At 40.4% G+C, this 143,183-nt stretch overlaps 8 protein-coding genes and 1 long non-coding RNA gene across 15 annotated transcripts in view; 4 read left to right on the top strand and 5 right to left on the bottom strand.

The window, feature by feature from the left end:
- The first annotated feature begins 6,246 nt into the window (after positions 1-6,246).
- Positions 6,247-14,495, top strand: efcab14 (EF-hand calcium binding domain 14). Its single transcript, XM_031737777.2, has 9 exons — positions 6,247-6,936; positions 7,445-7,593; positions 7,748-7,893; positions 8,628-8,726; positions 8,831-8,938; positions 11,156-11,308; positions 11,433-11,541; positions 11,640-11,771; positions 12,948-14,495. The coding sequence occupies exons 1-9, from the start codon at positions 6,761-6,763 to the stop codon at positions 13,124-13,126; spliced, it is 1,251 nt and encodes a 416-aa protein (XP_031593637.1). The 5' UTR covers positions 6,247-6,760; the 3' UTR covers positions 13,127-14,495.
- A 50-nt stretch (positions 14,496-14,545) lies between these two features.
- Positions 14,546-15,812, bottom strand: znf830 (zinc finger protein 830). The gene has a single exon (XM_031737778.2). The coding sequence runs from the start codon at positions 15,788-15,790 to the stop codon at positions 14,738-14,740; it is 1,053 nt and encodes a 350-aa protein (XP_031593638.1). The 5' UTR covers positions 15,791-15,812; the 3' UTR covers positions 14,546-14,737.
- Positions 15,813-16,361: 549 nt separating this feature from the next.
- On the top strand, positions 16,362-28,523 carry LOC116318683 (ankyrin repeat domain-containing protein 13C-like). The gene is made up of 13 exons (XM_031737776.2): positions 16,362-16,753; positions 16,846-16,887; positions 18,434-18,538; positions 21,172-21,257; positions 21,468-21,513; positions 21,727-21,793; positions 21,948-22,092; positions 22,195-22,326; positions 23,270-23,431; positions 23,517-23,596; positions 23,743-23,841; positions 26,940-27,040; positions 27,147-28,523. Exons 1-13 carry the CDS (start codon positions 16,393-16,395, stop codon positions 27,275-27,277), a joined length of 1,557 nt encoding a protein of 518 aa, XP_031593636.1. The 5' UTR covers positions 16,362-16,392; the 3' UTR covers positions 27,278-28,523.
- Positions 28,524-29,528: 1,005 nt separating this feature from the next.
- Positions 29,529-37,805, bottom strand: LOC116318718 (serine/arginine-rich splicing factor 11-like). Of its 3 annotated transcripts, none has more exons than XM_031737838.2 (12): positions 37,507-37,805; positions 36,008-36,141; positions 33,052-33,167; positions 32,226-32,303; positions 32,103-32,140; positions 31,816-31,949; positions 31,474-31,558; positions 31,246-31,365; positions 31,052-31,141; positions 30,633-30,716; positions 30,332-30,494; positions 29,529-30,211 (listed from the first exon to the last, which is right to left on the bottom strand). In XM_031737838.2, the coding sequence occupies exons 1-12, from the start codon at positions 37,626-37,628 to the stop codon at positions 30,020-30,022; spliced, it is 1,356 nt and encodes a 451-aa protein (XP_031593698.1). In that variant the 5' UTR covers positions 37,629-37,805; the 3' UTR covers positions 29,529-30,019. The 3 variants fall into 3 exon arrangements, with proteins under 3 accessions (XP_031593698.1, XP_031593701.1, XP_031593699.1); XM_031737841.2 differs by lacking the exon at positions 37,507-37,805 and adding an exon at positions 33,419-33,544; XM_031737839.2 differs by lacking the exon at positions 37,507-37,805 and having other exon boundaries at positions 33,419-36,135.
- Positions 37,806-42,900: 5,095 nt separating this feature from the next.
- Positions 42,901-47,431, top strand: rpe65a (retinoid isomerohydrolase RPE65 a). Its single transcript, XM_031737755.2, has 14 exons — positions 42,901-42,982; positions 43,376-43,458; positions 43,614-43,764; positions 44,083-44,190; positions 44,335-44,476; positions 44,561-44,708; positions 45,103-45,184; positions 45,502-45,634; positions 45,742-45,881; positions 45,957-46,086; positions 46,180-46,294; positions 46,617-46,711; positions 46,797-46,908; positions 47,017-47,431. Exons 1-14 carry the CDS (start codon positions 42,972-42,974, stop codon positions 47,160-47,162), a joined length of 1,596 nt encoding a protein of 531 aa, XP_031593615.1. The 5' UTR covers positions 42,901-42,971; the 3' UTR covers positions 47,163-47,431.
- Positions 47,432-49,590: 2,159 nt separating this feature from the next.
- On the bottom strand, positions 49,591-55,852 carry LOC116318676 (RING finger protein 11-like). The gene is made up of 3 exons (XM_031737763.2): positions 55,258-55,852; positions 54,707-54,876; positions 49,591-50,997 (listed from the first exon to the last, which is right to left on the bottom strand). The coding sequence occupies exons 1-3, from the start codon at positions 55,378-55,380 to the stop codon at positions 50,826-50,828; spliced, it is 465 nt and encodes a 154-aa protein (XP_031593623.1). The 5' UTR covers positions 55,381-55,852; the 3' UTR covers positions 49,591-50,825.
- Positions 55,853-59,010: 3,158 nt separating this feature from the next.
- Positions 59,011-120,554, bottom strand: LOC116318668 (voltage-dependent R-type calcium channel subunit alpha-1E-like). Of its 2 annotated transcripts, XM_039602330.1 has the most exons (46): positions 119,992-120,554; positions 119,594-119,860; positions 114,952-115,057; positions 113,239-113,378; positions 97,056-97,159; positions 96,055-96,213; positions 92,405-92,595; positions 92,124-92,227; positions 91,927-92,042; positions 90,881-90,934; positions 89,607-89,687; positions 89,203-89,412; positions 88,942-89,054; positions 88,444-88,556; positions 88,154-88,285; positions 87,819-87,888; positions 87,322-87,439; positions 86,477-86,544; positions 86,320-86,387; positions 81,298-82,065; positions 80,425-80,705; positions 80,043-80,175; positions 79,115-79,244; positions 76,336-76,395; positions 76,098-76,204; positions 74,879-74,975; positions 74,623-74,783; positions 73,334-73,471; positions 73,004-73,205; positions 72,754-72,918; positions 70,543-70,653; positions 70,374-70,454; positions 70,011-70,130; positions 69,822-69,887; positions 68,196-68,287; positions 67,887-68,061; positions 67,663-67,790; positions 67,304-67,400; positions 66,774-66,879; positions 66,525-66,632; positions 66,339-66,439; positions 64,582-64,685; positions 64,397-64,493; positions 62,117-62,252; positions 61,799-61,953; positions 59,011-60,829 (listed from the first exon to the last, which is right to left on the bottom strand). In XM_039602330.1, the coding sequence occupies exons 2-46, from the start codon at positions 119,857-119,859 to the stop codon at positions 60,305-60,307; spliced, it is 6,657 nt and encodes a 2,218-aa protein (XP_039458264.1). In that variant the 5' UTR covers position 119,860; positions 119,992-120,554; the 3' UTR covers positions 59,011-60,304. The 2 variants fall into 2 exon arrangements, with proteins under 2 accessions (XP_039458264.1, XP_039458265.1); XM_039602331.1 differs by lacking the exons at positions 113,239-113,378; positions 114,952-115,057; positions 119,594-119,860; positions 119,992-120,554 and adding an exon at positions 110,568-110,641.
- Positions 110,057-113,335, top strand: LOC120434365. Its single transcript, XR_005609068.1, has 3 exons — positions 110,057-110,185; positions 110,883-111,003; positions 113,208-113,335. It is a non-coding gene; the product is annotated as an uncharacterized LOC120434365 (long non-coding RNA).
- A 13,442-nt stretch (positions 120,555-133,996) lies between the features above and the next one.
- Positions 133,997-143,183, bottom strand: part of klhl14 (kelch-like family member 14) — a 21,976-nt gene continuing 12,789 nt past the window's right edge. For all 4 annotated transcript variants that reach the window (XM_039602798.1, XM_039602797.1, XM_031737846.2 and 1 more), the window contains 6 exons: positions 142,069-142,158; positions 141,239-141,317; positions 140,344-140,534; positions 139,319-139,477; positions 136,289-136,446; positions 133,997-135,983 (listed from right to left, as the gene is read on the bottom strand). In XM_039602798.1, the coding sequence (XP_039458732.1) occupies positions 135,843-135,983; positions 136,289-136,446; positions 139,319-139,477; positions 140,344-140,534; positions 141,239-141,317; positions 142,069-142,158 (818 nt within the window). In that variant the 3' untranslated portion in view covers positions 133,997-135,842. The remainder of the gene's footprint in view (positions 135,984-136,288; positions 136,447-139,318; positions 139,478-140,343; positions 140,535-141,238; positions 141,318-142,068; positions 142,159-143,183) is intronic.

Below are 143,183 nucleotides of genomic sequence, written 5' to 3' on the forward strand. Positions count from 1 at the left end.
CCAGCTGGTTCACTGACAACAGCTTGTATAACTGCATCAGCACAATCTGCTGCCTGTTGTCATATTTCTTGTGCTATTTTTGTGTCTGGGGCTAGCTGCTGTGAGTATGCGTGCATTCTGCAAAGCTCTAATTGGCTGACAGGTACTTTGGCCAAACATTTGCATTGACTGATATCGGCTTTGCTGACAGATATCAGACAAATAAGTGGCCGATATTTTAGCTGTTGTGTCACATTAATTTTGTGCTGACTGAAAGGTTCAATATCATGATAAAGTTTGTTTGTTTTACTGGCACAAAAGAGGCAATCAGAAAAAAATGGTATCAGTATCAGTCAGATTATGATTTTAAACATTAGTAGTGGTGTATTAAGACTTTCACAATCAGTGCATTCCTAGTTAAGTTTCTCCTGCCAGGAAAGATGGTGGCCAATGACTGCAATACCATAAAATGTTCAATTACTAAACATATCAGAGGTGAGAGCAGTGATTCATGCAAGAGGCAGAGTTGGTAAACAGAAACCAATCCAAACTCTTATGATTTTGGCATAAAAATGTGTTTATGTAGTAAAAAAAGGTGAATTAAAAATGGCTCAAATGCCTTTCAGCAACATAAAAATAGTTTGGAAATGAGCAGTGCAAACTAGGCAAATAAAGGAAAAGCTCGTGCATGTACTTTACTGTAAATTATATGCCTGGACCCTGATAAGGCATCATACTGGAGCTGTCAGAAATCAGGTTCATAAGTTCGAACATTTGTCACAGTTATAAATACCATGTAGATCCCATTTCATGTGTCAGCCAGAAAAGCATGAATTAAAATTTCATGTATACGAGTTGAGTCATCCAACATAATGGCTAAAAGATTCTAAATAAACGTTAAAATCGCCTGGTGGGAAAAAATTGGTATTCTAACAGCAGCCGTGCTTCCAAATGATGATAATCTGTATTCACACAGTCTGCCAAGTCAGATGAAAGCCTTCAATTAGCAGACAATTCTATTCAGTATTTTCTATCATGCCACCACTATTTACATTCCTTGTCAGCACCCAAGGCAGCTCCATGCCCGAACGTTGCAGGAATCACGCCTGGTGAGAATATGAGTAACCCTGCTGTGAACAAAGTGCGAAAACAAGTGTTTTGTAATAATCAGAGACGCGGGCTTCTAATGCATGATGCTCCCTACCTCATGGCTGTAGATGTGAGGAGCCATAAGTTGAAGTGTCATCCCTTCAGTCGTAACCTCCGATAAAAAACTGGAGATTGCAGTGGAGAGATGAAACACCTCTGATGCTTTGATTTGCAGCCTCACACTGGCAGTGTTCTGCACAGGCCCGCAGCATGATGCTTGTCCTCTCACCAGGTGTTCTTAGTGGAGACGAGCCACTGATTGAATTTTGCTTTGCTACCTATACAACACTGCTGGGCTCACAGCAAATGCATTCAAAACAATACAGTAACTGCCTTCCATTTTAATGCACTTAAATAACAGGGCAGCCACATAGTCTGGCTAAGCTATGATAATATAAGCTTTGTATTTCCGTGGGTGGCATCGTGCTATTATTGTGCACTGACAAGCATTGCCTTGAGAAATTCTTTTCTCGGGAATAATAAAGCATCAGCAGTAGGCCTCATCTTTTGCACTCAATAATCAACTCATACTGGGGTGCTAAGGAGCATCTCAGTCCCTTTGTGTGTGAGAAAATTCATCCAGTGTAGGGGTTTTCTTTCAGTATCATTATTATTAGTATTGTACTGTGTTAGTATGGGGGCCAGACACATAAAAGAACATATTTCAAAGCCAAAAGCAGACCAGTGGGAGTCTGTTTTCAGTGCAAAAAAAAGAAAAGAAAAAGCTAAAGGCCAGTCTGCAGAGGCCCAGCGTCTACTCACGTGTCTTGCTGGGTCAGCCCAATAGCGCTCCAGGTCAGCTGGATTTCTGGAAGACCCCATGCTGGAAGTGACAAATTGAAACAAAAACTTAAACTGTGTTTTATAGTTTGAGTTGAATTCATGAAAATATTATGCAAACAACAAAAACTCTGGCAAGGAGCAAACCTGCTGCAGATTATAGAATAATTGTAAACATTAATGTGGATCAGTGGTGAAGTGATTTATCGAGGCTGTATCAGACTTCTCAGATGTGAGGATTTGCAGCTTTTCTTCGTTCTACGCCACAGTACGGCAAACTTATTTATTTAATTTATGAATCACAGACTGTTGCAACTCGCACAGGCCCTGATCTTAATATACATGTTTTCTGATTTTGATCCACAACACGATAAGGCAAATAAAGGCAAATATCAATAATATCGATACCAATGCTGGTATCGGTATTGGATTAATACTAGCATGATAGGACCAATACTTTGTTTCTATCCTCTAGGTTCAGTCTGTAACCCACTGAATTGTGTTGAATAAATTATTGTTTTTAGAAATGAAAAAATAAACCTCAAACATCCAGTATGAAAAATGCCTGAACCTTTTTTGTGTTGACTGCCATGTCTATTTTATTTATAGCCTATTGCACATTTAAACAGCAGAATTTGGGCCGAAGTTCTTTAGAGACAGACACATTTAGATTCCAGGTCTCCAAAAAACACAGCTTCGAAATATATGAAGAGCTTAATGTGTGTTTTGTTGTGTTTAGTCATTATTGTGGAAAGAATCACAGAGATTTAGTGGTCATTAAAATGTGTTCAGAATTTGTTAATTGTAATAGTGAAATAATACATAAAATAATCATTTGACATCTCATTAGATCTGACACATCACCTTCCGTAAGCTGCCTTAATAAGTTGAAAGTATCAGTATTGGTATTTACTTGGTAGAGGATCGATACCAAAATTTGCAGTGTCGCACAACACTAGTGCAGAAACAGCTGGGAGCTGTCGGGACATGGTCATGTGACCTACAGCGGGTGTCTTGTGGTCTTTGACACAGTGGCAGTCCCTTTGTTTGCAGGCTGTGACTGGGAGTTTAGAGCCTGTGTCAAGGCTGATTTGGCTCAATTCTCATAAGAGAGAAGTCAGATTCACCACTCTTCGTGCAGTTCTCAAAACAGTTAATGCATTTTTCATAACAGAGCTAACCTGTGCAAAAGACACTCCAACAATCAAACATTTTGGCATTTGTCAAAGCATGAAGAGCATCAATCGCTTCAACTCTGTGATGAATGAATAAAAACCTTTCACTACCATTTAAAGACTGAGTATTTGAAATGTTTAGGTTTTTTCTCAAAACCTTACAGACTTTGGAAAGAGTTCTGGAAATGAAATGTGAAGGATTAAAAAAAAAAAACTTTATAAAACTGATGAAATGGAGAAAAGCAAAATAGTAATCAGAAACAGAAAACAGCCAAAGAGTATACAATCTGAGAACATAGTATCAACTACTGTACAGTCCAGTAAAGTCACCAACATACATTAAGCAACCACTTTATTAGGTACGCCTGTTCCACTGCTCATTACAGTAATCCAGCATAACTCAAAGCATTTAGAGATGTAGACATGGTGAAGACAGCCTGCTGAGGTTTAAACCGAGCATCAGAATAAGGAATGTCGGACGGGTTGGTGTGAGTATTTCAGACATTGTTGATATACTGGGATTTTCCTGCACAACCATCTCCAGGGTTTCTGAAATACAAAAATATCCAGTGAGGAGCAGTTCTCTGTGTGAAAATACAATGTTGATGTCAGAGAAGAATGGCCAGACTGCTTCGAGCTGATAGGAAGGCAACAGTAACTCAACTCGTTGCCTGCAAACTATGCAGAGGAGCATTTCTATTTGTTGCAAGAAAACCTCTGACGGTGTGTTACTGCATTTATTCTTTCACACATATCTGAAAAAAGTTTAAAGTAATTTGACTGAAAACATTAATGCAGTGCTTGACAGTATTCGGGAAAGCGAGCAATCTAGACTTGTGACAAAAGTACAAACTGTTTTGATGAGCTGTCAGATTCAAGGTAGAAGTGTATGAACGCGGTAACGAATACTTTTAGAAGTGAAGTCTGTCTAGAAACAATAGCAGTGTGTGTAAAAACAATGAGAATGTCAAATGTGGGTGGGGAAATGCGTCACTGATTTGAGCACTGCAGTAAGAGTAGCGAGAATGACTTTTGTGCTGTGAGAATTGAACCAAAGCCACCGAAGAAAACTGTAATTAACGTATTTCTTCTTTAGTCTTCTCATTTGTTTGACACAGCAGGTAACCTGTGAGGAAAAAAGGTAGCATGGAATTTTCTTTTATTAACAAATCACGACTTGGCAACGTTTTCCATCAAAATATGATGACATTGATAAAATATCACCAACACAGAGCAGACTTGAGGGGTTTTTTCTTCTTCTTTGCCTTAACTTTGATTGTTGCTTATTTGTTCATAAATATTTAATTCTTTGGAGAATTGTAAGATTTGAAGCCAGGTTTTCAGGGAATTTAATCCTGCAGTGAGAATAATGTTGCCCAGATGCTCTGACTCAATTAAAGAGTTTTCTTATAAATATTTATTTAGAATATTAGTGAATTATTATTGTTACCCTTCAGCCATTCCTTAGTATTTTCTGTGGTTTGGCTGACAGGGTATGTTGTCCTGCTTGGGGAGTCCATTCCCCTCAGGGGGTGTGATTGATCTTCACTAGTGTATAAGTGGGTGTCAATATACCATCCACATGAAAGCCAGAACTTAATGTTTCCCAGCAAAGCAGTGCACAGTGAGTGAAATATAATCAGTGTTATTCATTTTACCTGGTAGTAGTTTTAATTTTTAATTTTTGCCCAGAATCATTAATGTTACCATTTTTTTAAAAAAAAGAATAAATACATGAATAAATAAATACTGCTGAGGGAATAAAAGTAAAAAGAATTTTTAAAAAACTCCTTTACTTGTGGATGAAAATGATCACTACTTTAAGTCCCTATTTTTAAAGTGTATAAATAGGATCTTATAAAAGAATATCATAACTGAACCAGTACAATCTATAATGTAGATGTAAGTGGATGCAAATGTTTACTAAGTTATTTTTTAACCACAACAACTCCTCCTGCTGTTAAACAGCATATCTTTAATTTGCAATTAGAATGTTTTCCATGTTAATTATAAAATGTCATCATGATTTGTATTTTAGTAACATTATTAAAGCCTATATTTTAAAACAGTGCCTCATCTAAAAACATGGAAAAATGAAAGAACCAAGAAGTTAACATATAAACCCCTATTGTTATGCTATTATAAACTTTGTCACAATTCTATCACAAATACACAAAATAATGTCCAAGGAGAGAAAAAAATGGACGCTGGCGTAATAATAGATATTGTGAATTAACAGCAGAAACTCACACATAACTTACATAAATGATACTATTTAGGCAATGTGCGCAAAATATAATATATACAACATACTGTATTTATATAATGTGTAACATTCTACTGTTAAACTCGACATGTTTACAGGTATACATACATTTCAGTCTGTAAATAAATGATGTCCAGAATCTAGTGTTCTACATATGTGTGTGTTTGTGTTTTGTATTATATTTATCTGATATTTAAATTATGTGTGCCATGTGCACAACACTGTTCTTAATTATTGTACTGTAATTTACATACTGAACTGAAGTGAACTTTATTTATTTCAGACATTATAGTCGATTTGAAACCAAAAAACAAAAAAGTAATAAAAGACAACACAAAAATGCAATCATCAGTGATTACACTGTGAAATTTTCCAGTGTTTTCAGAAGTAGGAAAAACATCACTTATCACTTAAAGAAGGCACAGTTAAAACCATTATGACCAGATTTTCTGAATCAGTTAGCTGACACATTTGCATGTAAACTTCCTCAGCAAAGCATGAAAGGTAGGAACATTACCAGACAACAGGTGCTTTTAAAGTATATAATAGACTGTAATCAAATGATTAAATATTCATATACTGTCGTCTGTTTTCTTTAAAGCGCCATCACATTTTTTGTTTCATATATACATATATATATATGACTCAGCGTTATTGCACCTACTCTGTGTTCCATTGTTATCGGTCTTCGATGTTTTGCAAAACCCTGGGTCACAGTGACAGATTATAAGTCATTTACAACAGTTTAAATATTATCTGTCACTTCTTGACATGACCGTGCGACTGCTGTCTGTCTGTCGGGGACGGCTGGTGTTTTGCTCCCATTGCTCGCTCCCTGTCAAAACGGAGCGCAGGAAGTGGAACCGTTTTGGACCAATGAGCTGTGAGATTACTGGGACGCCTTACCCAAACAACACAGGCAGCAGGACAAATTGTTGTTGGAAATATGTTTACGATATGACCGACAGGTTGTATTGATTTATTCAAACACTTGAATGCTGTGTTTCGGAAATGACGAAGGTCGGAGCAGCAAATTTTAAAACTCAATGAGATGTTGTAAAAGCACAGCGGCGACCAGCATTAGCAATCGTTAGCAAGCTGTCAAATGCTAGCCGAGGAAGCTAACCGGTAGCGCGTTGAACAAGTTATTTTAGAGAAGCTCTTTTATTTGTCGGAGGGTAACTTCACACCGAACACTTTGTTCGTGTATTATTTGTATGGTAAAGAATCCAAAAAACCGATGTGTTTTTATCTGTTTGCGCCATTGCCTGGTTGAAATTTAAGCTAGCAAAAGGACGTTAAGTTAGCTTAGCACCGCTCCGTAAACTTAACATCTACCAAACTGGACAAAACATTGGATTTAGTGGGGTTTAAATCGGGCTCGGCGGGTTCGCTGACCCCTCAAAAGAAGATGAAGAAGAGGAAGGAGCTCAATGCTTTGATTGGTCTCGGGGACAGCAAGAGAAAGAAGACCAAAAAGGGCTCCGGTCACCGGCTTCTCCGAACCGAGCCTCCGGACTCGGAGTCGGACTCGAGTTCCGACGATGACGACTTCAACGGCATGAACGGCGGAGTCAACTTTGGGAAGTAAGTGAGCAGTTTAACGAGTTTTTGTTACATGTGTATAATTAGCATGTTTTTTTCCTACGTATTTGAACTCATTAATGAGATGCCTTAAATTCGCTTTCAGTTTCTAAAGAAAATCTGAAAGTCCTATCTGTGCTACCCTACCTCTGGGACTGGCTTGTCACTATTTTATAAACTTCAGGGATACATGGGAAAATGTAAACATAATAAATGTGTTTTTCAGCATCATTTCAACAGTCAGCTCCCATCGAGCACACTGCCTTTATAGTGCAGAGATTAAAAGAAAACCTCTTTATTGTCAGATCAATTCACTCTCCTGCTTCTGTGCTCGGAGCATCAGGAAAATCATTGACTGTATAGAATCTACCCATACAGATTTCTGAAGCATGGTTGCTTAGAAGTAATCCTCATAGCACACAGCCTTCTGAAAATATCTCCTTCATTAAAAATGGAAGAATGTGTGCGGCTGTAAAGCGGTCTCACGTTACTGTGTTTCTTCTCTTTACAGAAGAAGCTACACACAGTGCTGCAATGTGTGCTATCCCTTGTTTCTGTTCATCATATTAGCTGCCTGTGTCATGGCCTGTGCTGGGCTCATATGGATGCAGATTGCTCTGAAAGAAGATTTGGACTCCCTGAAAGAAAAGCTGCACAGCAGTAAGACTCTTAAACAAACCTTATTATCTTTTTGTTATCACTGAAAAGAAAAGAAAAAAAAAAGGTCTTGTACTTTGTACACGAGTCTTTTATATACTAGTTAAACAGTCACATATTCCTTTATTTTTAACACTTATGTTGTTTTTTGTTACAGTGGAATCCAGCCAGAAAGTTTCGTCAAGTGAAATACCAAAATTAAGCGAGGACCTTAAAAACAAGGAGAGACAGCTTGATGATATTGAGAATGGGGGCAGAGGCCTGAACAAACTCTGGTCCAATCTGACAGAAATGAACCGAAAGGTCAGTCGTAATGTCTGTCTGGAGGTTTTGAAACCACCTCGACATTTACTCAGTCATACATACAAAACTGAGCTGTTAATGATAAGCTACTGAGTGGTAGTTAAACTTAGAGTGAGATTTAACTCAGGATGATGCACTTTTCATACCATGTAGCTGAAAATTGCTTTAGAAAAGTTTTCAAAATCGCGGATATAATACATGAAATAGAAGTGGTGCCGACAGTAGTAGTTAAAGTATATTTTTTTAATTGTGGTGTTAACTTGTAAAAAATGCATAATTTATGTCCCTACAAATTGGATTGGATTTTTTTTAAATTTTCTGAAATGAACAGAGAAGAAGATTTTTACATTTCTTTAGTCTTAATTTTAGGTTTGCTGAGATGAAATGATTGAATACATAAAGATGCCAGTTTGTTAAAATCACCAGACTAGTAATTCTGTAACGAACATGTTACATTTTTACTGAAACTCAAATTCAAAGCTGTGACGCTGTTATTCAGACTACCACCAATGCTGTAAGTAAGATGGACAAAATAACATACCTAGTATAATAATGTAATAGTAATACAGTCCAAAAGCACCACATACATTTGTTTTAAATATGTAAAACAAACAGAATATTATAACATTAGTGATGGTAAATTTGAGGGATGTTCTATTAGATTGCATTTTTTTTTGTTAGGTGTGTCCCTAATAAAGTGAAGCATGGATGGTTTGTGTCTTTTATTTGTACAGATCACTTTGCTGGACTCTGCTGTGAACCATTTAAAGGCCAACTTGAAATCCGCTGCTGATTTAATTAGCCTTCCAACAACAGTAGAAGAGCTTCAAAAGGTGAGAAGAAAAGGGTAATAAAAACAGAAAAAAGATGCCTTGTACTTTTTTCCCCTTTTTTAAATTTTGTTAGAAGTGACTTTGCAAATATTTTTCTTTTCCAGAGTGTTGCTACAATTGGGAGCACGCTTACAAGTGTACAACACGATGTGAAGACTATGCAGGCTGCTCTTGAAACTCAGAAGAAAGATGACGACTTGAAGGAGACAGTGGTAAATTTATCAGTGACATTTGTAATAGTTTTGGGTGAACAACTGACAGTTGGTACGACTACATGTTGTGACTAAAAGCATATCAGATCTTGCAAGCACTTCCTCCACATATTCACACTTTCAGATTGCTTTTGTACTTCTTGCTTGTGTATGTTTGAAGTTGACTAATTGTACTTTTCCCTTATTTGGCCATTGTTTGCATGCAGTTACATTAATGTATGTTGATAATAAACCTGGGAAAGATTTCAGGTAATAATTACATTAAATGCGCGAATAATTTCTGAAAGCAAAAATCTGAGACTGCTTTAAACACTCAGTTTTTCTTCTTTTCTCTTAGTGTCATGTCAGGGAGCACAGATATCTATAATATTTCTGAGGAAAAAAATGGCTTTAAACTGAAACGAAAATGGCTAAAGCTACTTGTTTCAGAAAGTGTATATAGGTATAAGCAATTATGTTTTACGTTTTGTTTTAATTGTTAATTATGCAGATTTAAGCAAACGAGAGAACAGAAAAAAATTCCCTTTAATATTTTGCTCTGTGTAATTACACATTAAAAAAAAAATTTTTAGTCACTTAAATTTAACTGATTATTTTTATTTTTTATTTTTTACTTTCCTTCTAGAATGTACACAACCTTCTTATTTGTGTTCTTCGATCATCCACATACACTCAATGACCACTCTATTAGTTACACCTGTTCAACTGCATGTTTAGGAACATCAGCCAAACACGTGGCAGCTGCTTCATGGATTTGGTCATGTCGTTATGGTCAAGATGAGCGAAAGTTCAAAATGAGTATCAGAATGGGGGATAAAAGTGATTTAAGTGACTTGGAACGTGGCATGATTGTTGGTGCCAGATGGGCTAGTCTCAGTATTTCACATATTGTTGTTCTGCTGGGAGTTTCCCTCATAACCATCTCTGGGGTTTACAGAGAATGGTGTGAAAAAGAGAAAATATCCAGGGAGCAGCAGTTCTCTGGGTGAAAATGCCAGAGGTCAGAAAAGAATGACCAGACCGCTTCGAGCTGATAGGAAGGCAACAGTATCTCAAATAACCACTCGGTATTTACTAAGAACTGAGGTTGTTCTGAAGGAAAAAGGGGATCCTAGCTGGCACTATCAAGATATGCCTAAATAAGTAGCTAGTGGTTATATATCTCAGTGTCTCAGTAGTTACGACTGTTTCCCAATGTTGGTAAATTGTGTGAGAGGCAGAAGGGTCCATGAGTATAGCCTTCACAGCTCTTTCTCACAAATATTGAAGGGTTAATGCAGTGTTGGCAGCTGACAACCATCACAGAATAATCAGTAGCTGTATTCCTTCAGAAATAGGATAGGGCTTCAAGCTTTAGTATTTCACATGAGCAAAGCTGAAAAATTCTTTTATGAGTCAATGTCAAAGTTGGATTTCACTTATGTTGTTTGACAGCTTGTCTGTTTTTATTTACATCTCTGCTCCCTTCAAATGCTGCTGAAGGCTGCGGATCTTATTTATTATTTATGTATGGACGTATGGAGACGGGTGTGTGCATAAAACAAGTACTGCATGCGCTGGAGTGAATACGTTAAATAACTTGGTGTCCTGCTGTCTAATGTACTTTCAGTCTCACTCAGAATTGAGACACATCTACTCAGACATGACCAAGGCGTTTCAGTCGATGAAATGTCAGTTGATCTGCTTAACTGTTACATGGATCCAAACCAGAAGCTGAGGTGAACTTCGCCACAGCGAGATTAACTTGTTAAACCATGAATGCATGCATGCTTTTGCAGTTCTTGTCAGGCTTACATTGACGGAGTTGTTGGGTTAAGAAGGTCCTGTCATTTCTTGGATTCATGCCTTGTGTTTCCATCCATAATACATGAAACAAGTGCCAATCTATTTTGGGAGCTTAGATGCTTTAGTTTGCAGAGTGAAACTAGGTCAAATATCCGAGACGACTGCAGAATGTTTTCTCCACATTATTTTTCATTAGCACAACAGTAAGATAAAAGACACACACAAAGTAATTGTACACTTCTATCTACCTGATACCATGACTGCAGCATTCATATAAAATACACTGTCAACCTGAACCCGTTAACACCTTGGCATAGAATCTCTTTTCCCTTAATTGCGTATTTTATAAAACTGGATCTCTTCTAGTCTTAAAGAAATCTTATCTAATATTTAACTACGAGTTGGTTTACATATTCTTTTTAATCATTATAGGACATAACAGACCTGAGAAAAGCCATGAGTGAGGTTAACAAGACAGAGGAGCAGCACCACACATGGACTGATGAGCAGATCCACATCCTCCTCTCTACAGTGGCAGATCTTCATCAGAGAGTGGCCTCATTAGAAAACGGCTCAAAACAAAGCGTCAGTAATATGATGAGCCTTTTTTTCCCTTCCATTTGATGATTTTGTTGCGTTGTGTTGATACCAGGATTTACAGGAACACTCTAGGCACTTTTTATTTTATCTTCTGCTTTCTGCTGTACAGTTGAACAACAATGACCCAGCACCTGAAGCGGCAGTCAGCAGTGAAAGTCCAGCAACTGAGGCGGTGAAAGAAGCTACAACAACCAAAGCAACACCGGGGGATGTGCAGGGTAAAGTGTAGACAAAAGGGAGCTTATCACAGAGGTCATATTTGCCCCGTGTTGCATTTTAATGCTTATTTCTTCTTTATTTATGTATTTTCTGACAGAGATCTCCACCCCGCTGACAGAGCCACAGACGAGCAGGCATCCTCCCTTTTTAACTGCAAACCGCTCGAAGAGACATATTTGGACAAAATGTCCAAAGACGGTGTCACTGCCTGGCATCGGTTCTCTGACAGGTGCGCTCTAACACTATAAATACATATCTCAGCATTCATAAGAAAGAATCAGAATGTTGGGAATTACACATTGGCTTTATTGTGAAGTTAAATGAGACGATTGATTCTTGGCTGTAATGAAAGGAGTCTCTGCTTGTTGCCTGGCAACCTTACCAAGATGATAAGACTACCTTTCAGCCAACAAATAGCCCGGCGCATAATCCCCTAATCTTATTTGGATACTTTTTTTGCATTGATTCAGCAAAAGGGATACATTGCGTTAATGAGCTTTCGAGGTGCTGCAAGAAGAAAACCACAGCAGTCCTTTCATGTCCTTGTAGTAAAGTGAGGCTAAATCCACATTTATATGAAAATGACCTGTGTCCAGAAGAATGTTTTAGCATCTCCACACATACAAGCAAACCTAATATCATGCATTTCTAAAACACTCAGTTGTAGGGTTCCTAACGCTAGAGTGGTGCGGAAATGCATTTTTTAGAAAGCTGTAAATGTGTGGACATGCTCTAAACCTATGGAATTAGATTTCTGTCAAAAGTCCCTGCATGAAATAAAACATAATTACGAGCAAATAATTGAATTTCATGAGTGCAGGTATTGATTGGAAGAAGGACGGATGAAGGACCCTAATGTGAGCAGTCACTTTCTAAGCAGTGACGCCACAACCTCTGGATTAAACAGGTTCAGTTTTGTGTGGTAAACTGAGCCACACCTTGGCAGTTATATACCATATTTGTTTACAATTAGGAAAATGCAGTTTGCATAGTCAGCCATCAACAGTTAGTTTTTGCTGTGTAGCAGTGAAAGTACTGAGTACTTGCTTGCTTTATTGCTGAGGAAATCTGAAAAAACAACCTGAGGAACTTGAAGCACTTCCATTTCCATCCAGTCACTATATACAGTACATGTATCTGCTGAAGACTGGGCAACTTTTTGTTGGTGGTTGTATATGCCTTGTATTTCGGCTCTAACCCTAAAATTATAAATGCTGAATCCTGATGTTCTTTATGATTTTTTTTTCTTTAAATCTTAATAAGCTATGTGATGTTTTAAAACAAACTAATGGGACAGAAGTGAGGAGGCTTCCGAACTTGTTGCTTTGTTTTCAGCAGAAAATTAAATATTTCCAAAGTGTACAAATTTTATAATTATCTTTGTAATTAAAATAATTTTTTTCAGACTTGGGACGCATGTTCCAGCAGACAGATGGTGAAGAAAATTCGGCGAGTCTGACCTACGAGGACCTGAGGGTAATATTCGGAAAATCAACACCCAGCCATCGTATCTTCAAGTGCTTTGACACTGACGGGGATCAGAAGTATTCACTGAAGGAGCTGAAAGCTGCTTTAGGTTTGTGAGCACATCATCATCACCGAGAGCAGTGAACAGTATTGAATACCCAGCAGGGTCTGTGGGGGTTGGGGTTTCTGCCTCTTTTCTGTAATTGCTGCACTTTCCTGAACTGAATATTTATCATACTGATTGTGGAAAAAGTGACACTGACATTCCCTGTACTCGCTCCCCATCCTCGAGTCCATTTCAACCCAGGGTCAGCCACAAAGCATCTTAAATTTTAACAGCAATCCAAATGAGTATCTGTATATAGAACAGCCAGCTCCTATGTTAACAAATGGCTCAGTTTATATTATTAATCCATGGAAAATAAGTGTGAATTATTTTGACTCTCATGCTTTACCCTGAATCTTAAGACTTGCAGTGTTCATGTACTTGTCTTTATTTGTTGGTTGGTTTGTTCGTTCCTTGGACCACCTGTCTCATCTTGATGTAAAATTTTTGTGTATTTAGCTTTTACTGAGGTTGTAACTGTCAGTGTATAGCAGACTTTCCTCCTGCCGGCACCTGGTACAACTCACGTAAACTTTATTTATAGAACATGAGATAGAATTTTATGAATGTTTACAAATGACTACTATAAACAGCTTTGTCAGGCTTTTGTTTTGGTTTTAGACAATTTCCTAACTTCTCCAAAAACATACTTTTGTATGCTCTTTTCTAAGCTGGTTACAAGTTTGATTGTTCCCCTTCCTCATTTACCTTATTCAGATGGTTTGGATCATGTATATTATCCATCTGTACATGTGTATATATAGTGACTGTGGTTCTGTTTTATGCATTTTCCTGGTGTTTTGCAGATTTGAAGGGCTACAAACACTTAAAGTCACTTAAAAGATTTTTAAAGCGGTAACTCATGAGGCATATGTAGCAATAACAAAATGATTTAGATGTTACCTGTGTAGAATTGCAGTGGAAAGGCAGAAGACATAGCTCACAATATGTAACAGGTAGTATAAGAAGCACTGATCGTCACTCTGGACTTGACTCATTTAATGCCATTTAAATGGCCTAATAATGTTGTACTTACATCATAAATTTGTCATATTCAGACTTTGTTGTATGCTGTAAAAAATGTATTCTAATCCAGTTATCTTGTAAATGGGGTTGGGATGATAAAAAGAAATTTGCTTTACAGGCATAATCCAACATGTTGCATTTTTTAATTCTGTTGTGCTTTGCATGTTCCTTTATGTAACATGAATGCATTATTTATAACTTAACGTAGGCGACTTAATTGTTTTTGCGGGACATTGGTTAGCTGGCTTTGGCCACCATTGCATTGATTTTGGGTCCATGCTGCTACTGTATGTAAATGAGAGATTTTATGAATGTCTTTGTTTGAGCACCAATGAATAAACACAGTTAAAGGTTTGATTGTTGGTTTCCCTTGTGTCATAAGACAAAGTGACAATTCTCATGTGTCTCTGGCACTTAAGTCTTTTACTAGAATTATATCCAATCCAGTCTGAAATATACAAAGGGACAAAGATTTGATAGACATTTTCACAAACTTCACAGTTTTTGGAAACTGGAACACATTAGCATCCCCCTTGAGGAAGGCTATAACAATATTCTGAATAAAACTGAGGTCAGTCACACATTTCAAGAGAAAGTCAGGCCAGAGCTCCTTTGGCTCTCCAGTCCTGTGACAAAAGCCCCAGCAACTCCTCTTCATTCTCCTCCTCTTCTTCAGTGCTGTCGCCAGTGTCCACTTGTTCCTGCTTTCTGGGCAGAGACTTGCTCTTCACCACATCCCGTCTGTCCCTCAGTAGTTCCACCCTCTTGTAACACTCAATTTGCTCATCAATTTCATCAATCTGACGTTCAAGTCGCCCCTCCTCGTCTTCTTCTGCCACGATGGCCTCGGACTTTGTGTTCACCTGTCGGATCTCCTTTTGAAACTCTTCCCACTCCTTGTCCATTTGATCCTTAGGAGCGTCCACATTGCGCACTTTGGCATCTCTAACCGGATCGTCGAAGAAACCCTCCGGGAGCGCCTCGGCTGTGTTGTCTTTCTTCTCTGGGATCTTCTCCTGAACGTCTGCTTTGAGGATGGAGCCTGAATGGGAGATTGCAGGCGTGGATGGGATGGAGCTGTCAAAGAAGTCAGCTGGTAGTCCTGCAGCTTCATCCTTCTGAGCAGGCGGATGTGTGGCCACCTGTTCACCTGTCTTCCCAGTAGCTTCATTATTACCATCATTATCGTCGTCGTCCTCATCATAGACTCCAGCCAGCAGGCTCAGTCCTGCAGTCTTCTGTGAAGAAGTAGCTGCCCTCTCGCTGGGTTTCTCAAAGAAATTTCCTGGCAGTCCTAACGAAGGCTGACCAGGAGCCGCTGCGGATTTCGCCTTTTTTCCATTAACGTCCTCGTCGTCGGGTGCTTTCCGCTTCAGTGGCTGACTCTGCGGTGTCACCGGTTGAGTTTTTCCTCCCTTCAGCTCAGCAACCTTTTCTTTGTGCTGTTTCCCAAGAACATGCGCCGGCCACAGTAGTTCGGACTTCACCTGCACATTGCACAGGGTACAACTGAGGTGGCCGAGACTGTTGTATTTAGCAAACGGAGACTCGACGCGTTTCTTGTCACTGGCTTGCTTTTGTTTCTCCCTCATTAGCCGTCGAAGTTCCTCTTGATTAACAACTTTCTTCCCTTTCTTGGAGGTCGCCATTCTTGTAAACAAAAACAAGCTTGTTAGCTAGCCAGCTAGTTGCTTCTGGAGAAGTACGCGCGTCTCATAAAGATGACGCAATAGAATAACCTCGCGAGATCTGTCAGTTGCCTGCTAACGGGGTTAGCAGGGATGTTAGCCGAGGCTCAGGATTGTTGTATCGCCCCATTCTCCTGAATTCAGCCGCAAAGCATCGATACCGTTTTAAAACCTGCATCCGAGAGACGCGGTAGAAGAGACAACGATGTAGTCGTTTGCTTTTCTTTCTTATTCTCCCGATTCATTGTTTGTGTGTGTTTTTTTTTTTTAATGTTTATCATTATTTTTTATTTTTTTGTTTTCATCGCCGCACCCATAGATAAATCAAACCATATTCATTTTCTTGCAGCTAGCTAACGTGTCCTAGGAACCGCGTACCGCTATTTTAATAACAGAAGCGTTGCGAAAAAGCGTCGCCGTTAGCTCAAAATTTCTAATAGGACTGAGCAGATTTCATATTTGTGGATTTTTTTGCTAATGCCCACTAGCAACCGGATTCATATCACATCTTCACCAAACGTTAGCCTCGTGTGTAGTTCCCCAGTTACCGCACGATAGACATCATGACAGGTGAGAAGATACGCACCATGCGAAAGGACCACAAGAAACCGAACAAAAATGACGAGATAATGGACACGTACGATGAGACCTCCAACGGGACTATCTCTAACGGCACCAGTAAGCATTTCAAGTCCAACAAGGCTTTCCAGAAGTCAATCAAAACCTCGGCACTACAACAGCAGCAGCTCAATGCCAACAACATCAACGGTAACTCATCAGTTGTCAGCGACAACAACAAGAACCCAATAATCCTGACCAGTGACGACTTGGAGTTCCCTGTGCATGAATGCGTGTTTAAGGGAGATGTGCGTCGGCTCTCCTCTCTCATCAGGACCCACAGCATCTCCCAGAAGGATGTGCATGGTAAGCTTTCTGCTGTCATGTTTCCATTTACATAACCAGTGTTTGTGCTAGAGGCTGATATTTACTTGACTTGTTTATTTTTTTAATTCCAGGGAACACACCTCTTCACTTGGCCGTCATGTTGGGCCACAAAGGTAATGCTGAACCATAGAGTAGTAAAATGAAATAACCTCATTTTTAAAATTGTTATTATTATTATTGCCTTGCACTGGATTAAACAAAATTACCAAGAGCACTCTGAAAAAGTAATCTTCCAGTATCTGCCTAAGCCCAGGAAATTTGACTAAATCTGCCGTGCTCTCCATGGCCTAACATGGCTTTATTAAAAGAGTATTTTGAATCCTCATTAAAAGCCCCCTTTGAACACAGCAGTTCCCTATTCCTGTATTGGAATAGCCCACATACCCCTTGTGCGCATAACCGTGTCTTATCTGACCTCTGCAGAGCAGCGATAACATAATCTTGGTATGACACATTAGTTAGGCTCAGATATCCACATATATCAGTAATTGCATACAAAGAAGCCAATTTATGGGCACAGAGACACAATTTCATTTATGTGTCAATTATATCACAAATTTGACTCAAAGGTCTTTGCAGTCTGTGTACCACGCAAAGTCCTCTAGTCCTGAAACCTTAATTTGGTACAGATTAAACTGAACTATTAGAAACGAGGTTGTGTCTTGCCCTGGCGACCATGCAGTTAGTGGACAACTCACTCTACCACCTGAGCCACAGCTGCCCCGTACCTACTTCACTGTGTAACAAAGTGCCTAGTTTGGCATGCCATCAAATGAAGACAGAACAGCTGCCTCAACTTAATCCAGATGCAGACAGCTGTTTCACAGTCTGCCATTATTTCCTTGCTAGAGCCAAATCTGCCAAGTATAACTGCAGGAATGAGTAAAGTCAAGAGTCTTCATGCACTCCTGTCATTTGAGTAACTGAAGACCAAGTGCACTACTTTTAGTTTTTATGGCAACTCCGCTGTCATGCAGGAAATGTTTAGCGTAAGCATGTGTCTGTCTCTAATGTGGCCAGCATTACCATCTGTTTGCTTCTCTCCTGCTCTCTCTGCGCCCATGCACTGTGTCTTTATAGAAATTACTTTAAATTGAAGCTGCTCTGATGTACACTTTGTTATTTCAGTTGTCAAACAGTGACACACAGCCTATTATGACTAATATCAACCACATGTCGCTTTCGAGCCATTTTTAAACCTGCTGCTCTCTGCTGTTAAAACCCTGACATTGTAATGGATGAGATTACAGTCACATAAGTTAAAGGCAATGGTTGTGGTGTGATTTCAGCACCCACAGCTCTAAACATGTTGTCAGGCCAGCTCACCAATTAAAGCAAACTGGTTTTTTTAGGAGAGGATCCTTAAAGAGACAGGAGCTCAAAAGAAGCACTTTAGTCAGAAAGTCCATAGAGTGCAGTATACAGCATGAGAAACATTATTGTGGGTAAACCCGTTCTACCCACCCTTTAAGTCATGGTCCTGTAAATGAGCGTAATTTGAGCATGCACAGAACACTATATAGTGGCCTTTTGCAAATATTAAAATTGTTTCTAACAACAATGCATGTAGTGATAGTGCAGCAGTAACACTACTGTAGAACTAATCACATTTGTCACTCATTGTTTGGTTGTTTTCTTCTCTTTTTCCCCCTTTTTCAGAGTGCGCTCTCCTCCTGTTGGCCCATAATGCACCTGTAAAGATAAAAAATGCACAGGGATGGAGTCCTCTAGCAGAAGCCATCAGCTTCGGCGACAGGCAAATGAGTAAGCCTTTAAAAACTACTCTGAATAGCTGTAGACTGACTTGAGCTTTTCATATTTGGATCTGTTTGTTGCAATCTCAGTGACACACCTACAATCATACACACTCCCTGTTTTGACAGTTAGGCTGAGTTCTGCCTATCTGAGGGTTTTATAGATATACAGTATCTTCTTTAGACAGTATTTGTGGGTTAGTCAGTCATATCGGTAATTGGGAAGGTGTTCTGTATGAATGCTAATATTGTAGTTGTGTTACTGAACATCAGCTTGATAGCTGCAGTGTTTTCAGCAATAATTATTCCTGATTTTTTTTTTTTTTGTGCTAAAAATGATCTTAAAATTTGGTGTCCGTAGTCAGTGCCTTGCAGAAATATCACTGTACAGTGTAAGGGTCTTCTCTGATTTCTCTGTAGTAACTTAGCATTTTGGCTGGATTTTCTTTCCCCACATGTTTTGTACTGGCATCAGGAATCAAATCAGTTACTCTGATTATAGATGACATCTTAAGTTTCAGAGAACATGTCTGCAATACATAAGGGTTAGATCAGTGTTTCATTTTTTGACAAATAAAACTTGTGTAACAATGCTGAAGATATAGAATTTCTAGCAAATTGTCTCCTCCAGTATTGTCATAAGGTAATGAGATAAGTGTTAGTGATCAAAGGATCATTTGTTAGTCATGTTAGTGTTTAACCACAGCAACTGCTGTCTGGCCATCCCATCTAAAAAGCTATGGTGGGGATTTTCTCTGAGCACTCACCATCCAGATGGGCTGGAACGCTGCCTTAGCAATGGCTTAGTGTTAGCCCCAAGCTTAAAGCTTGCCACTGCCCTGCTTAATGATGCTACCGCCTTTAGGTTCGACATCTAGTGAAATGAGTCAAATGACATGTAAAAGGTCCCAGCTAATGCTTTGGGGATATATTTGCTCCTCTGTCCTTGTAGGTTTTGGGTTAAGTTAGTGTGATTTGTTCAAGCTAAAGTAACATATAAATTGTCCGCTAAAAGGGCTGAATAGTAAATAATTTATTTTAGTTTCTGTAGCTGTGCTGAGCTGCACATTTTTAGTTCTTGCTTTTGGCTCTATAGATGATACGAGTGAGCTATGAGCATCATTTTCTTACACAGCCTGCGACAAAGCGTTTGAGGCCTGGTAGTTTGAATAATGACCCTCAGCCTTGTTAGTATGCGTCTCGGCTCTCTGTGCTTGCTGTGGCAGGCTGTCTTGGGACTGGGACCGGGAGCTTTGCTTTTGAGAAGGTCACATCACTCACAAGGGTGAAGGGGTGGCAGAGGGGCAGAGAGGGGGCCGGGTGCATTTAAACCATGCATAGAAATTCATAATCCAGTGACAAAGGATATTTAGATTTAAATCTTTGGCTAAATTACAGCCGGTGCACAGCTGGTGTTAAAGAGAGACAGAGAGCAAGGAATAATAATGGGGTTTGCCAAATATCAAGTGTCTATTTGTGTGTGTTGTAGCTTGTCACAAAGCACTGCAGTCTTGTCATCAGTCATCACCTTTCACTTTTACACATGTGCACATCGTGTCAGCAGCTCGCTATCTGGACGTGCGATTATGAGCTGCCCGAGTGCAGCAGCGTGTGCTTCGTCAGCACTTCTCTCCTCGGTCACGTCTATTTTCTGCCTAATATTTCCCCTGGCTGAAATAACCAAGGATACGTGTGAGATATGCTGAGATATAAATTTTTTTTCTTTTTTTTTGTTGCCCTCTGGTTCATTCTCGTATCATTGAGAGGACGCTGGTCAGTTTGTGAGAGGAAATCGTGCACTTCACGAGCCAGCGGGTTACATCAGCTGATCCAATCACTGCTGTGGTGTCTGCACAGTTATATAAATTATATAAAGCTGGGTGGGATTCAGTGTTTTTGTGTTATGTAATAATCTATGAAAATCAGACAATTTTAACTGACACGTTCTGGCAATCAGTGTGTCGGGATTTGGGTGACAGAGTTCAGTACTGTGGACTGGTTGTGAAATATGCATACGGTGGCACTCATATCTCCCTCAGCGCGAAAGGTCATTCGAAAATGTTGGAAGAGAGGGTGACCACCATAAAATATTTGTGGCTTGTGCCAATATTCATCCTTTAGAGGTTTAAAAATGTATTAATAACATGCACTCAGCAGCTCCTGTTAAAATGCACAGTTGTGGCTTTAGATCGGGGTTGTCAAACATAAGACCAGGTGGCCAGAATTGGCCTGGCAAAGACTCCAGTCTGGCCCACTGGCAGGCTGGAAATGTGAAGGAGGGCATACATTTTTGGGACCTTTAACTTTATTTTTATAAGTTTTACAGTCTTTGCTGTTGATAAAGATAGCGTTATGACCATTCATGTTAAATCAGAGGAATTAAGTAATAGCTGAACAATGAAATCAGTTAGAAAAACTGAGACATGCTGTTAAAATTGCCACTTCTTTTTCTTATATTAAGATATTTCAGGGACTTAATGTGTAGTTAAACATCTTTACGCTGACAGAAAGGACAGTTTCACCTGCCCGGCCCACTGTATGTGGCACACAATGTAAAAAATGAGTTTGAAAGTCATACCACATTTTTATAATTCACATGTTGATTATAATCCATTATGATCCATCTCTGTTGTCTTCCCCCAGTCACGGCAATACTGCGGAAACTAAAGCAGCAGTCGAGGGAGAGTGTGGAGGACAAGAGGCCAAAATTACTCAAAGCTCTCAGAGAGGTGAGACTCGTTGATGACAAACTCAGGTTTTCCACTGGCATCGTTAAACCTTTAGTCCCATAAAGTTTGAAAAAACTCACTGTATTGATTTGGTTAAATGTCTGCTGACTACCCGTGAGCATGCAACATCAAGTGATGATGCGCGTATAATCTGAACTTTCTGTTGTGTTGTGCGTTGACCTTTTGACGTGTTTGAATGCTTTGGTGCAGCTCGGTGACTTTTATCTGGAGCTGCACTGGGACTTTCAGAGCTGGGGTGAGTTTTAACTTTCACACAAATGTGAAAGTTTCAGATATTTCCTGCAACATATTCTCACACACAGTTACAGCGTGTAATAGTTTATAGGCTGCTTTTGATTTTTAAATCCCTTGAAAATTGCCGGAGCTGTGTCCTCACCCAAAAACCTCCATTAAGTGCGAACACAGCAGGAAGTCACTCTTGAATAAATGCACGTCTCATCTGTTGTAGTGCCTTTATTGTCCCGGATGCTGCCGTCTGATGCCTGTAAAATCTACAAGCAGGGCATCAATATCAGGTAAGATATAAATACTAGCTAAAGTCTGCCCCCATCTACACCACTGTGTGTTTAATGTAGCAAATGTTTCCTATTGAGGTCGAGAACTTCTTTTAGCTCTGAAAAGTAGGACGTAACTATCTTCACACACTCTTCCTCCTCTCTCTTGATTTAGACTTGACACCACTCTCATAGACTTCACCGATATGAAATGTCAGCGCGGCGATCTTAGCTTCATTTTCAACGGCGACGCCGCGCCGTCCCAGTCCTTTGTGGTTCTGGACAACGAAGCAAAAGTGTACCAAAGAATACACCACGAGGTAACTGGGGGGGCATAACGAGACCTCTTTTTCACATCATGTCATCAGCAAGATGTGAAAGAAATGAACAGCAAGAAGTTGACTCAGTGTTTTTGCCCCAAGGAGTCAGAGATGGAGACAGAAGAGGAGGTGGATATTCTGATGAGCAGCGACGTCTACTCTGCAACCCTTTCCACCAAGTCCATCACTTTCTCCCGTAGTCAGATCGGCTGGCTCTTCAGAGAGGATAAAACAGTAAGGCTTATTTCACAGTATGGTTAAAGTAAAAGCAATGTGACGACATTAGGATGAAGAAGGGGGAAAAAAAACATATTAAAGGAACTTTGGGGTTTTTAAGTACTCGTGAGAAAACTAAAGGTGCGGGACCTTTCCCATTTTACAGAAACAGTTGCCGATGCGTTTTATAGTGTAAGATTAAAAATCCTACAGTAGTCTGGAGAAAACTGAGCAACCACATTACAACAGTGGGAAGGAAGAACTCCCTTTCAATAGGAAGCAACATCCAGCTGAACCAGGATCAGGGAGGGGCAGCCGTCTGCTGCAACCCAGACAGATGGCTGCTCTCAGGAACAACAGCAGAGCCGTGGTGCTTGAAATTTAGCCTAATGTTTTGTGTAACACAAAAGTAAAAACAATTAAACAAGAATAAAATAAAATATTAATTTTTCATGTTAATATTCTATCAGATATCCTAAACATCACATGTGTGTTGAGAAATCAGCTAGTCTTCATTGACCTGTGTAGTTCCGGATGTGCCTAATTATTGTAAATTAAGGCTAGTGTAGAGTAATGATCCCCAGCTGATTGTCACATGAGCTCATTTGCTCATTTTCTCTACATATGAATCATAAGTTCAGCTCCTTGAGCATCGAACAGGTGTCAGGGGCTCTATGATCCCCAGTTTGACAGTTACTGCTTTAAAAAACGTTTGTTTTTTTTCTTTACTTCTTCATTTGAGTCTTTCTTTTGTGGTATCCCGAAGACATACAAGCACATTGAAAGATTAGAGGGAAATAAACATACTTAGCCCTTAGGTTTTACCTCATGACTCCTTGAAGGCATCACAAGCCTCACTTTGATCCTCCGTACAGCCTGTGCAGCACAGCCCAAGTTTGAAGTTTTGTTTTTACTGCTGTTGCATTGGAAGTATGGCACCATCTGTTTGTTTCCTGTACAGGAGAGAGTTGGAAACTTCCTGGCTGACTTCTATGCAGTGAACGGTCTGGTGCTGGAGTCAAGGAAACGGCGAGAGCACCTAAGTGAAGAAGACATCCTGAGGAACAAAGCCATCATGGAGAGCTTAAGTAAAGGAGGCAGCATCAGTGAGCAGAATTTTGAGGTGAGAAGGAAAGAATTCAGGGCCGTGGCTTCATCCGCCAGCGGTGAATGGTGCTAACACTGACGGATGTGTTTCTGCCCCCCAGCCCATGAGAAGGCAGTCCCTCACAGCTCCAGCGCCCAATACAATTTCTTGGGAGGAGTACATAACCGCGGAGCACGGAAAGTAAGCACCTTGTGTTTTCTACGATTTCATCAGTCCTCGCCGTAATTAGGAATTTATTCAGGGCAGGTAGAAGAAAATATGTATAACTGCTGCTGAGTGTGAAATAACATCTTTTTGTGTTCGTCTGTGCCTCTTCCCACCTTCAGGCCACCTCATCTTGGCAGAGAGCTTGTTTGTAAGGAAAGCAAGAAGAACTTCAAAGCTACTGTAGCCATGAGCCAGGATTTCCCTCTAGGCATTGAGTCGTAAGTACATCCCTTCCTCCTTAGATCTATTTGCGAAGCTTTCTGTGCAGATTGAGCCTGGGTGGATACACTTGGGATACTAGAAAAGGGTAGTGCAGAGATGAAATGAATCACATCAGATAATTGGGCCAGGTAGACAAAAGGGCTTCAACTGGTTGTGGGAGAGAGCCACTGATGAGAAGATTACAAAATTCAAACACTCCCCCACCTTCACCACCCTCCCCAAAAATGTTCTTTGACTCAGCTTGGCCACCATGGGAACCCGGCACGGTTTGTTTGAAGTTAAAATTTCTTATTCGCTTCTTTTCATGCCTTACTGTATGCACCTGTAACCTTGGAGCTGCAAGGCTTTCATGTGTTGAGTCTTGTTCTCAGAGTCGGGCCAAATGATGGGCCTGGCTGATAAGAGTTCTTCAGTTTTATAACTTTTTTTTTTTTTTTTTTTAAATCTTTTAAACTGTGTTTTTTTTTCCAAGAGTTGATAATAAATTTTGGAAAAGATTTTTCCCCCGAAAATATTTTATCTGACTTGATTAAGTCAGTGTAGGTTCTTCTTTTTAGTCTGTGAAACTTTCACGTCTCATTCAAGAGGCTTAATTAGCTAAAGCGACTGATGGGAGGCTCCCAGGTATTTAACAGATGTTGGGGTTTGTCCTGAGGATTGTTGTCCCTCTACTAATCATGTAAGTGTTCAGATGAGCCAAGGTGTGAATCCTTGTCTTTATAAACTGTTTTGTATGTGTCAGGAAATTCTTCAGGAACTCTTTGGAATCATCTTAATCCCAAAGATACTTTATTTGCTTTGAGATGTAATGAACTAAACCATCCTTTCATTGCATTGCATGTTTGTGTACCAAAAAGTTGGCTTTTAATTCCATCATCAATCAACTAAATGTTTCATGTCTAACGAGCACGGATTTCAGTGTTATTGCTGCACGTTCTCAGCTTCTTTTCCCCTCCTTCTGTTCTGGTTTTATTTGCGGTCACAAGTAGTCTTTTGGCGACTTTGTGTAGGAAAGAACTAATAAAAAAAGATCCAGCACTTTCAAAGATCATTTCATGTTGCACTCATGTGGGATTCAGGCGGGATGTGGCTTGGGTTTTGCCTGTAATGGGTTACGGGCAATGTTGTTAAATATTACGGGAACTTAGTAAAGGCAGTAAATTGCTTTATCTCGTTCACTGAATGAACCTTAATGGAGGCAGCAATAAAACCCTCTCTTTATCAGAGCTAATGGTTTTTTAATGTAATTTTTCCCCTTTGCATTTTTTGCTTTGCAATGTTTAAATATGCTGTGTTTACTACTTTGATCGTGTTCAGTTTTAATGTCATAATCACCAAAAATAGACCAGTGCTCTAGTTGTTGATAATAAATTAATATAATTTGTACCATAAACTTTTTGCACTTCTTGCATCATTTCCAGCCTTGGTGCTGGTAGTTCCCCAGCCCCATTAGCTTTCACTCTAAACTCTGTGTGTGTGTGTGTGTGTGTGTGTGTGTGTGTGTGTGTGTGTGTGTGTGTGTGTGTGTGTGTGTGTGTGTGTGTGTGTGTGTGTGTGTGTGTGTGTGTGTGTGAGAGTGATGAAATAAAACACTGGACTGTTTTCTTGTGAATCAGTTTGGGGGTTCACAGGAACTTATTTATTATCATCACGGTCAGCAGATCAGAATGCACAGCCATCAGTGTCACTCCAGTGTTTTAGGTTTAACTTTTATATGAAAGGCAGTTTTAGTCACGAAAAAGAAAAGACCTGGTCGGCTAACTTGTAGCTACCGCCACACGTGGAAGTGAGCGGGAGGAAGTGCAGTGCTTAACTGCGCCAGGTGATTTTAGTTAACACAGGATCCAGTCTGTGGTAAGAACATGAGAACAGGAAGTGAGGTAAAGTTGATATGTGCATGAATGAATGAAGGTAAATAAAATGGGATCCTTTACTACATGTTAAATTATGTTATATTATAATGCGTTAGTCCTAAAAATGAGTTAGTATGCACAAATAACTTCCTGAGTCTGGAAGTCTAACATTCCTTTGACTTCAGCACGAAAAAGTACTCCACAGAAAGTAAAGCCAGACCGATGTAGAATTTTTAAGGCCGATAGTTTGTAATTTAAAAATCCGATATATAGGATGATATTTTTTTTTTCTATTTCTTTCAGACATTAAACACAAACCATTCCATTTTTTTTAAAATTAATTAATTAATTTTTTATTAGTCCTTACTAAGATAAAATGACAAGATAAGAAGATTATTGCGACAAGTCATTGATTTCTCGTCTTGCCAGCAGGGAAGTTGCAGAGGGCCCTCTAGTGGACAAACTGTGAAACACCAACACTCATAGCATGGTTAAAGGTTATTTCTCCCGGCTTTCCTTTACTTATTAAATGGCGATCACGACATATCGGCAGATGGCCAATATCGGCTGTCCTCTTGTTATTTATCTGTTATATCAAACTATATAATTATATGAAAATTGTTAACCTGAAGTATAAAGTCCATAAATATATAAGATCTTTAAATTTTTTTTGTGACCTTTCTTGTTCATACTGGCTATCACTTTCTTGTTTTTAAATTTATTTAAGTGATCTAGTTTCAGCTCACAGCTGTGTTCAGATGTAATCAAAGGGTCATTTAAAGCTAATGTGATGCTGCAATAGTTTCATTTAGACAATGCAAGTGATTTTTTTTTTTTAAAGGGGAAATGTTCTCTCCTTAGAATGCCGCTTAGGAGGGCGACGCAAAGGCTGCAACTTTGAAATGGCGTGAAAAAAAATCTTGTATCAGCAGGCGAAATTATTACAGCAAACCAGGCAAAATCTGCCTTTCATATGACATCTGACTGATCGTTTAAGATCAAATGTGAATCTGTCTTTTATGAATAATAAATTCAGAGGATCACCACTTAGAATGACTTGAAACTGTGTGTGTGTGTGTGTGTGTGTGTGTGCGCGCTGAAGGTCGAGTGGAGAAAGTGGCTGAACCTGTACCAAGATTTGCAATTCAGTCAAAATCTCGAATTGCATTGAATCTGTTTTAATTTTTTATTCATTTTTGTAAGAATTTGTGAGATTCTGATTTACTCTCTTCTGCTTCCAGATTACTTAACGTATTGGAGGTCATAGCTCCGTTCAAGCACTTCAACAAACTCAGAGAGTTTGTCCAGATGAAACTTCCGCCTGGTTTTCCCGTCAAACTCGGTATGTGAAGCGACCTGTCATTGCATTCCTGTGAGTAGATGAGTTTCAGGAGCAAGATCACCAATAACCTTCTTTTGCGTATGTGTGTGTGTTTCCTGCCTCACAGACATCCCCGTCTTCCCCACGATCACAGCCACCGTCACCTTTCAGGAATTCCGTTACGACGAATTCGAAGAGTCCATTTTCTTCATCCCCGCCGATTACAAAGAAGATCCCAGTCGTTTCCCAGACCTCTGATCTGTAAACGGGGATATGGCCAGCAAGTTTGGGAGTGCAGACAAAAAAAAAAGAGGAATATTGTGTTGTTTTATTCTGTATTTATTAGCTGTGAAAAGGAAGGGGCGGGTGGGTGCTGGTCTTACTGATCAGTGGTTCTGTTGGCTGATGGATCCAAAGCAAATCAATGCAAGCAGGTGTTACAGAGCGCCACCTCACATGTAGATGCTTTGGGAGCCGTTTTTGTGAAATCGATGATAGCTTTCATTGTACTCGCTGTTCAACAGAGCAGTTAAACCCACTGCTCCGTGCTGCTGTTCTCTACTCTGAAAGCTGTCAGATTTCATCGTCACTACTTTAGTATTTCCCCTCATCTTCAAGGACCGAGAACTGACTTCTCATTCTTGAAAGTGCACTGACGCCCTCGTCTGTAAATAATTCACGTCTGTACTTCACAACAAAAAGAATAGCAAATATAGCTATATCCTCAAACTGTGCTTAATATTCATTTATATATTATGTATAATATATATAGAGAGAGAGAGAGATGAACTCAAATGAGTAACACTGTGTAGCAATACATTTCCGGTACTTAAGAATGTTTTTAACCAGCTGGGATAAGGTTTAGCATTAAAGAAGACCTCCATTGTTACAGTACGATATCCGAGCCTTTTCCCCTGCGCAGGGACGCAGTCTCCTGCATCTTCAGGTTAGCTCATGTTACCTCTCGGCTGTCTCTCCATGTCTGTCGTGTTCGTATGTGCTTTGTGTGAGTGAGTAACTGTACTGTACCAGGGGTTGTTGTATGTACGTTTGTGAATGGGAGAACCCAGGTGAGATATCAGGTAAACTGTTCTTAGTTTAACACTGCACTGATAAGAAGTATATTTAAGGCATGCTCTGGCTGTGTTGGCCTCCTGGATCACATCTTTAAAGGTATATTCTCTGTTCTACCTGCAGGCTGGCTGGTACTTAAGGAGAAACTGGAAATTAGAACACTGACTCTTAGAAAACCTTTTAGTGCTTATAAATTCTCCTTTATTGTTGTCTGCATATGATTATCTTTTTATATATATATATATCTATATGTATACATATATAAATGCAAGTAGAGGGAACTAAGCTGTGAAGTTGATCATTGCTGGATCTCTCAACTGTCCAGATAAGAAATTATCTGATCCATTGAGCTGTCTGGCTTCAGCTAATATGTACTGCAACCATACCTACTTCACTTCCCTTTAAATAAAGCACCAGCATCATCTTTCAACTGACTGCGTGTTTGTAATAAAAATTTTATGAGGCTTCCAGAGAAGGGTGGACAAATATTTTGATATACTGGGGTTTCTTATCGCTTCAGTGGGTATTTTAGGTCAAATATGGCAACGCTTCAAGACAATATTGTAGTCTGTTCATTAAAGAGGTGAGGCTAAGAAGGGAGAGCTGGTTTTATCCCAAGATGCTAAAGATTATAAAATTTCCCCTGATTTATCGTCAGTGTGTGAAGACGCGTGCGTTTCAATAAACTAGAAGAGCACTGTCCGTTTGGCTTCAGTGTTTAGTGTAGATATTAGAAAATAAAACTGGTCATTTTATCTGAAAAATATTTAATATCTCAGAGCCTGGGCTTCTTTTCACTTTAAGATGATAGATTTTTTTTAATAAAGATATTCAACATCATAAAAATGTCTAGAAACCTATGCCAGATTAGTCCAAGTTAGGATGTTAGACATAAGGCTCAGGGACCAGAGTCAGCCCAGCAAAGACTCCAATCAGGGCGAGCTTAAGAAAACGTGAAGGTGTGCTTAGATTTTTTTACCTGTCTTCCCATCGGTTTTACAGCTTTTCCTGTTGATCCAGCCACACAACACCAAAGTGCACAAGCATTTTCTGTGAATTTATGAAAACCATATGTTCTAAATTTATAATTACAGAACTTTATTTAAATGGTCCGGCCCACATGTAAAATGATCTAACTGGAAAATTTATGTTTAGAAATCCTCCATCAGCATTAAAGTAATTTTATGCCAATAAAGACTTTATATAGGATTGCTGCACTATACTTGCATGATGCCAGAGGTTAGCATTACCAATTTAGGCACATCTGCCTTTGACTAGTTTGACCAATGTAAAGGCAATATTGTCTCTGTGATCAAATAGCTGAACCTGTAGACATGTCTGTGATTTAAGTTTTTTTAAACCAGATGTGAGGATTTTCATATTTGTATCATTACCGCCCCCCAACCTGAGGTGAAAGTTACAAATTTTCACAGTCTTAGCTCTTTAAATAAGCTTTAATATATAAAAGAAATCCTTGATAAAACAATCAGTACTCTCAGATAACAAGAAGCTAAATGCAGTATCTTTGCATTTTTGGTGAAGACAGAGACCCGTGCATCACACCACCCCACATAACAGAAAAGAAAGAGGTTCAATATGTAAAGACAAAAAAAATAAATCTGGTAACACAAGCTAAAGAAAAGCAAAGCAAGCCTACTTCCAGTTGTAATCTATTACATCTGTAGCAGCAAAAAGCAGAAAGACCACTTACAGTAAATGTGACAAACCGAGAAAAATGTCAGGGCAGACAATTTTTAGCATCAAACATTTGCAAAAGGGCACGCTTCCCTTCTGTGACAGAAACTGATACATTTCAAACAATTCACATTTTCAGATTCAGCCCAGTGGGAAGGGGGAAGATGTAAAGATGTAGCTTTTTCACAACCAACATGGAGGGAGAATGTGGGACAGGACGGGACGGACGAGTCAGTCGCTGACATCCATGTCCTCTTCGTGGCGATCATCGGCACCGTTAACTTTGGCCTGCTTCGCGGAACGTGCTGTGCCATTACCTTCTACCGACCGAGGAGACAAAGCGGAATCGTCCGAGTCCTTCCTGTCGCCTCGCTCCTTCTCGCTGTCGTAGCCTTGCTCTTCCTCATCGTAGTCTCTGGTGATCTGTGAAAGGAAGCCGATGCATGAGACACCTCGAAAAAAAGTACAAAAGTACAAACTCCCTCCGACTGGCTAACATTAGAAGAGAGATGCTCACAGGGTCGAAAACCACAACACACCAACCTTAACATCTTTCTCTGCGTCTGATTTCCGGTCACGTTCCCTTTCTTTGTCTTTACTCTTCTTTTTCTTGCTGCTGGAGCGCTCCCGTTCCTCACGGCTGCGGTCTTTATCGCTCCTACGGTCCCGGTCCCTTTCCTTCTCCCTCTTCTTCTCTTTTTTGTGTCTGAACAGCATGGACAGTGACAAGTCCAGACTTAGATTAGTAATGGATACATGTTTACTTCTCCTTTAAAGAATCATTCATGATAAACTTAAAATACACATTCAATGCAGCCAAGAGGGATTAAACACATCAGACAACCTTCGAGGAGAAGGAGATGGGGAATTTTTCCTTTTAGGAGACTTCTTAGGAGAACGGCTGGCGCTGCGACTTTTCCTGCGTCTCCTGCAAACAGAACAAAATAATTTAAGTTTTGCACGTACGCAGGATATTAGAAGCAGCTGAAATAAATACATTTTACTGAAAACCAAAAATCTAGTATTTCATTAATAACTGTCATATATATTAAATCTTATTTCTTGTCAAAGCATTAGCAGCTTTATCATGATTAGAGAAGTACTATACTTAAAAAAGTACACTTAACTATTCTCTGTTCTTGTTAATTTTGTACTTGGCTAAATCTGACCATAGAACAGTCATTAAATTCTCTTTAATATTAAAAGGTCTTTACCAGATTAGAATTCAAGCACTTGTCAGCTGAAGACCTTGGCTGTACTCACCGGCTCACACTGCGTGACCTCCTCGCTGTGCTGTAGCTTTTGGGTGGTGTTTTGGATTTCCTTCTCCCTGCATCATCTTTCTTTCGCTCTCTGTAGATAAAAAGAAAACATACATATAGATTTAGATCTCAAGTTTCCCAGCTGCAGACCTCAGAGTACAGGTTCGAGGTCAGGTTTTCACACAGTTAACCCACCTGGATCTACTGCGAGATCTCCTCCCTCTGTCTCTAGAGTGGGTGTGTCTCTTGCGCGGGCTTTTGGAGCGTCTCCTGCTTCTCGATCTGGATCTGCGCCTTGACCTGCTTCTGGTTCGCCTGAAACCATTCATTCACACATTTAACTTTGCTGTTCACATGAAAACAAACAAACAAAACAAAGTTTCCCCATCTCAGCTCTGCGGATGACAAGTTTCAGTAAATCACCTGTGTCTCGAACGCGATCGGGACCTCCTCCTTCTGGATCTGGACCTGGATCTGGACCGAGAGCGCTTCTTCTTTGTCTCCTTATCTGCACATCAGGAAAACAAAAAACAGGTCAAGCTCCAATGCTCTGTGTTTAACAAGTATTTTCTCTTAACATTGAAAACAACAGCAAAAACAAACTTTTTGCAAACATGAAAACCTGCCAAGGAAATCATCTGGGGAAGTGAGGGTGACATAATTCTAAGTGTTTGTAATGACTGCAGTGCAGACAATCCAGACACTGTTTTATACCGCAAAGCCAACATCCTAGCAACAAGATCTTCTGAACTTTAATGCACTCACGTCCGGGTTCGATAGCAGCAGAAATGAGCGACTGGGCCTCTCTGACTCTCTTCATTGCCTCTTCGATTTCTTTATTAGCTGCATCAGCCTTCAGCCCAGCATTCAGGTTTATTCCAGCTGCCAGGGGATTCAGTCTAAACAAATAAATATTAATTAGTTGACTCATTACTACAAAACACCAAACAACTGCTTCTTTCCTGTGCCTCAGTTGTTCTACAGTGGCTGGTAAAAATAACAAACAAAACCTAATGCACAGCATTCAAAGAAGAATCTTTAAAGAGACTTACTTTGGATCCGTCATCAATTTCAACAGCTGATCAGCAGCCTGTGTGGAGGCGGGAGGATAAAGACTGTCAGTTCAAAACATTCAACATCAATTTCATTCACCGCCATTTCAGAAAACCTCTCACCTGGGGATTCATACCAGCTCCCGGGAATCCAAAAGCTGCCATTGCGTCCATGTTGGGTGCACCAAAGGGGTTCGCAAGCTGGAATAAACACATTTATGTCAGGCCAAGAATATCCAAATACCAACACCTAACAAGCGTTTATGTAATTATATTGGTGCTATCTGATACACTGGGCCAAAAATCACTGCTTATGTGCAGGAGACTAATTCCTCTCATTAGAAAATGGCCAGTGAGGCATGTAAAGATGTGATGTAAGCAGACATGCTGTACATTAACCGATGCTGATATACGCTTTCGACTTGAAATGACTGAAACATGGCAGAGCCGAAGGAGTAACTGATGGATATGTGAGTGGATGAAGGAAAACCGTAGAGGATACTGCTTGGTCACAGTTGGCAAGAGACCTGTAACTCGGCAACATGACTGGCTGCTTCAAACCATTTATACTAAAAGGATGTGAATGAGCACAATACAATTTTGCATCACCACAATCCTACAAATTACCAAAAAAAAAAAAAAGAAAAAGAAATACAACACAGGGAGAAAAAACAGATTTAAACAACTATACAAACTCCACCTGGTGAGGTGAAAAGCTACCAGATGGACTTTGAAATGATCCAACTTTAAAACAAAAATAAACAAAAGCCAGTTTATCTGTGAGTCCTATTTTTATGTTATCTTGCACTCTGCTTCTGTAGGTCTTTAAATGCATAATTACTTTTTCAAAAAAGGCTTAGTTACATTTTGTCATGTCAGAGCAAAAATTTTAAGACTTTTGGTTATGTCACCATGCAACATCCAACACAGTTAAACGGTGAGGTCTTACAGGTGGATTGGCGATGGGATTAGGCATCGGAAGAAGGCCTCCTCCTGGCAGAATTCCTGCAACAGCATTTGCTGGCGCCAGCAGTGACAAAGCTTTAGCCTCATCTGGAATAGATCCTACAGGAATAAAGAAAAAGGCATTAGGAGAGAAGAAAGGTTTCTCTCACACACACACACACTACAGAGAAGACATTTTGGAAAAAAAAAAAAAAAAAAAAAAAAAAAAGAGAAAAGTGTTCATATTTCTTCACATGTTTACCTCATACATCAGAGAAGAGTTCCCTTAATTCAACATAATCATTGCAGTGACTTAACTATTGCTGGAATAAATCACACTACTCCAATGAACACTGCCAAGAATAGATCACCTGAATGTGTTTTTTAAGTCATGAACCAAACGTTAGCAAGCACAGCTGCTTCTCCAGTTCGGTGTGCCCTCAATTTTCATTTTTGACGTTTACTGAAACAAGCGATTCACGTTGGCGGCTTCGCTACTAAAAGCACACAGAGAAAAATTGAGATACACACACAACAGAGAGAATTTTAGGGATTCGGCAAGAACACTATGCAAACCATCAGCGTCTACTCACCACAAACACATTTCAGAGAATTAAGTAGTTTATATGCTAAATGGCAATAACAACATTCAGGCTAGATGCTGCCTGCATCATTATCTCAGTATCCTTACCTGTCACTGCATCAATTAACCAAACCTGGACAGAGGATGGTGGGCTGTTTATTTTAAAATGCAAAATACCTCCAATTTTATCTTTCAAATACCTCATCATCATCATCTCACACTTAATCCATTCACAAAGAGACATCACCTAAATACAGACACACAACACAAGAGCACACTGGAGAGAGAAAATGCTGCAGGAGACAAAACGGTTGGATGGTATTTTCAGCAGGGCCTGGTATACAGGACTGGCTGAGCCAGGAAAAAGAACTGTAAAACACAACAACAAAAGAAAACCACTGTTAAAGAGGATACTGGACCAACACTACGTCATGTCGGTCGCCTATCTCAGAGGATTTATACCAGAGAGTTTTAGTTCCATGTATTTATTATATCACTGACTAGTTTTCCCCTTGTCAAGTCTGAAATTACATTGTGAGGTTAAAATAGTGTTTTAAAGCTAGTCTGTGCAGAGTAGGCTACTTTGGCATTAGTTTGTTTTTGTATTAACTAAAAAAACAAAAACAAAAAACAAAAAAAAAAACAACCCAGACCCCTGACATATACAATTATTGCACCAGAGCCAAATAACTGGTGTCACTTCCAAGTCGTTTTTTTTTTTAAGCCATTTAAAAAAAGGATGAGGCTGGAAATATTCTTGTTACTGTCCACAATTCTAGTGAATACCATCTCAGGCCTGATTTAGACTTCTGTGGGGCTACAACACAACCTACACACAAGCAGTTGACGTCGTTACCAGCATTTATGCTAGTGCTGTAGCATTATGAGTAAATTACAGTGTGATCATGTCCCCGTGTTTTACATGCAGTCCCAGCTAATACAAAAAAGGAAAATTCTGGGATCTTTTTCCCCTCCTGGGTCCCTGTTCTTTGTTTAGGTCATTATTTTTCACATGCAAACATATTTTCCCTCCAAATTCTGAAATGCACAGGAGGAATCGGCGGTGCTGAACAGGCCAACTGCCGTACTTGCGGCTGTATTTCATTATGTTATCATAAGATCATGTTATAGCATAGATTTCCCACACAGATTTCCAGCTGATCAGGTGTAAAACTTTCAGAAATATATTGTCTGACTTCTATAGAAGCCGAAGTGGTTTCTTTAAAAAACATACAGTAAACGTAAAGTACTGTGTTGTTATTCAAACAACTGCCCATCTGCTGGGGACTACTTTCAGCTGTTGTTTAAAATCTGTTTGCGTATGCTAGTGAGCTTTTAAAAGAGCACGATGGTGCCTGTGGCACCGACTCTAAATAAACTGCATCAGCTGCAATTACTCTAATGAACAAACAAGCATTTACTAGTCTGTGGACTTGAATGGCCTCTGTGTTTTCATGGGATTTGTTGACATTAAGAAGTGATGAATACAGCCAGCCTTATCTGTGAAGGAGCCGTTTCTTAACCATAAAACACATGACCAAGCAGCCCTCAAAGGTGTCGTTAAATAGTGCAGAATTTGCACTGTTTCAGGTTATGCCCTAGAAATCTGAACTTTATTCTCAAAACCACCTGGGAAAGACAATTTAGACAGAAGGAAAGAAAAGGATAAGGCAGAGAAAGAAAAAAAAAGGAGACAAAATGAGACGAGAGAGAGAGTGGTGGGGCTTGTATGCTTGCTGGCCTTTGCAAATGTCTACAATTCCCTGTTGGCAGGCAGAGGACCACTTTCAGCCATCAACGAGGGGGCTGCTTTTGCCTTCTTCACTACAAAAATTACACACACACACATACACACACACACATACACACACAAATAACAAAGAGAAGTTTAACAGGGGGTAGTCCAATATATGGTGAGAATAAAAATGCATTTGGTTAAGCGTTTCAAGTACATCACTTCTGAACTTTGATGTGCCTGTGGTGCCCACAGATGTCCGTGTCCTGGTGTGTAAAGCAGAGTTTGGTACGCTGAACTTTCTGAGCGCAGAGCACATTACTGTTTTAGGCAGAGACAAACACCTCGCTATATCCCGAACAACTTAACTCCAGGTAACAAAGATCTGTTTAAGGGTTGTTGTGCTAAAACAGATGTGCAATGCGCTAAAACAGTTCACCACAAATCTGACAGCAGAAGTCTGCTTTAAACACACGAGCCATGGGAGGAGAATGGCAATACCACTTTCATTCAAAATTATCTTACAAAGCTCATATAAGCATGCCAGGGTGAATTCACAGGAGACAGGAAAAAAAAAAAAAAAAAACCTTTTTACAGTCTTGCACCATCACAATTCATTCAACAATGAGCTTTCATACAAACCTTCAGCAAACGGGACCACTATCAGCGCTCTGTCCACAAACACCGTGTTAGTCAGATGCTGAGACACACCAACAGACTCTGGCTCCTGGAACTTCACAAAGCACACCCGGGATGTCACCGGCATCGGCGAATCACTATAGAAGTAGTAAAGAAGAATGACGTGAATTTGGGCAAAACTGCAATAAAAAACATTTTTTAAAAATCTAAACATTGCTTTCTTCAGCCTTTTTTGACATCCTGATGTAACACTGAAGATGCAAGGAGCAGCAATAGCAATGGTAGAGGAGTTTAAATGCCTGGTATAAACCGTCCTTCACAAGTGAGGTGGAGAAAAGATTGGAGGAGGGTGGAGTGGATCGAGACAAATGTCAGGGTGATTTGTCACAGAAGGATGGTGACGAGAGTGAAAGAAAGGGCATATAAAACTATAGTGAGACCTGCTATGATGTACGGTTTAGATACAGTGGCACTGACAAATAGACAGGAGGCTGACCCTAAGATGTTAAGACTTGGAGTGAGCACGATGGACAAAATCAGAAATGAGTACATCAGAGGGACTGAACATGGAAAAAAAGGATTAGATGATTTGGACACATCCAGAGGAGGGACAGTGGATATATTAGACAAAGGCTGTTGAATATGGAGTTAACTGGCAGGAAGAAAATTGGGAAACCAGAGAGGGGGTTCATGGATGTAGTGAAGGAGGACATGCAGAGGATTGGTGTGACAGAGGAGGATGCTAGGGACAGGGTGAGATGGAGGGAGACGGTCAGCTGTGGATCCCTAAGGGGAGCAGCTCGAAAAAGAAGTTCTGACAACCTGATGTGGTCCAGTGGCACCCACATGCTGTGTTAGTCACTTAAGTGTGGATTTGACACACAACAAATATATGCAGACAGAGTTTAAAGCAGATTTATAACATACACTTTAAACAGAAATACAATTACCCAGGCGCTGAATGTATACTTTAGATGAAAACTTACTGTGGACTGTTGGAGAGACTCACAACTATAATAAAAACGACTGGGGAAAGGAGGACTAGAGTTACCCTAACCCTAACAAAACATCGGAGAGACCGTTAAAGTTAATACATCTAATTTTTTCCCTTCCTCACAAGCTTAACTTGGGCGTGTTTATATTAATTATTAATGACTTGCATTTCCTCTATTTGAGAAAAATACTTTACATACTTTGAAAAACAAGACACTACGGTAACATTAAGACCCAAATCAACACTGAGGGGACATATTAAGCCTAAATACACGTTTTTATCCGTGTTTAGGAAATAAGCAGACTATCAAAGAAATAAATAGGATTAACGCGTGGTTCGTGAGGCCAGACAAAGACATTATAAAAGACTGCGGGTCAGGTCACTGGTTAGCATGGACCTACGCGTGCATGCTAACCAGTCTACGGAGTCTACTAGGAAACACGACCAAACAGCCTGTGACTACATTATCAAAGCCGCTAATAACCCCACAGACAGTTATTTAACTTACTCTGGCGGAAATAACTTCAGCTCTTCGATGGTTCCCAGAAAACCGAACAGTGTCCTCATCTGCTCCGACGTTGTGCTCGGCGACACGTTCGTCACCTGCACCACCTTCGTTGTGTAGCTCATTTTCCCGATTAAAACCTTTGTAACACAACCGCCAACTGCTAGTCTTAAACCACACTACCGTCTATCCGCTGGTTATACAACCAATTTGTTTTTTTTTAGTAATTTTTTTCTGGGTATGTGCTAACTAGCAACTACAGCAAACTGTAGCGTTGCGCCGCCATCTTGGGTAATTATCGATTGAAGTGCGCATGCGTGTAGCGAAACTAGCGGTTTTAAAGTAAATTATTAAAACAGCACAAAATCAAGTCTGGAGGCTAGTTTACCTTCATGTAATAAATCGATCGTCCTTTAAATAAGCGTACTACAAGGTTTGTACTATGTAGAAATACTTTTGACCTGCAATTAATTACCAGCAGAGGGCGCCCTTTATTTTCATTTTTACATAACAGACGTGGCCAAATTCAGTATTGATGAGAAGTTATGGGGAAACTACTTAAGCATAGCTTTTCAACCAACCATAGATACCCAACCATGAATGAATCCAGTTTGGTCAACTAAAGCTATTTAGAAAAAGCTATCCCTTTATGACATTTCTAAAAGTATTTATTGAGTTTAACTGGGAATATGATTGCTATTCAATGTGGAATAAAGTTGAATAATAATATCTATCAATCTGTCTTGCCAAAAGTATTCCTTCATCTGCCTTCACACGCACAATTCATCCCAAAAGGTGTTCTGTCTGGTTGAGGCCAGGTGCAGGCTAGTCAAGTTCTTTCACACCAAGCTTCCTCATCTATGTCTTTATGGATCTAGCTTTGTGCACTGGTGCACACTCACGTTGGAAGAGGAAGGGGCCATCCCCAAACCGTTCCCACAAAGTTGGGAGAGCATGCAATCCTTCATTGTATGATGAAGATTGACCAAATCTCCCGAAAAACAACCCTAGACCCTAATGCCCCCTCCACCTAATTTTACTTTTTGCACAGTGCATTTAGACAAGTACTGTTCTCCTAGCAGCCTCCAAACCCATACTTGCCCATCAGATTGCTAGATGGAGAAGCGTTATTCGTCACTACAGTGAACATGTCTCCACTGATCTAGAATCCAGTGGCAGTGTGCTTTACACCACTGCATCCAACACTTTGCATTGCAATGTAAACCAATGCAAGGCGTGCAGCTGCTCAGCCACCCATTCCACGAGGCTCTCTAATACAATACCATTATTATCTTTGCAGATGATTCTCTGCCAGGCTGCTATGTTGAATAGAGCCAATGATAACATGCTGTATGACAGATTTCCTGTGTCTGTCCTTAAGGCAGCAGAGCTGAATCAGTCTGTTACAGAAGCTGCTCCACTACCTGTCCAGTAAGTGGTACAGAGGGTGGTCAGGATTACAATGATGGATTTTTCAGTGACCTCCTCTCCACCACAGTTTCAAAAGGGTCCAGTTTGCAAGCAATCACAGAGCCAGTCTTCCTCTTCAGGTTATCGAGTCTGCTGGTGTCTCCAGCTCAGATGCTGCTCCCCCCTGCAGAACACAGCAAAGTACAATGTGCTCACTACAGCTGAGTGATAGAAAACCTCGAGCACACATTGAAGGATTTCAGTTTCACAGGAAAAAGAGGCTGCTCATCCCCTTTTTTTTCACAGCCTCTGTGTCAGTCTTCAAACTCAGCCTCTCGTCATCAGGTACTCCTCCACCACATCAACATCTTGTTCCATGACAAACACGGGTCACGTCTCTTTGTTCTGAAGTCAAACACCATCGCTCTGTTCTTATTTGCATTTAGAAGCAGATGATTCCTCCCAGAACTCTCCTCAAAATCATCCACTTGTGCTCTGTACTCCTCTTCCTGCTCATCACTAATAGATCCATCCACTCCACAATCAGACAGAGTATTTCTGTAGGTGGCATGAACTGGAGACAGCACTGCCCCCTGTGGAGCTCCTGTACTGCCCATCAATAAAACAGGCAGTCTCACATACTGCAGCCTACCTGTCAGGTAGTCAGTAATCCATGAGATTGTGGACGTGTTTCATCTCTGTCAGTCGCAGCTCCTGGCTTTTGTTACATGAACTCTAGAAATTAAAGATGGTGATCCTCACCTTGCAGTCATTACTATCTAGATGGAAGAAAATATAAAAGTGGGAGTGGAGTAAGGACTTGTTTCACCCATGAGTTTAATCTAAAGCAGATATTTTAGACTATGTTTACTGACTTTCAGTAGATTGCATGGTTTAAATGGCCTCACCAAGTGGAAGAAGTTGGTGAAGTTGTCTGGAGATGGATCTGATTGGTGCTAATGACCTGCAGACTTGACATCTGAACAAACTCCACCAGGGGGATGTAGCTGAGAGCCAGAGGGGGGAAAAGTCTAAGTGAATTTTGCAGTAACACAGTTTTTTCAATGAAGCTGAAACTATTTTGTTCCAAAGCTTACAACTTCCTCAAAAATGAAAAACTCCAGATCTAAGTAATACTTGTAGTCTCGTAACTTATTCTAAAATCTCACTGATCTTGTTTTGATTTTGAAATATTATCTTACTCTTTCTTTCTTACAAAATCAGTAAATTTAAAATACAAAAAAGAAAAAAAATGAAGCCAAATTACTGTCCCAGATCCTGCCTGAGGCCATATTGTGTTTCTAACAGTTTTTTAGCTGTGAGATCTCGTTTAAAGACTTCCGGTGTTAACAGCTGAATGAGCACACTTTGGATTTGGTAAGTTAAATTACTGCAGACACTGCAGCTGTATCAGCATCAACACATTTGCAGTAACAAATCCTAGTTATCAGCTGCATCGACTCTTTCCAAAGCTCATCCAGTATATCTTTTTTATATTTTCACAATGAAATGCAATCACATCATAAAAAAGGCTCTGCATCGTTTTTAAAACTCTTTGTAAAACCAACCAGCTCCTCAACATCGATCCACTCTGTTGCCTGGATAAAGTAAGGTACAGCAACATCACACACTAAGAGATCTCTTTTCAAGCCCAGAGTCTCATTAGGCTGAAGTTATAATGAACAGTCTACCACCTGTTTTTCAGTTCAAAGACGAGTACTGTCTCATTTGTATTGGCGATATCATCAGAGACCTTTTGCTGCTTGTTACTGCAGAGATTAAGCCACTTTACTGTGACCGCATGCTCTAAGGCATCGATCCTCAAAAAATCTCTAATCTCAGTGTGCTCGATATTAGTCGATTTTGATGCTCTGTGTGAAAACTGTAAAGCACTCTGCAGACCGACGGTGGTTAAAAGGTGTTCTTTAAGAAGAACCGTTGTTTGTAGTATCTTTTCACTTAAATATGGGCAGCGTTTGCATTTACTTGACTTGTTTATGGTCTAATCAGCTGTTTGTTTCTTATATTCACTGTTTTGGGTGCTGATTATATTTGATGTGTGACTTATGCCGACCCCTTAAAGCTGCGATTATCACCATAGAACTCAGAGATGCTTTGTTTCTTTCCCGAGAGATTATCACAACAATGTTTTGCCTTTCCCATTCATTCAGTTCATGTGTTGGCTGAGGCCGCTACGTCACACAGCGGTGACACAACTCGCTCCTGGCGAACCTCGCTCTCTCCTAATTGTGTTTTTTTCCCAGGAGGAACAATGCAGCGTTTGTCTTCAGGCTAATCCTTTTCACCTGGATTATCGTGGCGCTGAGACAAGCAAGTTAAGGCATTTTGTGCTCAGAGCAAAGAACAACTGGCCACATTTCATCCGAGTAGCATTTTGTATAACAGTCATTGTATGATCACACCTAATGACAGCAGTGGGGTTTAGCTGAAAAACATTGCTTATTTTTATCAAACACTAATCTCCAACAAGAAATAAAAAATAGTGTTAAAGTTTAGATAGCAGTGAGTTTATCTCATTTATTTCATTTCTGGGTCAAAATTACCTGTTTGTTTTCCCCACATACAGTCAGAGTGAAAAAGAGTTTTCTTATAACTCGTTACTACAGTCCTGGGATGAGACTACATAACTACACCACATAGTTCAGTAGCTTGTAGAATCACCTTTAGCAGCAATAAGTTGAAGTAATTGTTCTCTGTGTGACGTTATCAGTTTTTCACACCGTTGTGGAGGAATTTTGGTCCACTCTTCTTTACAACGTTGCTTCAGTTCATTGAGGTTTGTGGGCAGCTCTCTAAAGGTCCTGCCACAAAATTTCACGCAGGTCAAGGTCTGGACTTTGACTGGACCACTGCAACATCTTTTTTCAGCCATTCTGTTGTAGATTTGCTGCTGGGCTTCAAATTATTATACTGTTGCATGACCCAGTTTCGGCCAAGCTTTAGCTTTTGAGCAGATGGCCTCACATTTGACTGTAGAACACTTTGATATACAGAGAAGTTCACGGTCAACTCAGTGATGCAAGCTGCCCAAGTCCTGTGACTGCAAAACAGCCAAAATCGGCACCCCTCCACCGCTGTGCTACACAGTTGATACGAGGTGTTTGTGCTGATATACTGGACAGCATTCTAGGAGTTTTATGGTTTGTTCAGATGAAACTGAACTAAGCTGTGCTACCATGTTCTTTTTACTGCTTCCAAGCAGTCTTATACTACCATGAACTTTAACATTTAACATGCTAACTGAGGCACACAGTCTGACCTTGGGGTCCACTCCTGGAAAGATTGTGGCATTGTGTTAACACATCTCAATGCTCCACACTTGCAAACTGCCAAAACCTTTTATAGAGATGCTCACAGATTACTGATGATCACTTAGTCAAGTTCATTTGTTTAGCAGCACCTAGCTTCTACTTACCCTCTGAATTCCTATGGAAGCAGGAGGGGCACAAATTACAAAAAAAAAAAACTGTAGTAAATAAACTTTTTGGCACTAATATGGACTGCACTTGGGATAAAAGCTGCAGTTCATATGAGAAAGATGTTTAACTTTATTTTACATAATGTGCAAAACCAGTGCAACATGAATCAAAGTTTCTACTCTTGGTCTTTATTCATGATGGTTTGTTGACCTACATGTTGCATGAGTGCTAAAATAAACTGTCTGTGACTCAGCATAATTTTATCTTAACACAGAAATCAGAACAGTTTTAAAAAAAGAAAGAAATCCAACACACAAACGCAACTCTCTTGCCAAGCATCACTTTCTTATTCTCTGCAATAAATCCAGTTTGAGAGGGGTAGCCATTGGGTCACCCAGAAGAGGATATTGGCACAATGGGATTCTTGTTCCCCATGTGACATGATTGGCCGGGACAAAGCTTTACAGCGCTGATTGCGTAGATTGACTCCGAGGAGGCCCAGATGAATAAATACCTCAAATCCAGTGGGAGATCAGAGGCTTCCAGTTACTAAACCAGTGACCACAGGTTTTTGTTACAGTTTGCTTTTTGTTTTATATTCAACAGCAAGAAGGAACCATGGTCAGCCGGTCAGTTTCTAATGAATTCAATTGTATCTCATATTTCTTATTACATTGCATGACAAGCAGGGTAGTATTTTTTTTTTAAGTGAATTAACTAAACAGGTTTGTTAGGTGAAAACTGTGATGTTTGTTTCAGTACTTTTTGGAAATTAATGCAATTGATTATTTAGATTTTTGGTGGACAAATCTTTAACCTAATCCTGTGGTGTTTTTCACAGGATTAGTCAGGAGCAGGTTGGGTTTCTGACCATGCATGGGTGCAAAACATGTCATCAGAAATCCTAAAATGACTTAAAGCTAATAGATGTATAATTTTAACCTGCTGAAAACCCATCAGCAATAATTTCTTTGGCTGCAGTGTTTCTTGATGTCTTTGCTCTTTTTTTTTTTTGCTAACAGATTTGAACACCCAGCTGGTGGCTACAGGAAGCTTTTTGAGACATGTGAAGAGCTGTCTGAGACTATTCCCGCAACAGTCACAGGTTTGTTTACATCTTTCAGACAGAAATAGACTAGACACGAAAATAACTCTTTTGACATTTGCATATCGACTGCACTTTTCTGGAAATTTATACTTACTTTCTAGTTTATAACTCAGCACACTGAAAACTTTCTGTGATCCACGTTCATTCTGCAGGCCGGATTCCTTTGTTTCTGAAGGGAAGCCTTCTCCGTCTGGGACCCGGGCTTTTTGAGGTCGGAGATGAACCCTTCTATCACCTCTTCGATGGCCAGGCCCTCATGCACAAATTTGACTTCAAGAATGGCCAGGTCACCTACTTCCGGAAGTAAGGCGGTCATTTATCAGTGTCACATATCGCATTTGAACTGCAGCTGAGTAGCCGGTGCTGTGTGATTTTGTGTGAAACATCATATATTGCCGTAAGACTGGATTACCTAACACAGTCGAGCCAGTTTGCTCATGTTGAGTCCTGACATGAGATTTTGACTCATAGATACCAAACACATTTGCATGAAACACTCCTGCAAACACGTGATTGTGTCGTTTAGCACATTCCCCTCCACTTGCTGCATGTATGGAAAGTCTGAGGGTAGTCAGTGACACATAAAGTGTATCTTGCATTTGCTCTCTTTCCTCCATTTAGGTTTATCAGGACAGATGCTTATGTGCGAGCCATTACAGAGAAGCGTGTGGTCATTACCGAGTTTGGTACATTCGCATATCCTGATCCCTGCAAGAATATCTTCTCCAGGTTGGTTCCACATGGACACATTTGAGAGCAAATTAGAAATGTCTCAAAGTTTGCAAATATTTGCAGTATTTTCCCTCCAAGTTCCCTTTTTTGTTACAATCCTGTATAGACTGCAGTCTTTTCCTGTTTTTTCTTCGGCTGCAGATTTTTCACTTACTTCCAAGGTGTTGAGGTCACAGACAACTGCTTGGTGAATGTCTACCCTATTGGTGAGGATTATTATGCTGTAACAGAAACCAACTACATCACTAAAGTCAACACAGATACGCTGGAGACTCTGAAGAAGGTACATCAATAAAATACATTGAATCTGAGACGAGAGCGAGCAATCTTTTCACCTTTACAGCTTTTGCCTTTATTTTCTGTGCAGGTCGATATGTGCAACTATGTCAATATTAATGGAGTGACTGCCCACCCTCATATTGAGAGGGACGGTACTGTGTATAACATTGGAAACTGCATGGGGAAAGGAGCATCACTGGCCTACAATATTGTCAGGATCCCACCCACGCAGAAAGGTTTAGATCAACCCTGCATGCAACAATAACACAAACACTTGGTTTCTCATTAAACTCAATTCAGTTTGTACAAAAAAATAAGATGGACTTTAAAAAGATGGTTATTTTCCAAATAAGATGAATAAGTAAATGTACTTGTGATGCTTAATCTAATCTACAATGGCTATTTCTACCTTTTATTAAAAAAAAATATACCTAGGGATTAAAATACAACAGTGTGAGTGCTCCGGACATAGAAAGTAAGGTTAAAGTGCAAAAATATAAATTACTTATGAAAAAGGTCGTATTTTCTGTCAGTGTAAACATCATATAGATTTTATGAAGTGTTGGACCAAGCGGAGACTTCGAAACAGTGAGTGATCCCTTTAAAGCACCACAACTTTTTCTTTTGTAGATAAATCTGATCCGATCGACAAGTCCAAGGTGGTGGTGCAGTTCCCCAGCTATCAGAGATTCAAGCCTTCCTACGTGCACAGGTGTGTCCACATGTCTGTGAGTCTGTGTGCGTGATTCAGTGTTATTTTTGTCCTGCCTCACACTCTGAGATGGGTGCACTCCCCTGAGCCTGGCTCTGTCTGAGATCTGTTACAAAAATGTTTTTCCTTCCCACTGTCGCCCAAGTGATTGCTCACAGAGGGTCTACTGATTGTTTTCTCTGTATTATTGAAGGGTCTCTACCTTACAATATAAAATACCTTAAGGCAACTGTTGTTGTCATTTAAAGCTATATAAATAAAACTGAACTGAATTTAGTTGATGGGTTTTTATTGTTTTGTGTTTTTATCTACTTCAGTTTCGGCATGACAGACAACTACTTTGTCTTTGTGGAGACTCCTGTGAAAATCAACCTGCTGAAGTTCCTGAGTGCCTGGAGTATCCGTGGCTGCAACTACATGGACTGCTTCGAATCCAATGAGAGCCAAGGAGTAAGGACAAGAGCCGAACGAATATCTTTAAATCCACAAAAACCCACACTGGTGTTTTTGGCTGCTCTTCTTCTGTAATCTTATCTGATGCTGATGTTCTCTTGTAGACTCTGTTCCACATTGCCAAGAAGGACCCAGGAGAGTACATCGATCTCAAGTTTAAAGGAGCACCTATTGGCATGTTTCATCATATCAATGCCTTCGAGGACCAGGGATTCATTGTTGTTGACCTTTGTGCCTGGAAAGGGTAACTGAAGCATTCGATCGACCACATTTGTTTGATCCAGCAAGATTATTGCTCATGAACATTTCTGTGTTGCAGCTTTGAGTTTGTTTACAACTACCTCTGGTTGGCCAACCTGAGGGCTAACTGGGATGAGGTGAAGAAGGCAGCCATGCTCGCCCCCCAGCCGGAGGTGCGCAGATACGTCATTCCCCTGGATGTCCACAAGGTGAGCGCCTTTCTTTTTTCATCAGAGTGATAAGATCTTCCACAAACAAATACAAGGTTTGGTTGTTCTGACCATGATCTGGATTTGATGTAGGAGGAGCAGGGGAAGAATCTGGTGAGCCTGCCGTACACCACAGCTACAGCCACCATGCACGCTGATGGGTCGACCTGGCTTGAGCCTGAGGTGCTGTTCTCCAGTCCTCACCAAGGTGACAATGGAGCTATTTTTAGACTTTACTGAATGATTGAGTTGTGCATTGGTTTGCACTGTTGCCTCACAGCAAGAAGGTCCTGGGTTTGATTCCGGTGTGGGGGCTTTCTGTGTGGACTATGAGTACAAGCAGCCTAAAAGCATACACAGGGTTAACTGGTGACTGACTGTAGGTGTGAAGGTTAGCATATCTGTTCAGGGTGTAGCCTTCCTCTTGCTCTATGACAGCTCCACCCTCAATCGCAACCCTAAATAGGATAAGTGGACAAAAAGGGATGAATGGCTACTGAGTGATCTTTTGTTATTCTTTGGTTTTGTAGCTTTTGAGTTTCCTCAGATTAACTACAAGAGGTATGGCGGCAAGAATTACACATACGCCTACGCCCTGGGTCTCAACCACTTCATACCAGACAGGGTAAGAGACTAGAGCAGCAGATTTCAGATTGTGAGTGTAGAAAAATATTTTTTTGGGTTGATTTTTTCTTTTGATTTCTGTGTAGATCTGCAAGTTGAACGTGAAGACCAAGGAGACCTGGGTATGGCAGGAGCCCGACTCCTACCCCTCAGAGCCGTTGTTTGTACAGACTCCTGATGCTGTCGATGAGGATGACGGTAAGTCTACAGCAGTTAAAGTATAATGTTCCATGCAGTGTGTTTTAACAATTACTTGTATTGTAAGAAGTAATTTTTAAGCAAGGCTGGTGTTTGCTGTCCCCACAGGTGTGCTGCTTACCATTGTCGCAGCTCCCGGTGCCCAGAGACCAGCGTACCTCCTCATCCTCAACGCCAAGGATCTTTCTGAGGTCGCCAGGGCAGAGGTGGAGTGCACCATTCCCGTCACCTTTCATGGGATGTACAAACCCTAATGATTCGTGACTCTGCGTATTTCTCTGTGACCAGCTGCCACTCATTATTAGAACCACAAACTGATCATTGTGTCGAGCTGTTTTTGAGAAAGTGATTGTATGTCCTCCTTTGCAGACAGCGTAGGCTGCTGGTTGCCTTCTGAGCCATGATAATAAATCTCAACTAAAATGTCTAAGCTTGAACTGTCAGTACTGGTAAAGAAAAAAAAGGATCTGTTCACATGATTTTTCATATAAATGGGTCATGGATGCAAAAATAAATGCATAAGTATCAATGCACTTGGTTATTTCGTGTTGATCTGTTACACCATGTTCATTTGCTACTCACAGAGTGACAAAGTATTTTGCCTTTCAACTGAGGTTTAAGTTCTCTGTTGCATTGCGTTGCTTCTTTCAAGTTTTGAGCAACACTGCATTTCTGCCAGCTCCACGGCTGCCTACTGAGACAAAAAGACTTTGTTTTTTATTTATGAGGGAGGAGTAAATCAAGCATTCTCTCAATAAGCGATGCATATACGAGCAGTTCAACTAATCCTTCAGCCTAAACTATTGAGACATCGGTACAGTTTTAATACGTTGCCACACAAAAATCCTCATTATGGTTGCAAACGAATAGGGGACCTTTCAACGTCTGTCCTCGTGTTTGTCAAAGTTGTCTGAGTTTTAATCTAAAAACAGCAAAGGCACGCAGATCTTGCAGCACTGCAAAGCTGATTAACTGCGTCGGTTCTTATATCTGAGGAAACAAAGCGCATGTTGCAACGTATTCGTCTCAATAGGTGCTTAAGAAATGGAGGCGCAGCCTTTATACGCCACATTTCTTCGTACTTAAAACAAGGATTTAAATTTGTGGTTTTTGCAATTGTAATTCCAATCTCAGATATTTGTGCGTCACATATAGAAAGGCTTGAAACGGGCAACAACTGGGCTCATGTTTTCCTCGGCAGCTGATGCAAGCGGAGGAAACAAAGTGGCTTTGCCTGAGTTGCTACATCAGTCAAATCACACAGCGCTCATTATGTAGTCACGTTCTCCACTCCACTGCCAGATTTGAGGATTGCATTAATGAAAAAGCTCAAAAGGAGTGTTTTTGCTTTTGTGTTTTCTGTAATCTCTTACTTTGGTAATCACAGGGCCACAAATCTGCCCCATTATTTAGCCCACTTCACTGGCTGATGGGAGCAGTTTCGGGGCAAGTCAATGGATGCTTCTATGTTAATAAACCAAAACCGCATATAATTTTTCAATTTTTTTATTATTATTATTATCATTTTATTTACACAAAGGCTCCTTAGCCATCCAAAACAAAAGAAAAACAAAAGAAGATTATAAAGAAATATTCATGAAAACACAGCAAAGGAAAGCTCAGTGAAAAAGATGATCTCAGGTTTAACTGTCACACCATGAGAGGAAAAACTCCCACTCTCTGAAAATTCAGCCAGGACAGAGGTTTGCACGATCAGACTGGAACGACAGTAACAAACAGCTGGATACTTCAATACAAGATGGGTTTTACACACAACAGAAAACGTGAAAGAGACACCGACACCACCAAAACAACACAAATAAAAAGCAAAGCAATAAATGTAACGTCTACTACAGAAATAAAGACAATAATGTGCAACAAAACAAAAACACGTGATCAATATTTGCGTAGAATTTAAAACTGTATTCATGTAGATTCAGAATTAACCAGCTATGCCACACAATGCTTCTTTATTAAAGGAACAGTTCAACATTATTTGCTTAGAGACAAAGGTTATCTCTGTTAGGGATGAAGCTGGATTAGGGAATGCAATTAGCTTAGCATAAAGCGTGGGAACAGCTCACCCAGCTCTGTCTACAGATCACAAAACCACAATAAAATTAAATCATGAAACAACTCAAATCTTGTTTGTTCATCTTCAGATGGAAACAAATGATGATGGTGAACATGCTGGTGCGGGTTCCTACAGGGGGACGCATATTTGGACTTGGGTGAGATCCAGGTTAGAACGTTCTCCCTCTGTATTTAAAACATATCCATTGTTGTTTATCTCTTACTTTCTGTCACAGATAACTTTTTAAATCGGTGGTGTTCATATTAACTATGGAGAAAAGCTTCATATAATAAAGAATATGTAGATGTTACCCCCGAGTCAGACTCAGTCTGCTCTAGAGGCTTGGTTCAAGCATTTTTTCTACTCTTGGATCTGTATGAAGTCAGCGAGAGCAGATTTTTTTAATACAGTCATGTGCACGGCTCCAGCTGCCACCACAGAAGCCACAAACACGTGCTGTAAATAACTTTTGTTCTAAAGGGCCAGCCAATCAGAATCCTGCAAAGTTACTCTATAAAGAACAACCCCAAATAATCATTTAGAGCTGGAAATTAGCCCAATAAGAATTCTTTAATGGATCTATGAGAAATTAAAAATTCTTCTCAACAAGAATTTGAAGAAGCTTTAATGTCAAACCATTCCTTTAAAGCTGAGCAAGCCTCTGTCCCTTCAATTACACACACACAAAGGAAAAAAAAAATCAAAGAACAATCAAAAAATTGCACAACAAAGTGGATATGAATCACAGATTTCATGAAATGCGTGTTCAGGATTACTTCAATGTGATAAGTGACTACTGACGGCTTTAAAAACATCTTTATCAGCTATATAACTTTTGCATCTCAGGAGATAAAAGGAATGAAGTATTGATAGTGCAAGGTTATAATGTACATATATTAATATACTGTTTTACATAATGTCCTAGGAGTAAAGTGCAAGTCTCTGGATCAGATGAAGAGTGTGTGCAAGCGCTTCTAATTTCCACGGACTGATCCGCCTGCCCATGCACAAATGAGCCCTTTACACTGGCCGTCAGCTACAACACATCGTCTGGTCAAACATTACAAAACTCTACTTTGTTTTCCCTTGAATTCAAAATATATTTTTAGAGGAACGGATAAAGACACATATGAAGTAGTTTTGATATAAATAAAGTACACCACTGTATACTTTTACACTTTGGGTGACTCCTGTAAAGTGTTTTCTTTTTGTAATCCTGTTTGGCTTCTTTTGTACACCAACAGTGTAAATGTCAGCAATGTATTCCCACATATCCAAAGGGCAGGGCTACTTTAATGTGTTTAACAGATCAATATGTTTGAAAGGTCTTGTTCACTGTTGCCAACACATATCTGGCAAATCATCCGAGCATTCTCATCAATAATTTGTTTACCAAATTAATCATTTAAGTCGTGATCAGTGATGAATAAAGGTGCTGGCCGATGGGGAGAACGCCACTGAGACCCGCTCGAGTGGAAACGCAGTCACCAAACAGCTCTTTTAGACACAAATGCCACATGCTCGCTGTTAGCGGCAAAGCTGGAGAGTGCCTCGGCATGACAGAAACACAGAAACACAACCATGCAGGGTCGCCGGGACGCCCGTCTCTTACCGACTTGTGTAACAGATGTTTAAGACCAGCTCAATCTGAAATCAGACCAGGGGTATGAAAGGCCAACGTTAGGTGAGTGGGAAACTTTTAAAGTGCAAGACAAAAGCCAACACTTTCTTTTTTTTTTTTCTTTCAGCTCCTCTCGATCTATAAGAGGGCAGCTGCTGGGTTTTGGGAGCTGGAGGGGGTCGTGTTTGATATATCGATTCAGGGGAAGAAGGGATGGAAAATTCAGTTGGTCTCGTAGGTGGAGAGCAGGGCAGCATCCACAGGCTCCATGCAGGAGGGGCAGGTGAAGGATCTCATAAGCCAATCATCTATACAGTCCATGTGGTAGATGTGCATACATGGCAAGAACCGGATGGGGTCCCCATAAACAAAGTCCAGCATACAGATCACGCATCTGAAAACAGATAAAACAGTCAGTGTAAACACAAGACAGCAGAAATCTTCTCAGACTTTCTACATGAAGTGTTCTCCTAAACCCGAAATTATTCATGCTTTAATGTAGCGCAGTTACACATGTTATCAATTCATCATTGACTGTTTAATAATAAAGTGTCAAAATATTCTCCATTTACACCCTCTGATTTTCAGCTCTAAGTCACTGGAAGTTGTGACGAGACAGACCCAGCGCTCATTCTAAAAATGAAAGTATCTTTTTCTACTTTCTTTGATCAGTCTATCTAAAACAATTACACAGCTTATGATTTTACAGATCCAATTTATAGTCGGTAGTTAGTTATTAACCCGTAAAAACGTACGCACAACTAACAGTTGATTTAGACTTTGCGTTGAATTGAACTGGGGATTTATGCTTCAGTGGTAAATCTAAGGCGTAACCTGATGTGCACCCTAGAAATTTAACTACACATCAGTGGATGCAGCCCGCAACTATTGTGACTGGCCTGTTCAATACAGTCAAATAATCTTCTGCATATCCAGCTACTTTTTCACCACTGTTTTTAAATGTATCAGTGAGAGAATAATATTCATAGCATTAGTATAAGGAATAATAATCACCAACATAAGCATCAATATAAGGATGCTCTCCTGGAGGGAGATTACTGAAACCATTGGGATGGATGTGAGGGAATGCATAAAGAAGTGGGAAAACTAGAGGGACAAAAATGTTTATCCCCCCTAAAAAAAACCTGACCACAAGAAAGAGCAGAGACCCAGGAGGGAAAGAAGTCCCAGCATTTTATTTGTTTCTGTTGGCTGGCACTGCATGTACACTGCCGGGACACAACCACATGGCATTTAACACACCATGCACCACACACAAGAATAACTGTCAGCAACAGTGTCGGACCCTCACGAACATTAAATTACAGGTTCAACCAAAGACTCCCTGCAGGTATCCAAAATCAAATGTCGGTTATTATAGTTTCGTATTTTCTAATTAGTTTTTATTTTATTTTATTTCGCTTTGACTCTTTGTTTTCAACTAATTTTAGCCACAGTAATTTTCCAGATTGGATTTGTTTGTTTCAGTTTGGTTTTCAAATTCATTTCAGTCTCATTTTCAGTCCTTTTAAAGCTACATTCAACTGCTCTCTTATTGTCCCCAAGTGGTCGCCACAGTGGATGGATCCACATGTTTGATTTGGCACTGATTTTACAAGGATGCCCTTCCTGATGTAACCCTCCCATTTATCCATGCTTGGGAACAGCACAGGCAGTGCACTAGCTTTTGACCCTCTGTTTGTGTCTTCCTCTGGTTTCAAACTGGGGCTCTTTCATGAGTAAGAACAACATATTAACCAGTACACCATGGAGACAGTAGACGTTTAAAATGTTTCTACCCTTGCCCAGTCACTTAAACACATTATTCTCGCTTATGTACAACAGCAGTTATGAAAAAGACATAATGCTTATTTATTAGAACAATACCTGGGTTAAGGTTTATGTCACAGCAGCCCAAAATTAATTACCAAAAATTATTTTCATGTTTCTGTAATGGTTAATCTATAAATATAACCAAAACTTTTTCTAGCCAAAATAATATTTGTAATGTTAAGATATAAAAACTGTTATTATCCAAGAATTTTTAAATATATAATTTTACAAAAATGCAGGGAAAAAAAACAGCAAAGCACATTATTATTATTACTACTATTATTATTATTATTATTATTATTTGATTAAAATGGCGAACCACATTTACCCATTTACTTATTTATTCACACTTACTTGTATTCTTGATGTTATGCTTGATAGACTTCTGACTTGCCAGAAGTCCTGTGTGCCGGCTCAAATGGGTATAAAATTTAGTCTATTTGCTTAATAAATAACTATCAGTTTAGGTTTTGAATGGCTAAACAACAGTAAAAAGTGACATGTAACCTCATTCAGCACCATGGTGTGGACACTAACGTGGAAGAAACCGATACTCCTGCTGCTAGTGCTGACACAGTGTGTGTGTGTTGCAATGTTATAAATGACACAAAATTACATTTACAAGGTGATTTAACTAACAAGGAACCTGTTTAACAGTTTCTTACATCTTGTAAAAAATTAACAAAATATTTGTTTGGCCAATGTTTAACTGTGTGCTCAATTTTAAATGTTTTCTGAGCCATTTATGTTTTTTTGAATAGCTTAATTTTTTTCTCTTGTGATGGGTAGGTTAAGTATAGGCCAATAATCTTTGTTGAAGATGTTTTGTCTACATTGGAGTAAATGTTGCTCATTTTGCTGACGAAGATGAATAAGAGAAAAGGATCAAGTAACATCATCTATATTTGCCCTATGAAAAGATTTTTATTCAAAAATTTGGTTTTTTGGTTGCTTTCAGGCTGAATTTACTTCTGTTTTTATATGTTACCTCTCCAAAAAAATCCATTCATGTGGCACTTTTGTTATGAGTATACATAGTGTTGGTATTTTTTTTTTTTTGCCATGATATAAATGTGTGGCTATACAACACAACTTCCTGCCAAAATACTAGTGAATCATGTCTTTTTGCAACAAATACATCAGTGAGTTATCTTTTGACCTCTACAGTGGCATCAGCAGTTGCATTGTGTGTACTCTGTGGGATTCACCAACCCAGCTGTCAAAAGGATCCCACAACTGTTTGTAGATTCCTTTGTTTTGCCACTCCTGCTGTTGATAAGTTATAGGTTTTCTGGGTGTATGTTGTGTCATCGGGTTTGTTATACACAATGTCAATCAAACCTAGAAGCAGCAAGTAAGCCACCTGTCAAAACTGGGGTTAAGCACACCGAAACTTCAACTAGCCGTAGTCATGTGCCCTGGGTGTTTTGAAACACACTTCACAGCAGTGTTTCAAAACATCTGCACTTTGAACGCTTGACACAACATCAAAACTTCTAACTGTGCAGCTTCCTTACACACATTTCTAATCACATGAAGCAAACACTAATGTACACAACAATTAATACTAACACTTCTTAACTCGCTTATTAATTTTTGAAAGATATCTCATTTCTAAAATTCCAATGCTGTCTAGCCATCGAGGTATAATAGCAGTCTGTTAACAGCTACTTAGGAGCTCTGTCACTGGGTTTAACAGCAGTAAAGAGCCAGGTGGGCGATAAACAAAAGAGACCAGAGATGCTCCAAAAAACCTGTGACCAAAAGAGGAAGTTTTTCAGTTTTGAGAAAGGAGTGCGGTTTTGCTTCATTTCTGGTCACTGTTACTATGTTGGACACAACAGGGAACCAGCTGAGTTAAAGGAAACATGTTACTTAAGGCTAACAGATGTTTTACCCAGATTACAGAGTTTACTTTATACCTTCAGATTTTTAAGTTTATTATTTATGTTTTATTATAACCCATCATATATATATATATATATATATATATATATATATATATATATATATATATATATATACACACATTTCTGACAGAATAATTTTCTATTATAAGGACACACTCCTGCATTAATAATAACAACAGCGAGACACACTGTGAAACAGCCAAACTCCTAAACAACTTTGTTACGATGTACTCCTGAGAAGCAACCAGCCTGAGTGCCAAAATTTGTCTATTCAGTTCTTAGGTTAAAAAAACGCAACCCTGTGGCCTGCACCCCTGCTTGTTGTAAGCTCATCATATTTCAAAAATGTAAAATGCTCACTCTCTGATCTTCTTCTCTGAGCCGTCTTGCCCTCCATCATAAACACCCTTAGGGAGGTGCTGGATGAGGCCAATGCGCTGAGCTATGCGGATCTGCTCCTCTTCTGTCAGCTGGGTGACCAGACGAGCCTGACTGGGTGTGGGATGGTACATGGGCATGTGAGCCTGCTCCTGGTAGCACAAACAGGAAGACAACAATATGAAACCAAAACATGTGCTTCCCCCTATAAGCTGTGTGCCTGAACAAAGTGGTCAGACTAGATTAGGCTCTGTGCTGGGATAAGGTGAAAAATGCAGCAGCTGTCTGGTTTGACAACTTTTGATAAATGCCTTCTGTTAACTCATATTAAATGTATGATTACTTCTCAAAGGGCCACGGACATGAAACTGAGTTATCCTTTGTTATCACCACCTACTGCATGTTACCATGTATGTTCTTAACTGACATTAACCTCACAAACTTTGATGTTATTCATGTGTCGGACATCCCCCCCCCCTCCTCTTTTGGATTAAAATAAAACACCTGAAAGTTGAGACTCAGCAGCTGCTCACCTGGTAGGGCGGAGGCGGCTCCAGGTCCGGGTCTGTCCCGTCACCGAAACTAGCCCTGTCTGACTGGGATTCGTGGAGCAGAGAAATGTCGTCTGCTGTAGGAGACTTGAGACAGTTACCCATGTCGTCGTGTCCTTTCCTGACCCACGCCAACAATCAGATATTTGCTGCTAAAGTTGACCCCCTTGGCTGTTTACTTACTGTTCAGCTAACTACCGCTGTGGACACTCTTTACATGCTTATCCGTATAAAACTCCTAAGTAAAAGTTAAATACTAATAGTCTCTCTTCATGTTTAGTTGGACCTCCACCTGAAAAACAAAACAAAGAACTCCCCTCGCTAACGACAGCTAGCAGCTGAGCTAGCTACTTTTTCGCTAGCCAATTGGGCGACTTCCTCGATAAGTATCGCTCATTCCTTTGTAAGACTCGCAGTCTCTGCAAAATATCTACTTCAGCTGTAACTTTGGCCAAGTCACTCAGCTGTCTGGGTGTCTGAATGTACAGACATTTCCGCCTTTTAACTTCGTGAGTATTATTTAACAGTTTGCTTCCTTGCTAGCTCTTTCTTCAGCCAAAAGGATATATTATCGGTCCGTTTCATATGACGTAGGTTGTAGTTCTGCATGCTGATTGGACATAAAGCCAAAGAAAAATAGAGCCAAAAAAATAAATAACTATTAAAAAGTATTTCTAAATATTTAATCGCTACAAAAACGACTACATTAATATGAAGGAATACTTAGAGAGTATTACAAATATATAAAAAACATTTTTTTGAGCAGATAATTACATTTAAATCTCTGCTTAAAATACACAAGCTAATGTTTTCACTTTCCACACAGCTAACACTGTAATTCATTACAAAAAATCTAATTTCCCAATTTTGGTCACATATTATAAAAATAGTCTGGAATAGTTTGGAATGTATACAGTCTGCATTATACATGTTTACATTATACTTTTTTAAATACATAATGTAGATTTTAGAGCACAATGCCTACACATGTTTAGTTCATGACATGAAATATGTCAGTTAGTTAGGGGAGGGGTTGGGAACATTACTGATACATCTGGGTGCACCGAGGGGGTTTTGTTTTTTCTTTTTGTTTTTTTAATTTGTTGGTTGCAACAAATGAAAAAAATGATTACATCTCACATGGGCACATGATTAAATGTCCCACATGACATCTGGGACTAAGTAATAGATTTGTGGAACAACTACAGAGAAACCTTTCCTGATAATATTTTCTAACTTTCTCCGAAATAAGTTTTTGTAAGGATATAACTTGAGCAGTTATATTTTCTGCAGTGTTTGGACTGGTGCTTCTAATAAACTGAGTGCACCTATTCAAACCCTTCTTTCACTCTCTGACCTCTTCACAGCCTCTCTTTCACCAGACTCTCTCTTTGCAAACACTGACTTTATAATATATACCCAGGAGACTCCATTATTACATTTCAGAGTGACAGAGAGAGAAAAATAATCAATGCACCAGAGAGAAAATCAATTTTGTGGGTGAGGCTAGCTTTTACTAGCACAAACAGTACTGTGTAAAAGTCTTGAGTCACCCGTTATTTCTTTATATTTTGCTTCCAAGAATCTCAGACCACCTTCTAATTTTTAAAGTAGTCTTGAACAATAGCTCACCGGGCTTTTCAAAGGTCTTTCAAAGTTTGTCTTTGGATACTGGCCAAGAGCAACTGGTGGAGAGTGGTAGGCAATAAACCCCGGTAACACTTTATAATAGGGCCTGTGACTAAGAATGCTATCCCCCTGTAATCAAATGGAATTTCAGTGTATTTGATTTGAAATTACACTTTTTGCAATTATATTTACCTGCAAATATTTATTTCATTATAAATATGTTATACTTTTGGGGGTTCAGGCCATATTATGGAGAGTTTTAAATTTCCCCAACTTCCAGGTATTTTACAGGAAAGGAGACACAAATTATTCTGTAAGTAATTTTAAGTGCAGCATAACTAATTTTAAATAGTTTGTTAATCTTGTAGAGAAACAATATTTCTCAGTCTTACATTGTAGGTACGCTGTACTTCTCAGGGCGTGGGCCTTAATATGAAACGGGTTAATGTTGTCCTTTTGCATCTTTATTTTTTTTTTTTACATCATCATTTAATATTCATTATGTTCAGTGTGAATGATGGATTTTCTATTATTCAGTTTAAATGTTTTACTTACTCTGTAATTTTCATTTCTTACAGGATAATACGTCTCTCCTTTCCTGTAAAATACTCAGAAGTTGGGCAAGTTTGGCTGTAATACAGGAAAGTACAGCATACCTATGAGTTAAGTACTTATGGTCCAAAATGGGGAAATAGTGTTTGTTTTTCTGCTAAATTACCAGGAAATTATGCAGTTCTTAAAATTACATATGCACTACTGTACTTAGTTTAATTATTTGTTTCCTGTAAAAGCCGGACTTGTTACCACCTTACTCTAGTGTTCCTACCTTCAAGTATTTGTATATAAATATGAATTTTTTGTCATTTCAAATAATTGAAATAATTCAAACATTGAAATTCCACGCAATTACAGGGTATTCACACCCTTTTTTTGCGGGCCATTTTATAAATGCCAGGGCCAGCTGATAAAGCCTGTGTGAGAAACTGCACCACCCAGCCATCATGTGAGCTATTGAGGTCATCTGAGGCAAAGTGTCAATGGGAGTTGGAAGGCCTGCGAAGGGATCTTAGGACTACATTGTAGGTGGCTGATAGCTGATGCCCTGAGCCACCATCTATGGCAACGATGGTCATTCACACTGGACATAGATGGTCTCCTTTACTTCTCTCTGAACAGTGACATCCTCTAAAGAGTGTCCTTTTCCTGTTGAGGTGGGCCAGTGTCTTACAGGGGTATTATCTGTTGGTCCCAGTGACTCCTTTATTCACACACTTACCTTAAATGACAATTCACAGGACAAATAGTTTGTTAGTGACTCTCGGGACCATCTCCAATGCGGCAGCCCACACTGGGCACACAGTTATAACCTGGAACTCTCCACCATCTGAAGAAGCCTCTTGGATGAGAGGTGAAATGTCTTCAAAAACTTAAAAAAGTCCAGTTGCCTTCTTTTCAAGCTCTCAAGGAGTAGAGGTAGTGTAGGTGGAAGAGTTTAAATACCTGGGGTCAGCCATCCAAAGCAATGAACAGTGCGCAAGAGGTGGAGAAGAGAGTGGAGGCACTGTGGAGCAGGTGGAGACAAGTGTCAGGGGTGATTTCTAACAGACGAACAGCAGCAAGAGTAAAAGCCAAGGTCTACAAGATGGTAGTGAGAACTGCTATTGTGTAGGTTTAGAGACATTGGCACTAAAAGAAGACAGCGGGCTGAGCTGAAAATGCTTAGTCTGAAAATGGACTAAATTAGAAATGAGTACATCAGAGGGACAGCTTGGGTTGAGCGGTTTGGACACAAAGTTAGAGAAACAAGGCTAGGCATGTGCGGGATAGTGGATATACATGACAAATCATATCTGTATTTCCATGTATGTTTGCACATGTTTCAATAAACTTCTGTGCCTCTTTGCCGTTTTCCTTGCAAAATATGAAGAAAGGTGTGGCTCAAAATTTTGCACAGTACTTGAATTAAATGTACAGACTGACAGTCATAGTTGCACTTGGACTGGTTTCTGCAGAAGTTTTTAATTGCAGTGCTCAAGACATCACAAAGCTTTCTGATGTCTCACTTGGCCTCCTAAATGAGAAATAAAAAGATAATCAGTAACAATGGCAACTTGTGAACACCTTTATTTGTATATACAACTATTTTACACATAAAAATCCACAAAGTATTTGCATTCCAGGAACTCCAAGTTTTTGGTTAAGTGAGTTTCACAGAATCGGCCTTCATCAGGCAAATAAAACAAATACACAAACCTTAAAATGAATATTTTCCAAGGATTCCTTTACTTTTAAAGCTCATCAGCTGACACTGTTTTTATTTTTTGTCTCTCTCTCTCTACATAATACAAACAGCATAATTTCTCTGTACATTATTTGTAAGTAATAGAGCAATGTGGAGATTTGAAGCAAAATGCATCATGGTGTATCTGCAGTGTTCGTATATGGTTCGTATAATATTCACAGTTTAAAAAAAACAGAACAAAACTAGATGAAAATATTTTGTATTCATGGCAAACAATTAAACATCCTGTTGCCAAAATCAAATGTTAAATATTATGGTTGGGAAAAAGTCTCATTTAAAGGATTTTTTTTTGTTTTTGGATTGGTAAAAATAAAAGTTAAATACCATCTCCAAATTAAATTAAGGTTCGGTGGAGGCATGGCTTTACAATACTGCATGGTGAAATAACAAATAAGCATCATTTTCTATGTTATTCTATAACTGTATTCATTTCTCACAACTTATTATGTTCAATAGCAAAAAGAAAAAAATGATGGGGGAAAATCAGGCAGTTTTCCCTCTGCACATTCATTCATACTGTAAAAAAAATCCAGCATCATTGAGTGTTACTTATTAGTATCCACATTGTCTGGTAAAGTATCAGATCGCCTCTTCGTGATGGCTTGCTGTGTCGATCTGGTCTAATTTATATATGGCGATGGTGTAATGATCACGATGTATTTACAAAACAATAGATTTATAAGAAAATGTAGTTACATATTCACACACCCCACAGATAAATACTGTTTAGAGCAACACTGAATCATTGAGCAACATCTCCAGAAAATGAAAATACCTATTGACACAAATGACATAATTTGACCCATCCATTTTGTTTTTTTGTGACATATTATTACTCTCTATCATCAAGTACAAGTCAGGAAATAGACCTTATTTATTGTCAGTGTTCTGTGTGAATTGGCAACTACAGTTTCAGGAAGTATTGTTCTTCGTCATTTTGGATTTATTTTTTTTTTACCAAACATCCAGCGGGCTCGCGGCCTTGAAGCACTGATGCAGAAAGAGTCGCATTAACCTTCGCTCTGGATGTAGTCATACAGCGTCCTGTGACACCTCTCTGGGATTCTGTCTCCTCCGTTCATGTTGCGCCTCCTGTCCCTAGCACCTGTCGTCCTCCTCTGTGTCGCTTAGAGGGTCACAACTAGCGACCGAGGTTGTCTGTGCCAGACGCTTTCGAAAGTGTCCGTTGGGGACCTGCCAGCCAGTCCGCGAGCGTGGACGGGCCGTGCTGATGGTGTTTGAGCGTCCCAGGCTGCAGGCCACGGCCGCCTCGAAGGTCAACGTTTCCATGGGACCAGAGGGGTCTGGGCTGTGGTCGTCCTCTTGCAAAGCCAGGAAAGGCTCAGAGGGGTAGCGTCGAGGTGGGGATGTGCGCCGGGCGGCCTCGCTTTGCCTCTCCCCTGGGACTCCCTCTTGGGTCTTCCGTGTGGGCTTGCTCCGCCTCATGGTCTCCGGGCTGCCCGGTTCATCCTCATCTTCACCTATGGAGGCTTGTGTGCGACACACGAGGGGGGAGTAGGAGATGTGAGGGCGAGAGCGGGTTGGAGTTTGCGATAGAGGTCGTCGGCCACTGGGAGTGCTGGACTCAGATGTGGATGGCACCGGACTGTCTGAGCTGTTGCCCTGAAAGCGAAAGTAAAGAAAAAAATAATCAACAATTGCCTATAACAACATTTTAAAGAGAACTTATTATGTTTTAATTTTTTTCTGGCCATTTTGAATGTATGACCTACTCTCTTGATTTACATGAGTGGTGGAAACACAACCATGTAACAGTCTTCTGAAAACAGCAGGTGATTTCTCTGTTGTGTTCTTCTTTTCTTATCAGTATTTGGGTCTCCACTGCACGGGTCTCTGAATCTTTAACTTAAATTGTATATGAATGAATAGACTCGGACCATAAAGGGATGGACATGGTCATCAGAAATACTCAGGTAGGATGTGATGTTTAAATGATGCTCAGATGGTACTAATGGGCCTAATGGATCCGTGCTTTCATGTTGATTCTTACCCAACCATCCAAATGTCACAGCAGAAACTGAGACTCAATAAACCAGGCAACATTTTTTCAATCTTCTTCAATTTTGGTGAGCCTGTGAGAACTGTAGCCTCAGTTTCCTGTTGTTAGGTCATAGGAGTGGTGCCTGGTGAAGTCTTCTGCTGCTGTCTTCTGATTCAAGGTTCAGAGATGCTTTTCTGCATACCTTAGTTGTAACAAGTGGTTATTTGGGTTATTGTTCCTTTCCTATCAGCTCAAAGCAGTGTAGATATTCTCATCTGACATCTGACATCAACAAGGCATTTTCTTCCAGTGAACTGCCACTCACTGGATATTTTATCTTTCTCAGGTCTGTAAATGGAAAATCATAGTAGATCAGCAGTTACTGAAATACTCTGGCCAGCTTATCTGGCACCAACAACCATACTACCTTCAAAGTCCTCATTCTGATGCTCGGTTTAAACCTCTGCAGATTATCTTGACCATGTCTACATGCCTAAATGGATTGTGTGGCTGCCATGTGATGGGCTGGTTGGATATTTGTGTTAATGATTAGTTAAATAGGTGTACCTAATGAAATGTGTCTGACCTACCTGTTTATCTTGGGGATCTGCTCGCTCTACGCTCGAGGATCGTGAGGGCTGCAAGCTTCTTTCCTCTGAATTACAACGAGATGTGTCTGGAGACAGGAGGTGGCAGCGTTCCTTAGAGCGACCGCGCTCCCTGTCGCCACGCTCAGAGCGAGAAACTAAAGGGACATTCGGGAAAGAGTGCAACAGGAAGTGCAAAAATACAAGAAAGCAAAAAAGAAGAAAAAGAAAATAAAGATATAAATGTCATATGACTACATTCAATTCAGCTCTTCATTATCTATGAACACAGTTGCCTAACAGCAGGCGAGCAGGACTAACCAGCAGCCTTATAGCTCTTGTGACGAGGTCGATAGACTCGCTCGGGGCTTTTCTCCTCTTGCCAAAGTCCATTCACACGTTGATCTGCAACAGTGGAGACTGATCGCTTCATGGAGCCACTAGAAACCTCTGCCTGCTTGAAGTTAAAAACACACACAACAAACATGCAAAAACAGGGCACAAACACAAGGAAATAAGTAAGCATACTTCCGTTATCACCAGATTATTTGATCCAAACAATAAAAATGATATTTCATGCTTTAGCCAGTGCAAAAGTGCAGTGCAGCCTAAACGATTTGAGAGGTTTAGTCTTTCCTTTACTCTGGGGTTGAAAGTAATGGTCATAACAAGATGAGGCAACAGCATTCGAAGATCACACCCCGTTCTAGCAACTCATTGGACCTTATTCAGCATCCCAAAGTAACAAAGGTCAAAACAAAACTCTACTGATCTGAACTTCTCAGCATCACGTGCACTTAAGGTACGACAGACTTTGGCATAAGAGCCCATGCAGCCCCTGACGTCCTCGAGATCCAGCCCAGAAGCCGTGTCATGGGAGATGTGTGTACCTGCGACTCTACAGCCAGACGAGGCATGGAAGAGGCCCGCACACACAGGCCCCTCCCTAGTGGAAGCTCCAGTGGGGCTTCAATCCCCCTACTGCACTCGCCCACCTAGGTGTGTACAGAAACAAGAGAGGAAGCGCAAGGAAATACAGAGCACCAATCAGGCTCATCCCTGCCAGGACTCCAGCTGCATATGGACATCTTGTTCAGGTGAGAGGAGGGGCAGAAAAGCCAGTTCATCACTGACAAAAGTACCATCTATCAGAGCCATCTCCATCGCCATCCAGTCAAAAGCCATTCCAGCCAAAAACAGACGGAGAACTTGCAACAGGAAAACTGACTTCGAGGGGGAGCAGAAACAGAGTGCGCTCGTAAAAGAGGAGCAAGGAGTGAAGAAAAAGAAGAACAGACAACAAAGATATCAGCTTACATCAAAAGATGGACTTTTTCAGCTTGTGGTGCATTCAGTCATGCATGTTTAGGTGTTAATGGCTATACAAACAGAGCCAGACAACGCCTGTCTAAGGGCCAAACGCATTCCTCTGCAAACTAAGTATTCCAGATCAACTTTATATCATTCAACTGACAAGCAGTAGAGACCAGTAAAACCAGACAGTAGAGACACAGCAGACATCTACAGTTTGACAATCTCCCTTTGCTCTGACTCCAACTTCCACAGGAATAAAACACAGGAGCATAGAGAGCAGCGATGCGGTGCCCTGCAAGGCACTGAGAAAACGGCATCAGTCATCACATGTTTATACAATTTTTGTGGCGTTACACCTAAACAAATACTTTGCTTTATTACATTTTAATATAAAACTCTTTGCTGTAAGGACAGCGATTCCCAAACTGATGGTCAGGATCCTGAAGAGGTCACAAAATAGGAAGTGCACAAAAGAAAAGCTGCATTTTCAAGTTATCTCGTGTTAGAGAACAGTATGTTGTGCCATCAGAGCCACTCTGCGAAACTGCTCATAAAAATTAAAATAAACAAAACAAAAACACACCTTTATTTAAATTTTGCTGATCCCACCTTCACGGTGATGCCAGTGAGCAGCGCTGCCAGTCTGAGACCGTGAATTCATTCACTGGGGGATGAATTCATGGTGCAAACCTCCATGAATGTTCAACAAACATGGTTCTGGTTGAACTGTGATTTCTTCCACTGAAAGCTGCTGTTTGGTTGCTGCATTGCAGCTGGTTTCCCAGCTCTTATGCTGTGTTGACCCTCGAATGAAAGACAGCCAATTTGACAAAGAAGATGATGTTTCCTTGCTAAGCAAGTTTAGAGTTTGAAAAAGGAGTTTGAGGGAGAGATTTTAAAAAACCAGTTGTCGGGGAAGTGATCCAGAGGTGCACAAAGACATGACGTTAAGAGGTAGATCAAATTTAAATCAGGTATGATTTTTGATTTTTATGGCTGGAGTCGCTGAATTTTTTGATGACACCTCTGGAGTTTAAAGTAAAAAAGATAATACATGCATTAAAGTATTTGCTTTTGTTTATTTGCTCTGGCATATTAAAGCTAAGCAGCACACTGATGCTACAGTAACATTTATTCATAAGATCAAAGCAGCAGAAAAGCTCTGCTTTCAAGTGCAAATTACTCTGAGTCAAAAACTACATAAATTAAAAGGTCAAAGCACTGCCAAAAAGCCTGCCATGGGGATAATGTTTTATGTTTTACGATTATATTGGTCCTTTGTCTTACCAGATTCTGTTGACTGGCATCACCGTCAGAGCTCATGGGCTGCAAAAACAGCTCCTGAGGTGAAATGGGGCTCAAAGCCACAAAGCCTCCCCTGGTCCTGTGTCAAGATGGAGAAAAACAGTAAGCAAAGGCAATCACAATCACACATAAGTACAGACGACTTTTGCAAGCATTTGCAGACTCACAGGGCTGAACCAGCACTGTGCGGCATCATTGGCAGTGGCTGGTTAGACAGAATGTCCTCGGGGAGAGCAGAAGCATCCAGACGCTTGAACATCAAGCTACTCTTCTGAAATGAGACAAATACAGAAAAGACTGAAGACATCTTCGTGACAACTTTGTGTTAATTTAGCTAATTATAGGCCAACCTCTAACCTTTCTTTTATCTGAAAAACTCTTCAAAGATCAATTGTAAAACAGCTAAATGATCATCTGCAGAGGAATGTTTTATTTGGAGAGTTTCATTCAGCTTTCAGACTTTATCACAGTACAGACATCACTTAAGTGAAGGTTACAAATGATCTTCTTATGTTCTCTGACAGTAGCTTATCCTGTTTAATACTGTTGGCCATAATATTTTATTATAGATTAGAGCAGTGGTTCCCAAACTTTTTTTTGCTAGGCCCCCCTTTGTTTTACAAGAAAAATGTTGCCCCCCCCTGCGCGCGCGCACACGCACACACAAACACATCCTCCAACCACACACACCCATATTTTGCTCCATTGCGGTTTATTTCAAACCTCAAACATTTAGTAAACAATTAAGTAAATACAAGTAATCTGCAATAAATGAAAGGTAGTAAGAAAATAAACTACTAACTCTTACGCTACGTCCACACCTACACGGTTATTTTTGAAAACGCAGCTGTTTCTATGCGTTTGGACCTTTGTCCACATATAAACGGCGTTTCGAATCACCGAAAACGGAGAGTTGTTAAAACTCCTTTTTTGCGTTTACGTGTGGACGAGGAATACAGAGTTCGTAACGCAACGTGAAAGGTATGTGCCTTTTTTCACGTCACGCTGTGCGCCAGGTTATTGTTTACATGAGATGAATTGCAGAATGGCAGATATTCAGATTAACAGTGACAGTATTTTGTCTCTATCTTCATATTCAGCAATGATTCATCTCATGCTTTGCGTTTGTGTGGGAGCCCCGTCAAAAACCTGTCCATTATGCTAGCAGTGTCCAAGCGTTGTTTCCCCCCCCTTTTCATACCGTGCTCCCCCTGCAATGGCTCTGTGCCCCCATGCTATAGGTATTAAAGGTACTGCGCTGCAGTGGTCTGAATCATATCTAATAGACTCCAATTTGTTCATGTAAATTGCGAGTCTTCCTCACACTCTCAGGTTAATTATGGAGTTCCACAGGGATCCATGCTGGGACCATTTCTGTTTACAAAATACATGCTTCCCTCTCTTAAATCTCTCTTTAGGTGTTAAGACTGAAGTTATTTTATGGTGCTAAAAATCTTAGTAACATGGTGTCTAATCAGATGCTTACTCTAGATGTCATTAACTTGGCCTCCATTAACACTGTGAGGACTCTTGGACTAATTTTAGACCAGGATGTGTCTTGTGTCTTGTATTTGCACAGTATGTCTAAAATTAGAAACATCCTGTCTTTAACATGGCCAAAGAGCAAGTACTCCCTATGAGGGAAAAGCTCGGACACAGAGCTGTTTTTGGCTCCGTAGGACATCGGTGATAGGAGATATCATTAATATGGTCAAGAATTTTTTTAAGGAATGGTACATAACAAAAGAAACCTAAACTTAAAGCAATCAGGAACTGGATATATAATAGGTCCCCTTTAAAAGTCGGGTGAGATAGCTTACTCTTCCTCCTGAACAAACTGGGTGCAAAAAAAAGTAAAGTTATAAAAAACTGAAGTTACAAAAAAGAAGGTGTCACAGAGTTCATAGTGACGTGCTGAGCAGACCTGAGCCTCCAGCTGCTGCCTGAGCTTCTTGGCTTTGTTCTGTTTGAAGTAATCCATTATCATCATCGAAGCGTAGATCTTCCCCACCGTCATGTCAGTATCTGTGAGAGCAGGAGCACTCCATTAGTTGTCACTGCTCATCTCTCAGCATTACAGTGAGAATCACCTTCTTAGTTAGAGCCAGACCTTTGTTGATAGGTACCAGTAGGTCCAATGTCTTCTGGGGCAGATAAGGCCAAATAATACTGATCTCCTTTTGCAGCTCAGAATCCAGAGCGATACGGTCCTCACCACCTGGGACAAACACTCACCTTTAACCATTTTTTTTAATGATGCACTGTTGATGGAACAAAATGTGAAATCTGAAGACATTAACTGCTCAGCAAATCAAAAGAAAAGCAGATAAATGATAACTAAAGCAATCATAACCCTAACCCCGAGCTATTTTGATATCCAGAGCTGTGCGGATGAGTGACATCAGAGTTGAGGTGAAGTGGACGGTCATGTCCTCATCCACGGGCATGTTCATCAACACCAACCTCTGCCAGAGACAAAGACGAAGAAACAGGGAAAGTTTCTATGTTAGACGGCGCTGGCACGGCTGGCAGCCTTAACCCAATTTCCCTCAGGATGAATAAAGTATAATCAATCAATCAATCAATCAATCAATCAATCAATCAATCAATCAATCAATCAATCAATCAATCAATCAATCAATCAATACCTCCAGCGACCTTTTAAGTCACATAAAAACACTCTTAAACGAACATTTGCACATAACCACTGACTTCTTTAACCTCACAAAGACCAATCGTTTGCTTTCTCTACATTTTTAAAATTGAATAACTGAACAAAATTAATAGCTGCCATGCCCTTTCTGTTGTGTGTTATATTTATTTTATATAACCAAACTCTCACTTTTCATTTTATCTGGCCTTTCTGTGTTTAAAAAAAAGTTTTCATACCTTATAGGCGATCTTAGCAGGGCATTTTTTACCCAGGCCCAGGGGTGGTGACATGTGTGTTAACATCTCATACATGGCCGTGTAGTGGATGCGGCCGCTTCAGAGTGAAAGCAAGAACGAGAAGTGAGGGGATGTGCAGACAGAAGATGCAAACAAGCAGATTTTTCTTCTGAAAGTAGTTAGAATGATGAAACTAAATGCCACTGTGGACTTGATGAAAAGCAGCTCGTGTTCCTTACACTCAAAAATCAAAGCATTCACATTTATGCTCTTTGGCTGCCCTCTGCTGGATAAAGACAGTACCTAAATGTTGATCAGGTCTGCTTCGAATCACAAACTGATAAAAGAGCGAGTCTCACCACGCCAGTCGATCATATTCCCCCCAGATTCGGACAAACTCATCCAGGTGATGGGGACCCAGGATTGAGGAATCTCGTGTCAGGTACTCAAAGTTATCCATAATCACAGCCACAAACAGGTTCAGCATCTTAAAAAAACACAAGGGCAAGAACCTAAGAGGGAAGGCACAGCAGAGTGCAACACACCTGAAAAGGCAAATTTTTCTTATTTTGTTGGTCCTGACCAAGAATGAGCTGAAGAAGATGAAGGACACAAAGTAGCAGTAAGCAAAGTCGGTCCCACAGCCGCCCTCGTGGTCTGGAGACATAGTGAGGGGGGCGATGGAGGGGTCCGGTTCACACTCCTGCCCTGACAGACAGGACAGCATGATCTCCTGCCAGGACTCCCCTGTAGCACTCCTGGTGGTGTTAACACAAACAAATATCCAGCTGACATCTGACCGATAACACATTCATAGATGATGAACACCAAACACCAACAAAGGAGCTTTACTCAGAACAGCAGCACTGCCTAAATGTAGTTTTGAGCTCACCTGAACAGGAGCATGAGTGCGCTGAAAAATGTCTTAAAATTGTTGTGCTGGTTGATGTGACTCTCGTCATTCAGCTTGATGTTTCCAAACACCTGCAGAAAACAGCTGGCTTCAGTTAATTCATAGTTTTTCCTGGACAGCTGGTAGCTTCTCCCATAGCAGCTGCTAATCTTCTAGAGTCCAAACAATAAAAATATCCACATAACACACTAAAACAATCCTAAGAGGTGGGACCAAGAAACAAACTTTAACAATAGGACTAAATCAGTAAATCACACTATAATACACAAAATCTCTGTCTGTGCATTTGTTTGTTTGTTTGTCCACGAACCCCTCTTAGACCATCTGGAGTTGAGAAACCAAACTTGGCACACAAGTACATCCTAGACTCCTGATTGTTTTTATCTATATGAGAAAGTATGATGTCATCATGATCCCTAGCAACCACGTACTGTAGCAACAGGCAAAAATTCACTAGTTGGGACCATATCCTCTTACAGATTTGACAGCATTTGAAGTAGATAATGGCAGACGGCGTGAGCATGAATTGAGACATATATAGACAGAGAATCGGAAGGCGCGTGTATGAGGTGTGGTCCCACTCCTGAAATTGGGATAAATGATCTCCAATTACCTATTTTTAAGCATTTGCGCACCTATATCACCTTATGAAAGATTCTTGTCATTTTCATGTTGTGACAATAGCATCTAATTTTGATCCACATGTATATTACAATGCTCTTACACAGCCTGACAGCCATCTAGCAATAGACTATAATGACCGGTTTCTAGACTTTATGCAGCACACTTTACTAAAGCATCCTATCCTTTAGTTTTACAACACTTCATGTATATCCCAAGGTATTAACTACTGCTAAAGATTGGCATAAATGACCAATTTGAGCATATAAAGAACATCTACCATTTTTCTCAATGTGACTATATCAGCATGCCAACAGCATGAACAGGCCAAACAAAACCTTAGCATAAGCATGTACTAGTACTCATTCAATTCAATTGTATTTATATAGCACCAAATCACAATAACAGTCGCCTCAAGATGCTTTATAGTATTAGGCAGAGATCCTACAATAATACAGAGGAAACCCAACAATCAAACTGGACTTTGAGCAAGCAATTGGCAACAGTGGGAAGGAAAAACTCCCTTTTAACAGGAAGAAACCTCAGGCAGAACCAAGCATAGTATAAAAATGGCTCAAAGTAACTCATGGATGTACAGAAACAGTTAAGATCAAACTAGCTCATACAAATAACAGTGCAGACACGAGTAAGTACTAAATAAATATCCTGTATATGATGTCCATGCTTTTTGATTATCTTATACTGTACATAACCATGATGTTTTAAAGCTGTGGCCCCACTGATGGGGCATGGATATACCAGGAAAAAAATATGTACAGAAATGATGCTAAATTAAGGAGAATCCTTCTTTTTATTGATAAAAACTGTTGGGTTGTTTCACCTCTAAAAAGTTTGTCAACCACTGATGTAACTCATGTAAGTTATCGAAGGGCTGGAGGAATAAATAGTAACAAGCAGACCTTAAGTGAGAGCCACGAGTTTGTTATGATATTTGTGATGTAGTTTAATTATCGAAAATATTACCTGCATTCCAATTATGGCGTATATGAAGAAAAGCATGGCAATAAGAAGACAGACATAAGGGAGAGCCTGGTGGAGAAGAAACAGGAAATACAGGTTATCAGGTTATTAACTTCTTGTAATTTGTTATATTATCTTACAGCATATTACATAAATCTTTAAAATAATAAAAAACAAAGGTAGTGGGAAAACCTTAAAGGATTGTACGAAGGTCCACAGCAGAATACGGATGGTGTAACCCTGCCTCAACAGCTTGATCAACCTGGCAGTTCGGAAAAGCTTCAGGAAACTCATGTTGATGGTGTTCACCGACTGGGACAGACGTGGTTGGAGAGAGGGTGACAGAGAGAGAGAAGGAGAGAGAGACAGAGAGTGGCAGACAGAAGGGAGAGACAGGATGTAAAACACAGATGGCGAATTTCATCACAACATGACTTAAGTTGTGTCTGGAGGAAGGGTAACACACCAGGAAGCTTGGAAAGAAACTATGCTCTTGTCTTTTTGTTTTTGGGTCACAACAGTGTGAAAACGAATGGTGTCTTGGCAGGGGCTTACCTGTAAATCCACAATTATCTCTGTGATGCTGCCAAGGACAGTAATAAAATCAAAAATATTCCAAGTATCTCGAAAGTAGTTCTGCAGGAAAAAGGAAACGCTTCGATTAATTCCATCGCACATGGAGAAATTCAGCTAAATGTGATCTGAAGTCTTTTGTTCTGCTCACCACTAAACCAAACGCCATGATCTTCAGTATGCACTCCATGGAGAAGAGGACAGTGAAGGCCGTGTTTAGGTGTTTCAGGACTGTGTCGTAAGCTGCCGGGGCTGAGTGGTACTGCAAGAACAAAGAAAACAGGCCAAAAGGTCAATCTGACATTCAATCAATCAGTTATTACCATAATTAGTAAATTATTGGTGACATTTTGGTGAGCATGACGAGCATAATTTTAAAGGTCGTAATGATGGATTTGCAGCTGCCTCTCTAAGTTTAATTTCAGCACGCTATACAAAGAATTAAAACGGACGGACAATCCATATGAATAGAAAATGTGTTTACACACACGTATTGACAGTTACATTATCTTTGCGTTTATGATTCGGTGGCTCAAAAACTTTCTCTTGTGACAAGGCAAGCTTCACAGCACAGCTCACGTATACACAACACATGAACGTGAGCATGAAAAGTACTGAATTGTATTGTTTAAAAAAAGTTTTTCTTTTCTTTTATTGTGTAATTCAACCTTTCAATCGATTGAAGAGCGCAACGAAGAGAAGAGACAACAAAACAAACTGAACAAATGCAACTAACAGCAAAGAAATAAGACAGATCAATGGAAATTGAAGGTTTCTACTGAAGTTCAATTAAAACACAACAAAAGCAAAAACAAAAGTAAGACAAAACTTTATAATTAGAGGATTTTGAACTTCAGGAAAACTCAGACATTGTCTAACTCTTCAAACGATTAAAATCAATCCCAGAAACTCGTTAAATATCTGGATTTGCCTATAACTAGATAAAGCGTGCAGGACTGTGGCAATTATTTTCTGTTAAACAGAGACCGGCCGGCAACCCCCTAGCAACCTCTGGCTGCCAAGAAAAGATGTGTAATCCTCAGCAGGTTGGGGACTGGTTGCTGCACCAAAAACTTCCTTGAGATTTATTTGGTAGTTTGTAGTTTGTATGGAAGACGCTGACTTGTCTGCAAACACTCGTCAACTACTGAGCTTTAGTGAAACTTCTGAGTGAAAGTTGTGCCTTTCCGCTGCAACCAATACATTTCAAAAGGTGCAACTTTTACTTTGAAATCGAATGTTTGCATTGTGCTTTCTGCAGTTTCACCCCTCTGTGAATACTTTGCAAGTGTTTGCAGACAACTCAGCATCTTCCATGTAAACTACTGCGACTGTGGTAATCTGCTAGTTACCAAAGCAATTGTAAAGCAATTGCTTATTAATTAATTAAAATTAAATGAAGTAAATTTACTGAATACCATACAAAGTAAATCTTCTCTTATGTCTACTGGAAACCTTCTAAGGTTTTCTCTCATAGTCAGCCATCAAATTTCAGCTGTAGGTAAAAACACAGTCCCTGCTTTTAGGTATAAATCTTCAAACCTGCACACTGTGTACAACCAATCAGCAGATTCTCACTGTAACACACAAAAAAAGAACAAAAAAAACAGGTAAACTGCATTTTTTGTTACAAGAGCTGCAGAATAGTCAGTTCTTGACAGAGGAAAAAACAGGGAGGCTGCGATATATGAGCAACACGGAAAAAAATGTGACGGCAAGACAAGAGTATCAGCGCAGCGTCAAAATACCAAATCTCGTCTGTTCCCACTATGCAGCAGTTTGTATTTAGTGAGGTAAAAATGAAGGACTACTGGTAAACCTGTGGGGCAGTAGAGGTCACAGAAGAGCAGCTACAGCAAAAAATGCTGAAAACCTTAGCCAGCTGGGCTATGATAGAAAGTGCACATGCTGATCCTTCAATGTAAAAGCGCTACAATGGGTGCATGAATGTGAAAGCTGGAGTATGAAGCAAAGGAAGAAGTTGGCCTCGTCTGACGAGTCACACATTTTTTGTGGAAAATGACAAAGACTGCTGATTTCAGTCTGCTTGAGCATCTGTGGCATCTGCCAGAAAAAAACAATCAACGTGATCTACACACAGGACACCTCCAGAGGTCCTTTGGAGTCCATGTCTCCTGGGTTGAGCTTATTTGGTGGCCCGATGGGTACAATATGGCACAGATAGGTTTAAAGTCACTTCTCATTGAGGCTACTTAGAGTTTACAGTTGAGCTTCAAGTCTGTGCAAGTTGATTTTTAAAAAAATCTGGCATGAAATTAAACCAGTGTCTCTCTGGGCCTTTGGGAAATCAATCTAAAATGATTTGTGATACTGTTCCACATTTACTGAATGAACCGCTTACCTTCATCATGAGAACAACAGTGTTGAGGGCGATCATGACGAGCACTGTGTACTCAAACGAGGGCGACGCCACAAAGTGCCACAGTCTGTACTGGAAGGTCTGTCTGTTCTGGGGCATGTAGCGGGTCATCGGCTTGGCACTGATGGCAAAGTCAATGCAAGCCCTCTGATGGAGAGAAAATGAGCATTATGTGTGAAAAGATGATGCCTAATTACTTGAATTTGTGTGAAATGCTGTCACAGCTCCGTACCTCATTCTTCTCCAGACTGCACTCCTGAATCATCTTGTCACCCTGCTCTTGGAAAGTGATGATGATAAGAGCCACAAAAATGTTGACGAAGAAGAACGGGAAGACCACAAAATAGACCACATAGAAAACTGACATCTCCATCCGGTTCCCCCGACTGGGCCCCATGTTCTCCTCTGTAACATCTGTAGAGTGCTGGAGGACCCTACATTTAAAAAAAATCATATTCCCTGTGGTTGATTCATGTCATTTATAGCACATATAAGTCATAAAAAGCAATTTTGTGCTGAGAAAAACTGAGCTTAAAGCCTATAAACACGCAAGGAGACATACTGAGGCCACCCCTCTCCAGTTGAAACAGTGAACAGAGTGAGCAGAGCCCAGCAGACGTTGTCATAGTGAAACTCGTGTCTCTTCCACTCTCTCCTCTTCACCTCCTTTTTGTCTCTGCTGTAGTCAATGTAGTAGCCTCTGTGGGGAATAGAATAGCCCAGAGGTCATCATTTCACTTAATTCACTGATTAGACCAGCGGTTTTAACAAAAAGAGAAGTATTAAAGCCTTTGTTACAAGTAACTGTTACTCTCATGCTATTCACTGGCATCTGCAGACAATGACAGTATATCTGAGGTTATATAAGAACCTGCAAAGCTGCACCATTTGGGCCCTTTTTTGTAATTTTCTGCTTCATTGCTTTCAATTTGGAGGATTTTCTTTTTGTCATGAAGTTGAAGTTTTTTGTATTTTCTCTGATTGACGCTGCTGTCAGAAAAGTCGTGTTTTTTCCCCTTTTTAAAAATATTTTATATGTTTTATTTTCTTCCTGTTGTGATTTTGTTGGATAGGTTTCCTTGAAGTTGTTTAAAGAGTCTAAAACCAAGTAATACTCTCCCATAAAACAATTTATATTGATTTTGCACCACAATGCTGCACAGATTTTTTCTTACAAACCCAAAGCCATATATATGGTGTAAGATATCACACAATCAGTCTTAGTCATAACATCTTCAACCTGGTTAAGCTAGCTCAGGCATAAGAATGAGATTTCAAAGAATTTATTCAGAAGAGCAGTAGAAAGCACTGTAATAGGAAAAAACACCTTTAGCAGAAATAACTTGAAGTAATTGTTTTCTGTGGGAATTTATCAGACTTTCACATTATTGGAGAAGAATTTTGCTTCGGTCTGATGAGGTTTGCAGGTATTAGTTTATGCACAGCTCTCTTAAGGTCCCTCCACAGCATTTTAGTCGGATTGAGGTCTGGACTTTGACTGGGTCATTGCAACACCTTGATTCTTTTCTTTGTTGCTGCGTCGTCTTGCATGACCCAAGCTTTAGCTGTTAGACAGATGGACTCACATTTGACTGTAGAATCTGAGCATCTTATCCTCTTAAATCCTGCGTAAGCAATAATGGTATACTTAGTGTTTTCACAGGACTTCATAGAGTCCTGTGAAAACTTTCTTCCTCACATGGCTGTAAGGATGGTATTAGCCTTGTCATCTAATTCAAATAAGCATATTTTGAGTGACAGCGTGTAGGAGGAGTTTCAGATATATAAAGTATATATATTTTTAAAAACACTAATGTAGGAACAGACGAGGGTGAAGCGGAGTTCACTCACTGGCATTCCTTCTCTGTATTCATGGAGCTGTCAGTGCAATAGAAGAACCTCCCCTTAAAAAGCTGCACTGCTATGACAGCAAAGATGAACATGAAGAGCTGGTACACAATGAGGATGTTGAAAACGTTCTTCAGAGATGTGACCACACAGTCAAAAACAGCCTGCGCAGGAGAAAGACAAATAAAATCTGTCAAAGACTGGTGCACCAACACCAGAAAACAGAACAGCAGACTGTTCGCAGATGTCTGCATCACACCTTGAGTTTAGGAAGTCTCTTGATGGTTTTAAGGGGCCGCAGAACTCTCAAAACTCGGAGGGACTTTATCGTCTTGATGTCTCGTCCTTTGTTGTTTCTGTTGACATTGGAAATATAGCACTGAGGAACATAGCTGTACGGTTAGACTGATGCACACAGACGAGTACAAAAACAAAAAAACAGTAAAAACTAAATGTAAACACAATGAATGGGGAAACATTCAACTTGAGGGTGTATGTTTGGAGCCTGACAGATTTCAGCTGTAAAATATTTGATAATTTGTATTATTTCAACCCTTAAATCAAATATTTTTGCAAATTCATTCAATTACACTAGTAGTTTGTGCATGCTTATGGCTTCAAATAAATATATTTATTCTATCAAAGTTACATCACACTGAGAATTAATGTTATTATCTTTGTATTAGCCTTGTCATGAGCTATGTGTGCAGATACTGGAACACTAAACAAACATTTATTAATATAAACTTTTAATTTCGCAGATCTTTTGTTTTATGTTCATTTTCATGCAAAACCGATGACTTGATAGACAAAATGACTCATTATCAGCAATTTTCCCCCCCTGATACCTGCCAGGCTCTGCCGTTGTATGAGTCAAAGGTCAAAATGTGACAAAATCAAAAGCAAACAGACAAAAGGCAGATAATAAAAATAATTTTTTTTTAAATGTAGAAAACAACAAATCAGAAGACGTGAAAACATGAGAAATATGAGTGGCTTATGGGACACATTTACATTTAATGTGACTGAAATTTTTACCCCATCACATTGCTGGGAGCCCCAACAGTCATAATATCCACAGGAACAACAGAGAAAAAAAAACGAGGCAAAAAAAAAGAGATACACTGTGAGCAAAGCTCAAAGGATCACAGCTATATCAACAACAGAGAAAATAACATGCAATTCTCTACATTACAACGAAAAGCACAAAAAGTTCAGTTAGTAATCTTCGCACTCAAAAGTAAAGAAACAAAAAACCACGGCTGCGACACACACCACCCAAGTTTAACCACACCACCCAAATTACACAGAGAAAACAGTTAAATCTGAGCGCTGTACAGGTCTTCGCATGCCTCCATACTTGCACCGCGCGAGTCTTTGAGGGAAAGTCGTTTAATACAATACTGTATTCTCCGAAACTGTTTGCTGCAGTGAATCACTCATTAGTCATCGACAGGCAGCACTGTATGGTGACTCACGTTAGAGCAAAAGCAATCAGAGCTCCCACCACTACAATGAAGTCCAGCATGTTCCACATGTCTCGGAAATAAGAGCCATCGTGCAGAATGAGACCCTGGTCTATCATCTGGGGGACGAACACACACATCCACACGGATGGGTTACAAACCGGGACCAACACCTCAGAGAAAACAGTAAAGGCAAAGGTGAAGTCATTGAAATTGTGATGAAAGAGGAGAAAATGTTTCAGCCACCCACCTTGATGATCATTTCAAAGGTGAACACTCCAGTGAAGACGTAATCAAAATATCGGAGGACCTGGATAATTTCAAAATTAGGGAAAAAATTGACTTTTAAAAGTTCATTCCAGAGTTTGAGCTTTTTCTGAGGTGCATTTAGTATCAGTGACGGTACACACTCTTACAACCACGCGTAGAGCGCCTCAAGAGTAAATAAAATTTACATTTTTCCCGTCCAGCCAGTGGCAATGAACTTGCTAGCATCAAGTTGGCATGATTCATCCACCTTAATGCTTCAGGACACATCTTCTTAGAATGAATCAGTACATTTGTGAGCGGTGTCAAAGTGTAGCTCCAGGTAACCAACTCAATTACTCAACTGAGAAAATTATAGACAGAAATTCTAATTACTCTGTCTGGCTCTGGGACACTTTGCATACTTTGACACACAAAACAAGTGTTGTTTGGTGCTCTAACAAGCCCAGATATTTCTCAAGGAGATGCTCCAGTAATGTCGTTTAACAATTCCATTCAGCTGAGTGACTCATGGGGTCAAAATCCTTCTGCTGGATCCTACATTCCCCAAAATGCAAGTTGATGGAATTGTCAGAACTGGCTCCAGAAGTAATCTTAATAACATTGTTATTAAGCTGTTTTTACAAACTCAGCAGTGCTATAAGTAAACTTATTTTTATGTGCATAACTGGTGGAATGCCCCTTTAAGTTCTTCTGCTGTCCTTGAAGAGTACTAAGATCCACACAACACACACTCTGATGGCTCCATTGACAGCATTGGGGTTTTTACCACCTGTGTTGGGTTCAAAGACTGCTGATTTAATAGGATTTCCCACACGATCATCTCTAGGGTACGCAGGGAATGGTCAGAAACAGAGAAAATATCCAGGGAGTGTTGGTTTTCTGGGCAAAAATGATGCCAGAGGTCAGTGGAGAATAGCTTAAGCTGTTAGTAATCAGACCTATCAGTAGCTGAGGGTCATAAATTGGGGCACAGAGCAATGACTACAAGGGATATGCACACAATTAGAAAATGGTTGATTTTAAACAAGAAAATAAGTTAAACTAACCACAAAGTGTGTGGTCAGTACTGTCAGTGGTGTAAACGAGTGCATGAGTGAAGAGATGGCAAGGTTGTTTAATGCAAGAGAACAAACCAAGGAGCAACCAAAATCTAAAAAGGGGTCTCAGGGAGGAGAACAACTCAGGAACTGAGCTCTCAGCGCCCAGGTGCTGCCAGTGTTGTTAGTTAAAAATAAGCCACGCCTCCTCTCCAGTTCCTGCAGAAATGCACAAAAGACCTGCCACACACTCAGCCAGGTATGAAGTTTGTTACGTTTGTTACAACCAAGGTACGCACAAGAGCATCCCTGAATGCACAACTTGTCAGTCCATGAAGTAGATGGGCAGAAGACTACACCGGGTGCCCCTACAATTCATACAAGCTCACTAAAATTGAACAATAAAAGATTGGACAAATGTTGCCTGGTCAGAATTTGACATTAGCAAATTGAAAGCATGGATCCATCCTGTCTTGTATTAAAAGTGCAGGCTGGAAAAGCATTGTCTGGTCTGATGAGTCTTGATTTCTGCTGTGACATTTAACTGGTAGGGTCAGAAATGGCACAGACATCAAAGCATGGACCCATCCTGCCTTGCAGGCCTGCCATCCTGCCAGCCTGAGCTGGCGGTGGTCATGTAAAGGTGTGAAATTTTGAAATTTTCCTGCACTACAGTCTACTATTGCTGCCGACCATGCCAGTCCTTTCACACCACAGTGCACCCATCTTCTGATCTCACAAAGCTCAAATTGTCTCAAATTGGTTTCTTGAACATGAAAATGACACCACTATACTCAGACAGCCTCCACAGTCACCAGTTCTCAATCCAACAGAGCACCTTTGCAATGCGATTAAACGGCAGTACAGCTAACAAGTCTCCAACAACTGTTTGACGCTATCATGTCAGTATGGACCAAAATCTCAGAGGAATGTTTCCAGCACCTTGTTGAATCTCTGCCACTGGGAATTAAGGAAGTTCTGAACCCAACCCAGTAGCAGCAAGTTGTAACTAATGAAGTGTCCAGTGAGCATAAGTAGCCGGGTACTTTCAGCTGCTCCTTCACTTCCCAAGGGGTCCCCCCAGCAGATGGATCCGCATACTTGATATGGAACAAATTTTAAGCCAGATGCCCATCCTGATGCAATCCTCCCATTTTTACAGACTTAGAATGAGCATTAGCAGTACACAAGCTTTTGACCCCTTGAGGCTTAAACTGGTGCTTTTCCGTATGTCAGGGGAAGGTGTTAACCACCATAGAGGCACTGGTGAGTGCAAGCAGCTACTGTGCAAAATCTAAAATGACTCTTTGATGGGGATTTGTGCCTACTTTTCATTTAATCCCTTTTAACCTGATGTTGTTGAGCACTTGTCAGCATTTGTTGACTTGACTGACTCGACTGCTACCAAAGCACAGTGTGGATTTTACTCATATGTCCTTATTCGGTCACTCTTGACACGTTCCGTGCTACTTAGAAAAGTGAAAAGTCGTGAAAAACAAACTGCGCAGCTATCAGGCAGGCAGAGCTGCTGCTTGCCACCTTGCATGTGCGCGATAGCAAATGTGTCACAGCACATTGTTGCTGACACAGTGTTATGTCAACTAGAGATCAAACCTAAAAGACTTGCACTGAACTACAACTTCATGAGCACATTTCATGCCATTTGGAAGACATCTGAGGGTGATTTGATGATCATTTAAGACAGCTGTTGTCTGAGCTCACCTTGTTCCTGTCTGAATTAGTGCACACAGGGTCCTCGGCAGCCAGCGCAATGCTGCTCGCCACGATCACAAGCAGGATGGTCATCTCAAAATAGCGGAGAGTGACCACGTAATGACAAATCCTCCTGATGCTACATTACAACAAAGAAGATGTATATAACTGCGTGAGTGGCATGCATAAAAACAACTACTGCTACTACAAACAAGAAGAAAGCAAGTACTTAAAATGCTGTGCAAAAGTCTGGAGTCACCACTTATTTTTTTTTGTTTTCAAGGAGCCAAACTTTCTTGTAATTTCTTAAAGTGCCTCATCAGAAATCTCTGTGTGGAAGGGTAGCTGTTAATAACCCAATATTAAGGAAGGGAAACGGGGAGAAAAGGCTGTTATATGTTGAATTACACAAGAACTGTGCTGAAAATTAGTCACAACAGGTCTCATGGAGTGATGAATCCAAATTTTAAAGTCTTAGTTCAAATCATCATCAATATGCATGAAGGAGGTCAGGAGAGAGGTACATCAATGAGCGTCTACGGCAATCTGTAAAACATGGTGGTGGATCTGGGGTTGCCTTTCACTCAGTGGTGTTTGAGATTTTGCCAAAACTGAAGGGATCATGAATGCAGAAGGTGCCATCAGATTTTGATCCATCATGAAATACTATCTGAAAAGTATCTGATTGGTAGCAGTTTCATTTTCCTCAATGACAATTACTGACTCATAACTATAAACTATGAAGACTACATGTATTGTACATGCTCTGTTTTCACTTTATACACCCTGTATATTTGCACGTTTCACTAAATCATTGCACCTGTTTCTCATTTTCCTACTGAAATCTTTTTAAAACATGATGGGTGACTCAAGACTTTTACATAGTACTGTATTCCATCAGATAATCAGTGATTTGGAGGATTGGGCTACATCTTACGGGTTGGAGGCCTTGAAGATGAACATGCTGTCTGGAGGTACAGGTTTTGGAGGAATTGGAGGTTCTTCCTCCTCTGTCTCCTCCTCATTTTCATCCTGGTCAGACTGGTATGCCTCCAACTCTTTATTGTTCACTAAACCCCAGACAGACACATGAGAGCAAAGAAAAAAATGTTTTAGCTGTACATGAACAGCTGACAAAGGAAGAACAATGTGAGTCACCAACACAGTGGATTCAGGGGGGAAAAAAAGACTAGTGGCCACTTTTATCAGATGTCAAGAACGCCTACACAGTGTGGTACAGTGATACTGACACTAAATCCCACTTTGTGATGCATTGTGCAAAGCAGTAGGACTGCAATGAGAAGTGGTCACAGTGCTACCTGTCATGGGTGTGAGCTCCAGAAGTGGCTGTGCAGACATTTCGATGGTCACGCTGTCTTCCAGGTTAGACTTGTCCCGTTTGATGGATGCCTTACGGTTTTCTGACTCTATAGCACTCACAGTGAACTCTGTGGCCTCTAAAGCAGTCTCCACTGGGATGTTTTGGCACAGTGGCTCATACTGATCTGAGTGACCACCCTCAACCTGCTCTGACCAGGTGCTGTCCACTATCTGTTCACATTGAGGAGGATCGGGAATATCTGCACTGCATTCAGCAGCTCTGTAAAAAAACCCAACAACAACAAAAAAAACCCACCAAAACCGAGCATGGCATTAATTCATGCAGATCACAAAGTACAGCTGAGCACAATGATAATCTAATAAATCAGGTGGTAACATATCACCTCAAGAGCAGCCCACGTCAGGTAGCTGATGCAATCCTCTTTGCAACCCACATCCACCCCAGCTTTTCCTTTATTGTTGTCACTGACGCCTGGTCTGCTCTGCTCTGTATTAACGCCATGTTGCTGCTCTCCAAGAACGTTTGACCATTTAAATTAATTACTATAGAACAAATTAATTTTGCTTTTTACATAACTGCTCCAGAATAAACTTAAATTGAAGTAACAATACAATTTTTTTCATGACATGAAGAAACTGTGCCACAGCTTTGCGGTATCTATATACACATTTCTTTGTTGCATCTGTTGAACGAGTGTCCTACCTCGTAATCCTTTGGTGTTTATTTCTAAGCATAGCATAGCATAAAAGGTAAAAAATATTATCTATAAATAAAATAATGCAAATGACCTAAAATTTAAAACACTTTAGCTTCTTTCCACCAGTCGAGAAATACATGAGAGCAGGCTTACCTTATACAATCTTCTCCAACTTCTGCATAGGGATTGATGATGCATGTCCCGTCATCGTGGACTGAGCTTCCTTCTTCCTCTCCTCTCTCTTTGTCCTCCCTTTCTTCCCTTTCTTCTCTTTCGTCCAGTACTTTTCTCTCCTGGCTGAGCGACCTTCTGATATGTAGCACCTCGTGTGGCGTTTGCGTACAGTCCAGACTCTTCGCCTCAATGCGAGCCTCGCGATGGCGGTGGCGTCTATGACGGGCTCCATCTTCCGGCGCCTGACTGGACCTGAACTTTCGGGCCATCCTGTGTCTGCCACCACCTGCCGCCCGGTGGTTTGGTCCTCCCGTCTTCTCCTCGCTGAGGTTTACCAGAGGTTCAGCTGCTGGAGGCTCCGGCATGGGAATAGAGATGGACATTGGAGGTTCGGGAAGGGGCATCCCCACCGACATGGGTGACTCAGGTAGGTGAGCTGGGCTGGCCTCTGGGGAAACGTTGGACGGGTGGTGGGGAATGGTAGGAGTTTCGATTGTGTCTTCTGTAGGGCTGGCAAACAGCTCCTCTCTGCTCGCCATTTGGCGCCGTTTGCGCAGCTGGTTGGCTCTCTGCTCCCACACCGACATGTTAACCTTTCTCCTCCTCTCGCGGCGGTTGGCAAAGGCGTTGGAGCCATTTAGGGGCTGCTCGTCTGCAGCAGCCAGTGCACCATCCGGTTCATCTGGAAAGGTAGGCCGCCCCCTGTGGATCGCACGTTTCCGATACAGGTAGGGTCTTCTTCTGCCACTGAGGACCACAATGTACTCGAAATAAATATTCTGCAATTCATCTTAAGGAATTAGTGACCAAAAAAGACATGAACACTAGTATTCATTTAGCATACCAATAATATATTAAAAAAAACAAACAAGTAAAATAAAAGTTGCAAGAAAAGGACAGACCTTTTCTGTGAATTTATAATGTTAGTTGATTAGTAACACACACAAAAAAATTTCCAAGAAAAAAAAAAATGTGCAAAAAATACAAAGGCATCCAAAAAACTCAAACAATGCCTGAGAAGTAAGGACAGATCGAAAGTAAAAGAGAAAAACAAAAACCCACGAGAACAAAAACGAAGGGTGCAGGATCAAGGTGCAAACATTGTGTAACATCTACGGGAAATTGAGTAGGAAAACTCAAGAGAGAAATTCTGTGTGACAGAGATGCATACAGTTATACTTACTGGTATTCAGATTCTTTTGTTGTCCATGTAATCAATGAGTGATTATTTGAAAACAAGACATTAGTGTTTAACAACATACACAGAACATTTGCTGTGGCACCGAACAAAACGCGTCCAGAAAACAAACTGTAATTGCAATTTAATCCAAAAGAGGACTGAAGTTACCATTTAATTTATCATAATGCACACTTTGCATTCAAGGCCGCTGTATACTTTTGGGCGTTTTACATTAAATATATTCAAAATTCAAAGATCTTGATGGCTGATGATCGATTGATATGATCGAACACGACATTTTGGTCAGTGCCACGTAACAAGCATATAACAAGACAACATGATGGAGCCAGAAGAACACTGTAATACACATCAAATCAGCACCTCGATTGTTGCAGCACTTACGAGACTAACATTCAAATATGTAACAGACAAATGATACATTCAGTGTCACAGCTAGAGTCCGAGACCAGTAAGAGGGAGTTTATGCAGGCGTGTCCTGACATCGCATCGCTTTGGGGATTTTTGTTATGTTTTTCTGGTGATCAGAGTAGATCAGGTGTGCAGGCAGCAGCTAGTCCTGATCCATATGGTAACAAATCAGCTTGCAGAGACTTTGGTGGTGTCACAATATAGCACCGTCATTTCAAATGAAAACAAATGGGAGCATCAGCCACACCCTTCGGCGCTCCCTTGTGTTTTGCTGAACAGCAGCAAAAAGAAGTACAGCCTCAGCTGTTTGTGGACACTAGTATTTTACTATATGTGCATGGCATGCTAGAGTTGCTACTGTTTTGATATCCTCCACTGATCTCTGTTTCACAGTGTCTGTTTCTGCTTTAATTCACTAATAACAAATTCTTTATTTTTTAGGGGAACCTGGCCAAACGGCTTCTGATTTCACTTCTTTGGAAGTAGCTAAAATAGACGAGCTCATATTAGAAGTTCAGAGGGAGTGTTTTTCCATCACTCTGCCATATCTCTACAGAATAATTTAGGGTTTGTTTTTGTTTTTTTCAATTTTCTTAAAAATACTGAGCAAAACTTTTGAGTGACCCTTAATTTGCTTATATTTGGTTTATACAATTCGAACAAGGTGAAAGTCAGTATTTGGTATGACCATTTTTATTCTTCTACAGAGCCTGAACTCTATTAGGCAGGTTTTCTTCTCATTTCTTTAAGTAGTCTTCAGGAATAGTTCTCGAGCCAACAGCATTGGTTAAAATGCAGCCCCAAACCATGACAGAGCCTCAACTGTGTTTTACCTCTGTTCTGACCTCCTCTACGCATACATTTCAATTCAATTTTTTCAGTTTCAGCAGTGAGGTGTTGCCATTTAGATGCTTTCCAGATAATGCAGGATGCTGGATGAAAATTAAAATAAATTTTGGCAAAGCCTCTGATACCACTGGCTGAAATGTAGCCCAAAACCATGACAGAGCCTCCACCATGTTTTACAGATGGCTGTAGACCAGGGGTCTCTAACTCCAGTCCTCGAGAGCTACTGTCCTGCAGCTTTTAGATGCATGCCTACTTCAACACAGCAGAATCAAAAGGTTGAATTACCTGTTCAGCATGCCATCAAGTTTGGCAATGCTTGGTAACAAGCCATTCATTTGATTCTGGTGTGTTGGAACAAGGATACTTCTAAAAGCTGCAGGACAGTAGCTCTCAAGGTCTGGAGTTGGAGACCCCTGGTGTAGATGCTCAGTGTCCTGATCTCTCCATATTGATTTGAATTTGTATTATATAATCGCTTCATAAAACCTGTTGCCGCTGATTTTCCATGCACTTATTATTGGGAATACCACAGGCTTTTCTCCCTGCTTCCCTTCCACTGGAATGCTGTAGAATTTTTTTAGGCCTTCCACTTCTTCTTCTTCTTCACTTGTCCAGTTTCTTCAGTTTTTTTAAGGACACACTGCACACCATGTTGAGACATGCCAAGTTTTCAGCTAATAGTTCTCTGGAAATCACCTTGCTGGTGGAAAAATGCTATTTTATGTCTGTCAAACTCTGTTGTCTCTTGTTTTTTGTTGGATCAACCAAAGAAATTGGAATAAATGATAGTTTAAGATACAATTTTAAACTGTTTTATGTCTGTTATGTATAAACACTATGCTGGTTTGTCCCTTGAGTTAGGTGCATTTTATGCTTTAATCATGCAGAGTAAGTAACTCAAAAAAAAAAAACCAAATAAAAAAACAAACAAAAAAAAAACAAAACTTAATCCTCTAAAAATGGTCAGGTACAAGGGCTAGATTGAAAACTGGTGAAAAAGCAGCGATTTTCCAAAGAAACACTTTGGAAGACATTTAGAAAGCTTAGAGAACTATTGCTCAAAACCACTTTAAAAACTTACATGAAAGTCTGGTTCCTTGGAAGCAAAATATAGAGAAACGAGATGTGGCTCACGACATTTGCACAGTACTGTCTACTCTTGGAAGTTTGCTACATTTGTACTTTAAAACCAAAGCCTAAAAGCACCAACAGAGTCATTTTATTCAACATTACTGTATAATAGTATTTTAACGACTACAAGAAGACATTAACAGTTGAATTAAACTATTCTGTAAAAAAGAAGCTTTGAGCCTCTGCAAGTTGATTTTCTTATTGCACCATACATAAAAGCCTACTTGGGAAGAAGGTAAAACACACTTATCAATCTCTAATTATATATGGTCAGGAAAATCTGACTTAGTAACATTTGTAGTTAATGGACCCTTTTCACAGCAGCCATTTTGACTTGTCATAGCTCAAATGTTAGTGGTGGCCCATTAAATGTCCCAGTATGCTAATTCAGAGCGCCAGCCTCCACAATACTCTCCTCAAGAAGAAATCAGCCGTCATTAAATTTCCTGAATGCAGCTGTGCATTTCCTGCTAATACAGTGAAAATCTGCTGTGAAAAAGGTCTGAGGTGTAAAACACAGGAAGGACAGGTACAGCCATAATCTAGCCAGGTCAGTGTTCTCAGTGAGAGGTTTAACGTGCCTCTGCAGGACACCCAGATGTTACGTAACATCTTTATGCCCTCCAAAAAAAATGTCATTGTCACAGTGGAAATTCTGATGAGCCGGAGTCACACTAATCAGGCAAACTTGGTCAAAATCAGACCCACTCCAAAGTGTGCCTCCTCCCAGTAGAGTCACACATTCAGACTTCCCACTGTTCCCGACAACCTTTGAAGTACACCTCCCGCCCTTCTCCTCCCAAACTTATGGGATAATTAGACCTGTGGGAAAGCCGCCAGGTCGCAGAGAGGAGCAAGGAAATCAGTGAAGAATTACCCCTCTGATTAACAAAAGAGGCTGACCATAACCAATCACAAGCCAAGGCAGTCACAGGAGTTTCAGTTATGCAGCTCAGAGAGTCTGAAATGACTCATGCTTTTAAATCAGGCACATTCAATTTACATTCATAATTTTGGCATCAGTACGTTAAACATGCCTTTCTACCTTGCATTCACCGCGCAGCTGAAGAAATAAGGAACATACTGTTTTAAACATTTGACACTTACACCTACAACTTCTTCTCATGGTGGAAATAAATGATCTTGACTTATTTTAATCTGACTTTAACACATCTCCCCTCTAATAAAGCAAGATGATGAACCATCAGTTTCCCCACAGCATTCATATCTTAAGTATTAGCTTCATTTCACTTCTTGGAAAATGACTTGGAAAAACACTAAAAAACGACTGCGAATGAGAAACTGTGAGAGAGTTTCAGTCCAATTTCAAATTCAGTTACTTAAGAGCTGTGAAGACTGTGGTTATCTCATCTTAAACGTGGATTTTTGTTAGATGTCGACCAGTAACTTACTCAGCTATCAGGCCGTCTCTTCCTCTGGCGTATCTCTGGTTGAAGAACTCTTCTTCCTCCTCTTCATCCTAAAGAAGAAGACCACACCCGCAATCGAAGAGCGGTTAACAACAAAACGTCTGTAACGTACAACAAAAAATTTAAAAACAGCGCAAACCTTTGTCAATTCCTGTGCGTTGGCCAGATTATCCACGGCAATGGCCAAGAAGACATTCAGCAGCGTGTCTGTCGTAATGTCGGTCAAGGACAAAACGCCAAAAAGTACAAATAAAAATCATCTTCAAGAGATTTTAGGTGACCACATGAATGTCAGTTAGCTTGCTCTTCAGGACTACCGAAGCAAAGAGCGAACTCATATGCCATCATGTCACCTAAGTCAGTTGTTTCCATCCAAAGACACTCTCTGGTGTCAAATATAAATTTCTGTTTTGATCCTTCTCCACCCAGCCACTGACTCACCTTTGACCCCTACTGTACTTGCTGTGATCTGGTGTAGGTATGTTTCTGGTCATTATTCAGCCACTTGTATACTTTCCTTTCACCTTTTACTCACCTACAAATCTATTTCAATTGCATTTGCCAATAAGGACCACACACAACAACACCTTAAACTGACATATTCGCTCTTATGCTACATTCAAAGTCACTTACATTACATTTCTTCCCCATGCTGGTGCTGTTTGAACTTCAGCAGGTCATGTTGACCATATGATTGACTGATTAGGTATTTGTGTTAACGAGCTGTTGGCCAGTGGCTGGTGAGACATGTATTTACACTTTGCTCATCTTGCATCAACATTACTGGTGACAGAGGATATTCTGCTAAAGATTTTACTTGTAATACAACATTTTTATACTAGTTTAACTCGGCGTACTTCTGTTGATATTAATCATTTTAACACTCGGGTATGTCGCTATTTTTATCTAAAATACTTCCACCACTTATAAGCATCATGCTTTTTATCAGCGCTCTCTGACCACTTTTGAGGTCAACAAGGATACAATTTCCAAACAATGTGAGCACTATGAAGTAGATCGATGACCACATGCCGTACTGAACGCCTCCCTGCGAGCGGATCCCATTATACATCACCTCGTTCCAGTCCTCGCCGGTCAAAATCTGTGGGCAAATTCACAGAATATTTTGCACATTGCTCACATCAGATTCACTGCACAGGAGACAAAGTCACTGTCTACCAACCAGTTCAAAGTATAGCATTAAAATGGCAGCAAGGCAATAATTACAGTGTCTGCTGATCAAAACACTCTTTTACAGTGCAGCGGATGTGTAGCAGATACGATGTGGACTTTTTCCACATTTCCCTTGTCTGATATTCATGTGCGCATATGTGTGCATGGATGTGTGGGATGATGGCGGAGGCAGGGGGTGGCGAGCGAGCGAGCAGAGTTGTTTAATCTGCGCCTGGGGTGAGAAATATCCCAGGGTGCAATGTGTCATGGAGAGCAGGCAGAAATGAGGGGATCTGTGGGAGCCAAACCTGAAACACTGTCATGATGGCAGCTGGAAACGTGTCAAAGTTGGTGGGAGTGTAATCTTCAAAGATGAACCTAGAGGGGAGGCAGATAGAAAGCAGGGTCAGATATGACCAAGGAAGAATGGGAGGAGGAGGAAGGAGAGGAGGAGGAGGATGCAGAGCTATTTTCATCTGGACATATCGCTTCCTCTCCTCTTATTTTAGGACACCATTGAGGAAACTGCTGTTTAGATCGTAGGAAGCAGATACTGTTTTTCAAAACTGTGCCATTATTATTGAAATTAAAACGAAAACCGATTTGGCCGAGTTCACTGACAATTAAGGATGTCAGTACGCACCTCCCTCCAAACAGCTGCATCCCCAGCAGAGCAAACACCACAGTGAAGAGGAAGAGAAGGAAAAGCAGGCTGATAATGGACTTCATGGAGCTCATGAGGGACACAACCAAGTTCCTGAGAGAGGCCCAGTATCTGAAAAAAAAAAAAAAAATACACCCTCTGGGTTGTTTTTTTTGTTTGGTGTTTTTTTTGTCAGCTGGAACGTGTAAAAATTCAACAACCGTCACCGTCGTGCAACCCAGGCTGACATGATTTACTTTCTCTGTGAACTGTCCTGCTGCCCCACTTACTTTGTGATCTTAAAAATCCTCAGAAGTCTCAACGCCCTGAGCACACTGATGCCGAATGACATGCCAGGCCTGAAGAAACCCCACACCACCTCAAAGATGCTGCCGACAATAACCTGCAAAACATGTCAGGATCATACAAGAAAAAAAATTAAGCTCTGTATGCTTCACCTGTGCAGCAATGTTTGTTTCGCCATCAGTTCTCTCGCTTATGTTCTATTTTACTTTGAAAGTTGGTTTTCATGCTCAGTTTTACTTCCTGTCAGTTTTATTCCCTTAATCATTTTTACCTGTGTTGATTATTATATCCCTAATCAGCTCACTGTGTGTATAAAATCCAGTCCTTCTTTTGTTCTTGGTAAAGATGGTTGATTTTGGTTTATATAATCTATTCAAGTAATAAGAAATTGTATCGCTGACGTTAAGTAGCCTAGTCTTCATTTAGCACAAGAATTGCATATATTCTAGCACAGAGTGAGAAAAGGAGATGAAGGACCTCACCCCACAGTCGAAGCAGTTGAAAGATGAGTGGAAGTACAGCCGGAAACCCAGACCATACATTTTCAAAAACATCTCAGCCAGAAACAGCCCCAGGAAAACAAACTCTGCATAGTCTGGAGATTAAAGAGGGGGGAAAAGCAAAAGTCAGAAAGCAGAATGAAGCAGGGTGCAGCCAGAAAGAAGGTATTTTCTGACCTGATTTCACTTTTTTGATTAAAAAAAAAAAAGCAAACAGCACAGACATTCGCAAAAGAAACCCACAGAGGAAGACGGTGAGCCAGTCGGGTTGGTTGTGGTGGACAATGGCCACACAGATGGTGTTGAGAGCCACCAGACTGAGCACCATCAAGTAGAAAGTGTCTGTCTTCACCATGCGGCGGATCGAGATGCGCAACATGCGCTCCTTACGCCGCAAGTAGGCAGCAGGGCCGCGGCGGCCGCTGCGGAAATTCATCCTCGATCGTGACATGCCTGAAGGAGAAAGAGGGAGAATAAGAAAGGAGAGAGTTTTTACAGAGGGAGGCGGGGGAATTTTTCGAGTTAGTCATATGCATGTGAAACGTACAGTATATAAGTAACTCAAGAGCTCAGACACAGGTGATATCCTGTAAAGAAAGTAGGAAGAAGCCTACTGTAAAGACAGTGAGTAACTGAGCTTCACTCACTGGCGGTAGACGTGTCTGTATACTTGTCATCCCCCGGTGCTCCTCGCCGCGCGCCCGTCTTCTTACTCGATCTCTTCAGCACTAAAGATGTTTCACACAAGTTCAACTTTACCAAAACCTCAACTTTGCTAACTTTACATCAGAAATGAAAATGAAAACAACGGGTGAAATGGTGACTTCTGCTGTCACACTAAACGTCCACATAAATAACATAACAGTAACAGCTGTGCCTGTAATACAACTCCTTAAAATCAGGCATTTCCCTCACTAACATCCATGGACAGTTGCCAAGACAATAAACAATTTTTTAACCCATTAAATTGATATAACATTAACATAAGCATAGTTGCAATGGTTACCTCCAGATTATCAATAAAATATTGAGTCATGTTTAAGGTCTGAGTAGTCATTATAGGTTAGGAGATATATGTATGAGATATCCACGGTAGAAGTGTGAGATCGATACAAATATCGATAGTATCGTTACCGACGCTGGTTTTGGTATTGGATCGATACTGATACTTTGTTTCCATCCTCTAACTTCAGTAAACAGCCCACTGAATTGTGTTGAATAAACTATTTTGTTTTGGAAATGAAAAAATATACCCAAAAAAATGTCTGAACCTTTTTGTGCTGACTGTTATTTATAGCCCATAGTACATTTAAACAACAGAAGATGATCCAAAGTGCTTTAGAGGCAGCCACATTTCCATTACAGGTCTCCAAAACAAACAAACAAAATGTTTCAAAATACATAAAAAGCTGAAAAGTGGTTTATTATATTAACTAATTATTGTGAAAAATAAAGATCACACTGATTTAGTGGTCGTTAAATGTGTTAACAATATGAAAGTGATGATGATTCATTCAAGTTAAAAGCATCGGAATTGGTATCGGCAACACTGGCCCTGTTTTTACTTGGTATCGGAGCAATACCAAAATTTGCAGTATCAAACACCACAAATACACGGTGTATTTTAAAGTCATGGGGTTGCTGGTAGGTAGCAGCGGCTGCAGTGACTTCAGATATGCTCGCAAAAGTATGGGATGAGTGTGACTATCATTCGGACATATGCCGTGCCTCAGGAGGGGGACACATTGAGCACTGGTAAGTTTTGAATGTAAACATTTATATTTGGCCATGTATTTTTAAATTTACTGCGAGCTTCTTTGTCCATTACTTAAAAAAAAATATAACCTTTCAGAATCTGATGATTCTTTTTGATGCACTCTGTATATGTGGATAATTCTAAAAGCAAAGTGTGTGAACTTACCATCTAACGGTGATCTCCCTGAACTTTTATTCTCCTCTGCAAGCATCACCTCCTCTGTAATACAATAAAACTGGAGGTTACATGCAGACATATTTGTTTTTAATCAAGCCGCAGCTGAAACCCACATTTCAGAGTTATAGCGCTCATTGTGTCTGCACACAGCTGCAGCAGGAACCGAGGCCAAACTGATGTAAACGCTGCACTGAGAGGCCGGCGTGACCTTCTTAAAGACAGAGCTCCTTTTCTCGCTCACAATCTCGCAGTATCTCGCTCTCTTTTCTCCCCCTCTTCCCACACTCTCCCACACCCGTGCACACATGATTGCACATGCACAGCGACTCTCTTTCTCTCTCTCTCTCTCTCTCACACACACACAGACACACACATGCATGTAAACACACACAGAAGCGCGTGTATATATGCACACACACAAATTTAAGTCAGTGAGTCAGTATCACCTTTTTCTTACCCTCTGCTTGCGTGGGAGACTAGCAGTGTAGATTGCCATTACAGCACTGTGTGTTTGCTGCAACTCAACTCAGCTACTCTGCTGCGGATCCAAAAGTCTGAAGGTGTCTGCAGCAAACCAGTCTCTCTTCAAAAATGTAATGAAATCACTGTGTCGCTTTGCACAGGCCGATTACATTTCAATTAAAAGAAGAGAGTCAATGTATCGGCACATAAAGGGGAAAAAGTAGCCTGGCTCTCTCTGTTTAACAGCTATGCGAAGCAAAACCTGGCTAACACTTGGTTTAAACCTTACATTGCCAAAAGCATTCACTCACCAGTCCAGCTGTGAAATTTCCTCACTACTAAATATTCCACAGTCAACTGTTAGTGGTATTATACCAACGTGGAAACTATTGGTTATAGAAATTCTCCCACGACCAGAAAAAAGGAAAAAAAATTGATCGATTAATTGATTCAGCATTTTTCTTCGGTTCATCAGCCGTTGCATTTCTCATCAAAACATCCAGGATTAAGTCACTGAAGCCTCTCCACACTCACTGTAATAAAAGATGTAAAGTTGTTCTGCTGCCCAGTACCTGCCCTGTCTATCCAGGCTCGGTAGCCATTCAGTTCTCTTTCCACCTGCTGCTGGCGACGCAGTTTCATAAAGGCCCTCCGGTTCTCCACCCTCTCTCTCTCCTTCGCAAATTCGCTGAAAAAATAAAACATATGAAAGCAACTCTCTTCACTCATAATACGGACAGAAATGTTCACATAAATGAGGCACACTTACCCAGACAGGACTCCCAGAACTAGATTCAAAACAAAGAACGAGCCAATAATGATGAGAGGAATGAAGTACATCCAGTTCCACGTTATACCCAAGGCATCGTTGGTCTGAAATCCATAATTTCTATGTTATTAAACACTCAGCATCATGGCAGTGCTCAAGCCTTCAAGGGGGTGAGGGATCACACTGACGATGTAGAGGTCTCAAAAACTCGTGTATCAAATATGAAACACTAGGCATTAAGGGTTTAAGGGTTCACTTTCAGGCTGAATGCTTCTGCTCACGTTATAGAGGACAGCCGTCCATCCCTCCATGGTGATGCACTGGAAGACGGTGAGAACAGCAAACAGGATGTTGTCGAACTGTGTGATGCCGTCATTGGGCCCGATCCAGGTATCGTTGCAGTCGTACTTCTCTGGACACTTCCTCACACCGCACGCAAATGCCAGCTCTGACGAGTCGACAGTCTCATTGTCTACAAGCACGAAACATAAATGTCACGGTGCCCATTTATTGAAGCACAAACATAATGACCCCAGATATTCACGATCTACTGCCGCTTTCTCGATTGTGGTCCTTACAGATTCCCCCCCCCCAGTCTGGTAACTGAAAGTTTGCATTAAAGTGCAGAAGACAATGTGCAAGTGGAGGGCAAATGAGGACAGACGTGAAAGTCCAGCTCTACCACAAAATACAGATGTGGAAGTACGGACCAGTGCCAGCACCCAAACTGGATCCACATTTCCACGGCAACAAAAACAAGCAGCAGTGCTAAAAAAGAAAAGCTTTCACGAGTACGGCTCACATCCTGGCTATGAGAGAGGATATTCACAGATGATTGGCAGATGCAGGGCATACAAAATCTGTCTGCGATTTTTATATCATACCCCAACTTCAACTACATAACACTGTAACATCTGGATCTGGTGGGTCTGAGGTACTAGGTTAGTAGTGTGTGGTGGTTATCAAAGTAGTTAAAGAAGATTTGGGGAATTAATTTTTTTCTTTCTTGTGTTTCTTCATTTCTTTCGCTCCACTCAAGTGGAAGGTGAAGCCGGCAGATGGTTATATTAGTTCAGCATAAACCCTGGAAACAGTCCAGTCTGGCACTTTGAAAAGCATTACAAGAATCAACCTAGCAACACCAACACAGCTGATAACATGTTACTGTATAGCTCGCTTCTTTTAATCCATTTTTTATCCTTTTTTATTTAATTTTTTTTTTACACTTTTTGTACAGAGTGAAGAGTCAGGTCGGTGTTTCCAGTGTGTTTGTTATTCTAAGCTCTAGACGTGAGAGAACGACCTTTTAATATCTGTGGTGAAACAATCACTGACCCGCACGTTATACACTCTGCCATCCTCCATTGGAAATACATTTTTGCTTTCTGCTATCTCACCTTAGTCCTTGACCCTCACTAACACTCTGTTCATCTGCCGATGGAGTAAAAATCTCTTTGCTTAGTTTAAATCTCGCTTTAAGAGATACAAGCAGGATTTAGTGAAGCCTCGTGATTCATATTTTTACGCATTATTATTATAAATTTGCTATGGGAGAAGGTTTAAATGTAAATTTAAGAAACTTTTTTGTAAATCCGGAGAGTATTTTTGTGTGTTTGAAAACATCTCTTTAAGCTTTAAATTTTGTGGGAACAATGGAGCAATTTATTTCTCCTGCTCTGAACGCCGTGACAGCTATAATATTAAAATTTTATACCTCGATCCATCCCTGAGCCGTGCTGGGCGATGACAGTAAATGCTATGGTGTGGTGGTGTGATTACAGAGTAGTTGTTGACTAATTAAGCAGTAGCTAAATCAGCCAGCAACAACTCTAATAATACCTCTGAGCCTGCTGCTACTGTAATCTATGAAGGCCTCAGTTTCTCAAACAAAGATGTTCACACCCTCTGTTAGAGAACAATGAGTAAATCACACATTGAGCTTACCTGGCGAACCGGCACAGTAAGTTACAAGGCATCCAAAACAAACCCTGACAATATGCCTCTAAATTCAGCGGCGATACAATGGCGGCACGCGAGCCCTCAAATTGATAATAAAATACAATCAAAGGCGTCATTTACCTGTAATCAATATAATGTACATGTAGACTGATCATGATTTTATGATTCTAAATCATGGTGTTTACAGCCATGTTTAAAATGGCGACAACATTTTTCTCCCTTGAAACTTGAAAGTGGATGTCTTTGGATTTCATGTTCTCAGCACTCAGAGCTATAACAACTGCAAGGACATCGCCACTGCAGTGAAAGAGCATTTTAATCTGTGGGTTTGTGTGTGTGTGTGTGTGTGTGTGTAAAATGCTTACACTGTGAGCTTTTTCCTGTTTCTACCATTTCACTTTGGACTGTCAGTGTTCTGTGCAGCACTGTGCAAAAGTCTTGAGCCCCACTCATCATTTCTTTATATTTTTTTTTTAGAAAAATTGGGTTTTACTGACACATGCAAACATACGCAGAAATACAGTCTATATAAAAATAAAGTTTGTACAATTCTAAGGAGCTTTGGTATGATCACCTTTATTCTTCAGCCCACAGTGAATTCTCTTAGGCAAGCTTAGGCATTTCTTAGTCTACTCTTCAGGAATAGTTCTCCAGACCTCTCGAAGGACATTCAAAGCTCTTCTGTGACTGCTGGCTGCCTTTAGTCCTGTTCTCTTTGGAGATGATCCCCACACTGCTTCAACAATGTTGCGGTCTGAGCTCTCGGGAGGCCAATCCATGACTGATGGAGTTCCATTGTGTGTTTTTCTATCCAGGTATGTTTTTGCTGCATTGGCAGTATGTGGTGAAAAATGAAGCCGTGCCAACCAAACACTTTCCAAAATCTGATGATACATTTCCGTATTCATATTTCCATTCATTATGACAATATCTCCACTATCTGAAACGCAGCTCCAAACCATGGCAGAGCCTCCACTGTGTTTTACAGATGGCTGTAGATACTCACTGTTGAACTCCTTTGTACATGATGATGATGATTTGAACCAAAGGTTTCAAATTTTGTCTCTCCATACGATCTGCTCCTGTTGATTTTCAGTTGAGTTCTGGTGTAATTCGGCATACCTCTGATTTTTCTCCCTGTTTTCCTTAAGAATGGCTTCTTGAGAGCCACCCTTCCACTAAGACCGTTTCTGATGAGGCTTCAGTGAGCAGAAGATGAATCTCTTTGGTCCTGTATCAGGTCTATAGACAGTTGTTTTTTCTTTTACACCTGATACTTCTTCATTTTGTCCTCCACTTGTCCACTTTTGAAAGACACACAGTGCCTAGATATGCCAAGTTTTCACCTAATAGCTCTTTGGGAATCTTTGAGAAAATACTGTTTTATGCATTTCAGTCTGTTATCTTCGGTTCAGATCGTGGGGGCAGCTGTCTGAGCAGAGAAGCCCAGACTTCCCTCACCCCTGCCACCTCTTCCAGCTCATCCAGCGGGATATCGAGTCATTCCCAAGCCAGCCAAGAGATATGGTCTCTACAGTGAGAGATAATCTCGCTCGCTGGTGAGAGAATCTCTCTTTGGTATTTTTTGGAAATTCAACCAAAGAAATGAAAACAAATTATGTTTTTGTGACAGGCTGCGAGTAACAAAGTGCCTAAAGATATAAATTAAAATTGGTTAATGGTTCATCCCTGTAAATAAGGCTCCTTTGTTATGCATTAAATTTCACAAGTGGCTTAACAAACCAATAATTATTCCTCTGGTCAGGTAATGGTCATGCACAAGGACTGGACTGCAAATGGATGAAAAAGCAGCAAATGTCCAAAGAAAAACTTTGGAAGCGTTTCAGAAAGCCTGGAGAACTGTCGCTCCACTTTAAGAAATTACAAGAAAGTCGGGCTCCTTGGAAGTAAAATATAAAGTAATGAGGAGCGGCTCAAGACTTTTGCACAGTACTGTATGTACTTATCTTACCAAGAATGTCGTCTGATGGCAGGCAGGTGTGGTGAAGCTTCCCGCTGTAGAACTCCAGACCGATGATGGCGAACATGAGGATGGCAAAGAACAAGAGGAGACCGATCTGGAGCAGGGGGATCATGGCCTTCATGATGGACTTCAGCACAATCTGGAGGCCTGGAGGTTTTGATACACAAACAGATACTGTCTTTAAGAATAACACAAAAGACAGTGTAACAATCACAGTTCCCAAGTACATGGTTAGCTACATTTTTTTGTGAAAACGGTCAAGGACTTTTGCCTTTTCTATTATTTCTGCTCATGAAGATAATTGTAAATAGCAACAGTTACTGTATTTGCATTACTATCAGTTTAAATTTGCAGCAAGCAGAAATAATATTTGGCTTCACACAGAATTCAAACCCTGCTTTCTCAGTTCAAGCTCCTTCGTATTTTCAATGCAACATCCCAGCTTAATTTTTATGTGGACTTTTTTTTTTTTACTACTTTATAGTACTCGCTTGATCTGGTGTGAAAAGACCCGTGATTGGCTTGTCAAGGCCGGATTTTCTATAGCCTGGAAATAAAGCTCAGGGAGGTGCACGACTCTGGATTACTTGGCTCCTTGCTGAGGACAGCATCGAGTAATGTCATTACTGGAAAAACTCTTAATACACAAGAATTTCTACGGCATATATACAATTAAAATTACTCTGTGTCTTCTGTGTCTTGTGGAGTGCTTACATTTGGCAGATAGGAAACAGTGAAACTAGTGCGTACTATGAGGTAAATTGACCAACGGGTTCAACTTCCTGGAGGAAAAGTCCAACAGCAAGGCAAACTAAAAGAATCCGTGTAATGCCTACATGTTAATACTCACGTGACATCCTGACAGTTTTTGTACATACAAATCCAGATTATGAAACTCTTCCTAATTAACACATTCTGAAACAGCAGCTTTTGCATTTGTGTGTTTGACCTTGAAGTGCTTTTTAGTTTGAGGTCAGTAGTTGACTCACTGGGAATGCCGGAGACGAGTTTGAGAGGTCTCAGCACCCGAACAGCCCTCAGGGTCCGAAGGTCGACCGGGATGTTCATGTGGGCACCGGCAGTGGCCAGGATCCTGGTGGAGGCACACATTATAGAGATTCAAAGACATTTTTGATGGTAGGAACGCTCCACTGGAAAGACATTGTGACATTTTTTCAAGGATTAATAGCTATCATTATTTTTGGTGGCCTAAAAAAAGGAGAGAGACATTTGGGTTAAATTACAGACTATACAACAGGGACACATAAAAAAAACATCCATTAGCAGCTAAATCTGGTACAAAACTTCTTTCCTTTCTTGAGATTAATGTTATTTTCCTGTGACGTCTGAAAAATGATGCGCAAAAATAGATAAAAAGGCACAAATGGATGCATCTGAAGGACACTTTTGGAAATAACTCATTCATGTTAAAGGAAAAAATAAAGGGAAATATTAAATATGATCTGCTGTCATCCCCACAACTGTAAGGCCGGTGAGTGGTACAGTATTTCCATTCGGTGTAGCACACTTGCATGGCGAGAGACAAAGAATGCACAGCCACATACACCTGGCAGGCATCTCTACTCACATCTGCCCACGCACACATTGATGTCCCTCCACCTACACACAAACACTGAAAAACAGCATCAGGAGCAGGCGACAGGCAAGCTCTCTCCAGAAAAATCACATCTGCATGTTTCTTACCGGAACGGCAAAAGCAGATTCTTTTGTTATTTTTAATTATAATAGTGGTAATCACACAGCTGAAGCTACAAAACCACACCGATAATGGCGGCATAAAAATTCATTTCCACGTCAATTAAAACGTTAATGCTCTTACTGACAAGCGGGTCAGCATCTTCTGCTAATTTGCTCGCTAATATTTTAACAGACTTGTGAAAACCGTCTTAATTATTTTTCCCTGATTTGTCCACCTCTCTCTCTTTGTTTCCACACACACAGAAGACACAAATATACAAACTTACAAAATCTTTGGACAATGCTGAGAAGTGTGGGGGAGGGTGTGTGTGTGTGTGTGTGTAAGCAGGGGGTAGAAAGCACATGGCAGAAACTCAAGTGTAAACCCACGCAGAATCTCTCCTGAAAGCAGTGGGAGGGAGAGAGGCCAAGTGAGTGAGTGAATGAGTGAGGCCATGTGCACACTAATGCGGATGAATCTGAAAAAAACGCTTTATAAGTGCTGAAAGCTATAACACCACGTTCAGAACCTTTCTAACTGTCCGCACTGAAGGCTGTGCACAGCGATGGATGCTGTTACCAATCATCTGCAAACTAAAACCTATTCAAAGAATTTACAGCGCAGTGAAAAAGAATTTGCCACCTTCATGATTTGAGTTGTTTTTTATTTGGGTTTTTTTCTTTTTTTGCATATTTGTGACACAGACGTTTCAGATCATCAAAGAAAATTGTGTAAATATCACAAATACAAAAGGCAGTTTTAGAATGGTGACTTCATTTAATAGGGGAAACAAAGCTGTGTGCAAAAGGTAATCATGAATCAACTGTGCTTAACCACATTGCCTGGAGTTCAGTTTAGCCACACTGATGCCTGATTACTGCCAAATCACCTGAAGAAAGAAATCACCAAAAAGAACCTGTCTGACAATATGAAGTAGGCTTAAAGATCTCAAATCATGCCACAGTCTAAATAAACAACTGAGAAGTAAAATCATTGATATCTATCCATCTATGAGGGTTACAGAGGCTTTGGGACTTCATGAACCACAGTGAGAGCCATTAACCACAAATGGAGAAAGTTTAGAAAAGTGGTTAGCCCTCCCAGCAGTGACCAAAATTACTCCAAGAGTAATCAACAACTCATTCAGGAGGTCACAAAAGAATCCTGAACATAATCAAACAACAGCATCAAAGTAACTGTCAGTTAAGGTCACAGTTCATGATTGAACAATAAGAAAAAGACTGGGCAAAAATGTCACTTCAAAGGAAAAAACCACTGCTGACCAAGAAGAACACAAAGCCTTGCCAAAAAACAAAAACAACTTTGGGGGAAATATTTTGTGGACTGCTGAAGCAACAGTTGAACTTCATGGAAGCTTAAGTCTCGTTACATCTGGTGTGAAACTAGCACGGCATCACACCAGCAGTCAAACATGAAGGTCGCAGCGTGATTTTCTGGGGCTGCTTTGTTGGACCATGAATTCTGCTCTTAACCAGAAAATCCTGAAGGAGGATGTCCGGCCATCGCTCATGAAACTCAGTCACACTTGGGTTATGCAGCAGGACAATGATCCAAGACGTCCACAACAAAATGAAGATTTTGGAGCGGCCGAGTCAACATCCAGACCTAAATCCAACTGAGATGCTTTGGCATGAGCTTAAACAAGCCATTCATGCTCAAACCCTCCAATTATCAATAATGAAGTAAAACAATTCTGCAAAAAAGAGTGGGGCAAAATTTCTTCACAGCAATGTCAAACACTCATTACCACTTATCACAAACACTGGATGGTTCTGGCTGCCAAGGGTGGCACAACCAGTTATTAGGTTTAGGGAGAAGTTACTTTGGATAGCTTTGTTTCCAGTATGAAATCATCATTTAGTCTGTTTTACTTGGGTTATCATTGTCTAACACTAAAATTGTTTGTCGATCTGAAACATGAAAGTCACAAATCTGCAAAAAAAACCCACCAAACATAAACAAAACCACTCAGGAAGGGGATTTTTTGTAGATGCACCTGTGGGATCAATTTTAAACTCCATCATTCTTGAGTTATTCACATTATTCGCGATCACAAACTTTCCCCTCCCACCCTGTGGGGTGACGACAATACCCCCATCAGCCTTTAACGGCCAAGGGTTATAAAAACTAAGATTCCTCTTTGAGCAGGAAGTCGCCAACTGGTTGCGTAGTTTTATATTTGTTTTAAATTGAATGTGCTCATATTCGACAATGGGTTTATTTTACAGCAAAAGTATATATTTACAAAATTATATAATACTATTGAGCATATTTTAAGATGCATAAAAGATGCATAAAAGATGCATAAAAGCCAAAATGTAAAATCCCCACGTGGATGCAGCAGCTCAGAATGATAAAGAGGGAAATATACTATTGGCCTGTTTCTTGGAGAGTGAGCTGATGTGCTTTTATGCAATTAAGGAATGAGAATTCTGGGTGGTGCAGTGCTTTAGACTGTGCCCTCAGTGTCATGGTCCCCGTGTCTGCCCAGCTGACCCAGGTTGGCTACATATGTTTCTTGTTTTCCTTTTCCTCTCTCTCATGCTCGCTGTGTCTCGCCTGGGCGGAGCTCATTGATGGCTCCCCGCCCCTGGCCCTCGCACCTGTGAATAATCACACACCTGTGGCTCATCGCTTCACCAGCGTCCACTACTTAAGGCAGTGGCTGGAAACATCTCATCGCTGGTCTATTGAGTAACCTCGGTAGTAAGCTCCTGTGTGCTAGTTTCTAGTTGTCTCTTCGCGTTGTTGTTTCGGTGGATTAACCGCTTGTTTCCTGTGAACAGGAATCTCTTTCCCTTGGAGCCATTTCCATACTCCCCTGTGCCCTGGATTCCCCTCGCCCTCTCACCTGTATCTGGTTGCACCTGGTGTTGTGTATCAATAAAAGGAACTGTATTTAGCTTCCTCGTCTGCGCTTGAGTCCATCCCACCTCGTGACACTCAGAGCAAGCAGGTCCTGGGTTCAAATCCACTGGTTGTGTGGACTTTGCATGTCCTCTTAAAGTCATGCATGTTGACATGATTGTCAGAGTCTTAGATCTGTGATCTATCCACAGTGTATCCCACCTTACCGTATAATACCTGGAACCTGAATTCCTTCAAATTATGGATATGATCTGGAGACTGAAGCAAGCTTGTTTTGTTAAAGGTGGAAAAAATGCTGTTGAGATCGACACGCACACACATAACATCAAAGTTCCCCCTTTAAAAACAACAAGAAACAAAGGAGAGTTTTGGCCAGCCCCTCTGGACATTAACTACAAATATGAATATACAATATATTAGTATAACAGCAGTAATATGACAGTTTTGTCACCAAGTTGCTGCAACGTTAATGAATTTGAAAGCTACTGAAATATAATTCTCCAAGCTGATGCAACTGAAACATTAAGTGTTGACGTAAGTCTGCTTACAAAAGCCCGCAGAACTAGTTTGCCTCAAGGTTTTCTGCCAGGCTCTATATTATGTGTTTAAAGAGGAAAACCCTGTTTTCCTAACAGAAACCAAGCACTCAGAGCTTAAATTTAACCAAACTGCAAGTAAAAATTGAAACTATGATATTTAGAAAGCCCTGGAGGCAAACCGCTCCCACTAGCCATCTAAAATACCTGAATCCATAATTTATAATGCAATTTTATAGCACATTCTGTTTTAAATGCATAATGAGGTTTTCAGCTGACTGAGAAAAAGAAGCTCACAATATGAATTTATAGCTAAATATCAACAAAACTAACAATAAAAAACTACATTTCCTTCAGATTTAGCTACATTTTTTTGCATTTTTACAAGATAAGACTTTATTGATCCCACGGTAGGGAAATTTGTGTGTTACCACAGCTCAGGTACAGACAGCAGAAGAATACAAAGAGTATACCAGAATATAAAGTCAAGAAATACAAAATAAACAAGATAATACATTATATACAACAGTAGCTGAGGTTCTATGTACACCAACATAGATGGTATACCTGCTTATCATCAGCACTGTGGCACTATCACTGTGGTCGTGCCATCACAAGGACATTAACAGATCCACTAAGACAATTTAAAACTAATCTGGACATGGACAATCATGGACAAAACACCCTGAATACGTTTAACCTGGGAGAAAATAAATAGAAATTGCAGTTCGAATTCCTGTGTGTCATCTAAACAGCAAACAGAAGAAATGGACCGAAATAGCATTGGTGGCTTGGCACTTGTGTTATCATTAGAGGCTATATAGCACATAATTACAGGTGTGTCAGACTACTGCTTACACTAAATTGTATAGAAGCCTGACATCGTGTTATGCTTTCTGAATTGTCTGAAGTGTTATTGAGCCTTACAGAAACAACGAAGAGGCAGCAGAGGTGGAATTTTAAATTAAATTAAACTAAATACTAAAAACAACAACTAAAAGATACAAAAAGCATCTATTTCCTTTCCATTAACGTGTGGCGCTAACGAGGATACTAAACAATCGCTATTACAGGGCGTAGTTATTAGTGGTAATTGGATTTTATAGCGAGCATGTTCATACTAAGCAAGTGAGTGTGTCAGACAAAGAGATGACACAGCGAGAGACACTGAGACGGAGCGGGAGAACAGAAGTGGGAGTCTGTGGAAATAGCCTTCAAACCAAACAGAGTGAACAAAGGCAGGCAGGGGTGCACAACCTTCAAGGCTGCGTTTCGAGCACAGCGATTCAGTGGAGGCTCTCTCGAAATTAAAGCAAATATTCAATCTGCTAGTGGTAGCTCGTGAATCATCCCTGCACATACAAAGGGGGTCATTTTCATATGTTTGGTTTAGAAAATATTTGTTAGAAATAGAATTTCCCAAAACAATCATAACTCATGCAACCCACCACTGTTTAGTATGCAGCTTTCAGTGTCATGGCTTTAAATACACCTTTCCAACCGTTTGTTAACACAAGTAACTAATCAGCCAATCACATGGCAGAAAAGGAATGAATTTAGGTATGTAGATGTGGTCAAGAAACCCTGCTGAAGTTCAAACTGAGCATCAGAATGGAGAAAAGGTGATTTTTGTGACTTTGAACCTGCAATGGTTGGTACAAGACAAGCTGGTCTGACTGTTTAAGAAACTGCTGATCTGCAGGGATTTTCCTACATGGCCGTCTCTGGGATTTACAGACAATGATGAGACAAAGAAAAATCCAGTGAGCAGCAGTTCTCTAGGCAAAATGTCTTGTTGTTGCTAGACATCAGAGGAGAATGGCCAGACTGCTTTTAGCTGATAGCGACACAACAATGACCCAAATAATCACTTATCACAACCAAGGTAAGCAGAAGACCATCTCTGAATGCAGCAGAAGACCACACTGAGTGAGGGCCCCTTAGAACTAACTGAGCATCATTTAACCACCACAGCCGACCTGTGTATTGTTGCTGACCACGTCCATTCCTTTATGACCACATGGTACCCATCCTCTGATGGTCACGTGTCATGTCACAAAGCTCAAATAATCTTAGAATGGCTTCTTCAACATGCCAGTTAGTTCACTGTACTCAAATAACCTCCACAGTAACCAGATCTCAATCCAACAGATCACCTTTGGGTTGTGGTGGAACAGGAGATTCATATTATAGAGGTGCGGCCAACAAATCTGCAGCAGCTGTGTGACGCCATCATGTGAATATTGAGGAATATCCGATGAATGTTTTCACCACCTTAATGAATCTGTGCCACGAAGTTGTACTGAAGGAGGTCCAGCCCAGTACTAGAAGGGTGTACCTAATGAAATGTCTTGAGGGTGCATATAATTGGTTTTTTATCTTTGGATCAACTCAAAATTCTTTAAAAAAACCCCAAAAAAACTACATCTTTACAACTTTGTCAGGAGCCGGTCGTGTCCAGTTCCTGACAAAGAGAAAGGAGACATAGCAAAGATCAACCCCAACTCTAACTTTTACAATGAAAACAGGTTTTAAATCACCCCTTAGTATTCTTCTTTTTAATAAATAAGTTAGATAAGTTAAATAAGTTTCCATTTTTTTCAATTTTCCCTGGTTGAATTGTTTCAAACATCAATAATTTGCCGTGTTTATACAGCAGAAAATTCCCATCTGAATTAATGAAATGGAAAAATATCATCAATGTAGCAAAGCTATCAGTGATGTAATAAGATAATAAAAGAGGTGGAATAGCTGCACACATGCACTCTAAAGACCTGACTCTGTGACAATATAAAAAGCGGGTTCGTGTTCACACCGAGAGGCTAATCTCTTCCTCAGAGGCTCTTTAAGTGAAGCACTGTTGCACAGTATTGTACCACATTGGCTCTGGAGAGGCTGAATTCATTACATGCACAGAATGCAGCCTCTCCCACACACCTCCACCTACACGAAGAACACCACCAAAAACTACAGTAATCAGCAGCATCACGTTGCTTACCAGTTCGGCACAGCTCCGCAGATGGCAATGTGCAGCTGAATCAACATTAACATAATGCATCAGCAAATTAATGGCTTTGAATCAAATCTGGGAAAACATAAACTATGTGTCTAATGGCAGCGTTAATACTCTTCTGCTGAAATGGGATGATTACATAAAGTGTACTCATAATTAGTCATAGAATAAATGGTTGAGTATATGTTTTCCCAATGAAAACCCACCTGGGACAGTGAGCTATTGTTTATTTGATTCAATTATCAGTGAAATTAGAGGCTGAGACCACTGCAGCAGCTCTTTTACACCGCGGCACCACAAGTCACGTGATGCCGTCAGGGATCTTGGACGCTCATAATTCCTGAATTAGTTCTTGGAGCCAATGACAGTAGGTGCCCAATTTGAAATTTACCCCAAAGTTTTGAAGGTAGACTTCACCAAACCTTTAACACAGACACACACACAACCAACATTACCAAATCGGCCGAGATGTCCAGGACTAGACTGTCATTGGTACGTTTACTACTTGTAAGTTTAGCCCTTAATCCCTCAGCTACTGTTCGATACTGTACCTGAAAAGCTACCATCAGATTTGGTCAAAAGGATAACAGACGTTAAGTCTCCTTTTCCTCGTCACCAGCCCAGAGTGAGATTTGACAAAACGTCACCAAATGTTAACAATCATGTTTCTGCCTAATCAAATCTGTGCTTTAGAGAGTGGATAACACCCTTATAACAGTGAGTGAATAAACTGAACCTGCTCGAAAAAACCTCTCAAACACAACTCTAGAGAACAACAAATGCCCCATCTAGTCATTGTAGCACCAGGAGGCCTCTTCAGTGAATGAGCCACGATTTGAAACTTTTGCAAAAATGCACCGATTGCCTTTTTTTTTTAAATTGAGGTAGTAAAAACAGTATACTCTCTGTCAGCTCTAAGATTTTAGATAATATGATGTAATAAAACTCCCTAAATAATGTAAATAGAACCTGAGGTGAAGAACAACATGTGAACAACATACTGTGTGAAAAGTACCCCTCCATCATTCAGTAGTTTGTAGAACCACATTTTGCTTGAAGTGTGACTTTATAGGTCTCCCACATGGCTGTGGAGGCATTTTGCTTCAGCTCATTGAGGTTTGTGGCTATTTGTTCATGCGCAGCTCTGTTAAAGTCCCACCACTGCGTTTCACTCAGATTGAGGTCTGGGCTGGCTCCTTCAGCTGCTTTGTTGTAGATTTGCTGCTGTGCTTGGGATCATTGTCCTGTTGTGTGATCTTATTTGGTCAAGCTTTAGCCGTCAGACACATCTGACTTTAGAATACTTTGTACACAGAAGAGTTCATGGTCGACTCAGTGAAGGTGTCCAGACCCTGTGACTGCAAAACAAGCCCAAATCATCATCGCTTCACCACCGTTCCTCGCGGCTGCTATGAGGTGTTTGTGCTGATGTGCTGTGTTTGGTTTTCATAAATATGATGAAGTACATTATGGTCACACATCTCTAATTTACCAGGACAGTACTGCTGTATCATCATGAAATGTTCTTTAAAACCTCATTAATTTGATGTTAGATATGTGAATTTTATTCCAGTACTTCTCGTAATGTCACTTTGCAATGAGCATCCTTTGGCGTAAATTTTTATAAACAGCTCACACCAGCCTAACCCATTTTAACCCTCACCTCCAGATTATTATTTTACCTTTGTGGCACTTTCCTGTAAATCAAATAAAAAATAAATCAAATAACAGCAAATGGTTTTTTTGAGCTTCTTATAAAATCTAAATCTTTTAGCTCCACGCATCACTGCGCTCACTGTGCTTGATGAGAGTTGAGCAGCGATAGCGTGCAGAAAATGGTTGATGGGGGAGAGACGCTAAATGTATGTATGACTTGTCTCACTCCCGTGTGTCTGTCTCTGTGCCAGATGGCATAATGAATCACTCCCAACTCCCACCCAGCTGTATTATTCATCCTGTCTAAAGAGCAACAATTTTAGCAAAGTGTCACACTCGCAGAGGTATGAGTGCAGGCACAGCTGGGATCAATATCATTACGACTGACGAGGGAGTTGTCAGAACTAATCTACCAACAGGAGGGCAACAGGTTCACTGGCAACAATTTGTACCTGTGACCTCAGAAATAGAGTAATAAGCACACACACACACCTAATTCATCTGAGAGTCATTTCACTGCTAATCAAAGCATCGCGTCCACCTGTGCCAAACTGTTTGCTGCAGGATATAATTGACCATTTTAGGAATCCCAGTGATTTAAATTGGATTGTGGGTAAGTTATTCTAGCTGTTGTCCTTTTTTTGCTACACACTCTTTGCTCAGATTAGGGATTTTAATTGAGCTCAGTGTCCCAGCAGATTTGCTTCTAGCAATGCATTAATATGAAATGAAATGAATGCCGCCAGCGCTGGCCCAGTGGCCTCGATTATATTCCCAGTGGGCCTCTATGACACATGTGTGTTTTCTTTTAAGTCTGACTTACTTGTGCTGTGGCACCAGAGCCAGAGCGTCGGAGTGTGTGCGAGCGAGGAGAGGGGGGCGGCATATGTGCCATCAGAAAATGTGTCAGATAGGTGGCAGGAAACCAGGTCGTCCGTTACCAATTCCAGCCACAACTGGATTTGGTAACACAGAAGATCTGTTAGCTGCACAAAGTACACTGACAACTTTGCGCACACTGTAAGTGACATGATTTGAAAGCTTAACTTCAATCAAGAAGTTCTCAAAAACTACACAAAATGCCTCATTCTTAAAAGTAACTGGACATGTCCAATCAGTGATTGCACAGGTGAGATCATCATCATCAAACTCTTAATCAGACATCACTCCTCAGTCTGTTGTTGTTGCTCTTTAACAGTGTCAGGGGAGGAATGCAGATCCTCTTTAAAGCTCAGCTAAATTTTCTAAACACATCACAACTAAACGTCTCGTTCTGCACAAGAACCCCTGTGACTGGTTTCTGATTATTTTATTGCACATGCTGGTCGAGGTTGAGCTGGCATTTTTCAACCTAGCAGTCGGCGGCATCACACAATACGGCTGCAGGGCTATGAGCCCATTAATGGGAGACCAGCAAGCAGAAAAAACCCCCAAAACAACAAAGTCCTATGAATTGCAGTCTAGTGGAGTAGAAGAATGAGTGCTAATAAATAGCATAAAATGAAAGTGAAATACAACTACCTTCAAAATTGTACAGTACTTAAGTAAATGAGAACTCCACTGACTCAGCATTGTGCTTCTATAATTTAGTCTGACTCACTTTACCCACAATGCTGCTGAGAGCCCGCAGTTCAGCCGGAGATTCTGGTGTGTTGTGCCAGCCGTGCCTAACGTCAGTCAAAAGTCTGGCAACATCGCTTCTTGTCACTCCACTCCCTCTGATTTTATTTTATTTTTCAAACTTTCAACATGTTATGCAGCTCCCTCTGGAGAGACAAGTTTTTCCCACGTATACGTTAGTCCTCTCTAAGGGGGAAACCAGAGACCATGCAACACCAGGGACTTGTAGTGATGACTAGCAATAAAATTGCTTGTGTTCAACTTTGAACTGACACCACTTAACCAGTAGATACAGAGGATATTTCTGGTTAACCCATAATGGGAAGGGAAAGACACAAGTTTACCTACACAATCACAGCCAGGACTGTACTGACCAACTGACAGATACAAAGCAACAGGTGTCGGTCGAATCACTAATCCCTGTAAACTACACTTCGACCTATAAGAACACTATGAAATAAATCCTTTAACCCCACCAATATCCTTTGTATGCTCAAATTCATACAGTGCTCACACCTGGTATGAAATAGCTCAGTGAATTACAAAAACTGGCAAAAACCTGCCTTACATACATGTAATGACACTTTGTTTTGAAATCATCTATTACACATAATATATATAATTTGTAATGATTTAAGTGTCATAGAAATAATTCCAGTGAGCTTTATAGATACTGATAATCCTGGTACCCCAGGCAGTTTCTATAGTAGTTTTCATCCAGATTGATTAATTATAGTTATATAATTATCACTGTAAAAATAAAAGTAGGTTCTGGAAACACTTTTTAGATGTTTCATACTTTTTATAGACTTCACAGTAAAAGAGGACTCTATCAGCTCCATATTTTTATTCTTGGATTCTATTAAAGTTGCTTTGTGAGATTGACTGGGTATTGGTTAGTCCCTGCGTTCATCCACTGTCAGAAAACCGTCTGTTTAAGCCAACTTTCTTCTGAGTGGTTGCCCCACACAAACAGAAGGTTTGAACAGCAGGTTGGTGTTCACAGTCAAAACTGTGTACGTGAGATGACCATATTAGAAATATCCCCTCTCAGTGACATCATACAGACCCAAGATTTGAAAAAACCTACTGAAACAGGATATTTAAAGCACTCTGAAGCCTGAAACTTTGGCCATGTTTATATGAACATCCACGGCTTTAACAGTATATCTTTGACAGAAAATAAGGAAAAGCACAACAGGTTAAAGATGAATCACCAACTGTTTTTCAGAGATCTTTGAGTTTAAGACACATCTTTTCAGATTTAAACAATCATTCTGTGATACTAGGTACAGAACAGGGTGACTATAGTTGGGTCTGGTAGTGATAACCTCTCTGAACCAGTACACAAACTCCACCACTGTAGCTTCAAGTGATAATCTACAAAATAAAATAAAATGCAGCTGTGGTCACCCTTTTCTGCTGCAACGATAACTGGTAAATACTGAAGAGACGTGTGAAGAGACAACAGAGACGTGAATTTTGCTGCTGGTATGGTTTGTTTGAAGGTTCTGAATTTGTGAAGCCTGCTTGGCAGCTACATAATTACATCCTTTTTAGACTTCGTCCCAGCATGTTTAGCTCAGTGCTTTAAGTTAGTGCTTTAGGGTTTAAGTTCTAGACTATCCTGCATGCCTGTGATGTCCTATAACAGATAATCCCTGGTTCTGCCATACTCCACTAAAAGAAAAATACGTTTTTGAACTGACAACTAGCTCTTGAATCAGATAGCGCTTTGTTTCTTTAGCCAGACAGTCTCATAATGACAAACTTAAAGCAAATAATTTGTTGCAAAGTCTGACAGATGCCTAATGAGAGAATTTGAAAGCAATCAGTACCACTCAGGATGAATTATTTAAACTGAGTGAACGCTTTGACCTTGTAAATTCTGTGAAACTCAGTCAGCAACACAGCTGTTGAGCATTTATGCCGGCCTTAACTGGTCTGTGAACGTGATGCTGATGTCCCTTTTATGTAAGAGGCAGAGAGAGAGAAATAAGAAATACAGAGGAAAAAAAAAATATGTGGGTGTCAGATTGAAATGAGATGTCAACATGCCAACAGCAATCTTCCCTGAATGTGAAATAATGTACACTTAACCATAAACAGCATACCAGCAGTAACAATGGGCAACTCCCGCATGATTAATTCACTAAAGCCAGTCTTATAGGAAACAAATTAAGACTCTTGGTGTTTTTCTACAGTCTGTCTTCTTTTTATCTTCCTTTTTCTACCGCTTGTTTTCTGTCTCCTTTCTTCTCCATCCATCCACTCCTTCTCTGCTTTTGCATAACATCTCCGGCGCTACATTCACATTTAATTCACAGAGGTCCTGGGGGCGAACCAAAGCAGGTTTTAGACACAACTGCCAATCCACTTATCCACCCACCTATTGCTGACTGCAGAGCCTGACTGTGCAGTGGAAACACACACTTTTCTTTGTGTTATGTTTTCCTGCGGATCTATGGAGTATAAAGATGTACGTGCTTAGGAAAAACAAATATATCAACAACAATCGAAGACCAGCCCAGCGGTCGACCATTCCTTACTGTATGTCACCCAGGCTTGCAGCACGGTGGGATTTAAAGCCTTTCAGCTTAAGGTATTAATAAATGTTGACATAAACAGAAACGACTACATGAAAGCGCCAACGTAACTCGACAATAGGTGTCTGAAATCAATCTTCTGCTTCAGCAGCCAGCGGCTGTAAGTAAAAATGAACTCTGTCAAAATTAATTGCTGAACATTGTTCATTAATTTATTTATTTAATCTCTTACTTCACTAAAAGGTGTGATTTGTGATTAAAACCCAGTCAAACGCACACATCGAAACACACACAGAAAAAATTAGAAAATGTCCCAACCGGCTAGCACCAAGCTAAATTTTAAAATGTAAAGTTATAGGTGGAAGAAGTGGATGCAATGGCTAGATACTATAAATACTATATTAGCATAGGTAAACATTTAGCTAGTGAACTAGCTAAACTAACCATCAAAAAGCACATAACCACAACTTCTGATTATAAAACACTGTCAATTAGCTCAACACAATACATGTTAAATGCAAACATGGCATTAGAGTACTTACTAAGGCATCGACTCCTGGACATTAAATCTAATTCCCACTACAAGTCAGAGCTTTTGCTGCTCAGCGCTATTGCTAATGACAAGGTAGTATAATACCTTCTAAAGCTAGTGGAACAGGTAGTTAGCATGTACAGTATGTACAATTAGGACTGTTAGACAATGTGAACGATAACAAAAGAATATTTTAGTCTCTGTTTAGCTAACTCCTAGCTTAGCCTAGTAAGGAAAGGGTCTTTAGCTGGTGTAAGTAACACATTTGTCAGTATGCAATTGTAAATGGAATTGGCATTTATGATGTGGTTTTTTTTCTTAACAGGTGTCCACACAGGCAGTGGCGACCATAGACGATTCAGTGACATTAAGCGACTTCAATTGACGATGGCTAAAGTAACAGCTGGCGACGTGGAAAGAGCAGCTCCCAAAGTTAGATTTTAAAAGTAAGCAAAAGAACTAATTAATTAATGATTAGTTTACAGTATAGCTGTAGTGTCCATTTGGGGAGGTATTTATTGTTCAACTACCAGTTCTCCAAAATCCCAATTGCAAATTGTTTGACATGGATGATGCTGATCTGCTGACAAGTGGGCCGGAGCAGGAAGGGAAAAACAAAGTACATACAGTGGCTGCAGCAGACACTTTTCATTTCTTTTAACACCTGGTATCCATTTAGCTCCTTGTTTGTTGTAACTTCTCGGCAGCTGCCTGATGTATCAACAATAACACAAGGAAAAGTAGCACACAGACAGATTGTGCCACATACTTTTGACTTTGCCCCCTGACAAAAGACGCTCACTGTGGTTAGACAGGCAGTCCGAAGCTGCCCACAGACTGCTAACGGACTAACAACATGCTACCACCAGTGAACCACAATTTTTCCCACAGGATGTACCTGTGTGCCAATTTTTGTTGCTCACCTCCTGATCAAGTAGGAGGAATTGGTTTATTATAGTAAGATTATAATCCTGATATCAAGAGGTCCTGAAAAAATGTCCATATGTAACTAGGTGCTGGAGAAACACTCACACTAGATCAATGAAATCACTTACTGGCAACTTCATTAATGTTATTGTTTACATGAGTCCTTCATGGCAGACTTGAAAAATGATTGGTAAGTATCCAGACAGACAAAAAGGAGAAGAAAAAAACTGCAGGAAGCTTGAAAATGGAGTATGAATCCAAAGACTAAAGGGAAGTCCACCCCAAAAAAGATCTCCATAAAATGTTCTTATGTGGTCTTTTAATTGATCGAGCCAGCTTTGTGATTTTATTTTCAATAGACTGATCAAATCAATAAGTCTAAAGTAGTCATATCAGGCACCCCTGTTTCCAGATGTTAAAACCATGTTACTTTTTATATTTTACGATGTTATGCGACTTACTTTTACACTTAAGGTCAATTCAGTTTTATTTATATAGCACCAAATCACAACAACAGTCACCTCAAGGTGCTTTCTATTGTAAGACCCAACAATAATACAGAGAAAAACTCAACAATCAGACAACCTCCTACGAGCAAGCGCTTGGCGACAGTGGGAAGGAAAAACTCCCTTTTAACAGGCAGATCTTAACTCACACTGACTTACACTTCTTCAACTTCGATCACATAAAACTTTCCAGTTAATCTTACAAGAAATAGCAAAGAAATAGCCAAAGATCTCAGGTTTTTTTTCGTAGAAAGTAAAAGATAGAAGCCTGTGTACTTAAAAAACAACCTTGTCGTTACACCAATCAGCTGCAAGATTCAAAGCACTAACAGGTGAATAACACCCATCATTCTGCTATGAAGTCAAGGTTTTTTGGGGACGTCATCACAACCTTGCACATATTACCAAAACTGCACCAAGTCAGCTCTTACAGCTCTCAGCACCTCCAAGCAGGACAGTGTTCCCCAGCATGGAAAACCTACTCAAGAGACCTGTTCTGACTCTATGAACATGACGAAGAGCCCATGACTTTGAACTGACCTTCAAAATCTTAGAATTTCAATCTGATCGCGCGTATTTAGGAAGCACCCAAATTATCTGTTGCCAGTGTGCTAGTGCCAGACACCAGCGGACACCCATAAGAGTCCAGTGTCTATGCCTCAACAGATGGAAGATGGTTTTTTAGGGACGAGCCATATTAAGGTGGTCTTATTGTTACAGTTCATAAACTGAATGTGAGTTTAATGTCATATTATGGGTTAAATGTTTTCAATAAAAGCTGACGTGATTTCACGCTCCAATCGCAGCTGTACCATCAAAAATAATTCATTTGCTACCCCATGATTGGTCTCTTCTCAACAGCTGCAGGAGAAGAGTCTTGTGGGTAATGTAGTATTTTAAGCTATCACTAATGCCAAGATCACAGAAAGAAAAGCTAAAATAATGAAATCTGGATACATTAACTACATAAACCTATGGGATTGTTAAATTCTGTTTTAACCATTTTCAAAACAAGACGGGAACACAGGCAGAAACTTCGGCTGCTTCTCAAATTCACTGCTTTGCTCAGATCTGATTGGCTCTCAGTCAGAGAGTTTATGGCGATGTTCAGAAGTGATATTTCTTCCTCCTCCAAAAACAGATTTCGCCAGTATGTTTGGCAAGTAATAACTTGACAATGTTTGAGACAAAGACTTCTCACTTTGTTGAAAATTCAGGTCGTCAAGGAGACCAACTGATGTTACTCACCCACTGAGCACGACTATGAAGTCCATGATGTTCCAGCCATTCCTTAGATAGGAGCCTTTATGGAAAACAAAACCAAGTGCCACCAGCTTGATCCCAGCCTCGAAGCAGAATATCCCAATAAAGTATGGCTCAGTCTTCTCCTACGGGAATAATGTGCATATATAGGTCAGCAGGGTCTTCAGAAAAGTCATTTTACAGTTTCAAATAGACAAATATACAGACTGCACTGGCTTAAACAGACAGACGAATGAACAATAAGTAAGATATTTAACAATGCTTTATTATACCTCGTGTCTTAGAGTAAATGGAAACAATAGAAATAAGTCTTCCGTGACTTAAAAAGAACGTGGGAGAGGGGAAGAAGTGGGGGAAGTGTGTTTGGTTAAACCTTAATTACCATTTCCAAAAGCTGTTTTCTTCCTCCGCCTCCTGCTCCTAAAGTAATAATCTCAGTGAGGAAGGTGTGGATGAAGTGGAAAAGCTCTACAGCTCATACTGCACAGTAAAACATCACCCACTTCTCAAAGATCCAATTATGTCTAAAGAATTTGATGTAAATGTCTCACATATTCTAATTCACTCAGTTATAGGTCACTTTAGCCACCCTGTAACTCCTAATCGCCTCCTTGTTAAAATCTAATAATCTCAACTGGCAAATGGTTAACCTGCATGCAGCTAATTGTGTGTTCTTAACTCAAAGGGATGTTCTTTTCATTGATATTATAAAGCTTTACATCATTATTTAAACTTAAACAACTTCTCATGGTGACAGTCACTCAGCTCTGTCTTGTCACAGACTGTATATCAAAGATGGACACCTGAAAAGTAAGGTCAGTGTGGAAGTTCCTTATACTGTCATTTATTGCTACTGACCAGCAGGGGGCGGTAACTCTGGTTGCCAAAAAGAAGTCTATAAATGATTGGCCTTACATCTCCCTTAATGTACTACATCACTTTTTTTTAACCTATATTATTAGATATAGTGAACACGATCGCTGCATTCATCCTTGCAACATGCGGTCACCTGGTTAACTTGTAAGCTAAACTGGTGCTCCAGTTATTAACTTTTCTTACCTGGCAAAGGTAGTACAGCCACCATGTCCATGTTGATGACACAGTCATGCTAGTTGTTACTTCCATTTCAATAACATATCACTACATGGGCTCAGGGACTTCCAGATTATACAGAAACATGCTGGAAAAACTTGAAACAATGAGAATTTATGGAAGAAAATTTGCAGTTTTTTTGTTTAAGGTTTCAACTTCTTCTACTCCTGTACCAGAGCCCATGTGGAGGTTTTGGCAATATAGTGACCCTTGTTATTCAGGAGATTACTGCAGCGCCCTCAGCACCAGTCTACAGAGTATAATCACAGCAAGCTGGCTATGCAATCAATGTGGCAGCCCTAAACAAGGCCAACATAATTTAGAGCTTTAGAACATGGCTAACTTGTACGTTTTTCAGAGCTGCCCGTGTTTATGATGTCAAAACACCCAAACGGCAACAGCCAGAAATGTTCAGCTTAAGGCATAAAATGGGATTTTACAAGCTAGTGGGTGAGAGCATGATGGCTGTGTACATCTTTTATATACAGTCTACATTTTGTACACCCTTGTGTGTGTGTGTGTGTGTGTGTGTGTGTGTGTGTGTGTGTGTGTGTGTGTGTGTGTGTGTGTGTGTGTGTGTGTCATGACAGCACATTTTGTCCTCACCAGTCTCTTTGCCATGGGGGTCTTATCCTCTCCGGGGAGGTGCTGCTCCAAGGCCAGGACAACACAGTTAGCGGTGATGGTGGCCAGGATCATGTACTCAAATGGTGTAAAGGCCGCCAAGTTAAGGAAAGTTTTTTTCTTCACAGTGCAAGGACAAAGACGCCACATAAAAAAAGATAAAGCTGACGACACAAGACAAGTTAAGTTCTCCTGGAGTTTACAGCTTAAATACACTGACGGCAATCACAGTTTTTCATACACGCAGCAATTTTTGGAAACATCGTAGCGAATATTTTAAAGGTTCAGTGGTTCGGTGGAAGGTAAAATAAATAAATAAATAAAAAATCTAGATGGATGCATGAGGATGATTAAATGACAGATGAATAATGGCATGGTTCATATTCTCTGGTATTGGAAGCAATCTGTTTGAGAGATTGCGGTAACCATAGCAACCTGCTTTTAAAAGTGCTTTTCATGAAGAGAAAGCGATCAGGTTAGGGAGGGAATGAGAGCACTGTGAAGTCACCTTGGCCTGAGTGGTCTACTGCACAAACTACAGGCAGCAGTTCCCGTGGCTCCTTTCACTGCCAACAACAGCCGACGCCGCAGCGGATGACACAGCACGCATTACACATCGTCTTTGTATGACAAACACGCGTGTTCAAACATCATCTGGTAGCAACTAAAGAAAGGTTGCTCCTCAGACTGCTCAGTTTTAGGCTAATTCAATTCATTGTGAGGTTTTAATGAGTGAGCTTTTCCAAATGAAGCCAGAGGCAATCCAACATTCATCTGCAATCAACAGAAAATGACTCAACATCAAGTTTGATAATCGCTTAATCATTTAGGACATTCTTCAAGAAAGTAGGTCACTCATTCTGTGCTTCCTGCTTTTCTAAAACTTAAATGTTCTGTTTTATTTGACTGCAAAGCAGTTTTGGACCAATGCTGACCCCTGTGAGGTTATCACGTTGAACTTCAGGGCAATCAGTTTCCAAATGATCATTAATGTCAGCTCCGATAAGAGGTGATATGTATCTAATATGAAATTAGTATGTTACATTTAAGTCACCCTCATTCATTATGAATTTCACCTTTATACTTAGAGGATAGGTGTACAAATAAATGATAAGGGAAGGTAATGAAAGCTTAAATCCCGTGTTTGAAGGTTTTTTCAAACTGAACTTATTTAAAAGAAATTAGCAGATTAACAGCAAAATAGAAATTCTTTACACGCACAAGCAAACACGTTCTCTATTTGGATGATTTGCTGTTTTTCTTTGTCTTTTGTGGAATTAAATACTTTATTTTTGAAGTCTTAGTTGGACAAAAAAAGAGTTATGAAATTTGTCATGAGATTTTTTTTAGAGTCAGACTAGACAAAAGTTGGCACATAATATGGTCAGTGTCATATTGTCCTATTTAATTCAATTTCTATAGTGCCAAACCACAACAACACTGGCCTCGGTGTGCTTTTTTTATTGTAAGGTAAAGACCCTACAATAATACATCCTATGAGAGATACACTTTGCTGCACATGTTGCAGCAAACATGCTTTGTAATAGATACTGATTCAAAAAGTATCTGTTATAAATAAGAAAAATCACAGATGTACCAACTGTAAAAACAGTGCATAGTTGGCTCTAAAATATTAATATTAAACTATTTTTTCCTTCAAATCAGTGATTTTAAACTTAGTGGTTTAAATGCAGAATATTAACATAACTTAAACTAACACAACTTAAATTAAAAACCTGAGCGGATCATTGCCAGTTTTCTTGCGAGTGAAACATCTGTCTGCACCTGTATACATGCATGGACCCAAGGGGTGCACAATATGGACATGAGCAGTGGCATACGCTGCGTGTGACTATATGCACCCCAACACTTGTGACTTTCAGTCTCTCAGAGTTCCCATGAGGTCGGAGCTCCTCATTATTAATTTTCCTGCCGTGAGTGAAATGGGGTCACTGACTCACAAGGGAGCGCTGAGATGAGGACCTCTGGGACCCACACTGACTCACATTGACAAGTCCGCATTGTTGCCATTGAAAGTGGATGAAAATAGCTAAAGTGGGAAATACTTAATGGGCCCACTCTGTTGCTAACTGTTAACTGTTACCTGTTAAGTATCAGTCATTATGCAAGTTTTAGCCCAGTTACACGAATCACATCCACCGCTTACAGCCAGAACATCACTCTGTCCAAGAAGCAGCTCTCCTGCATGTGTTGTATCGAATCAAATCCATGTCCAGGGAACTTAGAACGAGACTACGAGACCTAATTCAAATTACTACACCGGATTTACCACTCACCACATAGATTATACAGGGATGTCAGACTGGGGTGGGCACATCAACCTATATGATTTGGAGTTGTCCTAAAACCCCAAATTTTTGGACTGAGGTCGGTTACACGACAGGATATTCCCTTTTCGCCAAGCTTATTCATTCTAGGTAATCCATCACCCCTCATACAGGCTCTCATACAGACTACTGAATAAAGTGGAGAGATTTCACCTGAAGTGGGATCCATACCTTTTCAAAATAAAATGATGAAATTAAAACTTAGAGTTAGATGGACACTGGGATCCTATCCTTAAGTCCCACATAGATAAACCCCCACCACCACCACCGCCACCCTTTTTTCTCTCCCTTTCTCTCTTCTTTAGTTTGGTTCAGATCTCCCCACTTCTCTACTGTCGTGCTGATGCAATTTCTGCCTCATGTGGTTTATATTTGCACTGTACTGGTGGTGTTTTTCCAATAAAAATTCAATAAAATATTAATTACAAAAAAATCAATCAAATCAACCATATAATAATAATAATGATATGTAAAACTGAGCAACAACCAAATCAGTGTAGCGCTCAAAGTAACAGTTATTTGAACAGCCTATTGCTCTTCCTCTGCCTCAATTTCTACTGTCTAAAGCCCAAATGAGTTTACACAGCCAACAGCAGTCAACCCAAACATGCTGGTCTACAAACACAAAGGACATGAAAAATTTAACGAAATGACTCAAATGATGATGCAGTGATTGATGTCATTCACTGAATACGAAGTAAGCAGGCAGTAAAAACATATTTAAGCTAACTCTTTACACTGCAATCAATTATAGGCAGGCTGTTCACAGCCTGTTTTGTCAAAGTTACATTAAAGGCATTTGACAATAATTAATGTGATGGATAACGGGACTAAAGAGAGTGTCAGGAGTCTGCTAGAGGATCTTAATGTTGCATGCAAGTAAATGGAAACAAATGGCTGTCTGCAAGGCAGAATGATGTATTTATAATCTACAGGATATAATACAAGCAAAACATGTCAGCAGTCGTGATTTGTCCCTCCGTGAGATAAAGATTGTAATATTGAAAAAAACAGCTGGCACTGATTTTTATGTACTAAATCACTTTCTTTAGATCAATTAAATCAATTGATTACCGTAGTTATAAAGACTAAATAACATGCAGGAGGCTGGGATGGTGCAGCTGATTTAACCTGATTATTTTTTACCTACAAATGTCCCAGTCATTGATAATGTTGTGCAAATTCTAATATTCTGGTATACATTTGCAGCAGCATACACTCTATCAGTGCACCGCCAATCAGTGTAGCTCGTTCCTGTAAATTTTGAACCTCAAATCTCGAAACTTTATTCACTCTGTCAACACTAATGACAGTGATGCTCTCACAGCCCACGATCCACGGCAGTACTACTGGCCAGCTCTCTCCCACATACCTCTGCCTCTGTGATACCGACAGTCACATTACCATGCTGTCAGTGGCCAGCTAGTCTTGACCACTAGCCCCACTCCCACACACCCACAGAGCCTGTGGTTAGGTAACAGTGGGAGACTGGCACGCGGCACTGGAGGGGGTGTAAGACAGGAGGAGCAGTGGGCAGATATGGCAACTCAGCGGTGCTGCCAAACTGATTTTGGTATCAAAACACTGAAGCAGGAAAACAAGCCAAACTTGAACAGATAAAATACAAAAATAAATAAATAAAATGAAATAATACTAATTTCCAAAAGTGATTGTGCATGGTTGTGCATGGCTGCTGTATCTATGGGATAAACAACTAACCAGATAAGCTTTGTTAGATTTGCACTAGTTCAGAAGAGAGAAACTGTTGGCCAATTCTGTAGCAGGAAGCGCAGAAATGCTGCCTGGTAAGTTTGAACCGACACCTACTCATGGCCAGGTTCATATTCCAATGAGCACTAAGGCATCAGAGATGTGCCTACATGCCACCCCCACAGTGAGCAGAGCTGCTTCTAATGATCACCACATGCTAACTTTCTGGCTTCTGCCAGCAAAAAAATGGAGCCAACAGATGAATTTAAGTTAGTTAGCAGAATTATGAACAGGTTAGAAATCAGAATTTTGTTTAGTGTGATGCTTTCAGGAGCAGCTGGAAATCATAAAGTGGGTTATGGAAACGCTAAACACAGAGATGCAGGGTATATGGCAGCATGCACAACACAGAGACGGGACTGAGATTTAGAAGCTGGACTTTAAGAGGAGTTAGATTTTTTTCTAAGTTTGCGCACATGCTGGCTGTCGCTGTCCATGGTGCTGAACTCACAACAGAACTCATCAGACAGCTTTAAACGGAACTCTGATGCTTTAAGGAAGGATATGGCCATTCAATGATTCGCCTCGCGTATTTCCTAATTATGTTGTCCTCTGCAAAAATGAAGAGAGACCTGTTGACTGTGAGGCAGTTCTGCCGGTGGGGGACGGGGTTGTACAGAGCCATGGTCCGGGCCCGCTGCGCCTTGGCTTGTTTCATGGAAGCAGTCAGTCCCGCCGCCGCCGGGTCCTGCCCGTCGCCACCGCCTCGCTCCAAGTCCCCATCCCCGGAGTCCACCGCGGTGGGAACCGACTCGTCTCCAAACCGAGCCATTCTACAGAGAGATGAGGAGGAGACGACCGGCTTAGAGTGTTTTACTAAAGAGCGATTTCAAATAAGATAAAAAGAGGAGAGGGGAAATGTGAAGTGGAGCTAAAAGAAAAAGAAAGGGAAAAAAAGATCCACCTTCAATCCACTGACAGCTTTTCGAGCGCCAAGATTCCCCAGAAAGTTAGATTCCTATCACTCCATATCCACAAGAGGGTAAAAAAGGGAGGGATATCATTCAGTTGGCTTATGGGTCAGGAAAATCTTCCATGCACTTAATGAAGATTCAGGTGCACAAGCTGCAAAAAAAACAAACAAACAAAACCTCCGCTATCCCATCTGTTTAACCGCGCCAACAGTCCGCTCTGAGCAACTTTTAACGCGCGCGTCTCTACTGTAAACTCAGGCAGCGGAGGAGGGGTAAAAAAAAATCCACTGAGTTAAGACCTTTTATTTTCTATCAACATCCAAGCTCGTTTTGATCTGACAAACCGGGAGCAGCTACACGATCACAAACTACTCTGAGCTCATCAGACGGAGACATCCGAGGAAAGTCTTTCCAAACTTTGCGCATCTTCCCGAACTTGACGAAAGGAAGCTTTCGTGCGAAAGGAAGCCCGTTTAACGCGACTAAACCTGAAACTCCTGCGTGCAGCAGCAAGGCTCGCCTGACTAGACGGATCAGTCAGTCTTATCACCTGCTGGAAAATTATCAGCCAAGAGCGCATAAGCAGCAGCAGCCCCCTCCCACAGTACTATTTCACTGCAAATTCTATCTGAATGAAGGCTGGTGGAGAGGAGGGACATATATTTTGTTACCATAGCAATTAGAGTTTGTTGAGGATGAACAAAAACATTTTCCTTAAAAAAAAAAAAAAGCAGAAGACTATATTCAGCAGGCTGTGTGGGTATGTGGTTCAGAATCCATTATGTAAAGATGTTTGTGGGTGCTGTGGGAAAAGAGAGGGGTGTTAAAGCTAAATAAAACCAAATACTAGACAATGCACAGAAAAGACAACAGGTGTGTGGGTACATGGAAAGAGCAAGCAAGTAAAGACGTTGCTCTTATACATATATATATTTATAGATAGATAGATAGATAGATAGATAGATAGATAGATAGATAGATAGATAGATAGATAGATAGATAGATAGATAGATAGATAGATAGATAGATAGATAGATAGATAGATAGATAGATAGATAGATAGAATATGAGCAACTTCTCTTTCAAGCACGTTCACCATTTGACAATCAGACAGCATTGTCATATTTTCCCCCCTTAATGGACACAGACTTGCACTATTAAAACATTTAAAAACTAGGCCATTGTGCTAATACTGGAGTAAAAGTCAGGAGTAAAAATAGAGCATGAAATAGATCTTAGGGCTGCTCCCTTTTTTGAGGGAAAGCAGAAGAAAGCAGGGTCTCTTTCACGCTCAGTGCCACAAGTGAGACCTCATTAGGCAACCGGGCTCTCTCGCTCCATCTGCTGCTCTCCTCCCCCTCCCCACTGTTTCCCGAAGATGACCACTTCAGCCCCCACAGACGCAATATTATTCAGCCGAGGCTTATTTCATGCCCGAGGCTTGTCACAATTAAAATCAACCACAGCGCCGATACCCCGACAAGAAATATCACACTCGGCTGCTGACTGACAGACTCGACTCAGTGCAGGTATCGCAGTCTCGCAGACGGCCACCGAAAGCAAGCCGAGAGAGAGTGACGAATTCATGGTTGGCAAACAAGCCGAGATATGGGGGAGAGAAGGGGGGATCTGCAAATAAGTTCCTAACTGAGCTCCAAACACTGAGCCCTGCCTCCTCCTCTGCTTCATCTGCACAGAGCAGGCGGGCGTGTCGCGCAAAGCAGGGCAGCAACAAAAGGCTGCACTGACCTACCGAGTGCAGGGTGTAAAAATCAGCGGATAATGAATATCAACATGTAGCTGTTGATGCCTGTGTTAACATCTCCTGCGTTCAGCTCCACTTTCCTAATTAAATGTTAAATAAGCGCTCATTACAAAAAATTAATTAAAAAAATTATCTATTTGTATGTTTAGCAACAAAAATATTTGTCCATCTCTGCAAACAGCGCATGTTTGTGTGTGTGTGTGTGTGTGTGCGCGCGCGCGCGTGTGTGTGCGTGTGTCTCCAGCTCTCTCTCTCTCTCTTTGCTGTTGTTTCCATAGCGACATAGCTCTCTTGAATTCCTGCTCCGTTCCTTTCATTTCTGCCAACAAAAGCCATGTTGCACAATAGAGCAACCTCTTCCTACAGAAATCTGTTTATCCCAACACACACACACACACACACACTCACACACACATAAGGGGTCATCCTGACAGAGGAAACTGACCGATTTCTGTACAGCACCATCGCTTTACTGTTGATGACTGAAAAATACTCTACAGGTGACTAGCCAGGTGTAGTCTGCTTTTACACTCTTTGACTTTTTTTTTCTGCTCTTGCTTGCAACCTACTTCCAAAAATAGCCGCCAGCCACAGAGGAGGAAAAGGTTTTATCGGCCTGCCTGGGCCTAAACCGAACTTAACAGAAACGGGCCTCGTTTTACAAGATGCTTGAAGCACACGTGACAGGAACCACATAGAGGGGAAGACAGATGAAGTGAGCCTGCAGGTGACATGCACCGAGAGTGAAAACGTTAATGGGAGGTACTTTGTGCCAGAACTCTGAAGAGCTTTTATATAATTGCAGACAGGCTTTCACCCAACATTGACTGGAGTGGTTATAGCATTTTATTTTTCTCTCTGTTCCCTAGCAACAGACATCCTCTAGTACTGAGTTATGTCAGTTTGAGTCGACCAATAACTGCTGCTCGTATCACCGCAGATTTGGTGATGCTGAAGCATATTTAAATCGCGCCTGTGGGTTCAGAACAATGGTACAGATGTTTACATTAACCCCTAAAACAGCTACAAAAAGAAAAAGAGGTGTGTCGGTCATCTATACAAAAATGAATAAATAAAAGTTTCACGAGAAGACAGAAGTTGCACTGAAATGCCAAATCATTCAATGTATGTCGAAAAGCTGTCAGCACTTCGAGGTTAAGCTCCGTAATGTCCAAACTCTACTGATAAGCTCAGAAGGCATCATGTGCTGCTTCCCTGCTGCTTCTCTACTTTGATTCCCTAGCATCCCCTAATGGACAAATATGCACAATACACATACAGCAGCAGTCCATCCCTAATATTAGGTCCTGCTTCTTGGTGCAGGAGTTAATGCTGATGCCTTACAGCTGGGTTTGAACCCACTTGGGGGGAGGAGGGGTTCTGTGTGGTGTTTGTATGTTTTCCCTGTCTGATTGAGCAGATGTGAGCATGAATGATAAATAGGCTTGAATGGATAAGGGTTAAAGAGCATGGATGGATGGAAATATCCTACAGTTGCAGGTAACATAGATAGAAAATGTTCATGCCTGTGATCAAAAGCATTAATTTGTTTTTGTGTCTCTACATGTGAGAGAAAAAATGGAAGAAGAAACAAAAGAGAGAACATGACAGCACACCTGTAAAGTGGACATGCAGTGGGTTGTAAGGGTACATCAGAGGATGGAGGGAGGAGGAGGAGGTGGAGGGGAGAGGGGACTCACTGTAAGGTTAGAGGTCACGCTGATGGAGTGGCACTCCACATTCAAGTGGCTGGAAGCGGATAATCAGAGCAATGTGGCTCCAGAGTTCAGAAGTTCACAAGCAAGTACCCTGAGCCCTGCCATTAATAACACTGTACCGTATCTGATTACAGTAAACCGCAGCCGGCCGTGCTGCACAGGCAGGAGGAGGAAAAAAAATCAAATCAGCTGAGGAAAGAGGTGGAAACTGATCGAGTGATTCATTGGTGGAACAATGCACAACAAAAGCGTCTGCGTGCTGTATGTAGCGCAGCAATGGAGCACCTTTTGAAAGGAGCACTTTGTATCTGAGCAACAAAACAAGGATAAGTGGTAACAATAAGAAGCGTTGCACTTTATACTCTAATGGTTAATAATTTCCACACTATGTTTTCAGTATTTACCCTTAAAGATGTCCTGTGGAATATTTGCTGTGACTACACAAGCCCTGCTGATGGTATTACATCATTTCACTGCTGAAGCAATGTGCAAACAAAGGCAAAGAAGAAGAAGGCTGCTGGTTACAAGGTCTTTCACGATTTGGCTTGAAAATTTTCTTCCTCATCATTATTAAGCCTCAATAATCCAAATATCACATTTTAGTGAAAGCATGGAGAGCAAAAACTGCCAGAAAATAAAAATGAAATTAAAAATACAGCTAAATAGCTCAACAAATAAAGATCATTTACCTTTAAATGCTCTGCAAATAACACTAAAAATAAATGTAGTTCTCATTAATTCAAAAAAATCTAATTTAAGTTCATATATGTGTTTTTCATTTTTCTATCTGCATGTTCCCTGTGTATTTTCCCAAGCTTGCCTATCTATTTGTCCGTCTCTTTATGAATTTTTGCTTCATTTTACACACAAGCTGTCATTAAAGTGTGTCATGGGGTCAGCTTTTTGCCTGCTGGTTTATCTGCACCAGTCTCACCACAGAGACAGTTTGCATCCAGCCAGAAGATCAGTAGAAAACTGATTTGCTTAGATAATCTTTCTGAAAATGCCATCAGCCATGACTGTTTACAGTTTTTGTGCAGATGTACTACAAAGTAAGTGTGCATATGACAGTCCAGGCTTGGCCTGCTGTTTTTGATATCAATTTTCGGTGCATTTAATCTGGTGCTGGTTCTTTCGCTCCTTTATTTCCCAGAGGGTTCGCCACAGCGGATGGATCCACATATTTGATTTGGCACAGATTTCACACCAGATGCCCTTCATGATGCATCCCTCCCATTTATCTGGGCTTGGGGCCGGCACTGGGAGTACACTAGCTCGTGACCTCCTGAGGCTGGGTTTGTATCTCCTCCCAGTCTCAGGCGGAGGATCTTTTGCATGATCAGGGAATGTGATTTTGAATTGTTTCAGTCCTTCATAGGAAATCGCCAACAAACAAGAAACCTTCTGGTTAACAGTTAATACCATAGGTTAACTCTAAATGTTCCCTTGAGGTTGAATTATGCAGCTTTCAGTGAGCAGGAGGAATACAAACTTTAAGTCTGTCTATTACACATTAATCAGTTATTATGACTGTTAAAAAAAAGACTCATGAGTCTTTGTTTAAACGGTACATATACAAAGGAGCAGATCTGAAGGTGTGTGGCTTGTATAATGTCCAACCATCCCCACCAACCATTTGTTTACTTCAATTTTTTTGGCTTTTCATGATGGCTACTACTTTCCCCTTTGCCCAATAGATTTTTTTGTCACTGCTTTTTTAGCCCGTGTGTTCACTCGTTGAAGCTACAGTATGTCTCGCTGTCACACAGACTTTGATGCATCTCAGCAGGAGAAGCACCAGGTGTAATTACTACCATCAGTGTCAGCTACATTCCACTTCCAGTTCAACAGCCATGCAATTATGCATGCTTCCTCTCACGCACGGCTTTTTTGGATCCTTGAATGAAATGAGGCCATCATTTAAGGCTCTTAATTACGCCTGGGCTTGTCTTGCCTTGACAAGTATCTGCTGCTATAAAATTTTTAAAAAGACATGTTTACTGAAATATTGAAATCAAATCTGCATCCTCATCCATATCCTGTAAACCTTGAGGGATCTAATGATGTGCGGGTTGAAAAGTTACACTTCATATCCAGAATGTAGGTTCTTTCACGTTGGCACTTTCATCCTCCTCCATGGAGATTTATCATCTTTACACGTACAGTTTAAAAGGAATCCTTTGACTCTGAATCTCTTTTATACTTACTCCCACTCCTTCCTGCGGGCTTGCGGCGTGCTCTGTATTTTATGAGCCTGGTGGGCCATGATGATGTCCTTCTGCTCCACGAGTCCCCCGCGCCGCCGCAGCATGCCATGAGGGCTCAGAGATCCCGAGCCCTGATCGGAAGAGCCGTCCTCCTGTTCGCATGGCACATCGAAGCTGGCCGCTCGAGGGGGCAGCCCCAGACACTCGGGGACCGCGTGAGGGACCTGCAGGGAGCAAGAGCGAGCTCCCTGCGCCAGCCCGGGCCGGGCCGCGGGGCTAGACCGCCTCCAGGCTTCGGGCTCAGGGAGGGACAGGGAGGACTGGACGTGTGTCTCTCCACGCCGACCGCCAATGGTTGGAGAGCTGGGTGTAAGGGAGAGGGAGAGGGACTTTTCTGAACTGGTGAACATCTCCACAGAGGTCGGTCCGTGGCAGTTTCAGCATAATGCTGCAAATGGAGAAAAAGGGGAGAGAGGCAGAGGATGATGGGTGAAAAGCACTGCAATAATAATTCATAAACATTGCTCAGGCACATCCTGCCTGTCCCCTTCTTGTTTGTCTTTCATTATGAGCAACAAACAGTGTGACACTGAGGATGATAATGTCCTTTACCCAGGCTGCCACTCTGACCCAAACTGAACCATCTCGCCATCTATCAAAGGGATGAAAGTTCAGATCATATTCATCGAGCTCAGTGCGTGACTGAAGATATCACTGAGACTTTTCAACACAACCAGGAAGTCAGACTATTACTCTAAATGGACATTTCTGGTTACCACACAGTGTTTTTCATTTACTGTCACCACCGGGCCAAAAATCTTAATATCAAGTTCATTTGTTTGTTTTTATGACCAAATACATCTTCAGTTTCCATCAGCTGTGCAAAATGCATCTCTGTACCTGAGCACAGCCTCACACTGCTGCTAGCATGAAGCCTAGCATGTGTTTCTCTATAAACCAAAAAACTAACATTCTAAAAACAACTCTCGACACGCACCATCTCAAACTGCATCCTGGCACTTACTCTGGCAGATATTTGAAAGCATTGTCTGAATTAACCTTGTCTTCAGTCGTCACTGAGACATAAAAGCTGCACAAATAAAACCACCAGTCAGATCTGAGTCTGCTTAAAAAGTCTGCTGCTAAAACAAGATGTTTTCCTCTACCCCATAGTGGTGGAGTTACTTTTACCACAAACATCCCTGCAACATTGGCAGATGCTGCAAATTTCAATCAGGATTTTTTTGAGTGCCATTTAGCTCTCTTATAACAGGATAAACTGCTTCAACACGATTTAGTTTTTTTTCTTACCTGGTATTAAATCTTTAAGACTTAACCATGAAACGATTTCCAGAAAATTCTAATAATTTTTTTTGAAAACACACCGTTTATTGAACCTTCTGACATTTTAAAAAAATCATTAAATATTTAATTTGCATATATTTGCTACATCCGGCTTTTTTGTAGTTGTTGTTTTGTTTTTTGCAATGTATTTATTTATTTTATTTCAGTTAATTTTTTGGGGGGGGGCACTGATGATGTAGAGGTGTCAAAAACTGATAAAAACTCATCAAGTATGATAAACTGGGCATTAAGGGGTTAAAACACTGAGCCATTTGAAATCCAAGAACTCTCCACCTACCCAACTTGATTGGTAGGTTAACTTTATTGACTGCAAGTGAAAGAAAAACACTTTAGAATTTAACATTTTATGAAACCGAATAGAAATAAAGATTCAGGATTTACTTCCTGTTGACCTCAGTTTTTTCTAACCAAACAGGGTCAATTAAACTCAGAATGGATGCCACCATTCAACTACACTGCCACGGGGATCTTTGATACTAGCGTGCATATGATTGGATGAACAGAAGCTTTGAACCAGCAGCCATACAGAAATAGTACCAGCAATCATACTGGTGGGCGGAACAAGACTGCACAGAAAGTGGGTGTAGTAAAAGTAATGACATAAAAAGAGATTTGGTCATCTTTTTTAGTAGCTGAGCACACCATAAAGAACTACTTAAACCCTCATTCTGTTGCTGCTATTGTCCAGTTAATCGTGTGCGTGTGTGTGTGACTGAGACAGAGAAATATGGGGGTGATGAGGTGGCAAGGCTGGAAAACAGCAAGTTTGTGGCGAAGCCAGTCAGAGACAGACGAAACAAGGCTGTTTCCACTGAGCCGGAGCTGAAAGGAAGATGACTGAGTGTGGAGGAGCCGAAGCAAAGGCTCGGTGACTCACTCATCAGCAGCAGGGCTCCTCAGACGTGAACTGGACACAGTCTGAGTTGAGCTCTGCCCTCGAACAGAGCGCAGCGCCCGCCTGAAAGCCGGGAGAGGCTACAAGGTCAGCGCGCACATTTACACGGGTGGCTCGCTCGCAGCTTTGTGCCGCTCATGGGTGGGCTGTCTCTGATTTTAGCGCAGCCATTCAAGTTCAAAAGAAATCTGATAGCTTTTATTATTAGTCAGGAAGGTTGTTTTTTTTTTTCTTTTTTGCTTGCAGGCAGGGCTGTGTGGAAATTAAATGTCACGGCACTTGTATGGAGAGGCACACCTAACTGGCAGGGTGGGTCCGTGAAATCTGGACAAAAACACATAAAACAAACAAACTGCAGCACTGGTAAGGTGGAGGTAGATCAGAAGCCTGCACAATGATTACACCAAAGCAAGCTTCACACCTTATCTGCATTATTCACTCAAGTTCAAACACTTGTGTGGAGATGATGCTCTTCTATTATAAATTCAAGATTCCAGCTCCTGGCTGAGATCTCCTACGCTTTAATTAGTGCAACCAGTGCAAAGCCTGCCGGAACAAGGCGACCGCTCTCCTCTAATCAGCTGCAGGTCGACAGTCGCTTTAGATGTGCGTTAACCAGTCCGTTAACAGGTATCGCTAATTAAACTCCCGCTCCTGCTCCTTCTTTATCCTCGTGAAGTTAAGTGTTTTTGACGCACGAGCAAGACAGGAGAAAAGCAAAGCAGCAGTCACAGTAACTACACTAAGAGGCACAGCGTGCTAAAAATATTCACTGCATAAAGGAGGATCTGTGCTGCGGGAAACGCAAACATCAATTAAGTGACGGATTGATTGATGAATTTGACAGCTTTACCTTGAGGTGAGGCGCGCGCCTTCATCGTCTGCGAGCCCCGATCAGGTGGATGCTAAATTCAGCCCTTTCACTCAGTCCAAGTTTGGTGGTTTGAGGATGATTTCGCGAGGATTCCTTGAGTGATGATGATTACCTCTGTATGGCTATAAATACCGCGAGGTGGCTGGGAGCCAGAGGAGCGTAGCGCGGATGAACGTAAACAGGCACGGGGACAGGAGCGAGGAGACATGGGAGTAATCCCAGTCATCTTTCACGAGCTGGCTGCCTCATATGAGTCACTTTATGTGGTTCACAATTAATGGCGGCGTCTTCAAACTAAATTTAGGCTGGACTGTCTTGAGTTGTGCTGTTTGAGGGCTTTTCTTTTTCTTTTCTTTTTCAGCGCAGGGAGCTGATTCACCTGTGCCGAGATCAGATCAGGTCTGGCGAGAGGAAGAGAAATGCAACAGGTCTTCATCTGAAACTGCGCTCAGGTGATGTGAGCCAAAGCACCCAGGTATTCGCATGTAGCCGATTAACCGCTAGATGGTGGACTAAAGCCGCATACCTGACACATGCGCAGGTTCCTCTGGGAGACGACCATACAAGCCCCCACAGTCCGAGCAGTGCACATCTGTCCTCAAAGTGCATCTACTTCTGCACACGCAGCGTCATCCCCAGACTTTCTGGGCACCTTTGTAAACACTAAAATCACACAAATAAAGCCTTTGTTTGGTACGACGCTGCTACAAATTATGGGACACTATTATAACAGCGGGTTGTCATCATCATCATCATCATCAGTGCAATATACAGATACAGAAAAATTTAGATTCACTGAATGCTTTACTTTTCCTCTTTTTAACTGAACTCCTACTTTATTCCTTTTTTCATCTTTCTGTGATATTGTGTTTATTTTTGGAACTAAGTTGTTTTTTTGTTTTGACTGCTGTAAAAGTAATTTCCCACCTCCTGGGACAAATAAAGTACATCTTATCTTATCTTATCTTATCTGTAAGCACGCTGGTCAGGATAAGACTCCACTAGAAACAAAAAATATGTCAAAAATTTAGTCACAAATTGGGATAACTGCATACAAAGCATATGAACAAATACTAGATAATCACACAATTATTGTAATTAGTAATATTATATATTAGTTGATAATGGGGGGGAAAGACCTTTCTGACGATAATTCAGTTAGAAAGAGTTTGTTTGTTTTCTTTATGTTTATTTCTTAATATTAATCACACAAAGGGAAACAATGCTTTGTACTAGATTTAGCTGCTAGCTAATTTCTATCTGTAGTCCCTGGGCATTTTTTTTTGTCTTTAAAGTAAAAAATTAGAATCAGGAAACTTTATTGTCCTATCATAAAGGCCTTGGCTCTCTCATAAATAAAAGAGAAAAAATAAGCACATAAAACATGAATCAGTATTTTGAATCGTTAATTATGCGATACAAGTGAGATGATTTCTTGATAGTCAGCAGAGAAACAGACATAAACAGGCACACGTGATACTGAAGTGTTACTCGTGTGTACAGAATTATATGGAACATAATTCAAAAATTTAATCATGAGAAAAGATAGAGATATAGATTTGTTTTATAGGAGACGACTGATTTACTTATGTTCAGTTATGTCATTTTTGAGTTTAGGTTGACATTTGGAGTGAATTTAAAATTGTGTGCAGTTTTTAAAAGAGCTTTAATGTGTTTTTCAGCCATGAAAAATTAATGTAGCTGCATCTATCAGTCATCAGTTACCATGGCTCAAAAATGCTGATAAGGTGCATTAAATACAAACACCAAATATCAGCCCACCCCTAAATGTTTTAAGGACATCTAATTAAAAAAATATTCACAGTATGAAGGTAAAAATGTGCATTGCTTCATTGAAAATGGTAAAATTGGAGTATTAGTTGATTGGTATTGTTTGGAACTGGCTGATTGTGTGTAGTTCAGGAGGCTGATCAGCATTTTGACTCATCAGATTTGTTGTTCTTCGTCCTTTGAGCTGCTTTTTGACAGACTCCACGCCGGCTGTCATCTCTCTGTAACTCAGAGTGCTTTCACTTGATCTTCTCCACCATAAAAGCTGATGGAGACGATGGAGTCTTTGTCTTTCCAGCAGGTACTTTCCTCTGTGCAGCAGACTTCTCAAACTCTGTTAGAAGGGCTTTCTTGGTCACCTCTCTCTGTAGGGTTCAGGTGCTTCAAAACTTCCTCCATCTCAGTTATCGAGGCCACGGTGCCCTTGAGGACACTGAATGCTTTAGAAGTACCTTTTTTTTTTCCCCTGACCTGATTGATGCCTCACCATAAGTGAATTTCTTAGACTTCGTGATTTAGTTTTTGTGCCGGCGGTGCCTTCAGGAACGTGGGATCTTTATGTACACAGTGTGGCTTTCTAAACTATGTCCAATAAAATTTGCCTCAGGTGGCTCAGAGTTTCGAACACATCTTAATTAAAGAAAACAGGGTGCAGTCTGAAGTACCACAGCAGAGTCTGAATAGTCTTGTAAATGAAAGATTACAGTTTTTTTAAGACAATAATTTATCATTATGAGATACTGAGGATAGATTAATGGTGAAATTACTTAATGTGTAATTATATCCATCCATTGATCTCTTAACCATTCTTTTAAAAACTCATCACGGTAAAAAGAAAGTACAGCCTCTGTTCATTCAGAACATTTTACTAATCAGGATATAAACATATATATATTAAAAAAATCTGGTCCTCAGAAGATCTTAAAATTAGGCAAATACAACCTGAGACGAACAACAGCACATGACACGTTGCACTGTGTCAGTATTTATTTAACAATAATAGTGCAAAACTGCAGAAGCAGTATGTGAAAAACTAAGTCCATGCCTCAATTCAGTAGTTGAAGAATCACCTTTAGCAGCAATAATGGGCGGTTTTTAAGTGTCTTTTGTGCAACTTTTAGCCCCCCATATCGTTATAGAAGATGTTTCTTTACAACATTGCTGCAGTGGATTGAGGTTTCATTGCACATTCTTTTGTAGATTTGCTGCTGTGTTTGGGATCTTTGTCCTGCTGCATGAGCCAATTTTAGCCAAGCTTTAGCTGTTGGACAGTTGAATCTAGAATTATTAGGTATTCACTCGATGACTACAAGGTGCCCAGGTCCTGTGGCTCCAAAATAAGCCCAAATCATCACCCCTCCACCACCATGCTGGCACTGAGGTGTTTGTGCATTATGGACACACATCTCCACTTTGGTCTTGTCTGCCCAAAGGACAGATGAGTTTGTTCCAGAAGTCTTGTGGTTTGTTCAGATATACCTTGCAAACCTAAGTCGTGCTGTATTGTGCTTTTTGGAGAGAAGACGTTTTTTCCTGGAAACACTTCTAAATAAGCCAAACATGTTCAGGCTTTTTTCACACGGTGCTTCTGGCTTAATTTTTGTTAAATAAATACTGAAATACTGCAGTCATGTGTTGATCATCTGAGGTTGTATTTTTATAAGCCCTTTTACTGTATACGCTCCTGTATAATTATTAAACTAGAGCCAAGGACAGAGAATACTCTCCCTTTAATTAAAACAGAGCATGATGGTCCACGTAGTTAATTAAAAGGTCAGCCATGTTCATTTTAAGCAATCCCGGTATTCCCTGCGCTGTGGAGGAGAAGTGTTAGCGGTGGGACTGAGAGCACTGCAGAAACCATCTGCTGCCACCAACACTGAAGGGTAAATGAAGACTTCAAGTCCACGCATGCTACACACTCAGAGTTAAAGCTGCATTTCTCCCTCTAAACCTCTTAATTTTCCTCCTTGGACGCCACTCCATGTGTTTGTCTTAATCAAGACTCTGCTATTCTTTCATTACCCAAAGTCTCCTCAAGTGATAGCGATAATGTCTAGCCACCAGTGGCCAAAGAACGAGCTCACAGACTGCAGTATCTTTGTAGTTGTTGTCAGACATGTCTCTAAGGACTGACATGGAGCACGCTCAGTATTTTCTAGTGTCCTGACGCCATATTGAGAGAATTAGACATGGATTTATGTAATCTAACAGAATCATCTCTGTGAGGAAATAATTGCCGTCTTATCCTCTGGGCACGTGGCCAAGTGGATGCGTGAAATGGAGACGCCAAGCAGACAAACTGCCTCCACTGAAACGGGAAACATCAGGTGTATGTGCAGGGAGACATGCGTGCCGTTTTGTGCACGAGACAGCTGGTAATAAATGGTTGGAAAATCAAATCTGGTCTGGCATGAGAGGCTGCCCTCGGGGTAAACATCAGGTTTGCTTTGTATGCTTGCTGCTTCACGTTTTGAAGATTCTTGCAGGGTGTGATTTTTTATTTTTTTTATTTTGGTATCCTAAGGTGCCAAAAGCTTAAATGTATTAACAGTCTTGCCTGTTGTTGGAAGAGCTTGTTTCAGAGTATGAGGACAAGTCTTTACTGGTATTATCTACAACAGTCAGTCTGAGAGGTTTAACAGGCATCTCTTTAATCGTCGAGTGACCGAGTAGGGTCAGCATGACCCCAGATTTAGATTTATACTTGTATTTCTATCAGTAAAAATCATTCCTACTGGAAATTAGCCACTTCTCCTGCAGCTTTTCACTTTTTCCAGGAATCAACTCATGCAGTGGGTGTGGTGAGTGGGTATTTGTCTCTAAGCACTATATCTAATTTTACTGTAATTTCACACTAATCACTGCTTAAACTTAAACTACTTTTTATTTGTGCTTTCCTGCCTCCACTGAGTGCTTTAACACTGGCACCCACATTCACATTTTTACAGGGAACCAAGCAAACCTAGACTAGTAATATTTACTGCAGCAGAGGCCTTAAGTAATGAGTTGGGTTAACTTATTTTTCTATAAAACTGACTTTTCTTGTTTTAAAACTACAGGTGATCGTGGTTTGAGGTTGTAGCTCCTGAACTCTGGAGGAATCTGGTTCGTTTTGAAAGACTCCCAAAAACTAATTTCTATAGGTTAGCTTTTCTTTAAGTATCTGTGGTCTAATAAAGTTATTGTTATTAAATAAAGTTTTAAACAGATTTTTGTGACGTGATTTTGAGAAAAGTTTCTGTTTAAAGGTAGTTACCCTTGTGGGATTGTTCACATCTCGTCGCTGGACTTGAACAAATGTCACAAACTCAGACACATTTTAATCATCAAGAGTCATTTTATTTTCATATTCTAAAATGCAAAGGACATAACAGGATTTGAGAATAAATCCAAGGTTGAGTGCACAAAAATGTTTCACTGCAGGCGATTATTTACAAGAATGAAATCAACGTTTCTTTTCTTTTTTCATTTTTTTCTTTTTTTTTTTAAAGAATTCAACAGGTACTGCATCAATAATTAGAGTCAGGTTTTTGAACCTCATAACGTAGACAAGACTGGACTTCATTTGTACTGAAGATACTTTTTTAAACACAGCACATTCAGTAATTTACATTTTACATTTTAGTGAACTTTGCTGAAATAAAAGTTCACTATTAGTGCATTAAAGCCCACCGTACGTTTGTTTAATTTAGTCTTTTATACATTAAAGATTAAAATCTCATCAAGGTAATGCTATGTAGCCTCACAAACAGGCCTGTTAAAATTAAGCTGTACAGGAGAACAAGCTACACAAGTGTCCTCTGCATCAGTTTAGCCCAACGTGCTACCTAGAAACACGTTGGCTAGTAGTTACAATTTGATTGTACCATCATTGTTTAATTAACGTTAGTTAATTATAAGTTATTCACATGAATATTAGGAATCAATAGTGATCCTTAAATTGTCTTGCCTGCAGCATGACATTGGTTAGATTTTTGCTTCGTTCAACAAGTTAAATCATTAAAGGGGATCTGTTATGTTCATTTCCAGCGTCAAATTTTGAGTCCTACACAGCTTTATGTAATTTATAGTTAAAAAAAATCCTTATTTAACTTATACTAGGTCTTGATGATGCCCCTCACTTAATCTTCTGCTGTTTTAACTCCAGTCCCCACACTCTTCAAGCATACTTCCTTTTGATTGGCTGTTCCTCATAAGCAGAAGGTTTGTGGGTGGGGCTTCGGAGCTCAAATGCATGCCTGAGATGATCATATTGAAAAAATCCACTTTCTATGACATCATACAGAGCCAAAAGTAGAAAAACTGTTTGAAAGTGATTGTGGGGATTATTTGCACATACACTATTTAGACTTTGACCATGTTTAATGTAGGAAAACACCATTTTCACAGTATATACATGATAGAGGAAAAGGAAAAACATAATAGACCCCCTTTAAGATCAAAAAATAGGGCTGGGTCATGTGGACACATGCTCAAAAAGTTCAATGAGTATATTTGTGTCTTTTTTTAAGTGTCTTCCTGGTTATTTATCTACTTTCATGTCTAATTGAACATTTCTGCACATACCGTGACAGTTAAATAGTGACAGCTGTTAGGGTTTTCTGAAAATGTCCCCTTTTGATTGCGCAAATATGTTCATTTTCAGAGACAGACAACAAAACTGTTGTATAATTCTCTAACCAGGTAATAAGTGAGCGTACCCAGCCATAGAACAATGAGCAATAACATAACGGATGAAGACTATTTATACATTTTGATCATCACAGGTCATGTTACTCACCCAGTCCTAGTGTAACTTCATGTCCCGATGTAATTTGAAACAACACTGCATTTAGCTGGAGTTATGCCGCTACTGAATACAAGATACAATGGATTTGAAAGCTATAATTCAGCTCAACACTATGCGTGCTATAGAAGAGAAGCCAAAAACACTTACTATCCGCTTAAATAAAAAAATTGAATATGGAACCGACCATTTCTCAGAACACAGATGAGTTTAAATACATGACTCACACAATTATCTTTTTTTTTCTTCGATCCTTCAGTAGAGAGAATAACGAAAGTGCTCTGGTCAAACTTGTAAAAAAATAATTTATACACACCCCCAGCGTATGACTGGAAAATCTGTCATGAAATTGTTGACAACTGTTTTGCTTATTGATGGTCCTCCCCCCAATCACTCTGCTGCCCATCACCCTCGACGCCCGTCGGCTGGATTAGTTGTCATTTGTTAAAAGGAAGGCAGGCGGGCAGTATGACGGTGGAGCAGGCTGGGCCCGCTAGAGGCTCTGCCACCTCTCCCTCCAACTCTGTCCATGTTCCTTTCTCTGGGCTGTAGCAGATGGTCGAAGACTTATACGCCCCCTGAGGGAAAAAGAAAAACAAGAAAATCAACTCATTCTCTTTAGTCCTCTTAGTGCTGTTTGGATTTCTGTGGGGAACGACTAAACTATATATGTATTAATCCAGAGTTTCTTCTTGCCCGAGCAACCCTTTCTATAAACTAAAGTGCCCCAAAAATACTGAGCTTTATTCTGACCTGTACTACAAACACACATATATACATATATATATATGTGTGTGTGTAGAGAGAAAGAGAGAGAGAGAGCGAGATAGATAGATATGTAAAACATAGACAGATATAGACATATATGTACTACATTAAATACCATGCTCCAGCTGTAGCCTCCCACAAGATAAATGCTGTCATCCAAAACGGCACAGCCTGGACCGCTGCGACCCTCCAGGATGGGTGTCTGAAGGATATTCCACTGGTCAGCTTTTGGGTCGTAACACTCGACCAACATTACATCTAGATGGGAGAAACCTACATGACAGAGATAAGATAAGATAAGATACCCTGTCATCATAGGTTTAAGTTAAAGTAGATTTTTAAAGAGGGTGAAAAAGGTGTGCAGATGTTAGAAATAAAAGGCAAGTGTTTATTTTTCCCAAAACTTAAACAAAATCTAAAAGGAACAGAAATCCAAAGAAAAGCACAAATCCACAGTGACACAGAGGGCAGGACACGTGGTGAACATGGGAGCATAACTTATTCCACGCCCTTAAGGACTTTCTATCTATCACACAGAATCACAATCCAATGGATTCATCAGGTGCAAGTGTCTTGCCCAAAGACACTCAGGCATGCAGACTGCAGGAGCCGGAGATTAAACAACCAACCATTTGATTAAAAGACAACCCACTCCACCTCCTGAGCCACAATCACCCTGATCCAACTAGCAATCCAACAAAGAAAGAAAACAATATATCAAAGAAAAACAGGAAATAACCCAAAAGGCAAATAACTAATGCCAACACAAGAAGACTCACACTGAATGTGATAACAGAGGCAGAGGAACACAGAAGGCACTCAACACAAGACAGAAGGAAGCAAAGACAGGCAGCTACGGTGGCCACTTTAGGACAAACATGTTTTAGCCAGGAGAGATCAAAAACATTAAATTTAGAATGTACCCCATAACAGCTGTGGCTGGTCACCATGTTTGTATTACTGGTTTTGCACACACTATATTTTAATATATTTTAATAATATCAATACTTACATTAAATGTTTTGGGATAATTTAGTTACCATTCACCCAGCTAGCATAGTAACTCTTTTAGCTATCTGGGTAGGCTATCAGTCTGATATTATCCATGGCTGTAAAACTTTGTGAAAGGAGTCCGATACAAGCCGATGAGTCAGCGAAGCTCACTTTTGACCGAAGACAGTGATTGTGAGGTGAGCTGCTGAGGATATCCTGGACTGTTCTTGTCAGTAAGTTCTGTTTTTTGCCGCTGTTAGCTGCCGTTAGCCTCTGTTACCCACTGTTAGCAGCTGTTAAGTGAAATTTTCTTTGAAATTTGTGTAACATTGCTCTACACTTAGCGGATTCAGTTGAATTAAACTGAATTTTAATTTTTAGGATCGCACGTCTAATCGGTCGGCAGTAAATAATTGCGACAATATCAGGAATAAATGCATCCAAGATGGCGAAGCAACATGGCGGATTCCACAAACTGGCGCTGGCTCCTGTGTACCTCTAATAGATTATTTCTACGTTTCTTAAAATGCACGAGTTTGTTGTATTAATTAATTACTAATCTATCTCATTAGTGTGTAATAATAATGTTGTACTCATAATCTAATTTATGAGTACAACATTATTTTTTTATTAAATGAACTAAAACAACTCAGTACCCTTAACAATAGCATAAAACCTGAACTCACCGTCACATCACAAAAAGAAAACTAGACAGAAAACGCTAAAGTCAAACATTCCTGTGGACCAATCAGGTTTCAGACAGTTTTGGTTTCATGTGCTTGCGCTACAGTACCACTGTAAATTAAATCCACACAAACCACCACGTGACTGCACTGACACAAGGCTGGTTTACAACATGACGGCAGATGTGTGCCATATTGAAACTACCCCATTGTGCTCTTACAGGAATCACCACTGAAAAAATATTATTTCACTAAAAAGATTTGAATTTTAAAGAAAAAAGAGCACGCTCTATATCCTAGGAAATGAGACAAATCTTTTCTCATTTTTTCCTGCTGGCGAGATGGTCCAGTGTAACTCCTTTCCTCCTTTTTCTTGGAACTATTCATTCAGTCAATTCATTCTATCCTTCACTTAGCCTATCCCAGCTGACCCAAAATAAAAATGAATCACTCCTAAAGCCTGTCAATACAACAGCATAACTAAGGCAAACAGAACTATATTAAACTTTAAAAAACGTTAATATAGTTAAAGTTTTGATTTAAAGCAGATCTGACAAAAAGCAGATTTTATTACAGTCCCTCACTACGTGGCACTATATGGCATTACGTTCTTTCCTTTACTAAAGGATGGTTCAGTTTATCCTCTGCTAAAGGAGGTAATAAAGGAAGCTTTGAAGCATTTTTATTTAGTATTTAAAGAATTCGACCAATTTGATATTTGACCACAGCCGTTCTCTTTCTCAACATAACGCTTTAGGCTTATTTTGCTTCTCATGGTTTGAATCCTTATTCTGTTCTCTCCACTGTGTCCAGTATGTTCCTTGTGTCCAGTTGATGGGTTTCCCCTTTAGTTAAACTCTTGCAGACATGATACTTTTTTTTTGTCTATTTGCTGATAGAGACAAATTTTTGTTGTTCCTCCATCTGCCGCATTCGGTTCCACCTCCCTCACAGTTTCGCTACATCTCAAGGTTTCTTCCTTCACCACCAACTCACAGACACAAACCAGCGAGACAGACGTCGATGTGCACAGATTCGCTCCTATGGTGAGCGTGAGGAAACACAAGTTTGGATATGGACACAGTCACACTCAGAGGCACGTGCAGGTTTTTTATGTGCTGAATTTGCAGCAGTGAAGAGCCAACTGAACACATCTGTTTAACAGTGTTTTAACGAAAGAGCGTAGCTAAAGAGAGGATTCAAAGAGAGACAAGCTGAGCTTGTCATAATTCCCATGACCACATTCAGTTTTCCTGAACAAATGCAAATGAACAGCACACGTTTTTGTTCTTTTTCACATTTTGTACTATGAATACTAAAGAGTGCGAGAAATGGAGGCTACAGCGTTGCACAGGGTAATTAAGGTCACTGCCTGCTCACAATGACAACATGATTTTCACACGTACTTTTCAAAAAGTATCAATCTTGACCTGCTTTCTGTTCGTTGTCTGAAAAGCTCGAGTGCTTACCTTTCAAATGGTTTCCACCAATAGCGTACAGGCGGTCATTCATCCCAGCCAGAGCGTGAATGGCACGCTTTGTGTTCATATCTTGTTTCCTCGCCCACACATCCATTATAGGGTCGTAGCAGTAAAGCCAGGAGACATACTCGCCATTGTGCACGCCTCCTGCAACAGGTAAACACAGCAGTGTGTCATTAATACTTTGTAGAGCTACAGCACGCGGCACGTGGACACACTGGATCCAAATGTAGTACTATCCCCAGATATACAGTAAATAACTGGGAAAAAAACCATTTTTGGCTCTTCAAGAAAACTTTGGTGAGAGTCAGTTTGTAAAAAAGGAGGGTTTCACTTCAGAATTTTTCTTCAGGGATGTGATGAGTGGCTCACTGACGTATCACTAAAATCTAACATATGACTTTCTGGTGTCAGCAAGTAGAAGAATTATACAAACCAAGGTTATATTGAAATATATCTAATAAAAAGCATTACAAATTTGAACTCTTTCTGTGGCCATTTCTTTGAAGAAGAACTGATTTATACATTCAAGCCTCTTTACAGGGCTTCAGAAATTCTGCTACTTACATGAACATATCTCCAGAGGCAGTCTGAGGTGATATTGGATGGTGATCTGGGGCTGTGCTGTTACTAAGAAGAGGTTCACTCTCTCCCTCTCTCTTTTTTTTTTTAAACTCAAGTCTACTTTAGCCGCTATAAGCTCACCTCAAGCTCCAACTGAACTGCTGGCAGTTTTGACAAAGATGAACAATCAGTCCTGATGCATTGATTTTAATCATTTTTGTGGAGTGGAGTTGGTTTTTCTTTGTGGTATAATGGCTACTGTTATTGTAACAGCTCTTGAGCTTTTCTATTTAAAAACATGCGAATTAAATGGATGTGTTTACCTCTCTGTGCCATAAACACAATGTGCCTTTTTTGTACAGTTCCCTCTATGTAGCACGCCTTTTTGCATAATAATAAGGCGCAATAATAATAATACATGCGACTCATGTACAGCTCCTCTAACTGACCTGATATGTAGATCTTGCCATTGTGCACCGCTCCTGCATGGGCAGCCAGAGGCTGTGGCAGAGACGACACGTAGTTCCACTCATTTGTCTCCAGGTTGTAGGATTCCACGCTGGAGAGGTAGCCCGCCTCGTTCCTGCCACCAATCACGTACAGGTGCTTATCCAGGCGACAGGCAAAGAAGCTGGCTCTCCTGAGGAGGACGCATTAACCAGACAACATCATTAAACCTATGATGAGAATCACTGTTGTTGTTTTTTTCCAGCTTCTTTCTAAGGTGCAAATCATTCTTAAAAAAAAACATCATAAGACAAGAGATAAGTTTAGCATGTACATGCTTCTAGGCTGTGAGCATCTGTTTTCATGCCTGTGAAATGGGCTTGCTTACTTCTGCATGATGTAATACCTTGTAAAAAGATTTTGAACCAAAAAAAACAGCACATAGGTCTGTTTACAGCCCAGTGAGCATTACTTTATTCTTCTGTTGGCTGGTTTTGTACACCTAGGTAAGAGTAGTAGCATTTTTTTTTAATCTTATGTTGATGTTTATATTTTTAGGTTTTCTAAACACCATTTCCCAAGAGAACTACACATCTGCTATCACAGCTGAACAGAAGACTTGTGAAGTTGTTGGATCTCACAAATTACAACTAGAATCCAAGTAGCATCTTCATGAATGCCGTAGTTTTTTTTTTTCTATGAAACCAAAACTTGTGAACCTCACTAAGGTCACAAAGGTGTCCGTTTCTTATTAGGTGATGCAATGAGTGGTGAGATTCTGAGAAATATACAAAACACGGCAATGAGAGACGGATGAAAGAAAATGGGGTACTGAAGCTGAGTAAACAGAGGCTAGTACTGATGTCAACATTTCTGAGAGGACGAAAAAAGGCTCACCTCTCCTGCATTGGAGGCAACTGTATCCAACTGTTGAATCTTGGATCGTAGCGGCTGACAAAATTAGTGCTGTGCTTTCCTGCAAAACAGAACATTAGAATTCAAATAACTTGGCTCAAAATAAAGCTTCTTTTTGTACAGTTTAGACATGCTAATGTAATGATCAGTTCTTATTGGCCACATCTTTTCTAATGTTGTTTGTTGTGTACCAATAAAATTCACAAATGCGACTCTCCCCAGTCTTCATTAATCACCATCCACACATGATGATTTGCCTTTTTGCTGCTGTTTGAGCTAACAAGAGCTGACTGAAGTCATGTTTTCTAAGCACAGAGAGATCAGCTCTTGGTAATGTTGTATTCAAAAGACTGCAAATCGTCTCTCATGATGTGCATTTGTAGTAAGCTGATTCCTACTCTCAAAACTGAATAAACAACTAATTTCACTAAGTGCAGTGTACGTCTGCCTCGCTGTTGTATTACTGTGATAGCTGGTGAAAGAACAAAAAGGCAGAGTAAGAATCTTTGATCGTTTACAGTCTTTGTTTCTTACTATGGCACTGTGTTGCCACCTTTTTGCAAAAAGCCCTCTTAACACTTCTACATCGCAAATATTTCATCATAAACAACAGTAATTTCTCTGTGCCAATTATTGACAAGTGTTGATTGGAGTGTTGTTTGTCCACTCAGAGCTGATCTGGCGGCGGGATGAGTGTTTCAAACCATCTGAAAGTGTTACATTAACTTGATGGGCTTGAACTTACATAAACTCCAGATTAAGTGAACATGAAAAATATGCTGTGTGAAATCAGTGGAAAGCGGCGACTGTACCGTTGGGGTTCCACTGGTCCTCTCCGCCTAGCAGCAGCAGGAAGTTCTCCACCTCCACCACGCAGTGATGTGCGCTGTTGTAAGGCATTACTAGGTGACAGACAAAAAACCGAACTCAGTTTTAAAAACATGTGGAGAGAAATTTATATAAAAACAGTACCCTGTGAGTGTGCCCTGCCTGTTATAGGTGTACTGTGCTGGTGGTTTCAAAAATCCACTGTGGTTAGCAATTACTTTGTATCATGAAATATGAGAATTAAAAACAGGCCAGTAAACTTTTCTGTCCAGGACACATTGCAGTCTAGAAAGCACTAACCAAAACTCTCACATTTAATAAAACTGTCAGATCATTTAAAATAAGAACCATGTAACAGTAACAGTTATCCCATTGAACCATGAATGAAAAAAGCTACTCTTTGTAGCATCTGGATAACTTTGTAACCTCTTTTGTCTGAAAATCATATAGAAAATAGATTCACGTGCAACTTTTTTATCAGAATCAACACAGCCATCAATTGGCCGGCAACCTGTTCAAGCTGTACACCGCTTCTTGACCAATAAAAGCTGGGATAAGCTCCAGCCCAACCACAACCCTCAATTTGATAAGCATAAGAAAATGGATGGATGGATGGATGGATGGATGGATGGATGGATGGATGGATGGATGGAGCATCAACACATCTGGTGTAACTCTGTTTGCGCTCTTGTACTAACAGGGGGAAATTAAATGGCATCTACACTCTCCTTAAATAAATTCAGTTAAAAATGTTTCCACCACACCCACAGGTCAAGCCTTACTACCAATGACTGTCCGAGACACTGACCAAAGAGGTTTATTGAACATCTAAGAAGTATTTTGTTAACTTTTGAATAGGAAATAATAATAATAATAATAATAATAATGATAATGTGCTAAATGTTCTGTAACTGGACAGGAGTGGTCAGAGTAAATTTCACACAGACTGTTTGTCAGTCTTTGTTTGGAGCAAGATATAAAAAAACACAAACTGAAGTTTAAAAAAAGTCTGTATGGAGAGCTGGTGAGCAAAGAAAGTTGCTCTGGATTACTTTCTATAAACTTGCGATTACAGACAGACTAATATATGATTTTTAAG

This window comes from Oreochromis aureus, linkage group 18, assembly GCF_013358895.1.
Source record: "Oreochromis aureus strain Israel breed Guangdong linkage group 18, ZZ_aureus, whole genome shotgun sequence".
Taxonomy (NCBI): Eukaryota; Metazoa; Chordata; class Actinopteri; order Cichliformes; family Cichlidae; genus Oreochromis; species Oreochromis aureus.

Coding starts and splice junctions, on each gene's coding strand:
- LOC116318676 (XM_031737763.2), bottom strand. CDS start 55,380: ATGGGTAACTGTCTCAAGTCTCCTACAGCAGACGACATTTCTCTGCTC. Junction 54,877..55,257: donor AGCCGCCTCCGCCCTACCAG/GTGAGCAGCTGC, acceptor TTGTGCTACCAG/GAGCAGGCTCACATGCCCAT. Junction 50,998..54,706: donor TCAGAGAAGAAGATCAGAGA/GTGAGCATTTTA, acceptor ATCTGTTTTCAG/ATGCGTGATCTGTATGCTGG.
- LOC116318718 (XM_031737838.2), bottom strand. CDS start 37,628: ATGAGCTACACAACGAAGGTGGTGCAGGTGACGAACGTGTCGCCGAGC. Junction 36,142..37,506: donor CTGAAGTTATTTCCGCCAGA/GTAAGTTAAATA, acceptor CTACTTCTATAG/TGATTCGCCGATGCCGGTGA. Junction 32,304..33,051: donor ATCCCATCGCCAATCCACCT/GTAAGACCTCAC, acceptor TGTTTATTCCAG/CTTGCGAACCCCTTTGGTGC.
- znf830 (XM_031737778.2), bottom strand. CDS start 15,790: ATGGCGACCTCCAAGAAAGGGAAGAAAGTTGTTAATCAAGAGGAACTT.
- efcab14 (XM_031737777.2), top strand. CDS start 6,761: ATGAAGAAGAGGAAGGAGCTCAATGCTTTGATTGGTCTCGGGGACAGC. Junction 11,309..11,432: donor AAAACGGCTCAAAACAAAGC/GTCAGTAATATG, acceptor TCTGCTGTACAG/TTGAACAACAATGACCCAGC. Junction 11,772..12,947: donor TGGCATCGGTTCTCTGACAG/GTGCGCTCTAAC, acceptor AATTTTTTTCAG/ACTTGGGACGCATGTTCCAG.
- LOC116318668 (XM_039602330.1), bottom strand. CDS start 119,859: ATGGCTCGGTTTGGAGACGAGTCGGTTCCCACCGCGGTGGACTCCGGG. Junction 96,214..97,055: donor ACTCGTCTCCGGCATTCCCA/GTGAGTCAACTA, acceptor CAAAACCTCCAG/GCCTCCAGATTGTGCTGAAG. Junction 66,633..66,773: donor GGATATCAAAATAGCTCGGG/GTTAGGGTTATG, acceptor TGTTTGTCCCAG/GTGGTGAGGACCGTATCGCT.
- LOC116318683 (XM_031737776.2), top strand. CDS start 16,393: ATGACAGGTGAGAAGATACGCACCATGCGAAAGGACCACAAGAAACCG. Junction 18,539..21,171: donor CTTCGGCGACAGGCAAATGA/GTAAGCCTTTAA, acceptor GTCTTCCCCCAG/TCACGGCAATACTGCGGAAA. Junction 21,258..21,467: donor TACTCAAAGCTCTCAGAGAG/GTGAGACTCGTT, acceptor GCTTTGGTGCAG/CTCGGTGACTTTTATCTGGA.
- rpe65a (XM_031737755.2), top strand. Junction 46,087..46,179: donor TTCCCCTGGATGTCCACAAG/GTGAGCGCCTTT, acceptor GATTTGATGTAG/GAGGAGCAGGGGAAGAATCT. Junction 46,909..47,016: donor TGCTGTCGATGAGGATGACG/GTAAGTCTACAG, acceptor CTGTCCCCACAG/GTGTGCTGCTTACCATTGTC.